Source organism: Myotis nattereri (assembly GCF_964212035.1).
Source record: "Myotis nattereri genome assembly, chromosome: 15".
NCBI lineage: Eukaryota > Metazoa > Chordata > Mammalia > Chiroptera > Vespertilionidae > Myotis > Myotis nattereri.
This window is the reverse complement of record NC_138090.1, coordinates 47,699,740-47,825,038: the sequence shown is the minus strand read 5'-3', so window position 1 is coordinate 47,825,038 and position 125,299 is coordinate 47,699,740. Positions and strand designations below refer to the sequence as shown.

General features: G+C 47.8%; 2 protein-coding genes and 2 pseudogenes across 8 annotated transcripts; 3 read left to right on the top strand and 1 right to left on the bottom strand.

The window, feature by feature from the left end:
• Positions 1–17,368: 17,368 nt before the first annotated feature.
• Positions 17,369–26,011, top strand: BBC3 (BCL2 binding component 3). 4 transcript variants are annotated; one of them, XM_081107833.1, is made up of 4 exons: positions 17,370–17,608; positions 20,311–20,599; positions 21,976–22,169; positions 24,920–26,011. In XM_081107833.1, exons 2-4 carry the CDS (start codon positions 20,326–20,328, stop codon positions 25,034–25,036), a joined length of 585 nt encoding a protein of 194 aa, XP_080963959.1. In that variant the 5' UTR covers positions 17,370–17,608; positions 20,311–20,325; the 3' UTR covers positions 25,037–26,011. The 4 variants fall into 4 exon arrangements, with proteins under 4 accessions (XP_080963961.1, XP_080963959.1, XP_080963962.1 ...); XM_081107834.1 differs by lacking the exon at positions 17,370–17,608 and adding an exon at positions 18,254–18,272; XM_081107835.1 differs by lacking the exon at positions 20,311–20,599 and having other exon boundaries at positions 17,369–17,608.
• A 6,280-nt stretch (positions 26,012–32,291) lies between these two features.
• On the bottom strand, positions 32,292–110,807 carry SAE1 (SUMO1 activating enzyme subunit 1). Of its 2 annotated transcripts, XM_081108193.1 has the most exons (10): positions 110,636–110,806; positions 93,572–93,683; positions 85,876–86,049; positions 83,646–83,788; positions 82,032–82,131; positions 69,414–69,519; positions 46,870–47,014; positions 37,182–37,251; positions 34,200–34,240; positions 32,292–33,328 (listed from the first exon to the last, which is right to left on the bottom strand). In XM_081108193.1, the coding sequence occupies exons 1-9, from the start codon at positions 110,731–110,733 to the stop codon at positions 34,211–34,213; spliced, it is 978 nt and encodes a 325-aa protein (XP_080964319.1). In that variant the 5' UTR covers positions 110,734–110,806; the 3' UTR covers positions 32,292–33,328; positions 34,200–34,210. The 2 variants fall into 2 exon arrangements, with proteins under 2 accessions (XP_080964319.1, XP_080964318.1); XM_081108192.1 differs by lacking the exon at positions 34,200–34,240 and having other exon boundaries at positions 110,636–110,807.
• On the top strand, positions 66,552–66,778 carry LOC308531259 (small ribosomal subunit protein eS27-like; annotated as a pseudogene). Its single transcript has one exon. The product of its transcript is annotated as a small ribosomal subunit protein eS27-like (transcript).
• Positions 66,994–67,666, top strand: LOC308531360 (large ribosomal subunit protein uL1-like; annotated as a pseudogene). Its single transcript has one exon. The product of its transcript is annotated as a large ribosomal subunit protein uL1-like (transcript).
• Positions 110,808–125,299: the final 14,492 nt, after the last annotated feature.

The window sequence follows — 125,299 nt, the reverse complement described above, 5'->3', positions numbered from 1 at the left end:
TGCTTACAGCCTTCCAACTCTTTCTTCAAATATCAGCTCTTCACAGGGGCGTTCCTTGAAACCACGCGTTTAGAACTTGCAATGCATCCAATCCCATATTTCTCTATTTACTGTTCATCTTCTAAACGACTGTACCTCTTTTTTTAAAATATATTTTATTGATTTTTTACAGAGAGTAAGGGAGAGGGAGAGAGAGAATTAGAAACATCGATGAGAGAGAAACATCGATCAGCTGCCTCCTGCACACTCCCCACTGGGGATGTGCCCGCAACCAAGGCACATGCCCTCGACCAGAATCGAACCTGGGACCCTTGAGTCCCCATGCCGACACTCTATCTACTGAGCCAAACCGGTCAGGGCTGTATCTCTCTCTTTTTTTTTTAATATATTTTTATTGATTTCAGAGAGGAAGGGAGAGGGAGAGAAAGATGGAAACATCAATGATGAGAGAGAATCATTGATTGGCTGCTTCATTCACGCCCCACACAGGGGATCGAGCCCACAACCCAGGCAGGTGCCCTTGCCCGGAATCGAACCTGGGACCCTTTAGTCTGCAGGCCGCTGCTCTATCCACGGAGCCAAACCGACCAGGGCGACTGTATCTCTTACTAGTCTTGTCCACAGTCTGTCTCTGTACATCACCTGTCCACCGTGCTCTGTCCCAGTGCCTCCGACAGTGCCTTGTGCATTGCAGGCTCTCGACAAACGTTGGTTGAATGAGTAAATCTTTATTACTACTATTTTCTTGCCTCCTTAATCAAACAAAAGGTAGATATACTGCACTGAAATTCTGTATCTTTAACTTAACAAGGGGTGGTTAACCTTTTAAACGGCTGGGTAAAATTCTATCCTGTCGATGGGCCATAATTTGCCCCACCTGGTTCCGTGGACGTTTGCAATAGTTCCCAGTTTGGGGAGGTTGCCCACAGTGCTGCATTGAACTAGAAGCACACGTCTCTGTTTGCACGCGGTCTGTAACTTTGCTCAAAAAGAGCTCATGCGGGGCCGGCGTGGCTCAGTGGCTGAGCATCGACCTATGAACCAGGAGGTCAGGGTTCGACTCCCGGTCAGGGCACATGCCTGGATTGTGGGCTGGGTCCCCAGTAGTGGGCCTGAAGGAGGCAACGTATCAATGATTCTCTCTCATCATTGATGTTTCTATCTCTCCCTCTTCCTTCCTCTCTGAAATCAATAAAAACATTTTTTTTAAAAAAAAAAAAAAGAACTCATAATTGTGTGGTAAGACTGGACTCTGAAGCCAGAAGGCATGGGTTTGAATCCTGGCTCTGTCATTTACTGCTGTGTGACCTTGGGGAATATAGGAAAATTCTCTGGACTTTGGCGTTTTCATCTGTAAAATAGAGATTGTGACACCTCCCTCCCAGGTTTGTTGTGCAGAATTCAGTGGATCAGTGAATTAATACATATAAAGTGTTTGGCACAAGGCCTGAAATAGTGTAAGTTCTCGATAAATGGAGACCATTTATGACTTCTGAAAAGACAAATTGCTGGATCAAAGATTAATTTACTACCAAGAATGGACAGAGGTGGACCCAGGTTGTGTAGGGCCTGAAGTTTACACAAGTAGGAAGCCCTCTTGAAAACGAATAAAAGAATGCAAGACAGCCCTAGCTGGTTCTGCTCAGTGGTTAGAGTGTTGCCCCAGGCAACAAAGGGTTGTGGGTTCAATTCCCAATCAGGAGCATGTACCTGGGTTGCAGATTCAATCCCAGCCCCTGCTAAAGGCAACCAATCCAATTGTCTCTTCTCTCTCTCTCTCCTCCTTCCTCTCCCCCTCCCTCCCACTCTAAAAATCAATGGATTCCGGCCGGCGTGGCTCAGTGTTTGAGCATCAGTCATGAACCAGAAGGGCACAGTTCGATGCCCCATCAGGGCACATGTCCGAGTTGGCAGGCTTGATCCCCAGTGGGGGATGTGCAGAAGGCAGCAGATGGAAGATTCCCTCTCATCATTGATGTTTCTATCTCTCTCCTCCCTTCCTCTCTGAAATCAATTTAAAAAATAAAAATCAATGGGGGAAAATATTCTCGGGTGATGATTAACAACAACACAAAGTAAGACTTCAAGGGCACCTCCAAGGGTGTTGGCAGAGCCATGGGAGTGAGGGGCCAGAAGCTTATACTTCGTCGGCCTCCCTGTACGGACGCCTCGGCAGACAGAAGAGGCTGCCCAGGCACAAGGAGCCGAGGTGAGAAACCCTCCTCGAGCTACATACCCAGCGTTTGGTTCCTTGAACACAACACATTTTCCCTCTTGTCTGGGCCTTGGCATAGGCTGTTCCTCCTGCTTGGAACACCCTTCCAAGCCTTTTCCTCTGGTTAAGTCCTCCTCATCCTCCAGGCTCAGCTCAGATACCACCTCTTCCAGGAAGCCCTCCCGGACCCCAGGCCGGGGCAGGTGGCCCTCTGGGCTGTCCTACTCCCCCCAGATTCCTTCAGCCCAGCCCAGCCCATTCAGGGGCCACACTATCCCGGAACAAGTCAGTATCTCCCCAGACTCTGAGCCCTGTAGGGGCAGGGCCGGGGTTGTCCCTGTCACCGCTGCGTCCCCAGCATTGTCCAGACAGGGCCGTGCACACAGAAGTTCTCAGTACGTACTGAACAAGTAAAGCAGCCGATTCTCACGGAGCCTTTACAATCCCCCCCCCCCAACCCATTAGACAGCAGGTCCCAACCCCACTCTATGAAATGAAATGCGTAGATAGTGTGTCCTACTGGCAGACATCACTTTAAAAAATCAATATAATAACCTAACATAAAATAGAAGTGAAGTAATTTATAATAAAGCAAAACATGTAACAATGCATTAGGACAACTACACTGGAAAACATAAATGATCAAGTGCTTTCACCTACTTATAATGCATATATTTAAGTATAAGAGAATTAGAAAAATCGCCAATGGAATAGTGTCCGTCCCTTTTGTTATACTTGAGGTGTTGAGAAAGGGCTGAGAGAGAGACAGAGAGAGAGAGAGAGAGAGAGAGAGAGAGAGAGAGAGAATGCAGCAGCTGGAAGAGCCGTCTGACACAGGTGCTGTGGTGAAACTCTTTGATGTGACTTGGATGCCGGAAGTGGGGTTGCAGTGGGGACGTGATTATCAAGAAGGGTGAATAACCCCTGGTTGATTTCTGAACAAAACATAGTACAATATTTCCTGGAAAGTAGTTGTGGCCCTGGCCGGGTGGCTCAGTTCGTTAGAGAGTCATCTCCATACGCCAAGGTTGTAGGTTCGAGCGCCCGTCAGGGCACATACAAGAATTAACCAATGAATGCATAAAGAAGTGGAACAACAAATCGATGTTTCTCCCTTCCTCTCTCTAAAAAAAAAAAAATTTTTAAAAAAGTGCCCAGCTGGCGTGGCTCAATAGTTGAGCGTCAAACTATGAACCAGGAGGTCAGGGTTCGATTCCCAGTCAGGGCACATGCCCGGGTTGCAGGCTGGATCCCCAGTGTGGGGCATGCAGGAGGCAGCCAATCCATGACTCTCTCTCTCCCTCTCCCTTCCTCCTTGAAATCAATAAAATTTTTTTTTTTTTTAAAAAGTGCCCTGACCGGTTTGGCTCAGTGGATAGAGCGTCAGCCTGCGGACTCAAGGGTCCCAGGTTCGATTCCGGTCAAGGGCATGTACCTGGGTTGCAGACACATCCCCAGTCGGGGGTGTGCAGGAGGCAGCTGATCGATGTTTCTCTCTCATCGATGTTTCTAACTCTCTATCCCTCTCCCTTCCTCTCTGTAAGAAAAATCAATAAAATATATATTTTTTTAAAAAAGTAATTGCATCCATGGGAAATTCAGGCTGTATGAAAACCAGGCAAATCGCTGAACTGGTTTGGCTCAGTGGATAGAGCGTCGGCCTGCGGACTGAAGGGTCCCAGGTTCGATTCCGGTCAAGGGCATGTACCTTGTTTGCAGGCACATCCCCACTGGGGGGCGTGCAGGAGGCAGCTGATCGATCTCTCTCATCGATGTTTCTAACTCTCTATCCCTCTCCCCTCTTCACTGTGGAAAATCAATAAAATATATTTAAAAAGAAAAAAAAAAAAACCAGGCAAATCATATTTTGTTTACCAACCACAGAATGTCTCAAATTCGAGAGACTGACACTGTCCAGAGCTGACGAGGATTTGGAGCAGCCGGAGCGCTCATCCATTTGGGGACGGGGCGTAAAATGCTCCAGCCACACTGAGGGCTGTTCGGCAAGTTCTACTCCAGTTCACACACACACACACACACACACACACACACACACACTCACACACACACACTCACACACACACACACACTCACACACACACACTCTCACACACACTCACACACACACTCACACACACTCTCACACACACTCACACACACTCTCACACACACACACACACACACTCTCTCACACACACACTCACACACACACACACACCACGTACTCTATGAGCCGGCCAGGCCCCTCTGAGAGATTGGCCAATGGAAATGCACGCACGTGTTCACCAAAAGGCATGTCGCGTGCCAGAATGTCTGCAGCTGCTTTAACATAACAGCCCCTCTTATGGGCTCATTTGTGTTCCCCTTCCCCCCCCCCAAAATCTATATGTTGAAGTCCTAACCCCCTGTGGGAACCAGGCCAGAGTCCCCAGATAGTCAAGGCTGATCAGAGTGTAGAGGCCGTGTGGACAGTATGCCGGACAGCCAAGGCCACTCTGAACACGGGGATCTTAATCAAACGTTCAGGACTGAGGAACCACAAGCAGGCGCAAGGACGACAAAGACAGCACACTGCGCAGGCGAGCCTTGCCGAGGCCTAATGATCGATGTCACGGCTGGCAACTGGCCTCCTTTGTCTAAGGAGCATGAAAAGTATGTGACTGAGGCCAGAGAGCTCAGACGGAGCAGCCCCGAGGTCGTTACTATGTGAGGCCAGAGAACGGCCAGCGTGCGGGGCGGGGGACAGGGGAAGCTGCTGAGCCGGAGCGGCTCGGAGAGGCCACTGAGGCTGCCGCTCGAAGGGAGAGCTCAGCTACAGTTGCTCTGCAAAGCTATAGGTCTAGAGCAGGGGTTCTCAACCTTCTGGCCCTTTAAATACAGGTCCTCATGTGGTGGCCCAACCATAAAATTATTTCCGTTGCTACTTCATCACTGTCATGTTGCTCCTGTGATGAATCGTCGTGTCAATATCTGATCTGCAGGATGGTCGTAGGCGACCCCTGTGAAAGGGTCGTTTGCCCGCCAAAGGGGTCGCGACCCACAGGTTGAGAACCGCTGATCCAGCGGCAGCGTGCGGCTGCTCAGACAACAGCTGTGGGTAAGAGATGAAGGCTACTGTGCAGGGAAGATGTGTATGTACCAGCTGATGTGCTGTTGCCTGAATGGGCTTTGCCGTGAAGAGCTGTTTTGTCTAATGGCTTATGGCCACTGGTTCCTACAATAAAGACTCCGTCTTTTTTACTTTTAATATATTTTTAATGATTTCAGAGAGGGAAAGACAGAAACATCAGTGATGACAGAGCCTCATTGACCGGCTGCCTCCTGTATGACCCTCACTGGAGATCGAGTCCGCAACCCAGGCATGTGCCCTTGACCGGAATCGAACCTGCGACCCTTCAGTCCACAGGCCAATGCTCTATCCACGGAGCCAAACCAGTTAGGGCACCCACAACTTCTCATGGCTTCTCCGTCTAAGACCCTGCATCCAAGAAGGTCCAGCCCTAGGCAGAGGGGCTCGGGCCCAACAGTTAGTGCAGTGGGCAGGGTTCGAGAAGGAATCTGCCCTGATACTTGGCATCGTCGAGGAGAATTCATAAGAATCTATGGACTCAGAGCAACTCAGAGCAGCAGTGCTGTGCAGTGCTCCAGCTACCTCTGACACCCCCCGTGCCTCAGAATGTGACCTCATTTGGACACAAGCCTTTTTACAGAAGGAATTAAGTGAAAATGAGGGTGGGCCCTCATCCACTATAAGAAGAGATTAGGCCCCGCCAGCGTGGCTTAGAGGTTGAGCATCGACCTAGGAACCAGGAGGTCACGGTTCAATTCCCAGTCAGGGCACATGCCTGGATTTCGGGCTCAATCCCCAGCAGAGGTGCAGGAGGCAGCCAATCGATGTTGATGTTTCTCTCTCATCAATGTTTCTATCTCTCCCTTCTTCTCTCTCTAAAATCAATAAAAACATATTTTTCTTTTCTTTTTTATTTGTTGTTAATCCTCACAGGAGGATATTTTTCCCATGCTTTTCAGAGAAAGTGAAAGGGAGAGAGGAAGGAGAGCGAGAGAAACATCCATGTGAGAGAGATGCATGACTCCCACACATGCCCTCCACCCTTTGGTGCATGGGCCCGGGGCTCTAACCCCTTGGAACACCAGCCAGGATCATATCTATATCTATATCTATATCTATATCTATATCTATATCTATATCTATATCTATCTATATAATCTATATCTATATCTATATCTAATCTATATCTATATCATCTATATCTATATCATCTATATCTATATCTATATCTATATCTATATCTATATCTATATCTATATCTATATTATCTATATCTATATCTAAACGTATTTTTTTCATCTAGAATTAGTCTATAATCATCAGGCTACCACATGAAGATCTGGTAGAAATTTGATAGCCAAGCAGGCTGATTTTGACGGTTCAAGTTTTCCATTCACCACCAGAGGGCGGCATGGCACACTCCCAGCCGCTTTAGCGGCGGGACAGGCATTCATTCAACAAATAGTTCTAGAAACATAAAAGCTACTTTGTTTTGTACCGGGCCTCGTTCTAGTTTTTAATGTGTGCAATGGGGCTTCGAATGTAGAGCTGTGCCGGAGGCACGTCCCTGCCGCCATGGAGCTACTTTCTCCAAGAGGAGGCAGACAGTAAACAGCTAAACAAATTCATATGTAATAGGAGTGACGTGGAGCAAAATAAGGAAGGGTGGGGGGACAGAGGTAATCCGGGAAGGCTTCTCCGAGGAGGTGACATTTTGAGCAAAGACCAGAATGAAACGCAGGGGCAAGCTAGGTGAATATGGGGGTGTCCCAGGGGGAGAAAGGGAATATGATGGCTCCATTCAACCGGCTGTAAGATGGAAAGGGAGACTGAGGCAGGCCCAGACAGGCCTAATAGGAGGCAAAGGGCAGCATATATTCTGAGGCCAGCTGCACAGTCCGAGGTAAGGACAAGATAACCTCTTATGCGGGAGGGGAGGGGTAGACAGGGAGGCAATCAGGGGGTGCTGCCTGGAGGAGGCAGCATAAACATCCAGTAAAGTGCTGAGTGATGGTAGGTAAAATGCTGAGAACAGTGCCAGACACACACTACATGTGTTTGCTATTATCGCTATTATCCATTGACTCCACAAATAGCTACTGAGCAAATTTAAAAAAAAACCTAAATAAGTAATAAATAAACCTAAATAAATCCAGAATCCTGCCCGACCGGTGTAGCTCAGTGGTTGAACGTTGACCTATGAACTAGGAGGTCACGGTTCGATTCCCGGTCAGGGCACATGCCTGGGTTTCAGGTTTAATCCCCAATGTGGGGCATGCAAGATTGATGTTTCTATCTCTCCCTCTCCCTTCCTCTCTGAAATAATAAAATAAAATAAAGTGTGTCTTTGAAAAAAAAATCCAGGATCCTACCACATCTCCCACCTCCACCTCCTGCTTCTCAGAATAGTCAAAAGGCTTTAACGCAGTCAGGCACACAGTAGGTGCACAGAATGTGAGAGCTGCCATTGTTATTATTATTACCTCGGCTGACTCATCCTTCCAGCTGCTTAGGTCAAAGGTCAAACTCAGGAACTCCCCAAACTCTTCTTGCCCCCGCCCACATCCACACCCAATGCCTCGACTAATCCCCATCTAATCCACCTTCAACCCCACTTCTCCTCCCTGATTCTGCTCCCTGCTCTCTACTCACAGTCTGTTTTCCACTTTGGCCGCCAGGGGGCGCGTTTTAGAACTAAATTTGCTCACGTCCTTTCTCTGCTCAGAACCTTCCTGTGGCTCCCACTTCACTCGGGGTAAAAGTTCAAGTCTTCCCCGTGATCCGACCCCCTCTCGGACCTCCTCCCGCACACCTTCTCCCTCCCCTTAATCCCAGCTCTTCCAGCGGCTCAACAGGTCCTCGCTGTCCTGGACGTGCCTGCTCTGGCCTCAGGACCTTTGCACCTGCCCTGACCTTTGTCTGGGACGCTCTTTGCTCCCTCACTTCCTTTGGACCTTTACTCAACCACCACTTTCTCAGGAAGACCTTCCTTGGACATCCTAGTGAATAAGACCACCCTTAACACTCTCCAGCCCCCTTCCCTGCTTCCTTTTTCTACTTCAAGACTCACTTTGGCCCTAGCTGGTTTGGCTCAGTGGATAGAGCATGGGCCTGAGGACTGAAGGGTCCCAGGTTCGAATCTGGTCAAGGGCACATGCCCAGGGTTGCGGGCTCAACCCCCGGTTGTGGGTGTGCAGGAGGCAGCTGATCAATGATTCTCTCATCATTGATGTTTCTATCTCTCCCTCTACCTTTCTCTCTGAAATCAATAAAAATTTAAAAAAAGACTCACTTTGTATTGTTGCTTGTGTCTTTCATTGTCTGTCTTCCCCAGACCAGAGTATTAGCGCCATGAGGACAGGGATTCCATCTGTTTTGTTCACTGCTGTATCCCCAGTACCCACAACAGTGCCTGCACAGAGGACGCCCTGGTAAGTCCTTGAATGAATGAATGAATGAATGACCACTGGCACCTTGTTGGTTACAAACATCCCCTTTTTTCCCCTTGGAAATCCAGAGGCTCCATTCCCCTGCTATCTGACCTTAGGAGGCAGACCTCAATTCTCTGACCTCAGTTTCCCCATTGTAAGCAGGATTTAAAATAGCCTCTATCGCCCTGGCTGGTTTGGCTCAGTGGATAGAGCGTCGGCCTGCGGACTGAAAGGTCCCAGGTTCGGTTCCGGTCAAGGGCATGTACCTTGGTTGCAGGCACATCCCCAGTAGGAGGTGTGCAGGAGGCAGCTGATCGATGTTTCTCTCTCATCCATGTTTCTGGCTCTCTATCCCTCTCCCTTCCTCTCTGTAAAAAAATCAATAAAATATATATATTTTAAAAATAGCCTCTATCTCATGGGATTAAGGTGAAGATTAAATGGGTCCAGATTTGCAGCCTTTCTGAGCGGGCCCTGAGGAGCAAAGGGGGGCTTTTTTCTTGGCGCCTGCGCTCCCGCCTTTTGCCACGAGGGGGCAGCAGGCGCCCGGCGGATTCGGCCTAGCGGTCCGGCGGGCTGAGTGAGGAGCCGGGGGTAACTCGGGCGGAGGAAGCTGATGAAATCCTAGCCAACTCGCAGTGAGCTCATCCCGCCCGGGCGCCTCCGGAAGCCACGGGGCCGCCCGGCCTCCGCCTGGCCCGAGTGATAAAGCCCGGGTGCCCAACCGAGGCGGGAAGTCCTTCCTGAAGTCTGCCCTGCGTGGGGCCTGCGGGAGGGGGCAAGGATGAAACAGAGGGGCCCGGGCAGTGGTTCTCCACCTTCTGGCCCTTTAAATACAGTTCCTCATGTGGTGACCTCCAACCATAACATTATTTCCGTGGCTACTTCATCGCTGTCATGTTGCTACCGTGATGAATCGTCATGTCCATACCTGATAGGCAGGATGGTCTGAGGCGACCCCTGTGAAAGGGTCGTTCGACCGCCAAAGGGGTCGCGACCCACAGGTTGAGAACCGCTGAGAGAGGGGGTGCCCTGGCTGTCTCCGCAGAGTGAAAAGTGAATTCTGAGCATGGCTGTGGGAGTGAGGGCGTAGGGGGAGGGAGGTGGGGAAACTGAGGCAGAAGAAGGGGTGACCGACACAGAGAGGAGAGGCAGCCTGGGCAAGGAGATGGAGGGACAGAGATGGAGAGAGGCAGAGACCGGAAGAGAGAGTCGGGGGAGACAAGGAGAGACAGCGATGGTGGAGACAGAGGCACGGAGAGGCAGCGATGGGAGGTGGCGGGCAGACACAAAGGTAGAGCGGGGGACCCGGACCCAGAGGCGGAGAGCCCCCCACGGAGAGGCGGGGGGACCTGGCCCGGGGCGGAGATGGGGCAGCAGGGCCGCGGTGACCGAGGTGGAGTCGAGGGGAAGCCAAGGAGGGGCGTCCGGGGTTGGGGGCGCCCCCAGGAGCGGGCCCTGCGGGAGTTGGGGGCCTCTCCCGCCCAGCCCCAGCCCCAGCCCCAGCCCCAGCCCGCGGCGCGGCCGAGCCCCGAGTTACCAAGTTACCGCAGGATTCGCCGGCTCCTCACTGGCGCGGCCGCAGCCAATCAGCGCGCAGCGCCGCTGTTCTCGGGCTGGAGGCCTGGAGACGCGCACCTTCCCCCGACACCGCGCGCACCGACACACACGCGCACACGCGCGCACACACACACGCACACACACACGCACTCACACGGTCCCAGACACGCGGCATCGCCCCCCCCCATGCAATCACAGTGACACACAGAGTGACATACACACGGTCCCAGGAACACACAGACACACAGACACCCCAAGTCTCAGGGACACAAATACAGTCCCGGGTCACACAGCACTGCCCAGACCCACAATCACAATACACAATGACACACACATGCAGTCTTGATGGTTTTAGTCCCTAGAAGACACAGTATCAGCTACAAACGTGATCACAGCGACACCCTCGTAAGCCACAGTTTGTCCCAACACACACTATCACAGTGACACACACAATCACAACAATGGCATGATCACGGTGACTCGCTACACTGCACAGACACACCATCTCATTAATATGTCCGTGTATATAGTCCCATGGACACACAACATCACTCTGACAAACACAACCACAGTGACACACATTTACAAGGACACGCAATCACAATGACACACAACACTGCAAGATGCACATACTGTATAACACAGTCCCACGGACACACAATATTTCTGATGACAGTTATGCACGCAGTCCCCGTATACACAACATTGTCCCGACACACACAATAGCAGTGGCACACATGCACATCCACCCCCTGACACACGGCAAAGCTCAGGAACACACACCCTCATAATGCACGCAACATAACACAATTCCACTGACACACACAGCGACCCATGCAATCCCATGGACATATCGTACACATACCACCACCACCATGGCATACACACACAACCCCACTGACACACAGCATGACACAGACACAACCATCGTGATACAAGCACATGGACACAGCAATACCCTGGTACATACAACCACACTAATACAATACAATGATACCCCATGTTCACAGACCTTCCTGCTAACACATTATTGCCACACTTATACAATCCCAGTGTCACACCAACACGCTCCATGGACACACACCGTCTCACCCATGCACACCAGCACACCGCACAAAACAGCATGCGGACACAAACAACCCACAGACAGACACACCATCGCACTCACACACAAGACACCAGCACGTCATCTGATAGCACACTGACACACAATCACAGTCACAACTGCCCATGACACATGGGACACACGTAACATGCTGACACACAACACCATCCCCCTGACACACCCAATCAACTGATGCACTGACATGATCACACACACAGCACCCTGACACAACCACCACCCTCCCTGGCATATGCCAACACCCTGACACCCAGCACACCCACTCCACAAACTTACAGAGGACTCTCCAACACCCAAACACAGTCACACAAACACCCCCCCGCCCCCCCCCCGCCCTTGTCCCAGTAAGATGTGTGTGATGGTGATGTGGGATCCTGGGGGAGGGGATGCTGAGTGGACGTGTGTGTGTGTGTGTGTGTGTGTGTGTGTGTGTGTGGTGTGCATGTGCTCATGCCTCCCCCTCTCGGCCCTTCTCGGGGGGCGGGGCTGAGCGGCAGCCGCTGTTACCGGGTAAACTTCCCCGCCCCCCCCCCAGCGCGGCCATTAGTCAAACCCCCTCTAAGATGATGTCATCGCCTCATTCTGGAGGCTGAGTAATCCTCGGCTCCGCCCCCCCAGGTACCGGGGAAGCGGCGGGCTGCACCTGGGCTCGCCGGGCCGGGCGCGGGGGGAGCTGGGCGGCTTTGGGTCTCCCTGGGATGGGGACCGAGGAAGCTGAGCCTCCCCGGAGTGGCCCGGGGGCTCACACCAGGGACCCTTGAAGCTGGGGTCCCTGTTGGCCAACTAAAGGTTCTGGGGGACCGGATCTTCCAGACCCAGGGTCCTGGGCACCCCTGGACACACGTTGGACTACTATGAGAGGCTGGGTCACCTGGCCAGGTGTCTGGAGGGGGTGAGGCGGGGTGGCTCTGAGAGACTCAGGGCTTCGACTCCAGGGTCCTTGGCACTATGAGGCCTGGCACCCTGGGGTGGGGTGGAGGTACGTGCCACGGAGTAAAGGGAGTGGCTGTGGTCAGGCGCCTGGGAGATCAACAAGCTGGACCTTGGGGGAGGGGAGCTGGTGGGTGGGCACCCTGGGCCGGGCAGGTGGTCATCTGAATGAAATGGACTCCTGGGGTCTGGCGATGGCTGGGAGGGGAGGCCGGCGGGGGCGAGGGTCTCCCAGTATAAACACAGCCAGGGCTGGGGTGCCGCTGGGACAGAGCCCGGAGACCCAAGAGCCTGAGTCCTGTTTCCGGTGGAGGCAGGGTGCTTAGTTCTAACTCTCACAGCATCAGCCAGCCCTGGGTCCCCTTTCTGGGGGCACCCTCAGCCCTTGTGTCCTGGGGCTGGCAAATGAGCACCCCCTCGGGGAGGGAACTCACATCGTCTGTCTCTGTCACAGGTCAGGGAGTGCCTGGGTTCTTTGGGGAGGGAGGGGGCGCCCCTACTTTTATGGGGTCAGGACGCCTGGGTCCTTTTCGGGGGGGATCCTCAGTTCCTGTTTTCAAGAGCCACGATGCCTGAATCCTGTTTGGGGGTTCAGCCAGCTCCTGTCTTCATGGGGGTCAGGAGGCCCAGGCTCCAGGGAGGGGAACGCTGGGTCCCCGTTTTCCCAAGGCCCACCCACCCCAGCGTACCTTCCCGGGGAGCGGGGCGGATATGGAGCCCCTGCTTCCCACCCATCCCCCGTGCCCATCCCCGTCCGACAGTGCGGGGCGGAGGCGGGAGCACCGCAGCCAGTCCGGACCTCACTCGGGCCGGCTGCAGGCTTGCAGGCCGTGCGCCCAGCAGCTCCCGGGGGCCCGGCTCCCCGCACCCCCCCCTCCCCGCGCCGAGGGCTCCCCCAGATCTGGGCATGCGGGCGGGCGCGGTAGCCACCAATGAGCGCGCTCGCCGTCTCCGGGAGCCGGGCCGGCTCTGCCCGCCTGGCATTGGGCACGCGGTGGGCAGCGGCGGGCGGGGCCTGGGGGGTCCTCGCGCCTGGTTGGGCCAGGCTTGTTGCTGGGTAACGGGGCGGCGAGTTTCCCCTGGCAACGGCGGCGGGTACCGCTCACTGGCTGGCCGGGAAGGAGGGGGGCTCGGCGCAGGCAGGCCCCGCAGACCCCAGCAACAGCGCGCTGCCCCCGCCCCGCCAGGGAGCGGTAACCTTCACTCGCGCCGGCCTCTCGGACCCCGCGGACGCCGGCGCCCCCCGCCCAGCCCCCCACCGGCTCCGGTCCAGCCTCCGGGCTTCACAGTAGGGGGGTGGGGGGGAGATGCAGGAGACCCCCCCCTCCTCTCCGCGGAAAGCCAGGACCCAGGCCCTGCAGTGAAAAGTTAAGTCGTCCCCAACTCCCTCTCGCCGTGCCGAGAAATCCACTTTTCCAGAACGGCCCGCAGGAGCCTGGGGAGGGGCGCGGGCCTGCAGGGAAGTAGCTGGGACACTTCTGTCTCTAACTAGCACTTGGCACGGAGGCTGCTCCCGCCGGGCACCGCGCCCCGTGCCTTACACAGGTGCACTCGTTTCACCTTCACATTTCAGGTTGGGTCCTGTGGTCGTCTCCTTTGCACAGATGAAGAAACTGAGGCACAGAGAGGGGAAGCGACTTGATCAAGACCAGCGTTTTGAAGCCCCCAGTGTGGGCGTTTCATCACTTCGCTGTGCTGTGCACCCCTTTGAGAGGCGCTGCTATTCAAAATGAGAAGCTGTGCACTTCCAGCGAAACCCCACCGGTGGCTGGCCCTCGGCCCACTGGTTTGAAACCCCCGCCCCAACCTAAGGGCCATAGTTTAAAGTCCTTGTTTAGATGCTCAGAGAGTCAGGAGCCCCCCCCCCCCCTCTGGTAATAGGAATGCTGGGTAACGTGTATGAAGCACCCACTAGGCCCTAGTGCTTTATTTTTATTGACCTCCTCACTGCAAAATCCCCTGAGATAGGGCCCTGTGTTGTCCCAATTCACAGATGTGGAAGTTGAGGCACGGAGACATGGCCACTTGCCCAAGGTCACACAGCCAGCAGATGGCAGAGCTGGGAATTCTAATTCTGGCCATCTAGACCCAGAAGCCTCCTTGGTGAGCTCAGCCTGTCGGCTGTGGGGGATGGGCCACAGCTGTGGGCCTGGTCCCGGAAGCTAGTGTATCATCATTTGGAACAGGATCTGGACTAAATAGTGGGAAGGATTTTGACTGGTGACACTGTTTATGGCCTGGTGACTCCTGGCCTTTTCCTGGTCCCCCCCCCCCCCCCCCCGCTCCTACCCACCCAGTCAGATTCCTCCAGTTCTTCACACTCATTTTCTGCTCAGAAAATCATTCCAGCACATCTAGTCTACTGGTATTTAGTCTTAGACTGGGCAGCTTGAGGGCAATGACCAGTGAGTGAGGGGTACTGGCCGGACCGTGAGCTAGCCCAAGGCTGAGGCCTGCCTCTCAACTTCATCACTGCCAGGCACAGAGCAAACACAATACCCAGTTGCACGAGTGATACATGCTAACATTTATTAGGCGCCTACTACATGTCAGGCACTGCATTCAGTGACTTCCATGCATGATCTCAGCGGTTGAGCATTGACCTATGAACCAGGAGGTCACAGTTTGGTTCCTGGTCAGGGCCCATGCCAAGGGTTTGCAGGCTCCATGCTGGAGGCAACCCATCAATGATTCTCTCTCATCGCTAATGTTTCTATCTCTCTCTCCCTCTCCCTTCCTCTCTGAGGTCAATAAAAATATATTTTAAATAAATACGTAAAGCCGCATTTCTCAAATGCCTTTAAACTCATTCTTTAAAGTAAAAAATACACTTTCTTTGTGTCCTCTTTCGCAAAACAATATTTTCCTTTGACTTCATGATTTTTTTTTTAAATGACACTCTATTTCGTATTGTTTTCAGTCTGGTCAAGAGCCATTCAAGTTGCAGGTAGAAGGAACTGACTATTAAAGAACACAGGGAAGTATTTGGGGGGATAGACATGTTCCGAATCTTGATTGAGGTGGTATACAAGAGTGTACATTTTTCACGCCTCACCAACTACCCTCTGAAAAAGTGAACTTTGTTGTGTGTACATATATCTCAATAAACTTGAATAAAAACAATAGGATCCACGAAAGTGATTTCACAACCCACGGTTTGCTCATGACCCACAGTTTGAAGGAAGGGGGGATGAATGCATGAATGAATGAATGGGGAAAGGGAAGGAAGGAGGGAGGTCGAACCAGTCCCCCCAAATCTAAAGTTGGGAGAGTTCAAGTGAGGTCTGCACGTCCTGCGTCCCTTGGGAATTTGTAGGATCTGGCCCTGGTGGAAGCGAGCTGGAGCACCTGGGCAAGCCCACGATTGCTCAGGACTGGCACCTCTTCTTGGCCCGCTCAGAGCTAGGCGCTCAGAGGCCACAGCCTGTGGTGACGTGGTTCGGGTAGGGGTGTGGCAGGGAGGGAATGGAGAGTTCCGGGGAGACAGAGCCCAGGGCCCTGGGGGAAGAAAGGATAGGGATGAGCCAGCCAGGCTGGGTGGGAGTGACCATGGGCAACTGAGAAGGAAAAGGGAATTGAAACCCACAAGACGGGGTGCGAGTCGGTGCAGGGGCTGCCCGGGCATGTTCGCGCCAGGTGCCTGGGGTTCCGTCTGGCCCTGGGTTCCCTGCCAGACCCGTGGCGAGTGTGGCCCCGTGCGCCTGCTCCAGCGTGTGAGCCAGTGAGCAGCCACTTGTCACAGGTTGTGATTGTGACTGTGTGTTGGAGACCAGTTCGTTTCTTTCCTTTTTAAATATATATTTTTTTATTGATTTCAGAGAGGAAGGGAGAGGGAGAGAGAGAGAGCTAGAAACATCAATGCTGAGAGAGAATCATTGGTGGGGGATGGAGCCTGCAACCCCGTCATGTGCCCTGACCAGAATCCAACCATGACCTCCTGGGTCATAGGTCATGCTCAATCACTGAGCCACACTGGCCGGGCATGGCCAGTTTCTTTCTGTCTGACTTGATCTATGTCTGTGAGGGTCAACCTTTTTTAAAAAATATATTTTTATTGATTTCAGAGAGGAAGGGAGAGGGAGAGAGAGAGTCACATCAATGATGAGAGAATCATTGATTGGCTGCCTCTTGCACGCCCCACAGTGGGGATCAGGCCACAACCCGGGCACGTGCCCTTGGCCGGAATGGAACCAGATCCCGTAGGCCGTCGCTCTATCCACTGAGCCACACCAGCCAGGGCTGTGGGGGTCAACTTTGGCCGGCGTTACTGTTTGTCAGCTGCGAGCTGGTGTGGCTGTGTCTGTGTGCGTCCCCGGGTGAGTGTCATCTAGGTCACGCTGTATGTCCAGGTATCCATGACAGCTGTGTGCGCGTGGGTGCGCGCGCACTCGCGGGCCCGCTCAGTGGGAATGTCACGAATGTGAACGCGCTCGGTCGGTGTGTGGTTCTGGATGCGCTCATCCGGGTGGGTGTCTGTGTGTACAGATATCCGTGTGTGTGGTTCCCACTGGGCCCGTCTGCCTGTCCCGCAGGCAACTGTGTCAGAGAGTCCTCCTGCGTCCCTGTGCCCGGGGTGTGTGCGGGCACCTGCCCCAGGTGAGTGTGACTGTGTCTCCGCGCCCCTGTCCAAGGTGCGCCCGTGGGAGTCCCGGCCGCGCGTCCGATCGGCTGCTTCCCGCGGCCCGGCCAGCACGTGACTCTGTGTACCCCGGAGCGCGGTTCCGGGGTGTGTGTGTGTGTGTGTGTCTGTCTGTGGGTCCCAGTCAGTGTGTCAGTGTGTCAGCGTCCCTGTCCGGCTGTCCCGCGGTCGCCCTGGGCCAGGCCCCGCCCCGCCCCCGCTGCAGGGAAACCCCCCGCGCCGAGTTCGGGGGCGCGGCCCGCGCCAGCAAGTCCCGACTTGTCCAGGGCGCGCGGGCGGGGCCGTGGCGTCACGCGGGGGCGGAGCGTGGGACCCGCCGGGCGGGGCGGGGCGGGGCGGGGCGGGGCGGGGCGGGGCGGGAGCAGCCGAGCGGCCCGGGACCCGCCGGGCGGCCTGAGACGCGGCGCGAGCCACATGCGAGCGGGCGCCTGGCGGCCGCAGCGACAGGATCGGCAGCGGCGGCCACGACGGGGACGCGCCTGCGGCTCGAGCAGCAGCGGCACAGCGACAGCAGCAGCCACTGCAGTCAGAGCAGCCGCCGCCGCCGCCGCCGCAGGGAGCGGCGCTTCGCGGGCGCGCCCTCCTGAAGGAAGCCGCCCGCCCCCATCACCGCCCCCTCTGGCGTGTTCATGCCCCCGGGGTGAGTGTGCTCACCTCGAGTCCCCGCGGGCCGCGATTGGCCAGGCCCGGTGGGCTCCCTGGAGGAGGTGGCGGGAGTGCACGCGGAGAGCACTGGGGGCGCACTGCAGCCCCACCGCCTGCCTCCCTCTCTCCCCACCCTCTACCCCCACCAGGGTCTCTGGGCTGGGGTCGCTGGGCTGGGCTGGGGTCGCTGGGCTGGGCTGGGATCGCCGGGCTGGAGGCACTAAGGTCCAGGAGCGCAGGTGCCTAAGCGGTCTGGCGGGTTTGTTTACAAACAATGGGGTGCGGGCTCGACAGCGCCCCCTGGCGGTCAGTGCGGCCCCGGGGAAGTGAGTCGACCCCGACTGCCCCGTCCCCCGCAGTCCGCAGTCCGGGAGGGGGTTGGGGGTGGGGGTACGGAATGGAGGGGCGGCCACACCCCGGGCGCGCACCCGCTGGGGGCGGCGACAGGGGGCGGCTTGCGGCCGCGGAGTCTGCGGCTCCTGCGGGCGGGGGCTGCGCCCCAGCAACAGCCGGTTATTGGCCCCGCGCTCGCCTGGCGGGCGGGGCGGGCGCACGTGGCGGCGGCGGGGTTGGGGGGCTGTGACAGCGCAGGGGGGCGTCTGGCCCCGCCGTGGGAGCGCGCGTGTGCGGGGCTGTGGATCTGCAGGTGTCTCGCCTGGGTGTGTGCGTGTGTCTGGCTCCGAGTTTGTTGCTGGGGTCCGCAGGGAGTGGTGGCGTCCGTCCGTCCGTCCGGGGGAATGTTGGGGCTGTGGCCGCTCCGGGTGTGTGTGCGCGTGAGTCCCCCGCATGTGTGTTTGTGTGGAGTGCTGTCTGTGTCTGCCCTGCCTGAGGGGTGGGCTCTGTTTATTGGGGTACCCGTGTGTGTGCCCTGTGAGTGAGAGTTGCCTGTGGATGGTGTTTTGGGGGGACCCTATGGGTCCGTGTGGTGGGGCGTGCTGGGCTGTTGTGTGTTGTGCTGAGTGAGCCGTGTCTGTGTGCTTCTCTGTGTGTCCTGCCCCGTGTGTTGTTTGTGTGTGCTCCTGCGTGGACTGCCTGTGACTGTGTATGTCTCCGGGGCATGTTTGTGATGAGTGCCTGCTGAATGTGGTGCCTGCTTTCCGTCCAGGTGTCTGTGAGTTCTGCATGGTGTGTGTGCGTGCGTGTGTGTGTGTGTGTGTGTGTGTGTGTGTGTGGTGGGGGGTTGTCTCCGCCTCTGTTTGGCTTGTATGTCTGGCATCGGTGTCTGGGAATTGAGGACCGCGTCTCTGTGGGGTCTGTGCAGTGCAGTCAGTGGGTGTTGCTGGCAGCCTCTTGCATGGGGCTTGTCTGAGCCCGTGTGTGTGTGTGTGTGTGTGTGTGTGTGTGTGTGTGTTGGGTCGGAGGGGTTTGTCTCCGCGATCGGCTGGCTCATGTGTGTCATGTGGGCTGCGTGTGTGTAGTGTTTATGTCGGTCACGTGAGACCACTGTTCTGTGGGAGCTTTAGGTGTGCGCGCTGCCAGGGCGGTGCGGGATTAGGGCTGGCTGGTGTGTGTGGTGTGTGTCCGGGACTGACAGTTGGTGATGGGGTTCTGAGGTGAGGGAAGGAGGGTGGGTGGATGTTCTCTTCTGCTGTCGTGTCTGTGTGTCGTTGCTGGGATGCGTGGGGATGCGTCTGGGTCTGCTGACATGTGTCTGTGTGTGCCTGATTTACGTGTGTCCTGGGGGTCTAAGAGTTGGTGGGCAGGTAGGCGTGTTTCCGTTGTGTTGGTCTGTGTGAGTCCGTGGGTGTCTGTTTTGTGTTGATATGTGTGTGCGTCCTGAGGTGGGCATGCCTTATCTCTTGGGTGTAGATGTGTTTGAGAAGTGTGTGTGTTTCTGTCTGTGCTTGTGTTGGCTGCATTGTGTGTGTCAGCGTGCGTGTGTGTCAGTGTGTGTGTGTGTGTGTGTCCGTGGGCATATCAACAGTGGGTCAGTGTGTGAGATTCCGACTACTTGTGCATGGGGGGGAGCGAGGGGATGGGTTGTGCCAGGCAGCATGCATTGTTTGTATAGCTCTTGTGATGGTCTGTGTGTTTACGTTTGGTCAGTGTTTCTCTGTGTGTGTGTGTGTGTGTGTGTGTGTGTCCTGTGTACTGAGTAGCAATGTCCGACACTGGGACCATCTCAATGTTTCTGTGCAAATGGGAGATGAGGTGGGAGGTCAGGCTGGCCAGTCCTGCCTGAGTCTGTGTGTGTGTGTGTGTGTGTGTGTGTGTGTGTGTGTGTGTTGGGGGAGCCATCCCAGTGCCTGGCTGCCCTCCATGTGTGCCCATCACTGTGTCCCAAAAGTGACCCCCCCCCAGCCCATGTCCTGTTGGGTGAGTTTGTGTTGGGGGGCCATCAACCCTCACACTCACACACCCGACAGCCCCCCGCATCTGGGTCCCGCATCTGGCTCTCGAACTTGCTGTGAGAGCCAGCCTGTGCCGCCCTGCCCCTCATGTGTGCCGTGCCCATCACCATGTGTTTGGGAGGCTGCGGAGCCCTGGGTCCCTCGGTGGGTGTGTATCTTGTGTGACCATCACACATGCCTCCCTCTGGGCCCAGTGTGCGTGGAGGGCGCCAGCCCTGCCCTGTGTGTGCCCATCGTGGTGTGCAGGAGTGGAGGTGCCTGTGGACCCTGTAGGGGGGTGTGTTGTGGGGCCCTGGTGACCCCGGCACTTGCCGGCTGACGGCACCCTTCTCTTCCTGTCCTGCAGGCCCCAGGGAGCACCATGGCCCGAGCACGTCAGGAGGGCAGCTCCCCGGAGCCCGTAGAGGGCCTGGCCCGCGACGGCCCTCGTCCCTTCCCACTGAGCCGCCTGGTGCCCTCAGCTGTGTCCTGCGGCCTCTGTGAGCCTGGCTTGCCGCCTGCCCCTGCCACCCCTGCCCTGCTGCCAGCTGCCTACCTCTGCGCCCCCACTGCCCTGCCCGCTGTCACTGCCGCCCTCGGGGCCCCCCGCTGGCCTGGGGGTCCCCGTAGCCGCCCCCGAGGCCCGCACCCCAATGGTGAGTGCCCACCCCACACCGGGATGTTGAGAGCCGGGAGAGAGACTCTGAGGAACTGGCCAAGTGGGAGCGGGTGGGGGGAGGTGGCGAGCTGGCCGGCCACAGGGAGGGTGTGGCCAGTGTGGTCTTTGTGTTGCAAGAAGCAGGAAGACGGAGTAGGAGGCTGGGGGCGGGGGAGGCCGGGTGGGAAGTCCCTCCTGGAATCTGACTGCAGTCCCTGAGTGGCAGCCCGTGGCCTTTTCCGGGCCTGGGGCGACAGCTGCTTCCCAGCCCCGCTCCCCTCCCCTCCTCTGGGTGCCCTCAGTCCCCTGGGGTTGCAGTGAGAGAGCGTGTGGGCAGAGAGGGAGGATGGGCACTCCAGGACTTTGGGGAGGGGTCGAGGGTGGCCTTTGGCCATTATCTGGGTCTTTGGGGCCAGGGCCCGCCCTCTATGCGGTCCAGGAGGAAGGAGGGGGGAGGGGCCATTGTGTTGGGAAAGTGGGCCTGTGTGTGGAGGGGTGAGCCTGGGGCGGGAAGGGTTAAAGGTCCCCTGCCTGATGGGCCTTTAACCCCGTGGTGCCCGGCAGCCCCATCCCACCGGCACTCAGTGGCGGGAGCAGGGGGGGTGGGGGGACTGTCCCGGTTTCCCTCCAGCCCCACCCTGTCCCTGGAGCCCGGGGAGGCTCGGAGAGAAACTTCTCCAAACTCAGTTCCCTGGCAGTGAGGCAAGATGGGACTCGATTCCAAGACCAGAGTCTCAGGTGTGGAAACTGAGGACCTGATGTTTGGCTGTAGGGATCCCCCCGGGCCAGGGCCTGGGGTGACAGGAGGAAGAGAGGTCAGAGGAGCGGGTGGGGCAGAAAGGCATCGCCCGCATCCCAGCGCCCCCACCCCCTCCCCGGCCGGGGCGCCGAGCAGCCCGCCTGGCCTCTGGTCAGGGCCCTGCCACTTCCGGGGGTGTGGCCTCCCTGCGGTTGGACACCAGAGGGCAGGAGACCTGAGGCTTGTGACTCTGGGTGTAGTCAGTGCCTGTATCCCCGTGTGACCTTGGGCCACTTCTCAGCATGGGCCTCAGTCAGTCCATCTGTGAAATGGAGCAGGCAGTGTCTGCAGTAGAGGTGCTTAGTGGGGATCAGAGGAAGGTCCTCCAGGCCAACCCGGGCGGGACTGGCGCCTCCAGAGAGGCCGCCCCGGGACCTCTTCTCGCCCTATGGTGCCTGGGGAGACACATGTGGCTCTAAGAGCGGGAAACGGAACCCCTAGAGACGAGCCGGGGGCAGAAGAGAAATCGGGCGCTGGGGAAAGGGAGACGCAGGCCCCGGCTAACCGGTCCCTCGGGTGCACTTCGGGGCCCGCTGAGGTCATGGGCGTTGACCGTACCCCTCGGCTTTTCCCAGGTCCTCAGCCCTCGCTCTCGCCCGCGGAGCAGCACCACCTGGAATCGCCGGTGCCCAGCGCCCCGGGGGCCCTGGCGGGCGGCCCCACCCAGGCGGCCCCGGGCATCCGGGGGGAGGAGGAGCAATGGGCCCGAGAGATCGGGGCCCAGCTGCGGCGAATGGCGGACGACCTCGACGCGCTGTACGCGCGGCGGGTGAGTGCTGGGGGAGGGGTAGACGGCAGGTGGGACTTCCCGCCGGGAGGGGCGGCGGGCGGCCCCGCCAGATGTGCGGCAGCTGTTGCCCTGCGCGGCGGGGTCGCGCCGGGGACAGGCCGGTGGGAGGGGCGGCGTGGCCGCGGGGCTGCCGAGCGCCCGCGCGGCGGCTGGCACAGCCCGGGCCGGGGCGGCGGAGCGCTGCGGCGCGCCCGGGCCGCGGCCGGGGGACTGAGGGCGGCGCTCGCCCGAGCGGCTCATATATCCCGGGCTATTTATAGCCGGTGAGTCAGCAGCGGCGGCGCGGCCGCGCCCGCCCCTCCCACCCGCCGCGCGGCAGGCGGCGCGCACACCGCTCCCCCGGCCGCTCGGGGGCGGGGCCTAGGGCTCCTCCCCGCCGGAGGCCCCGCCCCCAAGCCCGCGGCCCCGCCTCTGATGAAAACAAAATATTGGAAGCCTGAAGCCGAGAATAGAGAACACGAAACATCAGGGCGTCCCCACGGCTCTGTCCGGCCCGAACACGACACCCGCACTGCCTGCTTATTCAAAGGAAAACAAACACCGGATGTTGTGAAGCCCCTTGTTCCCTCCGTGACCCCGTCTCTTCCCCCGCTTCCCAAGGAAAAACTCTTACATTGGGGGTCCCATTCCTCTGCAGGTGTTGATTTTTTCTTTTTAAATATGTTTTATTGATTCTAGCGAGGAAGGGAAAGGGAAAGAGATATAGAAACATCAATGATGAGAGAGAATCATTGACTGGCTGCCTCCTGCACGCCCCCTACTGGGAATCGAGCCCGCAACCCAGGCATGTGCCCTTGGGTGGAATCGAACCTGGGACCCTTCAGTCCACAGGCCAATGCTCTCTCCACCGAGCCAAACCAGCTAGGGCCAGGTGTTGATTCTTTTTTTTTTTTTTTAAATATATTTTATTGATTTTTTACAGAGAGGAAGGGAGAGAGATAGTTAGAAACATCGATGAGAGAGAAACATCGATCAGCTGCCTCCTGCACATCTCCCACCGGGGATATGCCTGCAACCCAGGTACATGCCCTCAACCAGAATCGAACCTGGGACCCTTCAGTCCGCAGGCTAGTGCTCTATCCACCGAGCCAAACCAGCTAGGGCCAGGTGTTGATTCTTTTACTCCGTATTTACCCAGCCACAAACCATGCTTAGGACTGTGGGGCGTTTTTGGCATAATATACGGGGTGTCCCCCAAAAATGTATACACACTTTAACCGCTGATAGCTCCATTTTGAAAGTGAAATGTATTTTAATAAACACTTCCTTTATAATTATTCAAAGTGTGTGTATACATTTTGGGGGGGATGCCCTGTAGATATAGTGTGTGTTTCTCTCCAAACGTGGTCCCCTCTCCATTTATTTATTTATTTATTTATTTATTTATTTTTAAATATATTTTATTGAGTTTTTACAGAGAGGAAAGGAGAGAGATAGAGAGTTAGAAACATCGATGAGAGAGAAACATCGACCAGCTGCCTCCTGCACACTCCCCACTGGGGATGTGCCCGCAACCAAGGTACATGCCCTTGACCGGAATCAAACCTGGGACCTTTCAGTCCGCAGTCCGACACTCTATCCACAGAGCCAAACCGGTTTCGGCCCCCTCTCCATTTATACATGAGCTTCACCCATATGGGCAGGAGAGCTTTGAGTCCCTCATTTTCCCTGGATCAGCATCTAGTGTCCGTGGTCATTTACCCATTGTTGGGTCTTTAGGAATTTTTTAAAATGTTTCAAGTTTGATTTATTGGCTTTCTTTTTTGGCTGCCCTTCTTTGTCTCCACGGGACATCCCTGGGTGGTCTGCCCACCCTCAGCCTTAGTAAATTGGTGCTTGCTTGCTCACCCAGGTGGCTGTGGCGTGGAGCCCCCGGAAGCCGTGTGATGGTGGCAGGCCTTTTAACTGGTGCCAGTCTGAGGTGTTCCCTTTGCTACCTCCTGCCCACAGGAGTTGGTGGGAAGTGATAAGGAGGCAGGTCTGGTACCAGGCACCCTACCCCAGGCCCATTAGGACCATCATTAGGATGGCTTATCTGGCCTTGTTCTCATCTCTGAGATGGGCTTCTCTTCCCAGGTTGCGGGTGGGAGAGTGCTGTAACGTACCTTTCATTTTTACTGGTGGGAGTCTTGTGTCTAGCTTCCTTCTTCCCTAACACGAGCTGGGAGGGTCCTGAAGGCACCCCAAGTCCTCATGCTCTCCCTAGAGAGAGGGCAGGGGTCATGCTCTTCCTAGAGAGAGGTCAGGGGTCATGCTCTTCCTAGAGAGAGGGCAGGGGTCAGCTTTGCCTGGATGTACTTCTGTGCAACCTCAGCGCAGGTGGTGAGCTGTTCCCAGCTCTCCTCCGTCCACAGATTGTTCTAGAATCGCTGACTGTGGGCTCCCTGCTCCCTTCTCTCCATCTCGCCAGCCTCTGAGGGGCGGGCAGGATGGGCTGCAATCCAGCCCCGCCGCTCAGCCCCATGGGACGTTGGTTGGGTGACTGTCTCACCCGGCAGTCGGTGACACGATCACAGCTAATAAGCACCGGACACTTGCTGTCCTTCCTCGAGGTGACGGCATTGGCCCAGACGGGCGGAGGAGCTGGGATTGGGGCCCGACTGACAATAGCAGCAGCTGCTTCGCAGGGTTGTTTGAGGATGTAGCTCACTCGGAGACCCCCGTGCCGCCCTCCTCCCTGCCCTTGGACCTGACCACTTTCTACCTTCCTCTTCTCTCTCTTTCCCCAGAGGCAAGAGGAGCAGCAGCGACACGGCCCCTCGCCTTGGAGGGTCCTGTACAATCTCCTCCTGGGACTGCTGCCCTTGCCCAGGGGCCGCGGAGCCCCGGAGATGGAGCCCAATTAGGTGCCTGCACCTGCCTGGTGGACGTCGGGGACTTGGGGGGCAGGCCCCTCCCACAGCCTGACGCCCTGGCCAGCACAGGGGACATTTTCTGCACCATGTAGCATACTGGACTACGAGCCCTGCCTGTCCCAGGGGCGGGCCCGGGCAGCCACTCCAGACCCAGCCCCGGCCCAGCCTGGGGTGCACTGTCGGAGATGTGGACTCCTGGGTCCCTGGCCGAGAAGCCAGGGGAGAGAGGGCTGATGGACTCAGCGTCTGAAGGCGGCGGTGACCGAGGGGGTGGGGACTGAGCCGCCCGCCTCTGCCGCCCACCACCATCTCAGGAAAGGCTGCTGGTGCTGGCTGCCCGTTCCAGCTGCAGGGGGGACACTGGGGGGTCCCTCCCAGTGCTCCTTCACTTTGGGCCTGGCCTCAGGCCCCTGGTGCTTCCCCCCCTCCTCTTGGGGAGGGGGCCCGTGAAGAACAAATGAGCCAAACGTGACCACTAGCCTCCTGGAGCCAGAGAATGGGGTGCATCTGACGGCTGCCCCAGCCCGGCGCCCAGCCATCTTCCCTGAGCCAGCCGGCGGGTGGTGGGCATGCCTGCCTCACCTTCATCTGGGGGTGGCCAGGGGGGCCCAGACTGTGAATCCTGTGCTCTGCCCATGACCACCCCCGCCCCCCCATCAATCCATTGCATAGGTTTAGAGAGAGCACGTGTGACCACTGGCATTCATTTGGGGGGTGGGATATTTTGGCGGAAACCGCCCCAGCCTTAGTCCCCAGGGCGAAGCGCTGGGGGGAAGAGGGGAGTCAGGGAGGGGGAGTCTCGGAAGAGGGAGGAGTCTGGGAGTGGGGAGGGATGGCCCAGCCTGTAAATTACTGTACATGCGCTGCTGTAGATACCGGAATGGATTTTCTGTACATGTTTGGTTAATTTTTTTTGTACATGATTTTTGTATGTTTCCTTTTCAATAAAATCAGATTGGAACAGTGGATCCTCTCTCTGCTCTCCTTCCCCGCCCGTGACCTGGGCAGAGCTGCGGGGTCCGGCCGGGGCCCACGGGCACCCCTGTCCGCAGCTGCTCCTCAAGGAGCCGGCGCCCTGTGTGAGCCCAGCCTCCTGGGCGCCTGTTCCGCTCCCACTGGAAGCAAAGTCCCGTGAGGGTGGGGCTTGGGGCACTTTCCCAGCGATCTCCCCCAGATACAGTAGGTCGTGGGGGCTCCGTATTTATTGAGTGAATGAGTGACCTGCAGCTCATTCAGCAGCACCACCGGGAGGAGTCCTGGGGAACTCGTCAGTAATGAGACGCTGTCCCTGCTCTCATGAAGGCACTAGGTGACACGGGAAGCAGCGACATAGCGAGACAATAGCGCTTCCTAAGGCCCAGCACACGGCCTGGCACCAAGAGCTGGTGTGGACTTAATATAAGGCGGCGGCCTGGGTTACCTTCCTGACAGCGGCCCTGGCCCGTGCTCTTCTGTGTCCTCTCCATGCAGGGCTGGCCCACACGTCGATGAGAGAGAATCGTTGATGGGCTGCCTCCCGCAAGCTCCACACTGGGGATGGAGCCTGCAGCCTGGGCATGTGCCCTGACGTAGAATCAAACTGTGACCTCCTGGTTCATAGGTCAATGCTCAACCACTGGGCCATGTGGCCGGGCAACATTCGCATTTCTTATAATGAATTTCTGCTGGTGACGAATTCTCTTAGTTTTATCTGAAAATAGTACCTATTTTCACTGGTAATAGACTTCTACATTTGACTGTTTCCTTTCAGCATTTAAAAATTTTTTTTTATTGATTTCAGAGAGAAAGGGAGAGGGAGAGATAGAAACATCAATGATGAGAGAGAATCATTGATTGGCTGCCTCCTGCACGCCCCCTACTGGGGATCGAGCCCACAACCCCAGGCATGTGCCCTTGATTGGAATTGAACCCAGGACCCTTCAGTCCACAGGCCGATGCTCCATCCGCTGAGCCAAGCCAGCCAGGGCCTTTCAGCATTTTAAAAATGTTGTTTTGGTGCTCGCTCCGGCAACACATATACTAAAATTGGAACTATACAGAGAAGATTAGCATGGCCCCTGCGCAAGGATGATACGCAAATTCGTGAAGCGTTCCATATTTAAAAAAAAAAAAAAATGTTGTTTTGGGCCATGGCCGAGCAGCTCAGTTGGACAGAGCATCATCCTGCTATGCCAAGGTTGTGGGTTTGATCCCTGGTCAAAGCACAATCAAGAATCAACCAATGGCCCTAGTTGGTTTGGCTCAGTGGATAGAGCGTCGGCCTGGGGGCTGAAGGGTCCCAGGTTCGATTCCAGTCAAGGGCACATGCCTGGGTTTCAGGTTCGATCCCCATTAGGAGGCATGCAGGAGGCAGCCAATCAATGATTCTCTATCATCATTGATGTTTGTATCTCTCTCTCCCTTCCTCTCTGAAATCAATAAAAATACATTAAAAAAAAAGAATCAACCAATGAATGCATAAATAAATGGAATAACTAATCAATGTGTCTCTCTCCCCCTTGCCTCTCAAAATCAATAAATACAATAAATAGCACTGGCCAGTGTAGCTCAGTTGGTTGGAGCCTCATCCTGTGCACCAAAAGGTGGCGGGTTTGATTTCTGGTCAGGACACACACCCAGGTTTTGGGTTTTATCCCTGGTTGGGGCCTGTTCAGAAGGCAACTGATCAATGTTTCTTTCTCACATCGATGTTTCTTTCTCTTCCTCTCTCTAAAATCAATGAAAACCATATCGAGTGAGAATTAAAAGTGAAATAGATACATTTAAAAGATGCTGTTTCACTGTCTCCATTTCTGATGAGGAAGCCGGGACCATTTGAATCCTAGTTCCTGATCCCACGTATGTTGGGTCATTTCGGATTGCATCCTGGGAGGTGATGTTGTAGACATTCTGGATCTTGTTATCGCCTCCCAAGGATGTGGCTGTTTTAGTTTCAGGGGACATTTGTGTTTGCTAGTCTGAAACTGTGGCAGTGGCCACGGCTTACAGTTCACCTCAGCCCTCCTGTCTGCCCCACGCTTCACAGTCCAGGGGTCGGCAGGAGTCCTGGGCTGAGTTTACACACACAACTTGTGTTTCTCCTCCCTTGGCATTTTCCTCCCCAGTAGCTCTGGTGACTCTGACTCCCTCCTCTGGTTCTTCAGGTCAGTAAGACAGCTGGCTTCCTACCGCAGTCCTAGCTGCCTGGCGCAGAGCAGTGCCTCAGGTTAACGCGGTGGGACACACAAACACACACACACCCCAGAAGACTTACCTTGTGGCCAGCTCTTCCTGCAACTTTCAACTCCCCTCTCACATCCACCTGCCTTTGGTCACTCCCCAGAGCCATCTAATAGTTGTTCTTGGGTAGGGTTTCTGTTTTTTTGCTTTGCATTGTCTAGAATTTAGTTACTCACAAGTGGGGTTATCTGTTAGAAACTTACTCCACCGCACAAGAAACAGAACTTTGGTATCTTCTTTGGAATGAACCAAATCTGTCATATTTAGGAGGGAAAGCGGGGAGTCCTGCCCCACCACCCAGGTCAGACGGAAAGAGGCAGACACCCAGGGGCAGAGGCCACATTTTGTTAGCAAAGTCCAAAGGGGTGGGTTGCTCCGGTCTGGGCGGCTTTCTCCCTTGGAACTGAGGTGCAGACCAGTCCTGCAACTTGGCAGAGCTGAGGCTGCGGACCTTGGCAGTGAGGCCCTCAGCTAAGCCCCTGCCCCCTGCCAACTGCAACCTCTAGCAAGCTGACCCCGAACCACCTCCAAATGCTCTCTCCTGCAATGGCTGCTTCTAGAGATTTACTTTTCATTGTTCCTTTTTTTTCTTCCGTAAAAAAACAACATGACCGTGTGCCTTTGTCAAACTTTCAATCCTGTGCTACATGCATGTCCTGTCTATGCAAACAACAAGTGAGCGGTACAATGCTACCAGCCCGCAGCCTTTTGGAAAGAATCACCATCTCAAATGCATGTATGTACTCTGTAACCCGAGCGTCTGGCTTTGCGCAGTCTTTCCCAAGTGTGTACAGTGAAAACAGGCTCAATGTCACTCAACAGCAGCCTGATTAAATAGCTTATGGTTCATCTGTGGTTTTGGAATTTGATGCCTGATGCACTGACAAGGATCTCCAAGGCAATGAGAAAAAGCAAGTTGCAGAAAAACATTTATAAATATGCATAATAGCAGGTAACATGGAGCAATTTCTACTCAGAGAACATAGTTAATTCATTTAAGAGTTTAGCTGTGAAGTCAGCTGCTCTTGCCACATGGCCAACATTGAGCTGACAGGCTGTGACGCCGGGGGGGCGGAATCTTTTTTACTCATATGCTGGTATGTATATGTGTGTGTGTGTATAATTTTTATTGATTTCAAAGAGGAAAGGAGATAGAAACATCAACGATGAGAGAGAATCATCAATTGGGAGCCTCCTGCAGGCCCCCCACTAGGGATTGAGCCCAAAACCCAGGCATGTGTCCTGATGGGGAATCGAACCGTGACCTCCTGGTTCATAGACCGATGCTCAACCATGGAGCCGGACGGGCTTATGCTGGTATATTGCTTGACAGTTTTTTTTTTTGTTTGTTTGTTTTTTAATATATTTTATTGATTTTTTACAGAGAGGAAGGAAGAGAGATAGAGAGTTAGAAACATCGATGAGAGAGAAACATCGATCAGCCGCCTCCCGCACATCTCCTACTGGGGATGTGCCCGCAACCCAGGTACATGCCCTTGACCGGAATCGAACCCGGGACCTTTCAGTCTGCAGGCCGACGCTCTATCCACTGAGCCAAACCGGTTTCGGCTTGCTTGACAGTTTTAGTACAAACTTAAAAACAAAATCCACCTGCCCCTCTGGACCCAGCTGAAGGTCCTCCCCTCGCACCGGGGCTGCCCAGTGGTCCTCATGGTGACTGCTAGGCCTCCGGAGCTGTGAAGGCAAAGCCCGTCTCCTCGTCCTCACCGAGGTCTTAAGCCAGCCGTGGGCAAACTACGGCCGGCGGGCCGGATCCACCCGTTTGAAATGAATAAAACAAAACAAAACAAAAAGACCGTACCCTTTTATGTAATGATGTTTACTTTGAATTTATATTAGTTCACACAAACACTCCATCCATGCTTTTGTTCCGGTCCTCCGGTCCAGTTTAAGAACCCATTGTGGCCCTCGAGTCAAAAAGTTTGCCCACCCCTGTCTTAAGCGGTGCCACGACGTGAGTGTTTCCTGCATGTCCCGCATGAAGGCCTTCCCTGCCAGCTGTTTGGGTGAAGCGGGTTCCTCATCTGCAATCTTGTCACAACAGTAACAACCCTCACGGGGCTGCTATGAGGGTTCAATTTAGCTAAAGCACAAGCATTTTGGAAAGCAGCAGGCAGGGCCCTAACCGGTTTGGCTCAGTGGATAGAGCGTCGGCCTGCGGACTGAAGGTTCCCAGGTTTGATTCCGGTCAAGGGCACGTACCTTGGTTGCGAGCACATCCCCAGTCAGGGGTGTGCAGGAGGCAGCTGGTCGACGTTTCTCTCTCATCGATGTTTGTAATTCTCTATTCCTCTCCCTTCCTCTCTGTAAAAAATCAATAAAATATATTTAAAAAAAAATGCACCAGGCAGGTAGTGTGACATGCTAGCATTATCATTAAACTCTTTGACCTGAAAACCACCACCTAAGCTTCCATTTCGCCACCTGTAAAAGGGCGAGCAGGACACAGCTCAATAAATAAACACATATTTACAAAAGAAACTGACCATGGCCCTGCACTGCAAGAACGTGGGGCTGTGACGGAACCCAGAGCTTCCTGCTCTAATCTTTCGCCTGGTCCGCTGCCATGTTCCGCCTGAGCCCTCAGCACAGTAAGCACTGCCCAGAATCTGGCAACTGCGCAGACAGAGCGGGGTGTGCAGTGGAGAAACCTGGCTGCCCCGAAACCAGCCCATTTCCCTTCACCCGGTAGCTCCGGCACCCCAACATGTGGCACTTTCAGGAGCAGAGCCTCCTTTCCACGTGGCTACATAGCTCCTGGAGGTACTAGAAACCATGGATAACCACTGTGCACCTCCTGGAGACTCAGGGAAACCCACTTTATGATAATACTGATGTGTACTATGGGCGAATATGCAATTTGAAGAAACGAGAATAAAGATATTTCTTGCCCGGGGCTGGCAGCTGCCAGCACCACCTCCCTGATTCCTGAGGGCTCCCCTCTGGATGACTCAATCTCCGCCACGAGAGGTACCCGGCAGAAAAGTTTGAAAGCCTCAAAGATTCTACAATGACAATTTTGTTTTTATCCATCCGGACCCGCCTGCTCCCCCTTGTGACCAAGGCCCCACATTGCAAAGTAAAGGAAATAATTAGCTCAACGTTCCTAACACGGAGTGAAATTCACGCATCAATAACACCACTGACCTCAGTGCCTGACAGGCATGGGGCCCACAACCGGCCCCCCCAGAAACGCAGCCCTCGCCTCACCCAGGGCAGGAGCAAAGGGGCAGGACTGAGTTCTACCTCCCAGAGACCAGCTCTCGTTCACCAGTGCAACAGGATTAAAGTAGAAAGGAGCCCTAGCCAGTTTGGCTCAGTGGACAGAGCGTCGGCCCATGGACTGAAGGGTCCCGGGTTCGACACTGGACAAGGGCAAGTACCCCAGTTGCAGGCTCGATCCCCGGCCCTGGTCAGGTAACGCGTGGGTGGCAACCAATTGGTGTTTCTGTCTCTCCCCTTCCCTTCACTCTCTCTAAATATTAATGGAAAAATATCCTTGGGGGAGGATTAACAACAACAACAAAGGAGCCAATTTATTCATTCTAACTGGCCGGGCCCAAACCTCACTCATGTTTACATCGAGGAGGAACCCACTCAGACGTGGTGTTCCGCGGACAGCTGACTGGTACCGGCCGTGGGAGTGGGGCATATTACTTAAGGTCAATTTCAAAAGGAGGCCATCGCCACGTTCACTCCGTGCAAGGCCTGGCACAGAGGCGCTCCACTAAAGGTGGCATCGGTGTCACACTTTACTCCTTTCCTGCTGCAGTTCCTGTCCCTGCGCCCAGCCACTAGCTCGCTGAATGCTCAGCACACAGCTGGAACAGAGGCTTCCGTGCACCTCTGTGCTGTGTTACCCAGAAAAAAGGTGGCAGGAACCATGTCGGAGGGGAGAAATCCTAGTCCTGTTAGAGTCCAGTGGAATTTCTTCAGGTTTCAAAAGGCAATTGCGGGGATCACTCCCTGTCAGAGGAGTTTCAAATGTGGAAGAAAAACAAACAGATCCTAAAGCAAATAACTTTATTTCTACCATTCCTTCTTAAAGGACCATGGGAATCTAGAAAATATAAAAAAAAACCAAAACACAAGCAGCTGCCACTCAGGGGTAAGAAGGACGACACAGCCCTTAAATGCAACAGGCTCCGCGCCACAGCAGCGCCGGCTGTGAACAGCCAGGCTCCTCCCTCCCAGCGGGGCCCACAGATCAGAATCCCCGGGGCGGGGCCTTCAGAACAGTTTTCCTAATATTCAGCCCTAATATTCAACTGGCAAGGCCTCGCCCGAATGCCCTAGAGGACCCGGTGCCGGTTCCTCTGTCCCGCAGCCCCGGCTGGACTCACTAATCCTCAACTAACACTCGGACCCGCGCACCAGAGGCCACCTGTTGTTTTTCAGGATTTCCAACTGCGGAGGAAACACACCCACCTGCCATGTTTTTCCTCCCGGGCACCTGTCTGCATTTGGAACTGCGGTTCCCCTCGTGTTTCATGGGGCCTGGGCCTCACTCCCCCGAGGCCGCGCTCCCCGCAGTGTGACAGCAGGCGGAGGAGAAGTCCAGGAAGGTGGCGAGAGGCTCCCACGCAACCAGGTGTGCCGGTCCCTGGCGGGCAACCCTGGCGGTACCCAGGGGTGTGGCGATGCCGTGACGGCACCGGGACAGAGAGGCGCTGGAGGGCGCCTGCAGGTGCTGCCCGCTCAGCGGAGCTGGCAAACAGTCCTGCGCGGTGCGGGAGGGAGCCCGCCGGGCCCTCCGCCCCCTCATGTGCAGCAGCTGTTGGTGCTCGCGAGGAGCACATCTGCACGATCTCACTGTTCACAGGAAAGGGTTTGCGTTGGTCCAATGGCTTCACTCTTCTCTCGCCGGGAGGTGCCTTGGTGGGAGGAAGGGCAGGGAACGCAGGCGGGCACGCTGGGGGTCGGCATCTTCAGGGCTGCCGTGTGGTGGGTTCACTTGGGGCCGAGGCACTCCACAATCCCGTTTCCCTTCATGCCGTCAAAAAAGAAGAAGTTGTTGTGAGGTGGGTCCCTTTGAGACAGGGCCTGGGGAGAAAAACAAGAGGGTTCAGCTCACGTGCTTTAAAAGGGACAAGATGGAGGGAAAACACCCAGACCAGACCTTCCACCAGCGGTGTGGGCAGCGGTTTCTCAATAGAGGTCGATTTTGCTCCCCAGGGGCCATTTGGCCATGTCTGGAAACTTTTTTTTTTTTTTAAATACAAGCGAAAGTTTATTTAGAGAGTCACAGAGGTAGAAAAAGTGAGCCAGCTGGGCTGCACAGGCTCAGGAAACAAGTTTCAGAGGCCAAAGAAGGGCCCCTGGAGTTTAGGAGAGAGAAGAGAAGGCAGAGGCAAGACGCCCAGGGGAAGGAGCAGGGAAAGGCTCCCGTGAGCTCGAGCATGGAGGCCTTCTGGATGGTCACGTTTCTGCGCTGGCCTTTGCCAGCTGTGTGCCCTTGGAGAGGTGACTTAGCTTCTCTGAGCCTTACTTCCGCATGTAAAGCCCACATAACAGATGCACTATCCTAGGCACTGAGAGGTGAGCCCTGCTAGTGTGGCTGAGCGTCAACTCAGGCACCAGGAGGGCCCAGTTTGATTCTTGGTCAGGGCACATGCCCGGGTTGCAGGCTTGATCCCCAGTAGGAGACAATTGATCAATGATTCTCCCCTCTTCCTTCCCCTCTCTCTAAAAAAAACCCACACAACAATAAAAACGTATTTTTTTTTAAAGAAAAAGAGATGAGATCAATCAAAAAAACTTGTATGCATATATGCATAACCCATGGACACGGGCAATAAATAGTGTGGTGAAGGCCTGGGTCGGGGGTGGGCTAGATGGTCAATGGGGGAAAAAAGGAGACATCTGTAATACTTTCAACAACAAAGATTAAAAAAAGAAAAGCGAGATGATGTACCTCAAATCCCTTCACCAGTGCCTGGCACGAAGGAGCAGCACCTGGCGAAGAGCAGGGGTAATTGTCATGGCTGTGACAGAAGGGCAGCGATTCCCTCCAACACACCTCGCTGTGGCTTCCGGAGCCCTCGCCTCCCGGCCGCAGGACAGGCCTGGGAGCAGCTCTTCAGCCAGACACGATGACTGTCTCGTGGGGTTAACAGAAGGACACGGCACTTTTTTAAATCCTCCCTTGAGGATATTTTTCCCACCAATTTTTAGAGCGAGTGGAAGGGAGGGACCCAGCACTTTTAAGGATAGGGTCAGACAACCTGAATTCACAAGCTGAGTCATGTGCGCACAGCTCTGGGCCCATACGTGCCGGTGACCTAAGAGGTTCTGAACCCAAACAGGGCTACCATCACCTTGGCCAGCTTCTAGCAGTGGGTCCCAGGGAGCTCCATGTTGTCACTCATAAGGTATGATCTCACTTACAAGGTTAGAAATTGCTCTAAACATCCTGAACTTCTCCTTGAACTGAGCGCCAATCCCAATCCATTTCCTCATCTGTCAGTGGGGACAACTGTACCTACTTTAAGGGGCTATTCAGCCACCTGTCCAAGGAGATGTGTTAGCGTCTAACCTGCGTCAGGTGCAGTGCTAGATCCTGAGGAGGGGGCTCGGATCTGACAGGCTCGCTCCTGCCTGCTAGGGTTTCTGGGAGAATGAAATGCGACCAGTCTTGTAATGTACCTGGCACAGAGCAGATGCTCAGTAAGTGGGAGCTGCTACGACTAATGGGGCCCAGCACCCCCTGCCAATGGCTGAGGATCCCAAGCCCTCAGCCGGGTGGAAGGCCCAGGAGCCCACAGCCAGAACTCCTAGAGCCTGGAAGGAACCCAACTTACGGGTTGCAATGCGGCCTACCCTGGAGCCCGAGATGGCCACTGCTGTCACGGTCACCTGTGCACTGAGTGCAGGGCCTACTGTGGACGGGGAAGGAAGGACGACTTCCACCTAAGGGAGCATGACACCGTGAGGACGCGGGCAGAACACATGGTGTCTGATATGCAGAAGGAAGGAAACAGATGATTCCAAGGGGACAGAGTTTACATTTGTCCCCCACCTCCTAGTGTTCACTTTCTGACGGTCAGATGGCCTCTCAGGAGAGCCTACCGCCAGCTGACTGAAGGCTGACCTGTGTTAAGCAGGGGGAGTGGAGTGAGCGGTGGGGACCAGACAGCAGGGCACGGGGTGAACATGGGGCAAAAGGTAAAGTGCTTCCCAAGCCAGATGGGGGCAGGAGGAGATTCCAGACACGCCCAGCAACCGAGAATGCAGAGCGCTCTGGCTCGCTGGGATAAACAGAAACAAGATGCTGGCAACAGCTGTCCCCAGCAGGCGGCGAGGAGGGGGCTGCATTAGAGGTTAGGACTGGGATGCAGAGAAGCCGCTGCAAGCAATCGGGTCAAGGCCACCTGCCTTGACCCCAAATCTCCATCCCATACGAAAAATCCAGGGAGCGGCTTCTCATGGGATGTGCAGAGCGAGCCTGGGGGTGCAAGGACAGCAGCTCTGGGTCCACACAGACGCAGAGCCGCTGGACTGGGTGTCAGTTTGGGACAGTGCCTGAGGCATGATGACCAAGTGGGGAAGAACACAGGCCCAGAAACCAGACTGCCTAGGCTCGAATCCTGGCTCCCCACTTCCCTGTACCTCCACCCCACTTTATACATCAGGGATCACCACACTTCTACCTCTGCGGCTGCTGGGAGGATAAATTAGCTCATCCATGTAAGGAACAGTCTCTGTACGGCACTGGTTATCTATTACTAGAGGCCCAGTGCACGAAATTTCATGCACTGGGGGGTGGGGGTGGAGGGTGGAGTCCCTCAGCCTGGCATGTGCCCTCTTGCAGCCTGGGACCCCTGGCTCCTTACCACCCACTGCCGCTGCACTGGCCAACCGTGAGCCCGGCTTCTGGCTGAGTGGTGCTTCCCCTGTGGGAGTTCACTGACCACCAGGAGTCAGTTCCTGCATTGAGTGTCTGCCCCCTGGTGGTCAGTGCACATTATAGCGACTGGTCGTTCTGCTGTTTGGTCGATTTGCACATTAGGGTTTGATTATATAGGATTATATAGGATAGGATTATCACTACAGGCCACAAGAATACCTACATTCCCATTCCCACCTTCTGATTCTCCGTCACTGCACTTTGTCATGGACCAGCACAACGCTGCCCACGGAGAGGACAAAACACTGCAAGTCCATGAGCACCTAGACCCTGACAAAGGCCACTCTAATGTCTTTGGGCAAATAGCAAAGTTCCCAGAGGAAGTAAAATTTTTTTGAGGGTATGCTATAGCTTTAGCAGCCCAAATGTTCTTCCAGAAGAAATGAAAAATGCTGCCCTAGCTATGGCCCCAGGTAAGACACTTCCCCTCGGAGAGTGCCAATGACAGCTACACAACATGTCACAGGCCCCCCTTGCAGAGCCTGTGGGCTCCTGCACAGGCACAGGCACTGGTCCTGGCTGTCCGCCTCCTCTGTAAATACTACGGGTCTACGGGTGGGATTAACAAGAAGCAACTCTGGGGCCATGGTGATGGACAGAGAAACCCTGTCGAGGAGAAGAGCACGGACTGGAGTCCCTCTCAGGGCCTCAGCAGTGTCCTTCCTTAAGAGGGCATCACGACAGCACCCACTTCCTAGAGCCAGGAGAAGAGAATAGTTGGCCAACAGCATCAGCACCAGCCCCCTGGGCAGGTCAGCTGGGGTGGGGGGCAGTACTATGTCCAGCTCTGGGCTCAGCACAGAGCAGCACTCAGAGGTCACTTGCTGAATGCCCACCTGGGCTGGAAAAGGGAAGGAAGGGGAAGGGCGGGGCATGAAACAAGGACGAGCGGGGTCAGAGAAACCAGGGAGCCCAGAGAGCCCAGCGCCCTCTCGGCACATCTACAAGGTGTGCGGGGGATGAACTGTCGTCTCCACAGCGACTGCTTACCTTCACGATTTCCTGGGCCAAGACCCCTCCAACCACTGCACACACAGGAGCCATCTCGGAGAAGCAGAACCTAGAAGGGAAGACAAGTGAAATGAACACGGAGGAACAGAAAGGGGGTAGGACATGTAGAAGGGCCGGCAAAGGGCTGCCTGAATGAAACATCTGCCAGGGAGTCAATTCCGACAGCAGTGCTAATGCTGGCATCTAGGCGTGAAGGTTAAATCCAGTCCAGGGGTCAGATGGTGGCTGGGAGACCTTTGAACCTTGGCAGGCAGGAGCTGTTTCACAACACTTTTTTTTTTTTTTTTTAGGTTAAAGGAAAGACTATATCTGTGCATCCTAAAAATAAGGTCCTTCAAATATCAGATGTGTCAGTGCCCCGGTCACATTCTAGCAATTCTATCCTTACCCACAATGGGCGGTGGGTTCCATATGCTATTCCCAGACACAGGTCAGGGAGAAGGCCTGTGTTAACATGCAGGAGGCATGGGAAATTTGGGATCTGATATGAAAGTATGGGGATAGAAAACAGTCTTCACTACCCACATAGATGCCAGCCCTTCTTGGGCCAGAGGACAAATGTTAGCTGATACTGTCACCAACCCTTCAAATCACCCATCCTGGGTAGCTAAACCCTATCTTCCACTACTTCCCCGGTTCCTAGCCCTAAACTCAAAGATATTTCTTAAATGAACAAACTGGGACATAGACAAGTTGCAGCTTCCCAAAGGAACCCTATGATCAAGAGACCACCTCCAGCCCTGGCTAGTTTGGTTCAGTGGCTAGAGCTCCAGCCTGTGGACTGAAGGGTTCCGGGTTCGATTCCAGTCAAGGGCACATGCCCAGGTTGCAGGCTCCATCCCCAGTGTGGGGCATGCAGGAGGCAGCTGATCGATGATTCTCCTTTTAACATATATACATATTTTTATTTCAGAAATGAAGGGAGAGGAAAAAAGAGATAGAAACATCAATGATGGGAGAGAATCATTGATTGGCTGCGTCCTGCACGCCCCCCACTGGGGACTGAGCCCACAATGCAACCCGGGCAAGTGCCTTGACTAGGAATCAAACCATGACCTCCTGGTGCATAAGTCGACACTCGACCACTGAACCATGCTGGCAGGGCTAAACATATACTATTTTAAACCCAAATAATATCAACTATTATTCATTCCACACTATAATCTGATGGATATTTAGACTGTTCAACATTGCAATCATACATCTGGGTTCTGATACATTTTGCCCCTTTAAAAAAAAGCCCTTTAGAAAGGCTATTATCACAACTTCCACCTTCCACCAACTTCTACCTTCTACCTCCCCACCCCAACCCCAGCCAGGATCAGTACTCCCTCTGTTCAGCCAGAGGTAACTTTTCCTACTGTTTATCAAGGTCTATTATAGAACTATAAAACATAGAGAACTATCACAAAGAAACACTATCACTCAGAATTCTACTACTCAAAGATAATCAAATGCCAGAATTTCCCCTTTTATTAAAAAACAAAACAAAACAAAACAAAAAACACGTATTCTCTTGCCAAAACTGGTTTGGCTCGGTGGATAGAACGTCAGCCTATGGACTGAAGGGTCCCAGGTTTGATTCCGGTCAAGGGCATGTACCTGGGTTGCGGGCACATCCCCAGTGGGGGATGTGCAGGAGGCAGCTGATCGATGTTTCTCTCTCATCGACGTTTCTAACTCTCTATCCCTCTCCCTTCCTCTCTGTAAAAAATCAAAACAAAAAATATATATATAAAATAAACAAAAACAAAAAAAACAATCTCTTGTGATCATGCCACACAATGTGACATTCTGCCTTTTCTCTCTTAAAGTATATGATCGTGTCCTGGCCAGGTAGCTCAGATAGTTAAAATGTCTTCTCGATACGCCTAGGTTGCAGTTCAATCCCTGGTCAGAGTACATGCAGGAATCAACCAAAGTGCATAAACGAGTGAAACAACAAATCAATGTTTTTCTCTCTCAAACCGATAAATTTAAAAAAAAAAAATCAAATTGAAAAAATTTAAAGTATATTATTATTCTTATTTTTGTTTGTTAATCCTCATCAGAGGCTATTTTTTCCATTTATTTTCAGAGAGTGAATGGAAGGAAGGAAGGGGGGGGGGGGGAGAGAGAAAGAGAAACATAGATGTGATAGATGCTTCAACTGGTAGTCTCCCCACATGCGCTCCAACCAGGGTCAGGGAGCAAACCTGCAACCCAGGTATGGGCCTTCACTGGGAATCAAACATGAGACCTTTCGGTGGGCGGGCCAATGCTCTAACCACCGAGAATACTGGCCACAGCTAAGTATATTCTCTTAACTAAATGCTAGCAAACCAAACCAGAAACATAGAGGAAAACTTCTGCAACTCGATACAGGGCATCTATGAAAAATTCATAGCTGTCACCCACTCAATGGTGAAAGACTGAAAGCTGCTTTCCCAAGGTCAGGAACAAGATACCGATGTCGGCTCTCACCACTTCTACTGGACATTGTACTGAAGTTCTAGCCAGGGCAGTTTAGGAAGGAGAAGAGAAATAAGAGACCTCAGATTGGAAAGGAAGAAGCAATACATATTCACAGATAACATGATCTGGCATATAGAAAATACTAAGGAATTCACAGAAAAATTACTTGGACGATTAAATTAATTAGCAAGGCTTACAGGATATAGAATAAACATAGAAAAATCAATTGTATTTTTATTCATTAGTACTGAACATTGTAAAAATGAAGTTAAGAATTCCACTCATAGTAGCATCCAAAATAAAATATTTAGAAATAAATTTAACAACAGAGGTGTAAAACAAATTTTGAAGACTACAATATATACCTGGAGAGTATTATGCTAAGCGAAATAAGCCAGTCAGAGAAAGACAAGTATCACCTGATATCACTCCTATGTGGAATCTAATGTACAAAATAAGTTGATGAACAAAATAGATCCAGAGACACAGAAGCACAGAACAGACTGTGGAATCTCAGAGGGAAGGTGGGGGCGGGTGGGTGGTAAGTGATCAACCAAAGAACTTCTATGCATATATGCATACCACATGGACACAGACAGTAGGGTGGTGAAGGCCTGGGCAGGGGCGAGCTAGAAGGGGTCCATGGAGTAAAAAAGGAACATACGTAATACTTTCAACAATAAAGATTTAATTAAAAAAACAACAACTACAATGTATTGTTGAAAGAAATAAATGACCTAAATAAATGAAAATATATCTCATGTACATGGATCAGAAGACTTAATAATGTTAAGAGAGCAATACTCCCAAAATTATATATCTGACAGAAATAACTATATCAAAATTCCAGGTGCCTGTTTTGTATTAATGGCAAAATCCATCCTAATATTCCTATGGGAATACAAGAGATCCAGAATAGCCAAAATAATCTTGCAAAAAGAAGAACAAAGTTGGTCCTGGTCAGATGGCTCAGTTGGTTGGAGTGTAGTCCCATATACCAAAAGGTTGCAGGTTCGATTCCCAGTCAGGAAACATATTTAGGTTGCGGGTTTGATGCCCAAAGTGTGTACAGAAGACAACCAAACGATATTTCTCTTTCACATTGATGTTTCCCTTCCTCTATCTCTAAAATCAGTAAACATGTCCTCAGATAAAGATTAAAAAATAAAATAAAATAGAAAGTTGAGGAATTCATGTGTCCCAATTTAAAAACTTACTACTAACAAAGCTATAGTAATCAACATCACATTATATTGGCATAAAAACAGATACACAGCCCTGACCAGTGTGTTCAATGGTTAGAACGCCAGCTTGCTCTCACATCGATGTTTCCTTCCCCCTCTCTCTTCCCCTCAACCTCCTCCCATCCACTCTCTCTAAAAAGCAATGGAAAAATATCCTTGGGTGAAGATTAACAAAAATCAAAAAAAGTAACAAAACAAATCAAACAACAGACATACAGATAAATGAAATAGAACTGAGAGTCCAGAAATAAATACATACATATATGGTCAATTAATTTTTGACCAGCATGCCTAGACCACTCAAGGGGAATGAAAAAGTCTTTATAACAAATGGTACTGGGACTTTTGGGTCTCCACATACAGAAGAATGAAAGGGAGCCCCTACCTCACAGCTTGTACAAAAGTTAACTTGAATATGGATCACAGACCTAAATGTGAAAGTTAAAACTAGAAAACTCTTAGAAGAAAACATACAGGAATAAATCTTTATGACCTTAGATTAGGTGGTGTGATACCAGAAGGATGTGTGAAAAAAGAAAATAGATAAACTGTATTTCATTAAAATTAAACTTCAAAGGATACCATTAAAGCCCCAGCCAGTTTGGCTAAGTGGATAGAGCATCGGCCCATGGACTGAAGGGTCCCGGGTTCAAATCCGATCAAGGGCACGTGTGGGAGGCAACCAATTGATGTGTCTCCCTCACATTGATGTTTCTCTCTGTGTCTCTCCCCCTCACTTCCACACACACACTCGCTCTTAAAAAAATAAAATAATAATAATAATAATAATAAAAATTAATGGGAAAATATCCTCGGGTGAGGATTAACAACACACACACACACACACACACACACACACACAAATACCAACTAAAAAAACCCCACACAGGATACCATTAAGAAAGTAAGAAGACAATCCACAAAATGGGAGGAAATCTTGTTAGTTATATATGAAAAGAGGACTTGTATCTAGAATATATAAAGAACTCTTGTAAGACCCTCCACCAGCAAAAGATTACAACTCACTTACTGTGATACTCGAGTTATTACGGTGGTCTGGAACCTTGAGCCCCCTATCTCTGAGGTATGCCTGTATATTATATTACTGGGAAAGGCAGAAGTACAGGAATAGAGAATGGATCAGCTATTAGTGGTGGGGAAGGTGCTGACTACAAGGCACCACAAGGGAACTTTTTGAGGTGATGAAACTTTCCTGTATCTTGATTGTGGTGATGGTTACCTAACTCTATGTCTTTGTAAAAATTCATGGAACTGTAAAAATAAAAACAACACACACACACAGCTCTGGCCAGCATGCTCAGCGGTTAGAGCGCCGGCCCATGCACCAAAGGGTCTCGGGTTTGATTTCCGGTTAAGGGCACATACTTGGGTTGCAGGTTTGATCCCCGGCCCTGGTTGGGGTGAGTGTGGGAGCCAACCAATCAATGTGTCTCACACTGATGTTTCTCTCTCTCTCTCCACTCCCCCCTCAACTTCACACCCTTCATTCTCTCTAAAAATCAATGGGGAAAAATATCCTCAAATGAGGATTAACAATAACAACAAAATACACATGGTTCATAGAACTGTGTAACAAAAATAAATAAATTTTGCTGTATATAAGCTTTAAAAAACATATGAGGAAACAAACATGAATTTTAGCCCTAGCCAGTTTGGCTCAGTGGATAGAGCATAGGTCTTCGGACTTAAGGGTCCCGGGTTCAGTTCCCGTCAAGGGCACATGCCCAGGTTGCAGGCTCGGTCCCCAGTGGGGGGTGTGCAGGAGGCAGCCAATTAATGATCTTCTCTCATCATTGATGTTTCTATCTCTCTCTCCCTCTCCCTTCCTCTCTGAAATGAATAAAAAAAAGAAAAATGAATTTTACTGTATGGGAGTCTAAATAATGGAAATTAAATAAGACAAAACAAACATCTCAAGAAGCAACCAGACAAATCCATAATATGAGATACTCTACAATATAACTGGACCGGACTAATAATAATAATAATAATAATACCAAAAAGTGGTAAACTGTTCTAGATCAAGAGTTGGAAAACTGTGTGTGAAAAATCAGACAGTAAATTTTTTGAATTTATAGGACATATGGTCTGTTTAAACTCTTTAAGTCTGCTGTTGTAAAGTTGTAAAAACTCTATAAAAGCTGTCACAGATAATACACGAGTAGGTATGAAATGAAACATTGTTTACAAAAACAGGTGGCAAGCTATAGTTTGCCAGCCCCTTGATTAAGAGACACAGAACCAAATGCAAGAGATGAATTTGGATGCAGTATATTAAAGCCTCGTGTCTGTATCATGCTCCTCTCCCCCAAAATAAAAGCAAAATATTAGCAACTGAATCTAGCTGAGCGGTATATAGGTATTCACTACTATACTAGTCTTTCATTTTTCTGTATGCTTGACATTTTCCATGGTAAATACCATTTTAAAAATTGATTTTAGAGAGAGGAAGGGAGAGGGAGAGACAGAAACAGAGAGAGAGACAGAAACATCAATCGGTTGCCTCTGCATCACAACCAGAGATTGAACCCACAACCTTTGGATGTACGGTACGACACTGCAAGCAACTGAACCACACTGGCCAGGACAAAAAGCATCATTTTAAATCCATGCATAATATTGCATTGTCCTGCATTTCTTTTTTAAAAAAATTATTGACTGGTTTTTAGGGAGAGGGGGAGGGGGAGAGGGAGAGGGAGAGAGAGAGAGAGAGAAAGAGAGAGAGATTTCTTCTTCCACTTATTTATGCATTCATTGGTTGATTCTTGTATGTGCCCTGACTGGGGATTGGACCCGCAAACTTGGTGTATCAGGACGATGCTCTAACCAACTGAGCTACTTGGCCAGAGCTATCAATAACTCTTTAATTGCTTCTCCAATTTCTCTTTTTTAAAATATAATAAGTATGTTTTGTACATAAAAGTTTGCTCAAATTATTTCTTTATGGTATAATCTTATTAGTAAGGGGAAGAATTACTGTGTCAAACAGGGAACATTTTAATGATTCTTGATACATATTTCCAAAGTGTTCACTAAAAAGGTTGCAACTTTTCCCACCACCCTTGCTAACAATAAATGAGTCTTAAAAAAAAATCTACAAAGGATTTTATTGATTTTACTTATGCTCTGATAGAAAATGTAGAAGACACAGTACCAGTCATCAGTAATTTTCCCTGGGTAATGGAATTACAAGTGGTTTTCACGTTCACCTTAGAATTTATTCTGTACTGATTTTTCCATAACATGTATATTATTCTGTATTTTAAAAAAACAGTTAAGTTCACAAAAGGACAAATTCATAAATGTATGAATCCATTTATATGAGATACCTAGAATAGCCAAGTTTATAGAGGTAGAAGACAGAAGTTGCCATGGGCTTGGAGAAGACAGAAAGGGAAGTTAGTGGAAGGTGGTGGTGGTTGTACAGCAATGTGAATGTACTCAATGGTTAAGATGTTATATTTTATGTTGTGTATACTTAACCACAATAAAAATTTTAAACAGTAAAAGTTATATTTACATATATAATTTATGAATGTTCGTCATAAACATATATAATAGTGAAAAGCTACAAACAACTTAAATACCCACTGATAAGGTGATGGATGAATAAATAACCATGTGTCAGACAAGGACATGGATCTGTATTTTGACATAAATAGGCATGACATGCTGAAAAAAGAGGGTGATTGCATGGAAAATCTGATCTCATTTTGACTTTAGAAAGGAGAACACGTATGGGTAAATATACTCAGAAATCTGTGAGTCTAAACCCCGAAATGTTAGCTGTGGCTACTTCTCAATGGTGGGACCGTGGGTGATCCTTTTCTTCCCTTCTACATTTTCTGGCAACAGGCATCTGTGACTTTCCTAATCAGAAAAGCAATAAAGCTCTCTAAAAAGAGAATAACTAAGGTCACATAAAGCACAGCGCAAGCACACCAGGACAGATGAGGGAAACGGAGACTTGTGCACAGCCTTCCCTACTCAAGTGCGCAGCCCTGCTCCGAGCTGGCAGTGGGCAATCTGTGAGGGTGCCTGAGCAGCCAGACACCCCATCCCATGTCAGGCCTCGAAGAGCCACCAAACCCCTCTTACTTAAAGAGCAATAGCGCGGGAACACCTGAGCACATGAGGACCCGGACATGGGAAAGTGGTTTCCGCAGAGCAGGTGGGAGGGGAAGGAAGCACTTTGGAGAGAAAACCAGCCAGCAGCTAGTTAGGCCGTTAGCAGTTAGGTGGTGGCTTTCTCTTCTGCGGAGCAGGGCCGCGGCCACTTTCGCGACAGAGCCATGCCACTCACTCTAAATGCCCAAATTAGTCAGCTGGCTGCATACGCACGGCCAGGCGCGGGTCTGCTCGGCGGCCTGGTCCCCCTGGCAGCGTCTCCTGCAAACGGAGCCCTGCATGAGCCAGAGCAGGTAACACTTGCTTTCCACGTACTGTCCTCTCTTTACCAAGACATGCGTGCACGGCTGGGAGCCCAGCCTGCAGTGTCATTAGCCCTGAACTCCCCGTACAACTGACCAAAGCACCCCAAAGGCTACTGCTGGCCCTAAACCCGGTGGGGTCTGCTACTGCCTAAACACGGTGCCCAGACACGAGAAAGAAACGACTGGAGAAGGGACTCTGACTCACTTTATTGCTAGAAGAAAACCAAAGAAGCATGCTACGACCAGATTACATGGTGAGACTTGGGTGAGGTCTTGGTTGGCTACTTACTAAAACCTTGAGCAAGTGATAGAAAAGTCTTTCTGAGCCTCAGTTTCTTCATTTAAATAATGGGAAAATAATCATACCTCAAGGGGATATTGTGGCAATTAAATGTGGTAAAGCATAGAACATCTTCAATACGTGGTACTGTTGCCATTAGCTATACATATAAACCTTGGATTAGGCACTTAACTTTCCTGAACTTTAACTTTTTCTCACCTATAAAAAGAATTGTTGTGAAGAGAGAACATGTACATAATACATGCTCAATAAATTGCAGCCATTATTATTACTGCTACAGGCTAGGCACAGCAAAGCAATTTAGGAGCTTTTCCCTAAGACAATGAAAGAAAACAAGAGTGCACTGATGATCTCAGAACTGCCTGGAAGGGGCTCCTGGCCTAGTCACTGTTTGGACTTCTCCAATCAGACTGGTCACCAAGGTGAAAACCTCCAAGTGCCCAAGAGAGAGGATGCTGGGAACACAACTGTCCTTGCTGCTGAGAGTAGACACTGGTGAGCCATCAGTGGAGGGCACTGGGGTAATATCTACCAAGTAATAAATCACTCTTCTGACTCAGCTACTATCTATCAATTTACCCTGCAGGTGCGCCTGCACACACAAGGCCATATACTGCAGCATACATGGTAACAAAAGCCTGGCCACAACTCGAGGCTGCAGGGGACTGGTTCAGTGACCGCTACTGCTCCTGTGCTGGAATACTATACAGAGCTGGGGAAACGAGAGAGGAATCTATGTACTGATCGGGAAACACCCCAGAAGACACTGAAGTGAAAAAGGTACACAATAGTGCAGTGGTTCTCAACCTTCTGGCCCTTTAAATACAGTTCCTCATGTTGTGACCCAACCATACAATTATTTTTGTTGCTACTTCATCACTGTCATGTTGCTACTGTTATGAATCGTCATGTCAATATCTGATATGCAGGATGGTCTTAGGCGACCCACAGGTTGAGAACCGCTGCACTAGTGCATACAGATTTTACACTACCTTGAATTCTGAACCATTTAACTACTGAACAAACAATCTGCACATCTCTTTCTCACACGCTGTGGCTACACCAACGGAGAGGCAGAGGCCTGCGAAGTTGGCAGAACGTGGCCCAGGGGGCTCCCCTCAGGGCTTTTGGTCTCAGTAAAGCACCTCCCCAACTTAAGGCAAATACGCAGATGTTTATCAATCCAGGCCAAACTAATAAATGCCGAGACCAACCTGACAAAGTCTTCAGGAAGCAGGTCAGGATTAACACCCAGGGAGTCAAGCACATCGTTTCGAATCTGGAGCAACAGCTCAGAATCTTCCCCAAAGGTATCACAACTAGGGTCTCTTCCCTTATCCGTGCGGAACTTCAGGAGCACTGGGGAAGGAAAAAGAAGGAGGTTAAAAAGCAAGTCTTTTCATAATAAATGCTTGTCGACGTGGAGAATTAAGTGGGGTTTTTTTTCATTCTCTAGGAATTATACATTAATTAAAATGTGGGCCAAGTGAAAGGGAATACACTTTTCATTTATTCAACAAATACAGTCAGAAAGGCAATCAAATAATTACAAAGATAACTACCATGACTGCGATGAGTGCCAGGACGGTATAGCAGAGGGTCTGCACTACCCACACGGTGGTGCCGGGTAAGGCTTCCCCGAGGAAGCACGACTGAGTGAATGTGTTTGGGGAGAAGCGGGGAACTTCCAGCAGAGGGAAAAGGCCCGACTCTGGCCCAGAAGAGAGGTCAGGGGCGGGAGGCATGCATTCTAGGCATCAGTTCAAAGGGCTGCTTCAGCCAGAAAGGCCAGCCAAACGCTCAGACTCATCAGACAGGCAAGTCATTGCAAACAAAACCTCCCTTAGTACAACAATTCATCAACCTCCAGAAACGAGTGTTTAATTTTGCTTTTGAACCAGAGAGAGGTTGAGAGGATGGTGGCAAATCAGAGCTACTGTGAAACAAGACTCTAACAAGCCTTGAACTTTTAGCCCAACCAAAAACACACAGGCAGGAGCACGATAAGGTCCATCAAATGCCAACCCCTTCTCCTCCACTGCACCGTCCACAATGTTCACCGCGAGCTGGGCAGGCGGTGTTCTTGTTCCCCACGTGCTCCCCAAGGCAGGCGCACAGCGGTCTCTGGGGCACTCCTCCTCCTCCTTGTCACACAGACTGTGTATCAGCGGAGACGGAGACAAGTGGATCCCTGGCTGCTATGAGATAGCACCTTGTATCTGGAGAGGACTTTACAGTTTACAAAGTGCTTCCATTTAAGTTTCATCATTATTTGCGAACTGAAAAAGTCAACTGATTCGGCAAATTATACTCTCCATCGGTACAACGGGCGCCTCCCTAAAAATAAAGGTGGACTGAAAACTCAGGCAATTGCTGTGAGGCTCTTTAAAAATGCATTTGGAACTCACCCCAGAGTAAGAAATGAGTCCTTCTTTCTACTTGTTTTCTTAAGACTCACAGAGTTCTGGTGATGAGCAGCCTGGGTTGAGAACCCGCTCCAAGAAAGAGTACACATTCACTCACTCAGCCAGCAAGGCCAAGCACTCACCGTGTGCCCGGCAGACCCAGGCATCGCAGGTGCAAGGGAAGGCGAGTGAGTCTTGGTGTCTGCACATGTGAAGGCGATGGGCAGAGAACAGAGAATTCAGGAGTCACAACAGATGGTCCAAGTCTGAGACGTTCATAAAGGGATTGATTACAAAGTATTCCAAGAAGATCCGAAACCACAGAGGCCCAGGTAGAAGACAAGGCCTGCTCCTGTGCTATGCCATTCTCGGTGCTACAGCCAGAGAAAGGCCCGGGTCTGCTTCTCTGGCAACTTCCTAATGCCCAGGTCGGGCTCTGCACATCGCAGGTTTAAAAACAGGGGCGTGTGTATGTGTGCTTAGGACACCTGTTTTGGACATGGTTTGCCATCTGGAAACATGACTCTCCTCTTTGTAAGAACACAGCTCCTAGAACCCTCGATTGTACCGAATCACTTGGCAGTCAACTCAAGGCCAATGACCATTTGGATGCTACTAAACTGATCTGCCTTCACCTGAGCTTAGCTTCTACCTCTGCAGATGTGTTGCTGGAATTCCATTTGGAGTAAATAAATGCAATCACAGAAGCTTTTGGGGGAGGGTGGAGGAGACAGCAGAAGAGGCAGTTAATCCCCGTTTAGACCCAACCTCCTGTCCAACAGTGTCCTGTGAAGACAAAGGAATCTGGAAACCTGCTAGTCTAGTCCAGCCAAAGCAGAGGATACTCCGAGCAAACTGCCCTGAACGTCAGCGCTGCTCCATCTATCGCTTCTGAGAGGACAGAACCACAAACCCAGAATGAGTGTCAGCGCTGCCTGAGCAGATGACGGACGCAATGCCAAGTACAGCCGCTCATACTGCACAATTCAAGGCTCAGTGGCAACCACGTGGACAGGGAGGCTGCTTAATTTCAGGCCGTCAGGGTGGTGGACAGCAGTGGGGGCCCCACATGGTGCCGCCCATGTGATGCTCTCATTTCTTTGTCACTGGGACAGAAGCATCAACTGTCATACGGAAGGAAGAAGAGAGGGTCATTTTTTCAGCTCTCACCACAAAGCTTTTCATCTTTTGGCTAAATATAAGCCCTTGGAGAAAGCTCAAACCATCCTAATAGTAAAACCAACAGTGCCTAGTATGTGCCAAGCATTTTACATAATTAACACTCAGCCACAATAACCTGGTGAGGTAGGAAGGTCCTGTTACTCTCCTTACTTTATAGATGGGCAAACTGAAGTTCAGAGAGGTTAAGTGGCTTGTTCAGTGTAACTGTCAATAAGTATTAGTGCAGAAATGCCAACTCTGGCATTTAGACTCTGTGCTTCTTAACCCTAATCGAATCCAGGAGAAATGGCAGGACCATCAGGAATGCAGCCCCAAGGATTCCAAGCGGTCTGGCTCTTTGCCCCTCACCTCAGAGGACTCCCATTCAACCACATTTTTATGCATTTTCCAGATAGGCCCTGCCCTCTCTCAACTGGCCCATTAATTTTAAGTTACTAATTCAGTGGGTGAGAAGCGAAGGCGGACGCCATACGAAACCTTGCCCATCCATCTTCAGAGAGTAAGACCAGTTTCATCTCAGAAAGAAGTAAGATGGCACTAACAGGAGGAGTGAAGGCAGCCAGCAGTTGGCCCCGCTGTTTCTCTGGTGCAGGCCGCCTGGATGAGGGCCGGCAGGCTGGCACCAGCCAGATACCTCGCTGACCACATCTGAAGTCCTCTCAGGGCCTCTGGGAAGGAGGCCAGTCAGAAGGCCACTTATTTGTAGCAAAGCAAACAGAAGCTGTATTTTTCACTCTTTTTCGAATGTCAGCACTCCAGTTAACGGGGGTGGGAAGAAGCCCATGTTCTGGGCTCAGAACTGACCCTAGCCCCTGACGAGTTCTTGCTTATTAAATTCTCCTCTTTGTTCTGCTCTCCACCCTCCCAAATAGCCAGACACACACACATCAGTGTTGACTCTGCATTTCTGAAGAGCACCTCCCCACCAGCTTCCAGATTATAAAACTGTCCCCATTAAGATCAAACTCAGGAATGGAGAGCTGCTCTGCCAAAAGATGACTCATTGAATCGCATCAAAACAGTGCACAAAATGAGAGTCCCAAACCTGATTAACTTCATCTGAACCTTTTAATTAACTCAGGTTGCTGAAGTCCAGGAAAATGACATTTATTGCTACAGATGACAGGCTGGTGTCTCTGCTGAAGTTCAGGTCTTGCCCATGTAACAAAAAAGACAAGCACCTTTTCATGTACTAAAAGGAAAACTGTGTACATGTGATTAACTACTAATTCTGCAAAAAGAAATGAACTCAAATTCATATTTATTCTGAACCAGAATACCAGATTGCTATGACTACAGGAATTTGGAAAGGAGTATTATTAATCACTGTATTTCTTTAGACAAATATCTTATTGCATTTAAACAGTGTGATTATATTTAGCATAATCACTAAGGTCATCGGAAAAAATAGTATTTTTATAGGAAATAAAGTCAATGTTGCAAATAAGCCCCAACTCTATTTCTGTCCCCCAAAACAGCTCAATTAAAGGGGAAAGCTACATCTATATAAAAACCTCATTTGCCTGACTGACAGCTAAGGCTTTGTGTGTCAGGTACCCCTGCCTCAGTCTCTGGCGCGCTCCAACCTATCGATAACCCTTCTCCCGTGCACTCTGGAAACGTCCTGGAAACCAGCTCTATTTCTGTGTGACATAAACTTCCAAGAAGATAGTTATCCTCTTAGACAACTGCCTATCTTCTAAGGCAAAACACTAGGTCTGACATGTAGTTAACTGTTCATTCAATAAGTACGTACTAAGCATGGCTTTGTGCCAGGCCCTGAGCTGGGCAGGTGAGAGCACAATACACACTCTGCCCCCACAGAGCATTTGGTGAGGGTGGCAAATCCAAACTACTTATCCTATCTAATAAAAGAGAAACATGGTAATTGGCGTACGACCGCTACCCTTCCCATTGGCTAATCAGGGCGATATGCAAATTAAGTGCCAGCCAAGATGGCGGCCGGCAGCCAGGCAGCTTGAAACTAACATGAGGCTTGCTTGCTTCAGTGACGGAGGACTCCAACGTTCTCCGCCTGCTGCTGCAGGCCTCTGAGCTGCAACTCTAAGCAACTATGTAACAAATATAGAAGCTAAACAAAACCTACCTGGCTTCAGCCAGCAGGATCTCAACATTGTAAGCAAAGGCCAGAAACCTACTTTAAGCAACGGAGGCCGAAGAGCTGGAGCCAAGCCTCAAAGCTAAAGCTGGCCCAGAATAAAAAAGAAAAAAAGGAGTGGTTGGGAGCTTCAGTCACCCCCAGCATGAAAACAGCCCTCAGCCCCTCACCCAGACTGGCCAGGCACTGCAGTGGGGACCCCCACCCTGAAGGGTGTGTGACCAGCTGCAAACTGCCATCATCCCCTCACCCAGGCTGGCCAGGCACCCCAGTGGGGACCCCCACCCTGATCTAGGACACCCTTCAGGGCAAACCAGCCGGCACCCACCCGTGCACCAGGCCTCTACCCTATATAGTAAAAGGGTAATATGGCTCCCGGCACCGGGATCAGCCTGACAGGGGGCAGCGCCCAAACCCCCTGATCGCCCTGCGGCTCTGTGTGTGACAGGGTGCAGCGCCCCAACCCCCTGCTCGGCCCTGCTCTGTGTGTGACAGGGTGCGGCGCCCCAACCACCCCACCCCCCCCACGGGCCCTGCTCTGTGTGTGATGGGGTAGAGCCATAACCTCCCCATTGGCCCTGCCCTGAGTGTGAGAGTGGCGGCGCTCCAACCCCCGATCGGCCCTGCTCTGTGGGTGATAGAGGGCAGCGCCCCAACCCCCTGATGGGCCCTGCTCTGTGCGTGACAGGGTACAGAGCCCCAACCCCCCTGATGCGCCCTGCTCTGTGAGTGACAGGGGGTGGCGCCGCAACCTCCCCATCGACCCTGCCTTGAGTGTGACAGGGGATGGTGCCCCAACCCCCCAATCGGCCCTACCCTGAGCGTGACTGAGGTGGCATCACAACCTCCCGATTGCCCTGCTCTGTGCATGACAGGGGGTGGCGCCCCAACTCCCCAATCAGCCCTGCTCTGAGCCCAACCAGGGGCTGCACCTAGGGATTGGGCCTGCCCTCTGCCACCCGGGAGCAGGCCTAAGCCAGCAGGTCGTTATCTCCCGAGGGGTCCCAGACTGCGAGAGGGCACAGGCCAGGCTGAGGGACCCCCCACCCCCCGAGTGCAAATTTTTGTGCACCGGGCCTCTAGTAAGTTTATAAAAGGCGGGAACCTGAAAAGGAGCTCTGAGTTATGAGGGTAGAATGGGCAGTGTATGTAGCAGCCAGGCTCCCGGCCACAGGGCAGGACCACCTGCTTTTCTCACGTGCCCCCTGGCCCCCGCCCCAACCAGCCCAAACACCGCTGCCTTCTCTCTGCGAGGTCCTTCCTAGGAATGGGCAGGCAGCAGAGTACAGTAGTGAGGAGCTCGGCTCTGGAGCCAGACTGACTGCCTTGGCTGGATCCCCTACTTTTCCACTTACTGTCACCTTGGGCAAGTGACAATGTCCCTGGACTTCTTCTATAAAATAAGAATCATAAGAGCACTTATCTTGCAGGGTTTAAGGATTTCGTGAACTAATCCACGTAGAGCACCTAGGACAGCGCCACGCACAGTGTAAGAATTTAGTAAGTGCCAACACTCCAGGATTGTGGCTACTCTTCCCCAGTCGCCATCAACCCAGCTTGCCTGCCCCTTGGAGCTGACATGCTTGTTTATGCGCAACTTCCTCGGTTAACTGAGTTCCCACCACTAATGCAGCTGTGAGCTCTGGAGACTACAGGTACTCTTAATCTCCGTTTATCTTACAATCATCTGTGTAAATTCACTTGTACAAGGACTGGCCTGCTTCTCCCCCCTAGATGTTTGCTCTGTGGGGCAGAGACCGTTTCTATTTTGTTCACTACTATTTAATTAATGCCTAACATGAGCGTGCCTCCTGGTAGGCACCAAGAAAGTAGGCTTCATGGGAAGCCTAAATGTTTGGGGAAGGGAGACAGTCACACGTAAGGGGCGAGGGCTCTCAACCAGGCCTGCTCTTTTATTAATCGAATTGAATAGTTTCAGGATACCCAAGATGGATTTCTTTTTTTTTTTTTTTTTTTTTTTTTAAATATATTTTATTGATTTTTTACAGAGAGGAAGGGAGAGAGATAGAGAGTTAGAAACATCGCTGAGAGAGAAACATCGATCAGCTGCCTCCTGCACACCTCCCACTGGGGATGTGCCCGCAACCAAGGTACATGCCCTTGACCGGAATCGAACCTGGGACCCTTCAGTCCGCAGGCCGACGCTCTATCCACTGAGCCAAACCGGTTTCGGCCCAAGATGGATTTCTTATCAAGTATTTACAAACATGCTAGACATGGAATACCCACCGAGAAACAAAAAAGATACACAGCACACCACATCTGCCCTCAGGAGGGAAACAAGACGGGAGTCCAGCTTTCAAGGCCATGCCTTTGGTCTAAAGGTGCAGAATAGCCAGCCCCCGGGCATGAGCTCAGGGAGGGACAGGGCTGAACTGGGAAGGCGGGAGCACCTCAGGAAGCCGCTTTTCCAGCATCCGGTCATCTGTTCACCCCGGCGCCACAAACTCCCCCCTTCATGTACCTCACCCTTAGTTTTTCTCTTTAAGCCAGAAACTTAAAAGTATGTGTGTGGCCCTGGCCAGGTGGCTCAGTTGGTTGGAGCATTATCCCTTACACTGAAAGGTTGCAGATTCGATCCCCAAGAGGGGCTCGTATGGGAAGGCAACGGATCTGTTTCTCCCCCCACGCCCCTTCGCTTCCACTCTCTCCAAATTCAATGAGCATGTCCATGGGCAAGGATTTTTTTTAAAAAATGCCAGTGTATTCATTCATTCATTCATCTTTTTCATCCACAAACATGTCTTGAGCACCTGCTCTCCACCCCCACATTCAGCACAGAGCTGTGCTGGGGACCCAGAAGTGACCCAGGTGGCACCAGGCCCTGCCCTTGAATGCAGAGCTCAGAATCCACGGAGAGCACACTCTTAGCCCCTGCATCATGGCTCACAGCACTGGGGTCTCTCGCTCCAGAGCATCACTTCCAGAGTGGCTCCCCCGAAGACTTACTCTGAAATGCCCCCTGGGGCTCCAAGTCCTGGCCACCCTTCAATGCAACCCAACCTATGACCTCATCATATATCAGCTCAAAACAGAGAGCGAAAGCTGTCGCTTGTTATTTACATTTCAATCTCTTCTGAAAAGAATTTGAGGCAGCCAGACGAAGTTGTTGATGGAGGAAAGGAGAGTACTTTTTCTCAGAAATGACCTGAGAACAGATGCCATTTTTTGCCTACCAAATTAAAGACCAAGATTACTCAACCTAATCAAGAAGGCCGGGGTTCGGCTCTGTCACCCAGAGCTGGTGGAAGTGTGAGTGCTCTGCATATATGTCTTGAGAATGACATGAGAATGTGGTATTGAGGATCTTTATAAAGGTCATTGCGGCTCTGGCTGATCTAGCTCATTGGATAGAATGTTGGCCTGTGGACTCAAGGGTCAGGGGTTCGATTCCAGTCAAGGGCATATTGCCTGGGTTTCGGGATCGATCCCTAGTGGGAGACATGCAAGAGGCAGCCGATCAATGATTCTCTTTCATCACTGATGTTTCTATCCCTCTCTCCCTCTCCCTTCTGCTCTGAAATTAATAAATACTTTTTTAAAAAGGTCCCAGGTTCGATTCCGGTCAAAGGCATGTACCTGGGTTGCGGGCATATCCCCAGTAGGAGATGTGCAAGAGGCAGCTGATCGATGTTTCTCTCTCATCGATGTTTCTAACTCTCTATCTCTCTCCCTTCCTCTCTGTAAAAAATCAATAAAATATATTTAAAAAAAAAAAAAAAAAAAAAAAAGGTCATTGCCGCCCTAACTGGTTTGGCTCAGTGGATAGAGCATCGGCCTGCGGACTGAAAGGTCCCAGGTTCGATTCCAGTCAAGGGCATGTACCTTGGTTGCAGGCACATCCCCAGTAGGAGGTGTGCAGGAGGCAGCTGATCGATGTTTCTCTCATCGATGTTTCTAACCCTCTATCCCTCTCCCTTCCTCTCTGTAAAAAATCAATAAAATATACATATATTTTTAAAAAAGGTCATTGCCATGTTATTTATACTACAGAAAATATGGAAATAATCTCACATCCAATAATAGGGTGGCTTCATATGATACACTGACAGAATGAATATTATTCAGCTACTAAGATTATGTCTAAGCAGTTTTTAGTCAAGATTTTTGCAACATTTAGTTTCTTAAAAAGGCATTTGATATCCTACATTCAGAATACTCCTCTATGTATAACTGTTACCATCCCTATTTTAAAGGTGGGAAACTGAGGCTTTGGAGAGGCTCAGGATCACAATGGACTCAAAAGTCATTGCACTGCCAACCTCTATGTTATACTGTCTCCCTAGGAACAGAGACAAGACAGAAAACATGCTTATTGTTAAAAATCACTTCAAATAGGTTTGGCTCTCCACCCTACAGCCCACAAGTTTGGAATAACACAAACTACCCATTAAGACTCTGCAGCCAAATGTTCTATTTCTCCTCTAAAAAGTGTCAAGTGGTTCCTGAGCTTAACTCTCACCTTTCAAGTAGAACATTCTGCCTAGTAAGAAAATATTGCAATTTACAAAAGAAGGGGACAAAAAATTCTAAATCGCAGAGGTGAATTATGTAGAGAAGGACAGTGCTCCATGCCCAGTGCAGGGCCCCTCACGGATCAGCTTGGCCAACTGCACCCCCTACTCAATAACGAGTCTGACAGAGCCCTCTCCATTCAGACCCACCCTGCCCAGTCACAAGCAGCAGGGAGAGAGGGTCTTTTCTCCAGCCCAGCACTTGAGTGGCACATGACCTTGACTCTGGGCATCTGCTGCTCTCTGCCAACCACTCTCACCGAGGGAAGATGGCACAGGACATTCCCGTGACTGTTGTCTGACACTCAGAGAAAAGATGTGAGGCTTTAAACAAGAATCGCAGCTGGGCTTGGGGCCCGAGAGCTGCTCAAACAGGCTAAAGCCGGGGGTGGGGGAGATGTGGGCCTGCAAAGAAAAACAAGGCAGGTTGCTGACAATGTTGCCCATTATTGCAATCTGGTCTCCTTGGGCCTTAGTTTCCCATCTGCAAAAGGGGATTAAGAAAATGTCACAAGGTTCTTGTGAAGTTCAGATTTGAAAAAACGGACATACTGCTATTATTAGTGATGCTAATAATTAAAAGCTGACTGAGCGCTCTGAAATATGCAGTGTTCGGTGATGCTTCAACACTTTCTGGGTGTAGAGAACTTGGATAAATGACTTAACCTCTCCAAGACTCAATTTCTTCCTGTGAAAATGGGATGATCACAATAAGATCTGCTCTCGCGAGGGCGCTGTGAAGATTTAATGTGATCATGATGCACAGAGTGCTAATCAACAATTATCAATACACAATGTGGCAGATCTTCATTCAGTCCCTGTGCCCTATGAGTCGGTGCTCTCACCACTCTACCTGCTGATGGCCGAACAGCACTGTGGGTCACCTCTGCCCTCCCCTCTCTGCATGACAGTGCCTCCTTCCTTTCTGAATGACTGTGGTCTGCCTTCTCTCTACCACTGATAGATAAAGCAGTGGCACCAAACAAAAAAAACCCAAAACCACTGTTTTTTCTTTCTCCCTCCCTACAAATTATTTTTAAACTCTGTGGTCATGACAGCAGCAAATCAACAAGTGCTCAGCTGCTGCCCCATTATCGGAACCCATTTCCCTGTGGCTGTCTCCTCCTCAGCAGCTCTTGTCATTGCTGGGGCCAAACACCCCCTGGGGAACACTAGGTCCAAACGGGGATGGCTGCCTTCGGGCTGGTTTACAAAGGTGACAAGTTCTAAAATAAGAAGCTCCTTCTGAAGAGAACTGATCATCAAATCAAGCTGAGGCCTGGAGACAAAGTCAATTAAAAAAAAAAATCATAGCTGAAACTGGTTTGGCTCAGTGGATAGAGCGTCGGCCTGCGGACTGAAAGGTCCCAGGTTCGATTCCGGTCAAGGGCATGTACCTGGGTTGCGGGCACATCCCCAATAGGAGATGTGCAGGAGGCAGCTGATCGATGTTTCTCTCTCATCGATGTTTCTAACTCTCCATCCCTCTCCCTTCCTCTCTGTAAAAAATCAATAAAATATATTTTTTAAAAAAATCATAAAAACAGAGAAGTTGGGAGTGTACTGGGGGCAGGCAGAATTGAGGAAGGAGGAATTAAAGAAGTTCCCTAAAGTCTACCTACAACAATTAAAAAATTATAAAGTGTCCGCCGACAGGAAATCTTGCAAAAGAATCTATGCAGTGGTGAGGTATAAAATGCTAGAAAGTTCTGGAAGAATATGCAAGAAATGGCAGTTTCCTCTGAGGTATCTGAATATTTTACTAAGTTGCCTTACCTTTACTTACAACTTAGAAAAGGAAAAAATAGAACTATTTCTAAGGCTCTCCTGTACATGACCATTGGGAAGAGAGGACTGTCAAAAATCTCCGTTTCGCCAAAACCGGTTTGGCTCAGTGGATAGAGCATCGGCCTGCGGACTGAAGGGTCCCAGGTTCGATTCCGGTCAGGGGCGTGTGCCTGGGTTGCGGGCATATCCCCAGTGGGAGATGTGCAGGAGGCAGCTGATCGATGTTTCTCTCTCATCGATGTTTCTAGCTCTCTATCCCTCTCCCTTCCTCTCTGTGAAAAAATCATTAAAATATATTAAAAAAAAAATCTCCGTTTCTATGAGAAAACAGAAGCCATGAAGTGGGGGGAACTTGCTCAAGGCCAGGAAGTATATGGCAGAGGTGGGACCTAAACTTCTTTCTTCCAAATCCAAATCTGGAGACCTCAAGGCTTTGGTGACTGAGAAGGTTCTACTGGCAGGACAAAGCAGACGTGAACTCCAAACTCATTTGGCTAGATTTATGAACCAAGAACAACCGGTCATCTTAGAAAAGATACAAATTCCCCCCAAGGAGAGCCCCTAGGCTGACCTCGCGAACTCTAGCAGAGACAGGAGCTACTGGAGAGTGACGGGCCCTTGCTGCCGGGAGACAAGGAGCTAAAGGAGAGTGGAAGTGTTCCCCAGCCCTGTGGAGGTTTAGGCAAAGTCCTGCAGCCAAACCCTGGGGTTTAGAGACACTTCCTGTCTTTCACGTGTGGCACAGTGGGAAAAGGTCATGGTCAACTATGCAAATGAGCACCACCTAGATGGCTTTACACAGGCCTCAAATCCTATCCTATACAATAAAAGCCTAGTATGCTAAGTGTCCAACCGTTCATTTGACCAGTCGCTATGAAGCGCACTGACCACCAGGGGTCAGACGCTCTGACTGGTAGTTAGCTTGCTGCTGGGGTCGGGCAGATTGGGACTGGGCGAGACAGGCTGGACACACCCTGGAGCCCTCCCATGGTCCCTTCCCGGCCCCAGTTGTGCACTGGGCCTCCAGTCCTATATAATAAAGAGGTAATTAATAAAGAGGTAATATGCAAATTAACCCTCATGCCCTTACAAGATGGCTGCCTACGACCAGGCTGGCAGAAGGGGGGGGAGACGGATGGGCAGTAAGGGGTGACCAGGCTTGGGGGGTGGGGGGAGCAGTTAGAAGTGAACAGGCCGGCAGGGAGGGGGCAGTTGGGGGTGACCTGGCCAGCAGTGGGGGTCACTTAGGGGCGATCAGGCTGGCACACAGAGGCAGTGAGGGGCGATCAGGCAGGCACACAGAGGCAGTGAGGGGCGATCAGGCAGGCAGGCAGCTGAGCGATTAGGAGCCAGCGGTCCAGGATTTTGAGAGAGCAGTCGGACATCCCCCAAGGGGTCCCGGATTGAAGAGGGTGCAGGCTGGGCTGAGGGGACCTTCCTCCCCAGCCTCCCCTCATGCATAAATTTCATGCACCGGGCCTCTAGTAAATTAATAAAGCCTTAAGTTAAGAATTGGCAAGATTCATCCTGGCCAGAGCTGCTTCATGGTTAGTGTCTGCCCAGGCACCAAACATGTACCTGGGTCATGGGTTCACTCCCCTTCCCCAGTTGGGGCATGTGCAGAAGACAACCAGTCAATGTGTCTCTCTCACCCACTCCTTCTCTCCCTCCCACTCTCTCTGAAAAGCCATGGAAAAAATTGATTAAAAAAAAAATTTGGCAAGATTCTCCAAACAGGACAGGTGATCACAGCAATCAATCAATGTACATCTACCAAGCCCTGTTCTGGACAGTCAAGAGATAAGGAGCTATGGTCCCTGCCCTCAAGTCAGTCCTGTTGTCCAGAGGGTGGGATGGGATTTCAGAGGAAGAAAACCCAACTCAAACAAGTGAGTCAGGTTTTGGAGGTAACACCAGAGCTGAGCAGTAAAGATAAGAGGGAAGGACCAAAGCAGTATTCCCGGGGGAAGGAATATGAACATGTATAGAAATGAGATTGACAGCATGAGGTGACAGATGTTTGGGGGATAACAAATAGTCTGACATGAGTGTAGGGTTCAAGGAGGGCAGAAGGGATGGAATGAGAAAGAAAAGTCAGCTGGCCCTAAGTCTGGGATGTTAATCCAGGAAGTCTAAATTGTATTCTGAAGGCAAAATAAAATCATGGAAGGGTTTTAGTTTTTCAGTAGACTAGTTTGGTAACTGAAAATGGAAAATGGGAGGCAGAGGGCAGCTGGGAGGCAATCAGTCCTCTGGAAGAACTCCGGGCACATGAAGAGGAAGGACAGAGGGGTCTAGGTTGAACTTCATAGAGTGCTACAGATGGTGCTTGCCTAGGACTCTAAATGAACTTGATTAATGGTCTGCAGAAGAGAAGATGGGCAATGGTTGGAAGAAAACTCAGTAACAGCTCAATTTGGAGCATTGGTCCAACAGACTCATCCCAGCTCCAGATGCACATAGGCGGCCCATTAGAACATTTCCTGGTTTATCCTTAATCCTTATCCTTAATCCAATCCACAACCAACCTCAGGGTCAGCAGGAGAAAGTGCCTCACCAAAGGCCACCACGGGAGGTCCTCTGCCCCTCTAGGACCTGCCTCCAAGCCACTGCTTGTATTCCTAGTAAGGTCTTACCCAGCTCTAGACAAAAATTGAAGGCCTGTTTGCAGCTGGAAACTTGTTTATATGCAAATATACCCCCTACAGTGGGCCTAACACTACTGTATGCCAGAGGAAATACTTTTTGCAGAGCAAGGGCCCAAGGTGGAGGCCATCCCACCTTGCTTAGCAGTGGGGTTGTACTCACTACACCTCTTGCCTGGTTCATCAAAGCTTTGTATTTCCACTCGTGGGGTGTGGGATTTCTCCCACGGCAGAGCTCTCTCGGCACCCTGGCGAATCTGGGGAAACCTATATGGCTCCTTTCCAGAAGAACTGTACACAAAGAACACCAGGTTAAGACCCCCCACCCTCTGTAGAGATGATGAGGATACACTGCTAAATGGGTCCCCTTCCCATGGACCCGGTCCAGATCGGAAAGCCCTTTGCAGGCATTATTCAACCGGTCATCAAATATCAAGGTTGTCCCAGGTGCTAAGAACCGGCTTTATTTGGTTATTTTAAATTTTATGTTGAATAATTGTAGAATCATAGAAAAATTATACAGAATCCCCAAATAACTGCATTTAGATTTCCCAAATGTAAATATGCTACCACATTTGTCATTATTTCTTTCTTTTTTTTTTTTAATTTTTTTATTGCTTAAAGTATTACAAAGGGTATTACATATGTGTCCATTTTATCCCCCCGCCCTAGACAGTCCCCCAGCCTCCCCTATCCCCCAGTGTCTTATGTCCATTGGTTATGCTTATACGCATGCATACAAGTCCTTTAGTTGATCTCTTACCCCCCTACCTCCTGCCCCCCAACCCTCCCCGGCCTTCCCACTGCAGTTTGACAATCTGTTTGAGGCAGCTCTGCCTCTGAATCTATTATTGTTCAAAAGTTTATAATGGTCTCTATTATCCATGAATGAGTGAGATCATGTGGTATTTTTCCTTCATTGACTGGCTTATTTCACTTAGCATAATGCTCTCCAGTTCCATCCATGACGTTGCAAATGGTAAGAGTTCCTTCCTTTTTAGAGCAGCATAGTATTCCATCGTGTAGATGTACCACAGTTTTCTAATCCATTCATCTACTGATGGGCACTTAGGCTGTTTCCAAATCTTAGCTATGGTGAATTGTGCTGCTATGAACATAGGGGTGCATATATCTTTTCTGATTGGTGTTTCTGGTTTCTTGGGATATATTCCTAGAAGTGGGATCACAGGGTCAAATGGGAGTTCCATTTTCAGTTTTTTAAGGAAACTCCATACTGTCTTCCATAGTGGCTGCACTCATTATTTCTTTATATTTTTATCTATACATACACATTTTTCCTGAATAATTTGAAATTCACCCCTACATACAAGAACATTCTCTTACATAACCATTATCAAAATTACAAAATCAACACTGATATGAGTATTCTCATCTAATCTACGGACCTTTATCAAATTTGACCAATTGTCCCATTAACGCCCTTGAGAACATAAAGAAAAATCTTCCCAGCTCTCAGATCCACTCCAGGATTCTACATGCCATTTCATTATCATGTCTCTTCATTGGCCTTTTACCTGAAATTGGGTTCCTCAGTCCTTTAGGATACTTTGAAGAGTACAGGCCATATTTTTGTTTACAGAATATTCTTCAATTCGAGTTTGTCTGATGTCTCTTCATAATAAATTCCGACTACCAGCCCTGGACAAGAATTCCTGCGTGGTGCTGTGTCCTTACACACTTGGACAGGAAACCCTGTGTGTGTCTTTCTCAGTGCATACTATCAGCAGGCATGAGATCCATTTGTCCTATTCTTGGAACGCTAACTTTGATCTCTTGGTTGAGGAACAATCTGCCAGTGTTCTCTAAAGCAGCAGTCGCCAACCTTTTGGACCTCATGGACCACCGGTTGGCGACCGCTGCTCCAAAGGTTTCCTTAAACCAGTGGTCGCCAACCTTTCAGACCTCACGGACCACCAGTTGGTGACCACTGCTCTAAAGTGTCTCTCAGTATTAAAAAGCATCTTGGGCCTGGCCGGTGTAGCTCAGTGGTTGAGCATCAACCTATGAACCAAGAGGTCACAGTTCGATTCCCTGTCAGGGCACATGCCCAGGTTGAGAGTTTGATCCCTAGTAGTGGGTGTGCAGGAGGCAGTTATCGATGATTCTCTCATTGATGTTTTTCTCTCTCCCTCCCTCTTACTCTCTGAAATCAATAAAAAAAATATATGCCCTAGCTGGTTTGGCTCAGTGGATAGAGTGTCGGCCTGCAGACTGAAAGATCCCAGGTTTGATTCCAGTCAAGGGCACATGCCTGGGTTGTGGGCTCGATCCCCAGTGTGGGGCATGCAGGACGCAGCCGATCAATGACTCGCTCTCATCATTGATGTTTCTTATCTCTCCCTCTCGCTTCCTCTCTGAAATCAATAAAAAGTATATTTAAAAAAGAAATATAAAAATAAATTTAAAAATATGTATTTTTAGCCTTAGCTGGTTTGACTCAGTGGATAGAGCATCTGCCTGTGGACCAAAGTGTCCTGGGTTTGATTCCGGTCAAGGGCATGTAGATTGGTTGCAGGCTCCTCCTCGGCCCAGGCCCTGGTCAGGGCTCATGCAGGAGGCAACCAATCGATGTCTCTCTCTCACGCCGATGTTTCTCTTTTCCATCCACCTCCCTCCCTTCCACTATGTCTGAAAATCAATGGAAACAATATCCTTGGTGAGGATTAAAAATAATAAATAAACAAAGCATCGTGGGAGGAGACAACTGTCCTGTTTACAGCACACTTTCCCATTAGTTTTAGCATCCATCAATGACTCTTGACAAATAATTTTTAGCACTATGGTGAAAATACAGATATTTTATCTGTACCATTCCTGCTTCATTTACTATTCTACTGTAAAACAAAAGAACTTTCTCCTTTCCCCCATTTATTTACTTGTCAGTGTAGACTCATGGGTTCTTATTTTATTCTATGGGTTATAATCTATTACTACCATTATTTATTTGATCCTTTAATTGGCCCAAAAAGCTGGCTCCTGGGTCCTGTTGACATGACCCACCATTCTTTGAGCACTTCCCTATTTTCTGGCATAGCAGATATTCCAAGCTCACCTATAATTTTCTTACCCCAGCCCCAGAATCAACCATTTCTCCAAGGATCCCTGTTTTCTTGGATACTAACAATTATAATCTGGGTATGAAGTGGGTTCATTGCTATTGGAGTGTCTTTGCTTCTAAGCCCTCTCAACAAGTGCTAGAAAATATATATGTATAAATGTGAAAACATACACACACACAACTATTTCTATAGCTACAAATAAAAAACCATGGCTTCACCTGATGACTCTAATTCCAATCCAATCCCACAGGGTTCCTTCTAGCCTTTCCCACTTTCCGTATTTAGAGAAACTCCTTTTTCTGGCAATAAACAAACAAACATTATCCACAATACACAGGGTGGGGCAAAGTAGGTTTACAGTTGCTCGTATGGAAAATAATAATTAATCACTAAAACAAGAATAAACTGCATTTCGCATACTCACAACTGTAAACCTACTTTTGCCCCCACCCTGTACTTACCTATTTATTTGCTCAATTCTAGAATACATAGTTTCAGAATTACTAACCCATATCACTGTGAAAAACAAACCTACTAACCAGAATTCAATATTTGTTTATAGTTTTTTTCTCTTTAGTACATGGGTTAGTTCCTTTTTTTCCTGTAGTAATGCCGCCATTTGACACACAGGACTTAATCAGCCCTGGCCGGGAAGCTCAGTTAGAGCATCGTCCCAATACACCAATGTTGTGGATTTGATCCCCAGTCAGGGCATATAGAAGAATTAACCAATAAATGCATACGTAAGTAGAACAACAAATCGATATTTCTATCAAATTAATTAAAACCCTTTTTTAAAAATTGTTTAAGGTATTACATATGTCTCCGTTTTCCCCCAAGTGAACACCCCCCCGGCCACTCCCACCCCCGAGGGCAAGCCCCCACCACCCTAGTGTCTGAGTCCACAAAAATTTTTAAAATAGTACATCAAGGCTTTGACACCAGACGTGAGTTCCGTTCTCCTGTGGCAATGGTCTCCCGCTAACTGGCTGACCCTTCAGAAACCTGGGGCTTTACAGAAATGAGGCAATGCCAGCCACGCCTAGTTATTCTGATTCAGTCAATCTGAGCGAGAACCAGGGAATCTGTATTTTACAAATGTTCCCAGAGAAGCACTGGCTGTAATATAAAAGGCCTAAAAGCAGGGCCTGATGATCTCTGGCCAGTTCCCACCCAGTCCAGTCTCACGGGGACACGGTGCTTGCAGTGCTGCCTGCCTTGCCTACACGTCGGCTCCTCTGCCGGCAACGGTCTCGCCTCTTCACCGCCTCGCTTAACACCCAGCTCAGAAGTCTCCTCCTCTATGAAGACTTTCCAACTTCCCCAACATGGCCACACCCTCCGTTCCCTGAGCTCCCAGAGTTTGCTTTTGATTATGAAATAATCCGCACACTGAAAAACAGACCAGCACAACACGACAGCTTTTTCCACTGCCCTGTTACAGCGCTCCTTGAGAGAAGCAGAATGATCTGTGTTTGTCTTTTCCACTGGCAACAAGAATTCCTCTCCCTCCTCTGATGATTCCCAGGCACGGGATCTGGCACACAACACAAGGTGCTCAAAAATGTTTGGTCTAAGATTGTTTGCAGCTTTAACCCTGTGGCTCAAAGATGGCCTAGGTTCTTTTCCATGAGTCTTCAGAACAGAGACGAAGAAGGACTCTGTGCTAAGTAATTCTCATTTTGAGATGAAGTCCATTTCTTCCTGCTCTGGACTAAACCTGCCTGTTATTGTTCATGCTGGTAACTGAATGCTGTTTCCATACCAGACCTGATATTTTTAGCACTCCTGTTATGATAAACTCACACTAACCTCAAAAAGAACAAATCAAAGTCAACTTTTTGCCACAGGAAACCAGCTCATGCTTAATGTTTTGCAACATGCCATGGGAGAATAATAAAAAGATGAGACCTTTTGCTCACAGATGGCGAGGCCAACGCTCAAGATAGTGGAAAAATGCAGCAGGAAGCGCTCAGTCTGGCCACTATCTTAGTAAGTAAACTGGAAAAACACTCAGCACCCAAACAAGGCACACACACACCCATGGACGCAGGGCAGCTGCTTCCCCAGACACTGAATCGTGGACGGGGCAGTAAGAGCCGTCCACATGTGAGGCGGGCTGGGGCCAGGACGGCACTGGAATCCAAAGCCTGCTGGGTGCCCGGGGCAGCAGACAGGTGAGAGGATCCTGCGGGGTCACCAGTGGGCCGGCTGCTCTCCCTCCAGAGTGGAGTAAATGACCAGATAAGCAATACCAGCCACTCATGCCAAAAACCCTTACCAAGCACCTATGTCCGCCAATGGTGAAACCAAGTCAGGTTCCCTGTATGGTATTCTCAGGTGCGCATCACAGCCAAACACCTGTCCTCACTGGGAATTCCTGAGGCAGGTGGGCCAGTCACATTCCTAGAAAGGTCTGGGGAACAAATTCCCAGGACTGGGAAAAACTAAAAACGATTTATGTGACTTTCAGGATGAGACTGGTCACAAAACCTGTCTGTACACTTAAAATGGGTAAACTTTCTGTTTATTTATCATACCTCAATAAAGTTGTTAAAAGCATAAAAATAAAAAATACAGAAAAACAAGACACACTTTCACTGACTATTTAGAATGAGAAGAGATTTCAGAGAGAGGCTGGCTAACATAGTCCTCCCATGTCTATAGGCGAGGAAATAAAATCCTAAAGAGGCAAACTGACTTATCTATGCCCAAGGTCACAAAGACAGATGATGGCAAGTGTATTTGGCAGAAGGCAAGTTCACCTGTGGAAGCTGCTATGTCCTGCATAAGTCCAACAAGGTCAAATTACAGGAGAATCTTAGTTCTATGAATGGCTGAGTAGAAAACTGAAATAAGTATTTCTCTGAACATGAGAATAAGGTGCCCGACCAGCGTGGCTCAGTGTTTGAGTGTAAACCTATGAATCAGAAGGTCATGGTTCGATTCCTGGTCAGGACACATGCCTGGGTTGCAGGGTTGATCCCCAGTGTGGGATGTGCAGGAGGCAGCCGATCAATGATTCTCTCATCATTAATGTTTTTATCTCTCTCCCTCTCCTTCCTGCTCTGAAATCAGTAAAAATTAAAAAATTAAAAAGAGAGGACGGGAAGGGACGGGCTGTGCCTGCGAGAGGATCAACATGCCTTTGGCGAGATTTACTACACCCATCCTTGGAAGAGGGAAAGAAAAAACATAAAAAGAAACGGCTAGTTCAAAGTCCAAATTCTTCTTTTATGGATGTAAAATGTGCAGGTTGCTACAAGATCACCACGGTGTTCAGCCACGCTCAGACGGTGGTTGTGCCCGCCGACAGGAGGAAAGGCTAGGCTCACGGAAGGATGTTCATTTAGAAGAAAGCAACACTGATGACCCACACAGCTTCCTGAATTTGGGTTGTATCACAAAAAGCCTTATCAGGTTAGTAATTCTAGTTAATCTACCAGGATAATGCGATTACATTTAATTTTGTAAGTATACAACAGTGATCTCCTATTTTGGTATCAATTTTTCAATAAAGTTTTGATTATGGAAAAAAAAATCTTTTAAAGAGCTCTTTTCCGGTTTTTGCAGCGCGAGGAACCATGAGCAGCAAAGTCTCCCGTGACACCCTTTACGAGACAGTGCGGGAGGTCCTGCACGGGAACCAGCACAAGCGCCGGAAGTTTCTGGAGCCAGTGGAGCTGCAGATCAGCCTGAAGAACTATGACCCTCAGAAGGACAAACGCTTCTCGGGCACCGTCAGGCTTAAGTCCCCGCCCTGCCCCAACTTCTCCGTGTGTGCGCTGGGGGACCAGCAGCACTGTGATGAGGCCAAGGCCGTGGACATCCCGCACATGGACATCGAGGAAACTCTTGTTGAAGAAACTCAACAAGAATAAGAAACTGGTCAAGAAGCTGGCCAAGAAGTACAATGCCTTTTTGGCTTCAGAGTCTCTGATCAAGCAGATCTCACAAATCCTGGGCCCAGGCCTGAATAAGGCTGGCAAGTTCCCTTCCTTGTTGACCCACAATGAGAACATGGTGGCCAAAGTCGATGAAGTGAAAACCACAATCAAGTTCCAGATGAAGAAGGTGCTGTGTCTGGCAGGGGCTGCTGGCCATGTGAAGATGACAGATGATGAGCTTGTGTACAACATCCACTTAGCTGTCAATTTCCTGGTGTCATTGCTCAAAAAGAACTGGCAGAACGTTCAGGCTTTGTACATGAAGAGCACCAGGGGCAAGCCCCAGCGCCTGCACTCAGGCCCAGCTTAATAAACCATACTGCCACCGTTAAACAAGAATGAGTTGATGTGCTCACAGAGTCACCTTAATGCTTACAAGCTGAGGGCTCTAAGCTGCTGGCAGGAACCAGGGGATGAGAACATAAGAGCATGTCGCTTTACTTCCGGAACCTTACTTAGTCCACACCAAGCAGTCTGGCAGGCAAAACTGCCCCTGGTTGGGAATCACCACATCATGGTAAACTCAAATACCAGTTGACCAGCATGACTAATTTATAAGAAGCAGCTATACCCAAAACCTTTGCAAAAGGACAACTACTATTTACTGAGGCTTTCTATGCGCCTGGCACTGAGCAATTAGCTTCTCCCAAAGGGCTGGCCCGCTGCTCTCTCTGAACTCCAGGCAGGAGGGTGCTGCTGTGACTCCAGTTAGCACTTCCTTGCTGAACTGCCCCAGTCCTTAAAGGGGCTATTTTCTGAGTCCTACACTCACATGCAAAGACTCATTCCTACTTAACCCATTTCATTATTTCTATACAAATGGATATTAAGTGCTTCAAAATAGTTCATCCCCCAACTTTCCTTGTCCCCAATTGGGTCAACACCATTAATTACTATGGGAAGAGCTTTACTCATAAATAATGTAAAGATAAACTTCAGCCCTGTCTGATCTCCTTACTAGTTTATTAAGGAGGCTTTATACAGCTTTATGTATTTCCCTTTGGAGAGCTAGCACGCACTTCGTCTGTGCTGACTTGGAGGGGGAGTTCCTGGAGTCTGCACAGACCAAGGGAAGGAAGGAGGAGGGATGCAGCTCCACTCTCTTCCCTGGGGAAAGAAGACCAAATACTGTCTAAATGCAACCAAAAATGCTTGGTAGATTTTACAAAGAAAAGCTACATCTCCACCTCAGAGTCTCCCTGCAAAAGGGTGATGGTTCTGCAGAGATACTGACTCTTGCAGGCCTGAATGAACACATGGCGCCTGGGACAGGTGACTGAGGGCCTCCAATACCGTAGCTGTGCTACATGAACTGGGGCGTGGAAAAGGAAGGAAGTTGGGAAGCACATCCCCAGAAGGTCAAGGTGATTTTTTCTCTCTCTACTTTTCTGGCCTTTTCTGCAGTAAATGAGTTATTTTTACACTAATTAACAAACTGGTATTTTTACATGTGCTTGCAGTGTAACGGAGAATGAGTCACCTTTCTCTCTCTGTGCCTCAGTTTCCTTGTCTGTAAAAAAGGGTTAGTAATAGTATCTAGCCCCACAGCTTGTGCTAAGCACTCAATGTTAGTGATTATTTTTAAAACAACACTAAAAAAATTACTTAAAAGTGCCAAGCAGAAGGAGCCAAACAATACTTAGCTAACAGCCCCTGCCGCCCCCCTACCCTCCGCCCCAGTAAGGAGGGAGGGAGGGAGAGAGGGAGACCTTTCAGGAGAGGAAAACTGGTTTGGGGGCCAAGGAAGTGCTCTGTAGAGGGAAAAGTGGTGCTGAGAAAAGGTTTGATTTATGACACTGTTATCTCAGGATCAACTTTAGAGGGTAGGTCACTTCAACAAATAAAAAAAGAGATTTGAAAAAAGCAAAAATGATTAAGAAACCAGAGCTCCATGATGGTCCTCGTCTTCATTCACTCAGATGTGTGGCCCCTGAGAATCAACTAAAGAGGAACCTAACTCAGGGAGAACATCAAGAAACCATCTGGACTCTGCAGCCACATATGCAGAAATCAAAGCCCAAGGCGCTCCCGGCTCACCGGAAGCCTCGAGCCCTCACCTTGAAGGAGAAAGTAATCCGAAGTTGTGCGCTTCAGAGCGGCCTTTGCTTTGTCGCTGCTCCAGTCCACTTCCAGGGCTTCTTTAATGGAGCAGAAGACCACTTTCTGTTGAAAAAAAGGCAAAACAGCTCAGGGATAAACTATGCTCGGCTTTAACTCACAAGGCAGTACAGCTCTTCACCATTGAGAGAAATGACATTATCTAAGGTTTACTGTTCATTAAAGGAAGCTGAGGCCACTCAAATCCAATAAACGTTTATTAAGCACTTACTGAGTGCTCCTCTGGGCACTGGGACACAGAAATGAATAACATACTCCCTGCCTTGAAGAAAGACAGAGCAAAGCGAAAGCCCTAATACCATTCTGGTTCTTTCTTTTACTGGTTGTATTTACACTACAGAAATAAAAGCGAAGAAAAATATGTGTCTAGAGATATTCAATAAAAGTTTTTTTTAATAGTAAATAAAAACGAACAAAAATTAATAAATGTTTCTCAGTAGAGGAATGTTTGCTGCTGCTGATGGATGACAACACTAATAAGTAACAGCAAGAAAAAGAATAACGGGCCCTGGCTGGTTTTGCTCAATGGATAGAGCGTTGGCCTGGGGAAAGAAGGGTCCCAGGTTCGATTCTGGCCAATGGCATATGCCTAGGTTGCGATCCCCAGTGGGGGGCATGCAGGAGGCAGCCAATCAATGATTCTCTATCATCACTGATGTTTCTATCTCTCTCTTCCTCTCCCTTCCTCTCTAAAATCAATAAAATATATTTTGAAAGAAAGCTATAAAAAGAAAAAAGAACAACAGGGATGAAACAAAAGCTGCAGGCTATGGAAATGGAAATGGCATTGGCAAAAGCCCTGTGGTAGGAGAAGTATGGCTAAAACCTATTAAACTAAACCAAATAATCTTGGAAAATGCCATAATATATACTTTAAAATGTAAACAATTAAATATGAATGAGAAAATGGTTTCCCTTTCCTGAACAATTCCATCCAAAGTCATGTACTGGGACTGAGGAAGGGCAGGAAAGAGAGTGTGTGTGTGTAGAGGAGCTGGGGGCCTGGCTGGAGGAGACAGAGCATGATAAAAAGGGCTTCCCCAGGGACAGCAGAGAGAGTGACTATATCCACAGACTGGCTGCAACTAGTAAATATACTGAGATTCTGGGAAGCCAGGCTTCTCAATGTCAGAGAAGAGAATTGGAAATATGGGGAGAAAACTAGAACGAAGTCTGTGGTTTTGGGGATAAACTCATTTTCAATGTATGGACAGATAAAGAAATAAATGTAGATGCAATTCCCTGAAACAAGGAAGTGCTCAAAGAATGATGGGGACATGAAACAGAAAACAGGACACAGCTTAAGGAAGTACCCACTGGTCAAATCTGGAACAATTTGAGGGTAAAAAGAAATAATAATAGATTGCAACACTTAAAATAAACTAGAATCCATTAGTCCACAGACCTAAAATTAATCAAGTTTAATGAGGAATGGAATATTTACATATTTTCAAAATACCTCTCTATAAAATACATATTAGTCACACAGGGAAAGAGGAATTGTACTCAAAGAAGTCTGGCAGACATAATCTCACTCAAATGATGAAAGTGAACATTAGCAGTAAAGGGCATATGGAAATCATGCGCCAGACCACAGAACGTGATGAGAAGCATCCGTACCATGATATTTTTGCCAAAATGTGTAGCTGGAATCTAATCATAAGGGAACATCAGATGAACCCAAACTAAGGGACATTTTACAGACTAACTGGCTCGTAATCTTTAAAAGTGCCATGAAAATCTAGATGCACGCATGATCCTGAACTGGACCCTTTGCCAAAGGGACATGACTGGGGCAACTGGCAACACTTGAATGGGGTCTGAGGATTAGACAGTAATGATGTAACTGGATGAGTTTCCTAATTTTGATGTTGTGGTTGTGGTTATGAAGGATGACTTATTTGAGAAAATACAAACTGAAATATCTGGGAATGATGGTTGGGGCATTATGTTGGCATCTTACTCTCTGACAATTCAGGAAAAAATGCTTCTCAGTACTGGTTACTTTTACTGGGTTTAAGATGGATGTGTATAAATAATTTCAAACTTACAGAGGTATGGGTCCTCTCTTCTCTTTCTCTACACACACACACACACACACACACACACACACACACACCGGCATCGTACAAATCCCCTCCCCCCTCGATATTTAAAACAGACGGGGGGGGGGGGGTGGAGAGGGAGAGAGAGAGACTGACTCAAAACAACAAGAGTATAATTTAGGAGGCTTACTGAACCAAGATCTATCAGCTACCAGGCAATTTACATAGCTTACTAAGGACCAAAATGGATATTATAAATGAAATTCCAAATTGTTAATGAAGATTAAACACACTTGAAGTTTACTTTTTCTTTTAATCCTCACCTGAGGACACGCTTAGAGAGGAAGAGGGGAGGGGGGCGGGGGGGAGAGACATCGATGGGCTGCCTTCCATATATGCCCCGACCTGGGATGGAACCCACAATCCAGGTATGTGCCCCAACCGGGAATCTAACCAACAACTTTTCGGTGCAAAGGATGACCAACTGACCCACATCAGTCAGGGCAAAACAGTCAAGGTTTTTTTAAAAAAGTATTTTTATTGATTTCAGAGACAAGAAGGGAGAGAGTGAGAGAGAATCACCGATTGGCTGCCTCCTGCATGCCCCCTACTAGGGATCAAGCCCGAAACCTGGGCAGGTGCCCTGACCGGGAATTGAATCATGACCTCCTAGTTCAGTGATGGCAAACCTATGACACGTGTCAGAGGTGACATGTGAACTCATTTTTTGGTTGATTTTTCTTTGTTAAATGGCATTTAAATATATAAAATAAATATCAAAAATATAACTCTTTTACTATGGTTGCAAATATCAAAAAATTTCTATATGTGACACGGCACCAGAGTTAAGTTAGGGTTTTTCAAAATGCTGACATGCTGAGCTCAAAAGGTTCACCGTCACTGTCCTAGTTCATGGGTCCATGCTCAACCACTGAGCCACACTGGCCAGGCAATAGTCAAGGTTTTAAGATGGCTTTCTGCCTCTGAGTTGGTAAACAAGATGTCTACGGTGCCCTCAAACCTTTGGGTCAATGGGTCTGTTTGACCTCAAAAGATAAGTCATGTAGTCAGCCTACTGACCTTTAGTGCCTTATACAGGCTGCCAGACCCTTCTTAATGAGCTTTAAACAGAGATCAAGCCATCAGCAGTATGCTGGGAATGCTATCATAATGAGGAAACAAAGTTTTATCAGATTTGAAAAACTACCAAGACCTTAATTCAGAGGTTCTGTAGTTTGCCTCCCCAGGAACAATGCTAACAATCCACTGGTCCGTTAAGCCACTCTTGGATAATGAATGAGAAAAAGAAGTTGTGTTTTAGTCTCAGCCCCACCTCTAACACTGGGACAAGAGTACAAATGAAAACCCATATATCACGTCTACATGTTTAGTTATAAATCAAACTAGCAAGCTACTAAGTCAAAGATATTGTATTCTCCTGCCTTAATAAATATACCTTCTCCACAGCCATCTTGGAAGGTCAGTTTCAAATTTGGGATTCTCACACTCCTTGGGGTTCTCTGCCAGGACGAGGTGCACCGGGAAAGCTGTCCCCCAGTTTTCCCTTCTCTTTTAGCTTTGTCCTCTAAGCTCGTCCTTTCCCACCAAATCCCCTCCCGGGGCGTAGGCATGTAGACACTGTGGTAAAGTCAGCACTCCAGAGGCAGATCAGGGAGGAAGCCCAAAAACACCTGGGAAGCAAGCCTGGGTTGTCTGGGTAGAAAATTCCAGGGTCCCAGGTGTCCAGAATGTGGTCTAGAACTGAAGGCAAAAGCTATGGGCTCCAGTGGACACATCTCCTTGATGCCATGGAATCCTCACGCTATGAGAGGAAGGGCTGGAAGGAGGACAAACTGGGACCTTCTAGAGCACTAGGGCCAAGGACAGAGGCCCTTTTGCCTCCCAAAGTCTAAGGACAGAACCATCCCAGTTTTGACACTAAGTTGTGACCCCAGGCGAATGAATTTACGTCTCAGGCCTGACTGTGGCAGACAACTTTTAGGAAGTTCCCTGGTATCTGGGGAGGAGGCCCACAGTGGCCCTATCTGTAATATGTACTAGCCCTCCAGCCACAGGTGACAGAGGCAGTGGAGGGCCCATGGCCCAAGACTGACCAATCGGAGTCTTTATCCGGGGAAGTGAGAATTTGAAAGTTGGAAGCGGAGCCATATTAATGGCAGGGCTCTTAAGAGACGGGCCAAATTCCTACCACCAGCTGCCTGGTTTTTTACCCTTCTCAGATCACAACAGTTATTCAATGCTTCTTGTGTTACTCCAGCCTGCCTCCAAGTAATGCCCCCCCCCCCTTTGTTGTTGTTAATCCTCACCTGAGAATATTTTTTCCACTGCTTTTCAGACAGAGTGGAAAGGAAAGAAGGAGGGAAGGGGGGAGAAAGAGAAGGAGAGAGAGAGATAAACATCGACACAGAGATGTGAGAGACACATTGACTGGCTGCCTCCTGCAGGCACTCTTACTGGGGGTGGGAAGGGAAAGGCTCCTGCAACCCAGGTACGTGCCCTTGACCGGGAATCAAACCTGCAACCCTTCGGTGCATAGGCTAACACTCTAACTAACCATTAGCCCTGGCCAGGGCTAATGTCCTTTTTTGTTTTCCAAATTACCAAAAGTCTACTATCGACTTTCACAACAATTAAAAATAAAACAAGCCGAAGCCCGTTTGGCTCAGTGGATAGAGCGTTGACCTGCGGACTGAAGGGTCCCAGGTTCGATTCTGGTCAAGGGCATGTGCCTGGGTTGCGGGCATATCCCCAGTGGGAGATGTGCAGGAGGCAGCTGATCGATGTTTCTCTCTCATCGATGTTTCTAGCTCTCTATCTCTCTCCCTTCCTCTCTGTAAAAAAATCAATAAAATATATTAAAAAAATAAATAAAACAAAACTTAACCAAGTCACCTAATTTGTAGTAGGACAGGTGCAAGAAGCGATGTCTGTGTCACTCAGCTCGCCGGCACTGGATTTACAGAGAAAACACTCGACTGTGCTCTCAGGGAATGAAGGTTCTTTCAGGTGAAGCGCCCAGGACAGTGTCTGCTGAGCAGTAGCATCCACCATCTCCCTGAATGAACACACTAAGACGGTAACTTCCACATCTCACGTGGCCCTTCCACTTCTCTTCCCTTGGCTCCTGGACCGCTCTGACTAGAATGCTTAACGCTTCCCCTCTGCTAGCCATTCCTTCATGGGAAATCCTGAGCCTTAAGGATTTCAATCTCATAGTTCAGTTAAGACAGTGACGAGCCCTCTTACACTCACTCTTATAGCTTCTGGAGGTAGGGACCACAGTGAAAGACACAGCACCGAATAGATTAGAATTTCAATAAATACTTGTGAGCTGCTTCTCATTTGCCAAAAATCCCAACAGTAAATATAAAAGGTGAATTCTCCACATGGCCTATCAGCCCTCAAGTTATGGGGTTGTGCGAGGCCATTTAGAAGTGTGGGAAACTGCAGTGACCTTGCCCATGTAAGGAGACTGGTTCAACAGATCACAGCAAGGCAATGTACACCTGCTCTCCAAAGTAGATGTAAGTCGGGAGTGCTCCCAAAAACACATTGAATAAAAAAAGCAAAACACAATACATGTCATACATATTATGTCATTATATGCCTTATAAGTATTCATATATATTAATTAGTACTCCAGCTTTATTAAGTACACATGCACAGAAAGTGTTCTGAGAAGAATGTTATAGTCCTTACAGGGGAACAGGGTTCACATTCTCTCAACTTGTTCTGTGTTTTCCCCACCTGGGATTGTGAATAAATTTTACTTTTTAAATCAGGCTGAACATCTGTAACATGATATAGTTCTGGATATAAAATAAAGTTGAGCCCTGACCGGTTTGGCTCAGTGCATAGAGCATCAGCCTGCAGACTGAAAGGTCCCAGGTTTGATTCCAGTCAAGGGCATGTACCTTGGTTGCAAGCACATCCCCAGTGGGGATGTCTACGGTGCACATCCCCAGTGGGTCAATGGGTCTGTTTGACCTCAAAAGATAAGTCATGTAGTCAGCCTAGTGACCTTTAGTGCCTTATACAGACTGCCAGACCCTTCTTAATGAGCTTTAAACACAGATCAAGCCATCAGCAGTATGCTGGGAATGCTATCATAATGAGGAAACAAAGTTTTATCAGATTTTAAAAACTACCAAAACTGCAGGAAGCAGCTAATCGATGTTTCTCTCTCATCGATGTTTCTAACTCTCTATCCCTCTCTCTTTCTCTCTGTAAAAAATCAATAAAATATATTTTAAAATAAATAAATAAGTAAATAAATAAATAAAGTTGAATATAAATCAGCACCAAAACAACTTTTAAAACTACAAACTTCACCTGGCCAGTTTGGCTCAACTATGAACCAGGAGGTCACAGTTTGCTTCCTGGTCAGGGCACATGCCCGGGTTGCAGGCTCAGTCCCCAGTGTAGGAGGCAGCCAATCAATGGTTCTCACTCATCATTGATGTTTCTATCTCTCTCTCCCTCTCCCTTCCTCTCTGAAACCAATAAAAATATCTTTAAAAAAAGAAACATATGCATACCTTATTTAAAAAACAATACACTACAGGTTTCTAGGTCTAATTTCCATACCTATTCATGGGAGACTGTAGTTTTTAAAAAGCACTCTAACAGCAGGTTTTTGTGGATGACCTGCTGCTCTCCCATGCTGCCAGCAGTATTGGAATAAACGGCTCATATGATTCAAAACAAACAAACAAACAAAGCACTCTAATAAATGACAACCACAACCGGAGACAGTTTTCACACTTCACAGAGTGGCAAAAGGGCCTGAAGCTAGCACACGTTACTGTTGTACATTGCTGGCTTTGAAAGGTAAACGGATAAAACTACTCGGGAGTAATTTAGCAGGCAGGGTCTGGTGAAGGTGGAGATGCACACATCCCAATTTTCACCCTAAGTATCTGCCCTGGAGAAAGCACACAGGCGCCCAAGGAGGTTAGCTACGCCCACGAAACACTGACTGTGGCCACCCAATTTGTAACAGCAAAACTTACAGACTGAATGCCCCTCAAACGGCAGAATAAATAGTGATCTATTCATACAACAAATACCCTACAGCCGAGAGAGAGAGAGAGAGAGAGAGAGAGAGAGAGAGAGAGAGAGAGAGAGAGAGAGAGAGACCTGCAGTGCTGTCCAAGAGAACTTGCTGTGAGGATGAAACATCTGTCTTTGCAATACGGATGCCAATAGCCACGTGTAGTTACCAAGCATGTGAAATATAGTTGGAGAGGCTAAAGAAGCAAATTTTTCATTTCATTTAATTTTAACTAATTTCAATAGCCACATGTAGCCAGTGGCTACCAACATGGACGGGGAAGCCCGGGAACTACAGAGATATAACACTGCTCTTAAAAGGCAGGTGGCGGCATTCACAGAATATGAATCAATCCTTAAAAAGTTAAAAAGCACACCAAACAATTCTATATTGCTGGGAAATACATACTTAGGAGAAGAAATGCATGGGAGGGAGAACCACGATGGAGGACAGTGGTTAATTACATTGGGAGAGACCGTCAGGGGTGAGCCCTCACCACAGTGGTAATGCTTTATGCTCTAAGTTGGGTGATGGGCACATGGTTAGCTATATCTTTCTTGATTTATACCTACAACATCACACAATAAGTTCTATTCCACTAGTTAGACTTACAAACACGTGATAAAACACCATGCCAAGCAGGGCTATATCAGGTACATTAAGTCTACACAAATGCCTGCAAGCCAGGTGAGGAGAGAGAAGCACACAGATTAGTACAATAGTACTGGAAATGTTTTTGTTTTTAAATTGAATAGTGTTTTATTGTTATGTCCCAAAACTTGCATTGATGTGGCATGATTTTTATGCATATCTCCCCCCCCTTCTCACACACACACACACACACACACACACACACACAGGATTGTGCTGGATTCTAGGAAGAACCCTCTTTTCTCACTCCTAGAGCCCAGAAACTTTCCCCTTGTGAGACAGGGCACCACCAGCACCCACCCCACACTTTACAACCATCAGACTTAAAAAAAACCTGCTATCTGAATGCCACCAACCTTTCTGCAGTTTGCACCTGCCTCTCCCTGCCACCCCTCCCCCAGACCAAGTGATTCTGACAATTACCAGCATTTGGGCCTGAAGGCTCTGGTCTAGGCAACTCAATGACTTCTACGGATTTCTAGCCCAGCCCCTTGTCCTGTTTGGAATTCTGTTCTTGGCTGAGCTCAGAAACCTAAACTGCCCTGACTATGGCTTACTCAGGCTTACGAACTGAAGGGCCCCAGGTTCGATTCCGGTCAAGGGCATGTGCCTTGGTTTCGGGCACATCCCCAGTAGGAAATGTGCAGGAGGCAGCTGATCAATGTTTCTCTCTCATCAATGTTTCTAACTCTCTATCCCTCTCCGTTCCTCTCTGTAAAAAATCAATATTATGAAACCTCATGTACTACAAAGTTAATCCATTTAGTTGATCACAGAGAAAGTTAATTCAACAATTCTTTTTTAAATGACAATAATCTGCTCTAAAGCTACCGTATTGTACTGCAGGAAGCACAGACATTTCCTGGATATGACCGTACCAGGCACTGTCTCGGAGTACAGCAGTGGACAAAACTGCCCCTATGGAGGTTAAACTCTAATGGGAGAGACACTGACAAGTGATTTGAAGAGTAATCATGGTTACAAATCAAGATGCCACATAAAGAGGAGGAATGAAGCTAGTCAGTCATGAGGAATGTTTCTTTAAGGATGGCAGTGAGAGGAGGATGACTGAGCTGTCAACAAACTGCTCAGGAAGGGGGAATCAAAATAATGAATCACTTCTCCACCGTGGAATTTCACAACTAATTCATGAGAGGAGTATTAACAGTGCCCAAATTAGTCACCCTCTATTTTCAGAAGCAGAGGTAAAACTAAATCTGCATTTCTTAGCATGTCATGAACAAATCCTACTTTATGATTAGTTTTTAAAGTGCGACTAGGGCAAATAACCACCATCGGGCATCTACTCCTGTCTGGCAGCCCCTAACAATAAAGAAACATGAGCAGCAAATGGGAATGTGGCAATGGCTTCTCCCAAAGGTTTTTCTGGAATGATCCCCATGGTAACAATACTGTATCCCACCACCCTCATAACAGTTCCCATTATCCTAGACACTCCCAGGGGAATCACCTTGTAAGTCCTATGTTGAGCCAGTGCCCTTAGCCTCTGTCTGCGCTCTCCCACCTGCTGCTCTCACAGAGCTGTGTGACCTTGGCAGGTCATTTAACTTTTCTTAGCTTCAGCATCTTCTGTGAATGGTGACAACAGGACTGTGATTCCCTGCACCCAAAACACTGCCTTGCACACAGTAGGCATTTTGCAACTCAAAGATACAGAAAGAGCTGGCTGTTCTGGAGTGAGGAAAGCCCGAGTCGCTCTGTCTCACATCTGTGCTTTTGGTTGATGCTGCTTCCTAGGACTGGTCCTGGCTTCAGCGCCTGGCAAACCGGCCTTCACATGCCAATTCTAACAACTCTTTCTCTGGGAAACTTTCTTAACACTTCCTCACCACAAAACCATTACTGTACTCTCTCCTTCGTCCACTGTGCATCAGGTTTGTGCCCAAGACCCAATTCTGATTAAATCTGTTGCACGACTTCTCCTGGGCAGCAAAGGAAGCAAACAAACTACTGAGCACCCGTCTCCGGGCCACGGACTGCCCTGCTGCTGTATTTATCGTGATGGCACATGTGCTAGGAAGGCCCGTGTCTTCCTAGACGGTGTGAAAACCACAACCTCTGTTTTCCCTCTTTGTTTTTTAACTGTTTCTAATTTAGGAGCACAATGCGTACCTTGAAGCAAAAGTGGCTTTACAACATTTGGACCCTAACCAGAAACCTTTCACAGGAAACAGGAAGTGGCTGCTTCCCCACCCCCATCCTGCACTCTGAGCATAACCCAACTAGTGATTCCATACAATTTAGGCAAAAGGACAGAATCTGAATCAAAGGATTTCTGAGTTGGAGGAAAACTTCCACACCTCAGAGCGGTCTCTGCCAAAACGGAGGACACTTGTCGGTACAGGGTGGCGAAGTCCTGGCCCAGACCGTGCGGCCCAGTCCTTCCACCGCGCTCGTGGGGAGGCCGCACAAAGGCAAGGTCTGGAATCCCGGGGATTGTCATGAGGAATGCACTGAATGCCTCGCAACCTCAAGGGCTCGAGGTTGGAATCCCGGCCTGAATTGTCCAAGGGAAACAGCTGACTAACAATGTCAGCTGGGCATATTTTGATACCTTCAACTTCGGCCCCATGTAGGAAGGGGCTGCACAAAGAGCTCTGTGACTGAAGAGCCCTAGGAATGGTACGCGAAGGCCTCCCAGCGCCTGCCAGGGCTGCCGCATTCTCCTCATAGCTAGATAAAGTGGCTCCCAAAAGAGGTTTCCAGATCAGCCCCAGTGGGCACCATCAGAAGTGACTCCCGGGAAACTTCCAGCTGTGAAGGGCTAACAAAGCCAGGCACTCTCTATTTGAATGTGAAAGACCCGCCTCAATCAAAGAAGCCCTTAAGCCATAAAACCCTTCACACCAAGGCCAAGTGTCACACTTGTAAGAGGGTGTGATTTATAAATTGACAGCACCCACAAAGCTGCTTTTGTACTCCTCCCTTAGTTAACAATTTATCTCCCCCCACCAAACTCACGGCGCTATTCAGATAAGGCTTGACTGGGCCTCAAGAAGAAAGAAAGGAAGAAAGAAAAGGACCCAAGTTTTGGCCCAAACACCAATGTTCACTCAGGATAATTATGGTCCTGTGAATAGACACTAAAATTAGGGCTTAATAATTCCTCTGTATCACACTCACAGCATCAAACTATTCCAGTACAAACATAAAGAGCAAGAAAGAGAAAATCTCCAGCGAAGCCTTGCTGGAAACTTGAAGAGTTCCACTTCTGTGGTTTCTGCAGTCTCTTTTGTGGTTTCTGTGCTCTTAGAATCCCCCCTTTAGAGCAATTTTAACTCAATGCTCTGACCAGCTGTTTTTCTTTCTCAACATTTAAATCTACAAAGCAAAGAGTAAATATGGGCTTGGTCGTATCTTTCCTCTCAGTTCGACAAAACCAATTCTGACCACTTCACCTGGTTTTCCCCACCACAAGATTCCTTCTCAGATTCCACCACCAACTAGAAACCAGTGTCTCTGATTCCCTTTCCACTCCTCTTCTTAGAAAATGTATTTAAATTACCGCACCAATTCCAAGTAGAATCTAAGTAGAAATTTAAAAGTATACACCTGATAACATTGGCCAACCTTGAGGCCTTTGTTCTTGAAAGATTTGGTGAAACCAAAACAAAGCTTTAAAGAAACAAAACAATTCAAGTTTAAACTGTCTTCTGCCCACTTAGGACCTTACTAAATTGTCTATCAATCTCACCTTTCTTTAAAATAAAAAAAAACACAGACAAAACAAAAGTAATGCTCTTTGGCTCTGGCTGGGTAGCTCAGTTGGTTGGAGGGTTGTCCAGATACACCAAGGTTGCGGCTCCATCCCCAGTAAGGACACATATAAGAACCAACCAATGAATGCATAAATAAGTGGAACAACAAACTGATGTTTCTCTTTCTAAAATCAATTAAAAAAAATTCATGGCCTTTGCTCAAAAACAGTCTTTCTGATATTACTACACACACCAGGAGTCATATTGGTGGCCCACAGACCATTTAAGTCCTGCAAACATGTTCTCTTTAGCCCCTGCTGTTGACAAGATCAGCACTTGTGACTAGGTTGCCAGTATTAAAAAGTTTGAGACAGAGCATTAAAAAAAAAAATCTACATTTTTTTAAAGTATATTTTTATTGATTTCAGAGAGGAAGGGAAAAGGAGAGAGATATAGAAACATCAATGATGAAAGAGAATCACTGATTGGCTGCCTCCTGCACGCCCCACACTAGGGATTGAGCCCGCAACCTGGGCATGTGCCCCTAACCGGGAATGGAACTGTGATCTTATGGTTCATAGGTCAATGCTCAACTACTGAGCCACATTTCTGATTGTCTTAAAAATCACGCCCTACGCCGAAACCGGTTTGGCTCAGTGGATAGAGCATCGGCCTGCGGACTGAAGGGTCCCAGGTTCGATTCCGGTCAAGGGCATGTACCTTGGTTCTGGGCACATCCCCAGTGGGGGGTGTGCAGGAGGCAGCTGATTGATGTTTCTCTCTCATCGATGTTTCTAACTCTCTATCCCTCTCCCTTCCTCTCTGTAAAAATCAGTAAAATATATATTTTTTTAAAAACCACATCTGGCATCCTGGATCCACACATCCCCTCATAGCTCAGCTGGCTGGCACTAAGCAGCAGCTATCCCCCTTTAAATGGGACAAGCACTGGCCCAGTCTCCCCAGACCCTCCCTCCAAGCCCCCCATGCTGGCTTCCCTCCTATGCCACTGTAACTGCCTGTTCCCATGAGGCTGTGTTCATGACCCTCCCCCCACAGTACACATACCTTTTTGACCATAGTTGTCTCAGATGAATCCAGTTTTGCTCTCTTGGTATCAGGGCCATCTTCTACTCCTTGGCTAACCTTGGCAACTTTGGTCTTCTCCCTAGAGGATGACAAGGGAGAGAATCCAGTTCTACTCTATGAATCATGCCGTTAGAACAAATAGAGCATTACCAACTCACAGAATGGGATGTTGGTTAAGAGCCAAAGTTTTGGAGTCAAACAGATCTGGGTTCAAATCACAGGTTGGCCACCGAATACCTGACGAGCCAGTCACCCACTATGTGGGAGTAACAACTGCTAACAAAAGATTCTTGTAAGAAGAGAAATAGCCGAAACCGGTTTGGCTCAGTGGATAGAGCGTCGGCCTGCGGACTGAAGGGTCCCGGGTTCGATTCCGGTCAGGGGCATGTACCTGGTTGCGGGCATATCCCCAGTGGGAGATGTGCAGGAGGCAGCTGATTGATGTTTCTCTCTCATCGATGTTTCTAACTCTCTATCTCACTCCCTTCCTCTCTGTAAAAAATTAATAAAAAATATTTAAAAAAAAAAAAAAAAAAAGAAGAGAAATAACATACATTTCTTAGCATACTGCCTAGTAAGCTCTCAATAAACTTTGTGAACGTACCACTTGAATCATGAATTACTCTAACTGAATCCCTCCCCTCTGCCATGGGGAACTCACATTAAAATAATCTGGACTGCTTTCCTCTATGACTTCGTTAGCCATTTATAATGTGCCCAAAGAACTAGATTTTCTAGAGCCATAAAACGTTGCAGTTATGGGAGATCCTGAACATGTTTGTCCTTCCCCCATGTCAATTTTACAGGCAAGAAACCTGCAGACCAGAGAAATTTCAGTGACTTGCCTGAGAAGCTGAACTAAAGAAAGTTCTTGACTTGATAGGAAGCTCACCTGCACACAGCAGGGACTCTCTTTACCTCTCAATCTTTACATCTCATGGCGGAGAGGGGATGTCAGTGGTCAGAAAATTAAAACCAAAAAAACCCCAACTCATGTAGTTTTACAACACTGGTACCATCTTTCATCTAGAAGCTACAAGTTCAAAACACGGCAGGTCCCATCATGTGAGAATCACCACGGTCTGCAGCCGCAGTGTTCAAAATGAGAGGACAGGGCTGCTGGCTGCACAGAGCAGTCTTTGGACCATGGGGCCTTTTATTTCCAAGGCAGGTTTTGGCTGAGTGTGCCTCCAGAGTTGCCCATCTAACATATTTTGTACTAATTTTACTATCTCTCAACCTGAAAAGTTTGACCTGCTAAGCTGGACAAAAATGTTTACAATCCAAAGAAGCCTTCCCTAAAAGCGTGCTTCACCCCCTGAAATCCAGAGTGATCAAATCCCCAGGTGATGTACTTCAATTGCCTCGAACACTGCTTTCTTTATGCTTTAAATTAGACCATCATTGTGGAAGGCAAGGTCCCCATCTCCCACAATGCTGAACACACAATCTATGTATCAGAAGCTGTTAATGAATTGGCTTCCCAATGCTCTAAGTGTTATAGTTAAAGACTTTCCTTAATGGTTCATTTTCTAGCAGTGAGTAAAATGACACTGAAAATGTTACATTCTCTCCTCCTCTCTCAACACTTACTCTACAAATTCATGCTCTCCAAGATTGGCAAATGTGTATCCGTGGTAGCCAAAAACATCTCCTGTAAAGAACTTGATGCTATTTTTGTGGCAGATCTGGTCAACTTTAATTATGACATCCCTGGAGCAGCAAGTCAGACATACCTGCAGAAAGAAAGAAATTGGCTGGGTGTGAGTTCTGCAAACCGTGAATCATTGTCCTGATGTCTAAATAAATCTTAATGAACAGTCTCACTAGGCATGTCTAAAGCCAGTTGCAAACTGGTACAACAGGTTCCTTGGATCCTATGGCTAGAAGACAAAAGAAAAGTTGCAGGTTTCAGTGCGTAGAAAATGTAAATTATGAGACGGTTACTTTCTGCAACCAAAATGAAATGTGTTTAACTAGAAAGTAAAAGCGTTTTAATGAATTTGTTTCCCCTGATCCATGAACACATATAAACCACATTTCATGGTTTTCATGAAAAGAAAAAGACACTAATAACCCAAGTGTAAGTTATTTCTAAGTGATTAAATATATTAAAATCTGAATAAGCTACAACAAGGAGCAAAACCAGTTTTTAAAATTGACCCCTAGTCACGTTTAAATACAAGGGCACTTTTCCCCCTTCTTTTGATTAATGTGTTAAGATAAAAAAAGATAACCAAGTCCTGTTGAGATTATTTTTCCATGTGAAAACTTTATCTGAATTTAAGGACAAAAAAAAAAAAAAAGGGTTATAGACCAAGTGACCTTCCATTCAGACTTAGACAATGAACTGGTGATTCACTCAGTGGAATTATCAATGCTGCTCTGAGGCCTGTAGGTTCTATTCCAATAAGTTAAGGGATTGGAAATGGCTAAATTTCATGGCATAAAACACCATCATTTCTGGAGAAGCTTTGTGATCACGGCCAAGAAGATAACTTCTAATGTAGACCTTTTTCATCTGAACATAGAAAGTTGGAGAATAAATTACAAAAGGATATTTTCATTTGATAGAACCTCTCTGCTGTTGTCTGGCAGGCAGACTACTGAAATAACACTCATGGAGAAATACGTGCGTCTAGTGTCATTCAGAGGACACAGCCTCCCAAGGAAAAATCAAATCTAAAAAGGTGAGACGACCACGACTGAACATGCAATCAACTGACCAAATTGAAACATACAGAGTCACAAGTGGCTAAACCCAATTCCAGCCCAGTCAAACATGGCCCGTGAGGCAGTCTCGCCTGCCCCGTGCACATGCGTTATACAAGCAACTGGCCCCACACTTCAGTTCTAACAAAGCTTCTAGTTGCTAGAAGGCTGAGGGACACCTAGAATAAATCAAATGTGGTTGCTATGAATAAAGGAATGAAGAGAAGACCTTCATCCACATGGAAAATGTTCCAATATCTGGAGTTATAAAACAGAATGAATTAAAAAGAAAAAAAGGACAAAATGCACAGATGATCCATCATTTCAAGCCCATATTTGAACAGATGCGCATATGAAATATAACAGCGTGAAAAACAAACTACTCAACCCGAATTCTAACCTCTCGTATAATGGGCCTTTCATTTAAAAAACAAGTAGATCATCTGTGACTATTTCACAATTTTTCAAGCTTCTTGCAGGGTACAAGGAACCATGTCTGAAAGGTCACAGGCACTGAAACAGAATTTAACTTATCCTTTCACCTCTGCAGAGATTTGGCAGAGAAACCAAGTGAGGTTGGATATGCCTCATTTGGCTTATGACTATAGTGATTTTGTCTAGATATCCATGGCAACATGGTCAAAGTGGCTGTGTGAGAGAGACAGACCAAGATCAGGTGTGCTCTTTTTAAAGACAAAACACAAGCTGTAGTTTGGTATTTCTAACCAAAAAAATGACTCTGCTACAGAAATTAATCACCAACTTGTTAAGTTTTCAGGAGAAAACATTTGCAATAATATGTATCAAAGCCATGTGCAAAGATTCTGGAAGGAAGACAAACACCAAGGATGAAACCTGGTCTAGGGGGACAGATGCCCAAAGAAGAAACCAAAAGACAGCAACTCACAGCTATAGCAGACCCAACACACTGGATCCGCCTGGCAACACAGTCAATCTACTGAGGCAGTACAGTAAACCTACAGAACAGGACAGCTTATAAACTTACTTGGGAAAAAGCTCAGAATTCGAGATTCTAATGCTTTAGTGTACCTACAACACACACCATTAGTGCTTTAATTTCCCCAGATCAGACACTCTCTATGAAACTTACGGCATCAAACTGAGTGAAAAATGACTCGGGCTTCTTTTCTATATTCTCAGTGTCCACCTTCACTTCCACCATGGGGTTGAGATTCTGAGCTCGCTCCAAACAGGCTTCGGCCCTGTTTCGGCCAAGAGACCCAGTACGGATCAAGAACTGAGCTCCAAGGTCTTCTGGCGATACCTAGGAAGAAATTTTTCTTAAATACTTAAATTTGGAGAAAATCGTATCTCAAAGACAATGAACCTTTCCCTTTTAAAGGATAACTAAAATACCTACCATTTGACTGCATTACTGTTCCTACAGGACTCTGCCTAATGCAGACGCCCTATACTCTTTGCTTCTGAGGCTTTGAAACAGACATTTAACTTTTACTGGGCATTGATGGTTAAAGAGCACCCCCTTGTGTTTATAAAGAAAATTCACACTAAACAGAAAAGTCCATGCTTTCTTTTTTTTTTTTTTTTTTAATTTTATTGATTTTTTACAGAGAGGAAGGGAGAGAGATAGAGAGTTAGAAACATCGATGAGAGAGGAACATCGATCAGCTGCCTCCTACACATCTCCTACTGGGGATGTGCCCGCAACCCAGGTACATGCCCTTGACCGGAATCGAACCCGGGACCCTTCAGTCCGCAAGCCGACGCTCTATCCACCGAGCCAAACCGGTTTCGGCAAGTCCATGCTTTCTTCTTCAACTTAGGTTTGTAACTGCTATCAAAATGATGTAATTATTAGTGGTAAGCATTTACCAGATACCTACCATGTGCCCCACTCTAAGCATTCAGAAAGAAACACAAGTAGTATAAAGGATGAAGTCCCTTTCTACAGTGGTTTAAAATTAGACCAGTGCAAATTTCAGACACAATTAAGAATGCTTGAGCCCTAACCGGTTTAGCTCAGTGGATAGAGCGTCGGCCTGCGGACTGAAGGGTCCCAGGTTCGATTCCGGTCAAGGGCATGTACCTTGGTTGCGGGCACATCCCCAGTGGGAGGCGTGTAGGAGGCAGCTGATCAATGTTTCTCTCTCATCGATGTTTCTAACTTTCTATCCCTCTCCCTTCCTCTCTGTAAAAAATCAATAAAATATTTTTTTTTTTAAAAAAAGAATGCTTGAAATAAACTCTTAAATTCAATGAAAACTCAGAGGAGGAAAGATGAGTGGGGACTGGAGCAGAGAGATGATTTCACCCATAAGGCTGGATGTACCACAGAGAGCCTCAAAGCCAGGTAACATAATCACATGACAGTTCCCACTGGGATTACAAACTCCATGTTGTTCACAAAGCATCTCTCCCCAAATCAAACATCTAATTTAATCATTAATCTCTAGATGTGACTTTGTCACCTACACCAAGACTGGGTTCCCTCCTCCCCTCCTGCCAGGTTCTCACAGCACTGCCTCACTACCTTTCCTTCAAGAAAATGAGCTGGTCCTTCTCCCATTCCAGGCCAGCCCTCTAACAGGATCCTTGACCCACTCCATCCCACTTATTCAGAGATCTCATTATATTATGAGAAGCCACCCACCAGAGGTGGGAAACCTTTTTTTCTGCCAAGGGCCATTTGGATATTTATAACATCATTCATAGGCCACACAAAATTTTCAACTTAAACATTAGCCGGCTGTATTTGGTCAAACATTTAATTAATTCACCCCCCAATGCTTGGCAGAGCCAGACCAAATGATTTTGAGAGTTTTACACGACCCACAGGCCAGAAACCTGCTATACACCATAGTGGCTAAGGGCAAGGCTCTGAAATAATTCAGGCAGGAATCAAATCTTTTGTTCAAATGTGACTCTACCACTTACTGTGAGGGAATCACAGGTCAAATGCAGATGTTAATAAAAACAATGCACTTACTAATTACTCCAATACTAATTATAACTACCCATGCTCTGCTCCCTTGGCCTCTCAGACCCTGGCTCTCCTCCTCCCTCCACAGACAGTCCAGCCTCTACATGGGTCCCAAGATTCCATCTCAGAATCACTCATCTTTTCACTCTGTATAACACCATAAACCAACTCAATGCTTCTTTTAATTCCTACCAGAATTTCCTGGTATTTCTTAAATCACTCTTACCCGTACAGATTTCTTCCTGATCTGAGCCTTGTATTGAACTAACTGCCCACCAGATACTTCCTCCTGGATATCCCACAGGCCCTTCATATTTGACTTTTGTATTTGTCTCTGTTGATAAGCCCATCAGACTGCCCATCCAGTCATCCGAACCAGAAACCTGGTGTTCAAATCCTTGCTATTTCCTCGGTAGCCGTCATCTGCTCAGGTGGCTAAGAGCATGGGCTCTGCCAGGAGTCAGACTGACTGAGTCACTGTCTCCCACCAACTAGTGTGACCTTGAGTGGGCCAGTCCTTCACTTCCTTTTCTCAGTTTTCTTACAGGTAAAATAGGGATGATAAACTCTACAAGTCAGAGTTTTGCGGACTAAATGACACTATAGCCACAGCTCTTAGAACAGTGTCCAGCACCTTCAATAAGCGTCCACTGTTGCAAGATATTCTTTGTTTTTCCTTACGAGCTCATATACAATCCTATCAATTCTACTAAGTTTTTCTCACCTCTGTGTGCTTCCTGCCCTATCACCAATACCGTCACTCATATCCTTTCCATCTCACCAAAACGACTAAAGCAAGCTTCTAAGTGGTCTTTTACTCTTTATCTTGTGCCAACCATAGTAGATACAGAAATTAGTCATCTACCCAAAGTCCAAAGCTGACCAGGTCACTCCTCCCCACATTGGAAACTCCTCAATGAATCCTTATCACCCAGGGGTGTAAGTAAAAGCTCACAGCGGGGCTTGCCAGCAGGCTCTTCAGGACTTGGACCTTACCTGCAACCTGGTCCCACCTCCCACCATTTTGAGCTTCACACTCTATACATTCCACACTGCTTTCTATAGTCTGTTTCTCCCCTGCTGTTTTGTGCCACTGCTAATGGCCCCTGCCTGAAATACAGCCCCTCGACTTGATCAATCTCTACTGTTCTTTAATACTCAGCTCAGATTAGAACTTCAGGAAGACTTTTATGTCCCCCTATCACAACCTGAGTCAGGGAGCCCACTCTGGTTTCTGGGGAAAAATTGAGAATGGGAAGCAAATACCTATAATACTTCAGGGTAGCAGAAGGGGATCTTGGATGCTTACTGATGTAAACAAAATGAAAACCTCTAGTCCTTCGCTCACCTTGAGGAGGGAGGATCTGAACTCAAGTCTACATGATTCCAAAGCTTTTGCTGTATGTAGCACTGTCTGCCTGGGATTTTTCTCATCGTGGGGAGGGGGGAAGAAACGGGGGGCATAAGCAAACTGCAAGAGGGCAGAGGAACCACAGTGTTTGTGAGCTATTAGATTTATGAGATGGGGGTTAGGGAGGGTAACTTGACTGGAACCAGGTTACATGAAGCCAGAGGTTCTCTACCCTCCCTGACTGTCAGGCTCACCTGGAGACCTTTTATTTTAAAACTAGAGGCCCGTTGCACGAAGAGATTCGTGCAATAGGCCTTCCCTTTCCCTGGCTGCCGGCACTGGTTTTCCTCTGGCACCTGGGACCCAGGCCTTCGCTCCGGCCCGGAGTCTTCAGTCTTCACTCCGCCACTTTGTCCCTATGTATGCAAATTAACCGCCATCTTTTTGGGTTAACTTGCATACTCTCCTGATCGGCTGGTGAGTGTAGCGGAGGGACGGTTACTTTACATGTTTGTCTATTATTAGTAAGATAACCCCCCAAAGATTCTAAAGCACAGATGGGACTGAGAACCTCTGTGTGAAGCCTTAAAACCAGTCAGAGGAGTCAGGCCCTGCATTGGAAGGCAGTAGAAGGCACTCTAAGTCCTCAAAGTGAAGAGGTAGGGATGACAATCAGCCTGTTCACGTCAACACTGGGTGGCCTCCATCACTGGACTGAGGCAGTGACAGGACCATAGCACACACCCCTCGCTGTTAGATTATCGTTCCCCATTCTTGGATTTCTCCAACCAGATGAGGAAGTCAGCATCCCCATGTGGTTTCATTTATTCCACACCAAGGCCTCCAAGTTTAGGAACTATCCTTCCTTGAGTCTCTAACTCTTAACTTCTCTTGACATTACACATTAGTCTAGATGAGGTGTTCCTGCCTCTAGGGGGCACTGTGGTTGGGGAGATGTCAAAGCAGCAGGTCCTCAGACTGTTAAATAACCTGAAAGTTTGCTTGCTGGAATTTTCCTTCCTTAGGTTTTATTTTTATTTATTTTTTTAACCTTCATCTGAGGATATTTTTCCATTGATTTTTAGAGAGTAGAAGAGAGAGGGAAAGACAGAGAGAAATATCGATGTGAGAGAAACACATCAATTGATTATCACCCCGACCAGGGCCCAGGCTGGGGAGGAGCCTGCAATGAAGGTATGTGTCCTTGACCAGTATCGAACCCAGGACCCTTTGGTCTGCAGGCCAACGCTCTATCCACTGAGCAAAACCGGCTAGGGCTTAAAAGGTTTTAAATTCAAGTCAAAAATCAATATATGACTGATATTAAGAAAGCCAAAACACGCCCTAGCTGGTTTGGCTCAGTGGATAGAGTGTCAGCCTGTGGACTGAAGGGTCCCAGGTTCTACTTCAGTCAAGGGCACTGTGCCTGGGTTGTGGGCTCGATCCCCAGTAGGGGACGTGCAGGAGGCAGCCGATCAATGATTCTCTCTCATCACTGATGCTTCTCTGTCTCCCTCTCCCTTCCTCTCTGAAATCAATAAAAATATATTATTAATTAAAAAAAAAGAGCCAGAACCGGTTTGGCTCAGTGGATAGAGCGTCGGCTTGCGGACTGAAAGGTCCCAGGTTCGATTCCGGTCAAGGGCATGTACCTCGGTTGCGGGCACATCCCCAGTAGAAGATGTGCAGGAGGCAGCTGATCGATGTTTCTCTCCCATCGATGTTTCTAACTCTCTATCTCTCTCCCTTCCTCTCTGTAAAAAATCAGTAAAATATATTTTAAAAAAAAGAAAAAAAAAAAAAGAAAGCCAACTCATGTTTCTTTTCATATTGCAGTAAAATTTTTAAAAATTAATGATTGCAGCCCTGGCCAGGTGGCTCAATTGATTGAAGCGTCATCCAGTGCACAAAAAGGTTGCAGATTCCATTCCCAGCCAGGGCACATACCCAGGTTTTGGGTCAATCCCCTGTCAGGGAGTGTACAGGGGGCAAACAATCAGTGTTTCTCTCTCACATCATGTTTCTCTCTCTTTCCCTTCCTCTCTTGCTAAAATAAATAAAAACAGTGCTAGCTGGTTTGGCTCAGTGAAAAGAGCATTGGCCTGTGTACTAAAGAGTCCCAGATTCGATTCCAGTCAAGGGTACATGCTCAGGTTGCAGACTTGATCCCCAGTAGGGGGCATACAGGAGGCAGCCAATAATTCTCATCATTGATGTTTCACCTCTCTTTCCCTCTCCCTTCCTCTCTAAAGTCAAAAAAATATATATTTTTTTTTAAAATAAAAATATATCATTTGGGTGAGGATTACAAAAAAAGGTATTTGAAAAAAGTTAAAAAATAAAAAATTCATTAACATTTATTTTTGTCCATAGAGGCTATACCTCATACTGTGTACTATTATATAATGTGAGACAGGACCCCTCTTCATTGCCCACAAATTATAGGATGGGACAACACAACCTTTAAAGTATTTTACCTAAAAAGACATGATTCCTGGAATTTGCTTTAAAATACTGTCAAGCCCTGACTGGTTTGGCTCAGTGGATAGAGCATTAGCCTGCGGACTGAAAGGTCCCAGGTTCGATTCCAGTCAAGGGCATGTACCTTGGTTGCGGGTATATCCCCAGTAGGGGGTGTGCAGGAGGCAGCTGATTGATGTTTCTCTCTCATCGATGTTTCTATCTCTCTAGCCCTCTCCCTTCCTCTCTGTAAAAAAACAATAAAATCAATAAAATATATATATATAAAATAAAATACTGTTGAGTGTTGACCTATGAATCAGGAGGCATAGGTTTGATTCCCAGTGAGACACATGCCCGGATTACTGGTTCAATCTCCAGTATGAGGCGTGCAGGAGGTGATCAATGATTCTCTCATCGTTGATTGTTTCTGTCTGTCTCTCCCTCTCCCTTCCTCTCTGAAAGCAGTAAAAATATTTTTAAAAAATATATATGTGTAATAAAATAACATACTGTCAAAAAATAGACAGGGTGAAAGATACTAGTAAATTTCTTTAAAAATCAACAAAATATTGTTATCTGGAGAAGCCAAGTAGATGGGATGTCAAATATTATTCTCCTTTTATATATATTTGAAAATTTCTATTTTAAAAAATTAAAATGCCACTGAGGCATGAGAATGTAGAGTAAGAAGCAGTTATTTTCACTGTAGATAAAAGACAAATCAGAGGAAAGCTACACTGGAGCTGGGCACTACTATTATATCATCAATTAAATCATATCATTCTAGAGGCCAGTGCACAATCAGGACCAGCGGGCCGGGGGAAGGGACCATGGGAGGTTGGCTGTGGGAGTGCACTGACCACCAGGGGGCAGCTCCTGCGTTAAGCATCTGCCCCCTGGTGGTCAGTACGCATCATAGCTACCAGCCGGTTGTCTAGTCATTAATGGTCGCTTAGGCTTTTATATATATAATTACTAATTATTGGATGCTTTGCTTGTTATGTGCAGGCACTATGCTAAGCAGTCCAAATACATCCTCTCTGATCCAATGTTTCCCAAAGTAATGTCTGCAAACCATCTACAACAAGATCTCCTAGGATAACTTTATTTTTTTGAATTTTTTTTAAAAAAGTACTTTCATAGATTTCAGAGAGGAGGGGAGAGGGAGATAAAAACATCAGTGATGAACCCCTAGCTGGTTTCGCGCAGTGGAGAGAGCATCAGCCTGCGCACTGATGGGTCCTGGGTTTGATTCTGGTCAGAAATACATGCCTGGGTTGTGGGCTCGATCCCCAGTGGAGGGTGTCCTGGAGGCAGCCGATCAATGATTCTCTTTCATCATTAATGTTTCTCTCTCTCCCTCTCCCTTCCTTTCTGAAATCAATAAAAATATATTAATACTTGCCTGTCAAAAAAAAAAGAAGAAACCATCACTAATGAGAGAGAATCATCTATTGGCTACCTCTTACACAACCCCTACTGGGGATCAAGCCCACAACCGGGGCATGTGCCCTGACTGGGAATCGAATCTTGACCTCCTGGTTCATAGGTTGACGCTCAACCACTAAGCCATACTGGCCGGCTATTTTTTTAATTTTTAAAAATTGAGTTGAGATACCTTTTAAATGTATTTATTCCTGAGCCTGGTCTCAGACTTTTTTTCTAAAGTAGAATCAGTGGAGGGTGAAGGACTATCCCATGACAAAGTCCCCGGGCAATTGTATATTTTTAATTATTCAGTTGATTTATAAGCACAAATTGGAAAGCTACTCCTCTACCCCTCAGGATCACTCTCCAAGAGAGAACTTAACTCCACGTGCAGATAAACAAGCTCAACAAGGAGACAGGAGTGGTGGTGCTGAAATAAAACGCAGTGCTAGCACCATCAGTCTCCAAAGGCTACAGTTCCATTCATGCCAGCCCTCCTTTCACAGCCCTGAAGGGGCAAGTAGGAGCTCCCCAAATCCCCAAGTGTTTATAGCTAAGAGGGGAGACTGCTTTGGAGAGTGATGCGGTGGCTGCACATCTCACCTGTTCGTGATCCAGCATGGTCAGTCCTTTCACTCCTGCCAGGATGAGATTCTTGGCAATTTCAGCCCCGAGCCCTTTCATGCCGACAAGAAGCACCCGGGAGGCCCGCAGCCTGTAACACAAACATTGTTAACTGGATTACAGAACAGCAGAAACTCGCCAAATCATTGAAGAACAAAACAGGGCAATAATTTTAGTTTTCATTCACTGCACTGAAGCAGCACAGCCTCAAAACTAGAAAAGAGATGCTCCAATCCATCCTGCAGAGCACATTCATTCAACAAATATTTGTTGAGCACCTATGCCAGGCTCCTCTCTAAGGTGTGGAAATAAATCAAACATAATCCTTGCCCTTCTGTAACTTATACTTTGTGAAGAAAGCAGATAAATAAGAGAGTATATAGGGTGGGACAAAAGTAGGTTTTACAGTTGTTCATAGGGAAAATAATACAAAATTAACAAGTAATAATACAAGAATAAACTGTTTCAGGTACTCACACTGTAAATTTACTTCTGCCTCACCCTGTATATTATGCCAAAAAGTGATGAAAATCAAGCATGATGTGATCAAGACTGATGGAGGATGTTATTTTAGTCAAACTCATTGAAAAGGCCTTTCTGAGGAGGTGCTGAGCACAAATGAAAATGATATAAAGGATGAATATATAGATATTTGGGAGAAGAGCATTCCAGGCAGAGAAAACAGCAAGAGCAAAAACCCTGAGGCAGGAGTTCGTGGCATGTTTGAGGGAGAGGAAGAGCAGTGAGCAATGGGGAAACTGGTAGGAAATTAGGTTGTAGACAGAATCAGGGGCTACATCATGAAGGCTCTCACAGGCATTGTAAGGTTTCTGGATTTTATTCTAAGCCTGATGAAAAGGCATGGGGTAGTGGGGTCTGGAGGGGAAGGGTATCACAGTTAAGGTGAGAGGATGAGGGCTTAGACTAGTATGATAGCAGAAGAAGAGGTGGGAAGGGGTACTATTTAAGCCATAACAAGCAAAAACGTGGCAGCATGAAAGAGGGTGTACCAAGGAAATGTTTGGATCATTCTACATATAAAGTGACAGAAGACACGGCTAACAGAAGGTAGTCAAGAGGTTGGGCTATCCCAAGAAGTCTGGACTTAACTCTGAAGTCAGTGGAGACAGTATATAGGTCTACAATATCTTATTTGAATTCCCTTGGAGGGGAGGAAAACATACAAAATTCCCATATATAGTGGCAAAATAAAGGCACAAGCTCTTTTCAATGAGGGAAAAAAGAAAAAATCCCTTGAAGCACAAGTGTTTCAGAATCACAATTTTTGATTTGAAACAGGAATAAAGAATATGATGTCATATAGGTTCCTAAACTAATGGAGTCATCACTTTGTAAGGTATATAAATGTCTAGTACTGTTATACACCTTAGACTAACATAAACTTTTATGTCAACTGTAATTGAACACTAAATTTTAAAAAAATACAATAAAAAAAGTGCTCATTCATTGACATTATAAAAAGGAAATAAAAGAGTTTACAATGTAAACCCTGCTCTCTTTACATCATATATTATGAAACAACCCCATCAGGATCTTAGACAGCACTCTGTAATTAAATGCCTTAATATTTCTGCAGCAAATATATGATTATTCACACTGAAAAGGATAAGTAAGAACTAAGAACAGCCTCACATAAATTCAAGTTCTTTCTCCTGGACAATGAGTTTGCTCTTAATTTATGAAATGAGTCCATTCTCAACAAGTATTGGGAAGAACATGCAGAAGCTATGTTCCAATGGTTCTAATAATTATGGATGCTGCATGTAGACTAGAAGTCTTTAATGAGAATGGTGGCTGAGTCCTGTGCTGGTTCTTGGTGCTAGCAGATTTTGGATTTTCTTCGCTGATACAGTCAAAAGGATAAGATGGGGAAAGAGGGAGAATATTGACAATATTTCCCTCAAAGGGATATGTCTGGGTCTCAGTTTCTCCATTATTGCTTTCAATCTATGGGCCCTTTCACTGCCAATCACAGGAGAGCAGACAGGACTTTCAAGTGACAACTCCACTTCACCAGAACAGGAGACAGCTGAGAAGAGGGCTTACAGGAGACAATGAGCAGGTCCTTTATCAGAGATGTAGAGCATCATACCACCGGATGGGAGGAGGGAGGAAAACTATTTGGCTTTCCAGAGGAGCCCTAATCCCTCAAGAATCAGCAAATGTAATAGGCAATGTTTCCTAAAAGAATATAGTACATGTCAAACCAGGCATCTACCTGGCCTCCTTGCGCAGAAAGGTTGAGCACCCTTGCATTTAGCTGTACTTTCCAAGTCTCTGCTATCACTGAGTCTACGAGCCCTCCCAGCACCTGGCCCTGACTCTGCTGCACCTGGAACTCCAGACTCTAAGTTCCCTTCCAGTCGGAGTGAGTGGGCTTTCTGCTGTCTGGCTGCTCCAGTACCGCAAAGATACAGCCCTGCTCTCGTCTAGGAATCCGTATCTTCAAATATTACCAATGGCCTCCTAATCTCCACACCTACTAACTTCTCAGGCTCTGTTCTCCTTGATATTCCTTCAGCAACAGGCATTACCGATCACTCATGCCTCTATGTGTGAAGACTTGGGTTTAAATTCTGGCTCTGTTGAGTTCCTACCTGGCTGACCTAGACAATCTCTCTAAACTTCAGTTTATCCACCTGTAAAATGGGGATACTAATTCTGACTTAATGGTTTTTAATCTCAACAACCTGGTAAAATGTGTATACAAAGCCATCTAGCATAATCCTTGGCATGTAACAGATGCTCAGTTTATGTTACTTGAATTTATTAAACTTCTCCCCAATCCCATTGCCTTAATTACAAATGGCTCAGTAGAGGATTCATTCTGATTAAAACAAAAAACAAACAAACAAAACACACACACACACACACACAATAAAAAATAAAACTCACAAAGAAATCTGAAGCTGGCATCTAAAGCCATTCAGGTATCGGCTAGCTCTGACTTCTCCAGCCTTACCTCCTGCTGCCACCAAATCACTTTGCTCAAGCCCAGACATGCCCTCAGTTTCCACCTGCAAACTTTATTTTTTATACGCCTATATTTTTATTGATTTCTGAAAGGGAGAGGAGAGATAGAAACATCAATAATGAGAGGGAATCGCTGATCGGCTGCCTCCTGCATGCCGCTCCACTGGGGATCTAGCCCCCAACCTGGGCCTGTGCCCTGACCGGGAATTGAACCGTGACCTCCTGGTTCATAGGTCGATGCTCAACCACTGAGCCACACCAGTCGGGCCACCACCTGCAAACTTTAAATCACCATATTCCACACACCTGAAATGCACCTGTTCTTCCTCTCTACGCCCAGTCAAGCCTTTCCCCAGACTTCAAACCCCAACTTGAGTGCCATTTCCTCAGCAAGTCTTTTCTTATGACAGGCTCGAATACTCTCTCCTCTGAATTCAGAGCAAATGCCACATATAAATGCCTCTGATAAGTCACATTATAGCCACGTGTCCTCTCCATGATCCCTACATCCTGTGGAGCTCTTCAAACTCTGCGAGTTTTTTTTTTTATTCAAGTGGCATCACCCCTGACCTTCATGCTTATGTTGTTAATCCTTAACCATGCCAGGGGCCCCAAGATTACAGCTTACTTATGGCTCAATTACATGAAAAGCACCTAAAATAGTACCTGGCATAGAGTCAGCATTTAATGAATGTCAGCTATTACTATTCATACTCTGACACAGCAATTCCCCTTCTAGGAATCAACCCTACAGAAATATTCAAGTGGTCACAAAAGTCATGTACAAATATATTCACAGCAACACCATCCACTTGCCTCCCCCTACCACCACAGTGTCTGGTCTGAGCCACCATCATTTCTCACCTACAGAACTCAACAGTCTCCTACCCGGCCTCCCTGTTTGCACTGTCCCCATCTCAGGCAGAGATAGGGCTCTGGCATTAGTTGTTCTCTCCAAACTTTTCACATGACCCATCCTTTAGGTTTCAGCTCAACTGTCACTGGTCACCTAATCCAAAATATGTCCACTCCCTCTTCAATCTGGAATTATGCTAATTGCTTATGTTCATTGCCTGTTCTTCCATTAAAATGTTAACTCCAGCCTAGATCATAGTGACGATTATAAAATGTAAACTCCAGAAACCACTACATTCCTAGCAGTTATGACTATGCTTGGCACTTATACTGTTACTCAAATAGCTGTTGAATTAATAGATATACCAAAACAAGTCCAAGTGTCCATCAGCAGAAATACATGTCTGGCATGTAAATGAACACTCACTATGGCCAAGCACTGTTCCAAACTCTTTGTTGTTTAATCCTCATGACAATCTTATCAGCTGGTACCTTGTTATCACTATTTTACAGCCGAAAAAACAGACATAAAGTCAACTAGCTTAACCAAGGTTACACAACTAGAAGTGGCTAATATGAGCTAGCAGGTAAGGGCAACAATAAGGTAGAGCTATTAAGATGGTAGCTCTGGATAGATTAAGAAGATGGTGGCATAGGTAAACACCTACACTTGTTGCCTCTCACAACACATCAAAATTACAAAAGGCAGAACAACTATCATCCAGAACCGTGGGAAAGCTGGCTGAGTGGAAGTTCCACAACTAGAGGTGAAGAAAGCGTATTGAAACTCGTAGGGGGTGCGGAGGTGCAGAAAGGGCTGGCTATGCGGCTTTTTTAATCGGGAGGAAGATACAAGCTCCCCGCTTGTTCTGAACTCCAGTTCCAGGCGAGACTCTGGGGGACCCAGACACATACGGGGAGCAACTGGACTGTCTGGCATCAGGACAGGAACGCGAGGGTGGCTTTCTTTCAGAGGTGCTCTCAGCGATCATTGTTCCTGCGCAGGGACGCAAGGATGCAGGGACCTCTTCAGTGCAGGGTTGACTGGCAGCCATAGCTGTATGCTCCGCCCTGGTGATTCCCTGAGAACCTGCCCCACCCAATTTACAACCCCAACCAAGCTGTGCGAAGCAGCTTTTGCATATTAATAGCCTGTCCTTTCTCAGCCTAAAACCTGTCAAACAGGCAGCAGCTGGGTCAGAGAGCCCCACAGCAATCAATCCAGCAGAAGCAGCCTGCCTTGCTACACAGCTAAGCCTCATCTGGCCACTTGCAAACCCTTGCAAACCCGATACAAAGAGGAGGAATCTGTAGATCTCTCTGTAGCTCTTGCTGGGTGGCCCCAGGCAGTGGCTGACTTTGCACCTCCTTGGAGATCCAAGAGCCATTGTACCCAGTGGTCAGTGTGAGACCATACCTGATTACAACTCTTCACATCCATGAGACACTCTAAAGGGGCAGACTCAGTGAGCACCAAAGCCCCACTGAAGCAAGTCCTGCCCCATAAGGGTGTCTCCTACACAGCAGCTCTTCCTTTGTAGATAGAGCTGGTCCTCACAGCCAATTGGCCTGGAGGTCAATTCCTCCCAGTGATACCAACAGCAATCAAGGCTTAACTACAACAAGACTGTGCACACAGCCCACAAAGGGGTGCACCAAGAGTGTCCACCTCAGGTGACTGGGAAGGCTGAGCCACTGGGCCCTACAGGACACCTACCACACAAGGCCACTCTATCAACTCAAGGAGACTTAGCAGCTACCCAATATACAGAAACAAACACAGGGAAGCAGCTAAAATGCGGAGACAAAGAAACATGTCACAAATGAAAGAAATGGATGAAAGCAAACTATTGGATATAGAGTTCAAAACCACAGTTATAAGGTTACTCAAGAATCTTCTAGAAACCTCTGAGGAACTTAGTGAGACCTTTAAGGATCTTAGTGAGAATGCCAAAAAAATGGAAAAGGACCAGTCAGAAATTAAGCATACACTGACTGAAATAAAGAATAATATACAGAGATTCAACAGTAGATTAGAGGATCACAAGAATCAAGTCAACGATTTGAAATACAAGGAAGCAAAAAAACACCCAACCAAAAAAGAAAAAAGAATCCAAAAATATGAAGATAGTGTAAGGAGCCTCTGGGACAACTTCAAACGTACCAACATCCAAATTATGGGTGTGCCAGAAGAGAGAGAACAAGATATTGAAACCCTATTTGAATAAATAATGACAGAAAACTTCCCCTACCTGGTGAAAGAAATAGACTTACAACTCCAGTATGCGCAGAGAACCCCAAACAAGAGGAATCCAAAGAGGACCACACCAAAACACATCATAATTAAATGCCAAGGGCAAAAGACAGAGGGAAAATCTTAAAAGTAGCAAGAGAAAAACAGTTAGTTACCTACAAAAGAGAACCCATACGAGTGTCAGTTGATTTCTCAATGGAAACTATGCAGGACAGAAGGGAGTGGCAAGAAATATTCAAAGTGATGAATAGCAAGGACCTACAACCAAGAATACTCTACCCAGCAAAGCTATCATTTAGAATTGAAGATCAGATAAAGAGCTTCAAAGACAAGAAAAAGCTAAAGGAGTTCATCACCACCAAACCAGTATTATATGAAATGCTGAAGGGTATTCTCTAAGAAGAGGAAGAAGAAAAAGGAAAAGATAAAAAATTATGAACAATAAAGTGACAACAAATACATATCTATCAACAAGTGAATCTCAAAATCAAATGAATAAAAAATCTGATGAACAGAACTGGTGAATGTAATATAATCAGGGGCATGGAAAGGGAGCGGACTGACAATTCTCACAGGGGAGGGAGTGTGGGGGGTGTGGGAAGAGATTGGACAAAGAGCTTACACCTATGGACAAGGACACACGTACACGCACACACACAAAATGGAAAACTAGGCAGTCAAACTAGGCAGCCATTATAAATAAGAGAGACCTGGCTGGTGTTACTCAGTGGTTAGAGGATCATCACATGCACCTAATGGTCTTGGGTTCCATCTCCATTGGGGGTATGTATGGGAGGCAGTCAATTGAGGTTTCTCTCACATCAATGTTTCTCCCTTCCTCTCTCTCTAGAATCAATGAAAAAAACAAACGTATCCTCAGGTGAGGATTTAAAAAAGAATAAGATAGCCCTAACCGGTTTGACTCAGTGGATAGAGTGTTGGCCTGCGGACTGAAGGTTCCCAGGTTCGATTCCGGTCAAGGGCATGTACCTTGGCTGTGGGCACATCCACAGTGCGGGGTGTGCAGGAGGCAGCTGATCGATGTTTCTCTCTCTTCAATGTAACTCTCTATCCCTCTCCCTTCCGCTCTGTAAAATATCAATAAAAAAATTTTTTTTTAAAGAATAAGATAATGATGGCAGCCTGACTGGTGTGGCTCAATGGTTGAGCATTAACCCAGGAACCAAGAGGTCATGGTTTGATTCTCAGTAAGGGAACTGAGTTATGGACCCAATCCCCAGTAGAGGGCATGCAGGAGGCAGCCAATTGATGTTTCTTTCTCGTCGATGTTTCTATCCTTCTCCCTTTCTCTCTCTATAAAAAAAGAGAGAGAATGATGGCAATTAACACTTATTAAACAGTGACTGTATGCCAGGTACTATTCAAAGCAACTTATATGTGTTAACTCTGAACATAGGTGCTATTGTTATTCTCATTTTACAGATAAGAAAGCCAAAGTGTGATAGACAAAATAGTGCCCCAATCCCTGGGACCTGTGGCTAAGTTACTGTACATGACAAAAAGAACTGAACTGATATTGTGATTAAATGAAGGGTTTTGAGATGGAAGATGATCCCGGATTATTGGAGTGGGTCTAAGTAATCATAAGAGTCCTTATAAGAGAGAGGCAGAAGTCAGGCAGAGGAGATGTGGTGACAAAAGCAGGGGCCATAGTCAGAGAAGAGAGATTTGAAGATGCTACACTGCTAGCTTTGAAGATGAAGGAAGGGGCCACGAGACAAGGAAAGCAGTGACTTCTAGACACTAGAAAAGTCAAGCGCACAGACTCTTCCCTAAAGCCTCCACAGGGAGCAGAACCCTGCACACGCCTTGATTTTAAGCCCACCACTGAAAATGTTTCAGACTCTGACTGCCAGAACTGTAAGATAATTTGTGTGAAGCCACCAAATTTGTGGCAATTGCTACAGCAGCAACAGAAAATACATGGAGCCCTGGCCGGTTTGGCTCAGTGGATAGAGCATCAGCCTGCGAACTGAAGAGTCCCAGGTTTGATTCTGGTCAAGGGCATGTGCCTGGGTTGCGGGCACATCCCCAGTGGGAGGTGTGCAGGAGGCAGCTGATCGATGTTTCTCTCTCATCGATGTTTCTAGCTCTCTATCTCTCTCCCTTCCTCTCTGTAAAAAATCAATAAAAATATTTAAAAAAACACATTCTTTGTAATATTTAAAAAAAAAAAAGAAAAGAAAATACATGGAGGCACAGTTGAGGAACTTGCTGAAGATCACACAGCTACTAAAAGACAAAGTAATCTGGCCGGTGTTGCTCTGTTGGTTGAGTATCACCCCATGCCCCAGGAGACTGCTCATTCCATTCCCAGTCAGGGCACATGACCCGGGTTGTGGGCCTGATCCCCAGTAGGGGGTGTGCAGGAAGCAGCCAATCGATGTTTCTCTCTCATTGATGTTTCTATCTCTTTCTCCCTCTCCCTTTCTCTGATATCAATAAAAACATATATTTTTTAAAAAGGCAAAGTAGATGTCAACTCAGGCAACATGTGCTCTTAAAGGTATATTGCCTCTCAATATCACAAATAAATGTAAAATTACATTGTGACATATTGTATATATACGTAGTCCACTGGTAACACAGTGGCAGTAATTACCATCCACAGAGGACTCATTAAGTACCAGGCACTGAGCTAGGTCCATTACATGTAGAACCTGAAACCTTGACTAGTTCTTCAGCATTTTTCTCTCTCCAATAAAAGCATACATGCTCTAATCCAGGGGCCTTCAAACTTTTTAAACAGGGGGCCAGTTCACTGTCCCTCAGACTGTTGGAGGGCCTGACTATAGTTTAAAAAAAAAACTATGAACAAATTCCTGTGCACACTGCACATATCTTATTTTGAAGTAAAAAAACAAAACGGGAACAAATACAGTATTTGTATTTGCATGTGGCCCGCGGGCCGTAGTTTGAGGACCCCTGCTCTAAACATTGCACAACATTTCTCTTCCTAAGAGTCCAAGGGGGCTCCACAGACCTCGTGGGGTAGGCCATCACATTTCCATAGAAAGGATCCATGTCTGCCTTGAGAAAGGAAAAAACTAAGGCTCAGAAAGGTGTCCAAGCTCTCACAGCTAATGGGTGGTCTGAGTTAGGATCAGAATTCAGCTCTGACCATGATCTATGACTTTTTTCTCTCAATGTCTCTCCCATGCTCCCTGTATACAGTTGGTTCTAAATAAATATATGACTTACTCTCCTTTCTTTGACTTCTGCTCCCATATGAATATCTTTTAAATTTCTGGGAAGGCAGGAACCAGAGCCTTTATATATAATCTTTGAATTCACACACTTCAAGTTAAGTCAAGTAAATGAATTCCATTCACGATTAAAAACTCTTAAGCCCACCAAATTCACATTCAAACCACCCTTATTGAGAGTCTAATACAGTGGGGCCTTGACTTACGAGTTTAATTCGTTCCGTGACCGAGCTCGTAACTCAAATTACTCGTATGTCAAATCAAAAAGTGAACGAGTGAGACAGGTGATGCTGGGCTGATGTGGTGTTCACTGTGGCGTTCGCTGCGCCAACTAGCGGTGGGGTACCTGAAGCTGGCTCGTAACCCGAATTTTAGCTCACAACTCAAAGCAAAAAATCGGCCGAGAGACGGCTCGTATCCGGAAAAACCCGTTAGTTGGGACACTCGTAAGTCAAGGCCCCCCTGCATGCGAGCGAGTCACGCGAAGACCTGGCGGCAGGAGGCTGTTTCAAACAGGGTAAGCACATAGCCCCTGAGGACACACAGCTCTAGCATATTTGCGGAACGGAAAGACTCAGGTAGCGCATGGAACGTAGGCGGTCTGACAAGCCAGAGCATGAAAGGCAAGGATTTTTAAAGCTGTGGATTTTACTCTGCGTGAACCAGAAATGGTCACTGGAAGGCTTTAAGCAGGACCCCTAATTTAAATTCACTTGGCAGCTGCGTGAAGAGTACATTATAGCCCTAGTCCAGCGGTCGGCAAACTGCGGCCCCTGAGTGTGGCTCTTCCACAAAGTACCACGCGCCGGTGTGCACGTACAGTGCGACTGAAACTTCGTGGCCACACTCAAGGGGCCAAAGAGCCACATGTGGCTCGCGAGCCGCAGCTTGCCGACCACTGCCCTAGTCGGTGTGGCTCAGTGGATAGAGAACCAGCCTGCGGACCAAAGGGTCCCAGGTTTGATTCCAAGCAATGGCACATACCCAAGTTGCGTGCAGGAGGCAGCCAATCAATGATGCTCTCTGACCATTGATGTTTCTATCTCTCTTTCCCTCTCCCTTCCGCTCTGAAATCAATAAAAATTAAAATAAAATAGAAAGAGAGAGAACAGGGGAGACCAGTGAAGAGAATGCTGAGGTGATCTGAGATGATGGGTGTGGCTTAGACTAAAAAATGAAGGGCCCTGGCTGGTGTTACTCAGTGGTTAGAGTGTCGGCCACGCAACAAAGGGTCTCACGTTCAATTCCCCATCGAGGGCACATACCTGGGTAGCAGGTTCAATCCTGTATGTGGGAGGCAACCAACTGCTGTGTCTCTCTCCCATTGATGTCTCTTGCTCTCTCTCAAACCCCCCTTTGTCCCTCCCTTTCACTCTCTCTAAAAATCAATGGAAAAATATCCTCAGGTGAGGATTAAGCAAAAAATAAAAGGAGAAAAAGTTAAGAAAGGTAGATGAGATAAAGTTTGAAGCAGAGCCAGCAGGACTTCCCAATACATTGGATGTGAGAATAAGGGACAACGAGAAACCAAGAAGTAGGTTTCTGGTCTGTGCTACAGGAAATGGTAAAGCCATTGGCATTTGGCAAATTTGACCACTTTCTCTTTCTAAAAATAGCCCCTTCTTCATTTAACAGTATGGTACTTTTCATTTAAATCTACAATCCTGCTCCATCCAACTGCCCACTCATCATATGTACTTATATGTCTTGTCATAATCCATAACCTAACACTGCTCCCCACTGTGATCTGCTTCAGCAAATCTGTTCCTCCTAGTCTTCCTCATCCTTCTGAAGTCCCCACACAATCCACTGACTCATGCTTTACACTTGCCTTATTTATCTCAAGCTATTTCCTATGTAGTTTCCCTTCTTTTGTTGCTGGTAATTTATACTTGTCAAATAACTGTAACTATAATTTTCTAACTCCTTTCTGTGCTTAGGCACTACTCATGCATTATCTCATTAGTTCTCCATAACCTTATAAAGTAGATTATATTATCTCTACTTGATAAATGAAAAAACTGAAGCATAGAGAAGTTAAGAGATGTATCTATCCAAGGTTACCTAGGGGGAAGGGGGGGTGCTGAGAGGAGGAGGTAAAGGGGGATAAAATGGGAGATATCTGTAATATTATCCTATGTAATAAAAGCCTAACATGCAAATTGTCCCCTCGACCTGGAGTTCAACCAGGAATTCGACCGCTTCCTATGACGTGCGCTGACCACCAGGTGGTCACTGACATGGCGGGCATGACTGACGTGGCTGCCGGCCTAATGGGCACCGAGGAGATCAGGGCCGTGGAGGGATGGTGGAGCAGGTGAGTGGGCGGTGCCATGCCAAGGCGGGTGTGAGCAGGGCAAGATCGCCCGCCAATATGCCCTGCAGATGGTTCCCAGCAGTGCTAGCGGGGAGGGGGAGAGGGGGCAAGGGGAAGGGGGGTGCCTCCTCCTAGCTCCCAGGCACTGAGTGAGCCGGGCAGGGAGGCCTGGCCCCAACTGATCACCCAGCAGACAGTGACCACCCATGAGGATCCCGTCCCACACCCGTGCGGCCTCTGGGTGAGCCGGGCCACAGCCACTGAGACCACAGGGGCCAGTCGGCTCCCCTTGGGTTCACACAGGAGCTGGTCTGTGAGGCCGGCCGGAAAAGAGCGCACTGCCCGCCCGGCTTCTGTGTCGCGCCCCTGGGCAGCCTAGAGGCCCAAGCTGCACCCCGGTCCGCAGCGTCCTGCACGCTCACTGCATCTCCGTGTGGGGACTCGGGTGCCGTGACTCAGGTGGAGGGGGGCACACAGGGGCCCAGGTGCTGCTCAGGGCCCAGAGGTCAGCTGGGACCCTGTGGAGGTCAGCTGACCTTCCACACCAGATGCACGCTGGCCAGGCCTAGGGACCGCACCATGTTTGAATTTCATGTGCCGGGCCTCTCGTCCACAGTAAAAAATATATTGCCCTAACTGGTTTGGCTCAGAATACAGAACGTTGGACTGCGGACTGGAAGGTCCCGGGTTCAATTCCGGTCAAGGGCACATGCTCAGGCTGCGAACTTGATACCCAGTGGGGGGCATGCAAGAGGCAGCCAATCAGTGATGCTCTCTGATCATTGATGTTTCTATCTCTCTCTCTCCCTCTCCCCCTCCCCCTTCCTCTCTGTAATCAATAAAAATATATTAATATATATATATATATATATATATATTTTAAAAATAAAGAAAGGTATTCAAGGTTAAATAACTAAGATGTTCTTGAGCTGAGATTCAAACTCACCACTATCAACCACTAGAATAAATTAGTCCTTATATGAAACAACCAGGGGGGTAGGGGAGGCCAGGGGATTGTCAAGGGGGGGGGGGGGGGGGGCCCATATGTAATACCCTTTGTAATACTTTAATAAAAAAAATAAAAAAAAAGAAAGAAACAACCAGTACCCAGTACATGTCCAGTCGCTTTAATGGCAAATATGTGCCTATGGAACCAAATGAAGTTCCTCTGAACAGCCAGCAGCGTAGGGTAATTAGTGATTGAAAATAGGGAAGTTTTCCTAGTCCCTTTCTCGTAAAATCAAAATTTCACAGTTAAAAAAGCCTTAAAGATGTCACACTCACCCCTCCTTTTGCAGATGTGGAGCCAAGAAATTGTGTGACTCACCCAAGGGCAAAGAGCTGTTTAGCAGAGATGAGGATTGAACGCAGGTCTTTTGACTTCTTGGTCAGTGATGGCGAACCCATGACACGCGTGTCAGAGGTGACACGCGAACTCATTTTTTTGGTTGATTTTTCTTTGTTAAATGGCATTTAAATATATAAAATAAATATCAAAAATGTAAGTCTTTGTTTTACTGTGGTTGCAAATATCAAAAAATTTCTATATGTGACACGGCACCAGAGTTAAGTTAGGTTTTTCAAAATGCTGACACGCCGAGCTCAAAAGGTTCGCCATCACTGTCCTAGGTCTTTGCAATGTATAGTCATTTCATTCACTCGACAAGTATCTAAATATCTACACACTTGTAAGCACTGGAAATTTAAGAGACCTGTACAAACCCACATTCTAATTATTGGACATTTATAAACTGCTTGCCCTAATGGAGTTTATAATCTACTTCCCTCTTTCCACTCACCCTCCCTTCCTGTCTTAGATATGGGGATAAATCACTGTTGAGTGGGAGAATCAGACACGCCTTTGCTGTGAAAGGCAGTGCCAAAACTGTGGAAGCACACACTCTGAGAGCATACACAGCTGCCAGCTTTAGCATCCCCTGTATGTTCATTTGACTGAAAGAATGAGCCCCTATGGTGGAAAAGGAGCTGCCATGGGAATAGCAGCGAGTCTGAAGTTAGAGGCTACGAATCCAGTCCTCCGCCTGTGTACTTGAGTGTGACACTGGAAGAGCTGGCTCCCTTCTCTGAACCTCATTCAGAAGATGGGCTGTGCGCCACAGCAAGACGCAAACTCACGTGCAAACTGCCAGGCAATGGTGGAGGACAGCAAAGTAGAGAACCCATGCTGTGTAAAAGAGGCGGCCTCAGCCCTAGCCGGTTTGGCTCAATGGATAGAGCATTAGCCTGTGCACTGAAGGGTCCCGGGTTCGATTCTGGTCAAAGGCATGTACCTCGGTTGCAGGATCAATCCCCAGCCCTGGTCAGGAGCCATGCAGGAGCAACCAATCGGTGTTTCTCTCTCTTTGTCTCTTCCCCTCCCTTTCACTCTTTCTAAAAATCAATAGAAAAATATCCTTGGGTGAGCATTAACAAAAAAAAAGAGATTTTCCTATTTTTCAAAAGAAAGAAATCTGCCCAGCCAGTGTGGCTCAGTGGTTGCACATTAACCTATGAACCAGAATGTCACGGTTCAATTCCCAGTCAAGGTACATGCCTGGATTGCAGGCTCAATCCTCAGTAGGGGGCTTTCGGGAGATAGCTAATTGATGATTCTCTCTCATCATTGATGTTTCTATCTTTTTCCCTCTCCTTTTCTCTCTGAAATCAACAAAAATGTATTTTTTAAAATAAAGCAATAAAAGTTCATCACTCTAAAAAAAAGCTGTTAAGGTCAGAAGTAGGACCTAACTAGAAAACCTTATTTAAAAAAATAAAAATTTTAAAATGACAGAAATCAGAAACTCTATATGAAATCTCCAGATGGGAGGGGGGAGGGTCACATTTCCCCCCAACTTTCATTATTAAAAATTTCAAACATAAAAAAGTAGAAAATAGTAACATTTTGCTCTATAGCAGTGGTTCTCAATCTTCCTAATGCCGCAACCCTTTAATACAGTTCCCCAGCCATAAAATTATTTTCGTTGCTACTTCATAATTGTAATTTTGCTACTGTTATGAATCGTCATGTAAATATCTGATATGCAGGATGTATTTCCATTGTTACAAATTGAACATAATTAAAGCATAGTGATTAATCACAAAAACAGTATGTAATTATATATGTGTTTTCCGATGGTCTTAGGCGACCCCTGTGAAAGGGTCGTTCGACCCCCAAAGGGATCGCGACCCACAGGTTGAGAACCGCTGCCTTAGAGGCAAGTCAATCTGCTTTGTGGAGCATCCTCCCTTTCTATACAAGGGCCCTTTCCACTCCAGAGCCCTGCTAAGAGTCTCAGTTGAAAAATGGCCATGAGAGCACTTTAATAAGTCTGTAAGGTTGTCTCCAAATAGCTTCCTAATTACAGATAACCCCCTTCCTTCCCAGGATCCTCAGCCAACCCTTTTCAGATTCTTCACAGGCTTCCGCACATCTCCACTCCTTCAGAATAACTCCCACCTCCCAAGAATTCCATATCCTTCAAAGAGCAGTCCCTAAAACCAATCAACCCACCTGTCTTCAGGCCAGTCTCAGTCATCCCGGAGTTCTGCCTCTCACAACCCACACTGACTCCTTCAGCAAGTCCTGTCCCCTCTGTCCTCAAAGATGTCCAGAATATGTATCTGACCCTTCTCTAAAGTTCCAAGCCCCATTACTTATGTCTCCAGCGGGTTACTGTAGTAAATATTGCAGTAGTCTCCCAACTGGAACCCCTATTTCCACGTCTGCCCACTTCAACCTATTCCCCACACAGCCAGAATGGTCCTTTTAAAATGGTCCTTTTAAAAAATCAGATCATGCCACACCTATTCAACACAGAATAAAAAATACAAAAGCCAGTCACTCATTTGGTTCCAGCCGTCCTGTGTGACCTGCCAAGCGTGCGCTGGCCCCGGGATGTCACACTTGCCGTTCGTCCTGTGGCAGGAAGGTCCTTCCAGGTGGCTCTTCCCTTTCATACCTGTCAGAGGACCTCCCTGGCCACCCTATCCAAACAGCTCTCCGCCTCACCATCCTTTATTGAGCCTCTTATCCTGCTTTATTCTTCTCCCTTGCTCTTGCATTACCTAACAGTAGATTTTTTAAAAAATATTTTTATTTGGGAAAAAAAAAACAAAAAAAAAACAAAATATATATATATATATATATTTTTATTTGGAGAGGAAGGGAGAGGGAGAATCACTGATGGGCTGCCTCCAGCACACCTCCACTGGGGGCAGAGCCTGCAACCCGGGCATGTGCCCTTGACCGGAACCGAACCCGGGACCCTTCAGTCTGCAGGCTGACGCTCTACCCACTGAGCCTAACCAGCTAGGACCTAACATTATTTATGTTTGTTGCCAACACTAGAGTGTAAGTTTCATGTGAGCAAGGAGTTTGTTGTTCAGGGATATATGCTCTATGCCTAAAACGGTGATTGCGGAAGGTGCTCGATAATTATTTGATCAAATCAATCACCTCTTCCAAAGACCTCATCTCTGGTAACTATTCCTCAGCACCCCAGGGATGTATGCCCAACCTTCGCATCCTGTCCTCTCGGGACACATCCCCATACCTCGACACGAGCCACCTCTGCAGGTGCCTCCAGCCCCCCTGGACTCCTAGAGTCTCTCACGACTCCCACTAAAAGCCCTGGCCGTTTGGCTCAGTGGGTAGAGCGTGGACCTGCGGACTGCAAGGTCCGGGTTCGATTCCCATAAAGGGCACGTGCCCGGGTTGCAGGCTCCATCCCCAGTAGGGGGCGTGCAGGAGGCACCCCATCAATGAGTGTCTCTCCTCACTGATGTTTCTCTCTCTCTCCTCCCTTCCGCTCTCTGAAATCAATAAAAATAAATAAAAGACTCCCACTAAAAATAACTTAACCCCAAACGCTCAAAAACCCTCATTCTCCCAGATGGGCCCACCCACCCCTTAGAGGCCACAAGCATGTAGGGTGCACGTTAGGTTCGCCTGTCTCCGCAGCGTCCAGGTCCCCACGATCTAGGAATGAATGAACACGCCGCTCCTTTCACCCTTTCCAGCCATTCCCGGCCCCTCCTAGTTCCCAGCCCCCACCCCCGACCTAAACTCCAGCATCACCCCCTTTCGGGCTGCGGAGTCCCTAAGTTCGAATCCTCCTGTTCCCTTAGGACTCCCCCATCACCCCCTCCCCGCCCCCCAAAGGCCTCCAAACCCTCAGAACCGCCCTCTCACCCCCTGGGAAGTCCTGGCTTCCCATTCCTTCCAGAAATATCCCCAAACCAACCCTCCCAGCCCTCTCAGGCCGGCTACCCTCCCCGGGAACAGAATTCCCGCCTCCCCTCTTCAAATTAGACCCTCCCTCTCCCTGAGGGCCGCGAACGCCTCAGGCCAGACGCGCCCTCCAGACCCTCAGCCGCACAGGCTGCACTAGTCTGACCGTTTCTGGGCCTCCAATCCCCAGAGACGGATCTGCCGGTCATACTGCGCCGCTTCCTCCTCGCTGATGCCGCCGCCGGCCTCCTCCTTCTCCACCATGGCGCCGGCTCTCGCTGCCCGAGCGCAGGTTCTGCTCTCGCCAACCGCCAACCGCCGCGCGCCGGGACGCGTCTGCGCCTGCGCTGGAGACCGCGCCTGCGCAGTAGCTCCTCTCCCCCGCCGGTCCCTGCAGCCGGCGACCACGTGGACCGCCCCAGCTTCAAAGGCAGGCCGGCCACGGGTGGTCACGTGACAGAGTCTCCGGCCCAGCGGTTCTCAACCTGGGGGTCGCGACTCCTTTGGGGGTCCGACGACCCTTTCACAGGGGTCGCCTAAGACCATGGGAAAACACATATATAATTACATATTGTTTTTGTGATTAATCACTATGCTTTATGTTCCATTTGTAGCAATGAAAATAATACATCCTGCATATCAGATATTTACATGACGATTCATGACAGTAGCAAAATTACAGTTATGAAGTAGCAACGAAAATAATTTTATGGTTGGAGGTCACCACAACATGAGGAACTGTATTAAAGGGTCGCAGCATTAGGAAGGTTGAGAACCACTGCTCCAGCCCCTCCAGACCAAAAGATAGCCGGGTCTATGACCCCCACGAGGGAAGGAGACTGCTATGAGATTATTCATTCAGCAAATATTTATGGAGAGCCTGCTGCAAACCCGGCATTGGGTTTGTGAAATAGAATGGCGAATAAAATAGACAAATCCTGCCCTCATGGAGCTTATCTGATGTTGAGGAGGGCCCAAGATAAAATCAATGTAAATCAGGCCATGCTTAAATGCTTTGGGGAAAAATAAAGCAGGGTATGGAACTACAGGATGGCAGGAATGGACAGGGAAGGCCTCGCAGGGAAGGAGACATTAAGCGGAGATCCGAAGAAACAAGCTGTACACATAACTGGGAGAAGGCACATTTCCTGGCAGAGAAAACAGCAAGTGCAAAGGTCCTGAAGATGAAGTGTGCTTGCATGGTTTAACTGTGGCTGGAGCAAAGAGAGAGGGTGGTAAATGATAAAAAGGTTAAAACATAAATGAAGCAGGTAGGGGATCATGTAGGGCCTTGCAGGCTGGTAATAGCTAATACGTATTTTCCGTAGGCAAGATGCCTTTTTATTATTAATTCAATAAGTACTTACTAAACACTTGTTCTGTGCTAGGGATAAAGCAGTGAAAAAGAAAATAACTGCCCTCTTATGCAATTTAAATAAGTATTTTTTTAAATGTTTTGATTGACCAGCCAGTGTGGCTTAGTGGTTAAGCATCAACCTATGAACCAGGAGGTCACGGTTCAATTTCCAGTCAAGGCATGTGCCCAGGTTGTGGGCTCAATCCCTAATGGCAGGCATGCAGGAGGCAGCCAATCAATAATTCTCTCTCACCATTGATGTTTCTCTCTCTCCCTCTCCCTTCCTCTCTGAAATCAATAAAAATGTATTTTTTAGCCGAAACCGGTTTGGCTCAGTGGATAGAGCGTCGGCCTGCGGACTGAAAGGTCCCAGGTTCGATTCCGGTCAAGGGCATGTACCTGGGTTGCAGGCACATCCCCAGTGGGAGATGTGCAGGAGGCAGCTGATCGATGTTTCTCTCTCATCGATGTTTCTAACTTTCTATCTCTCTCCCTTCCTCTCTGTGAAAAATCAATAAAATATATTTAAAAAAAAAAAAATGTATTTTTTAAAAAAAACACAAATATTTAGCCGAAACTGGTTTGGCTCAGTGGATAGAGCATCGGCCTGCGGACTGAAAGGTCCCGAGTTCGATTCCGGTCAGGGGCGTGTGCCTGGGTTGCGGGCACATCCTCAGTGGGAGATGTGCAGGAGGCAGCTGATCGATGTTTCTCTCTCATCGATGTTTCTAACTCTCTATTTCTCTCCCTTCCTCTCTGTAAAAAATCAATAAAATATATTTTTTAAAAAAAACCAAAACACAAATATTTATTATCTCATAGTTTCTGTGGGTTGGGAACTCAGGAGAAGTTTGGCTGGGAGGTTCTAATTCAAGGCCTCTCATGAGGGTGCGGTCAGATGCACACTTTGCCTGCAGTTATCTGATGGCTTGGGGTGGAAGAGCACCTTCCAAGGTGACTCACTCACATGGCTGGCAAGTTGATGTTGGCTGATGGCTGGGGACCTCCACTCCCCTGGCCAATTTCTGGGTCCAGGCCTTTAGAAATAGGCAGGCTCCCCTTAAAAAAGCTATGTGAGCCCTAACCGGTTTGGCTCAGTGGATAGAGCGTCGGCCTGCAAACTGAAGGGTCCCAGATTCGACTCCAGTCAAGGGCATGTACCTGGGTTGCAGGCACATCCCCAGTTGGGGGTGTGCAGGAGGCAGCTGATCAATGTTTCTCTCTCATCGGTGGTTTCTAACTCTCTATCCCTCTCCCTTCCTCTCTGTGAAAAATCAATGAAATATATTAAAAAAAAAAAAAGCTATGTGAACCAGCAATTCCACTCTTAGATATATACCCAGAGAAATTGAAACAGGGCCCTAAACAGATACTGGTATGCCAATCTTCATGGCAGCATTATTCACAATCCAAAGGTGGAATAACCCAATCCTTTCATCAACTGATGAATGAATAAACAAAATGTGATCTATCCAGACAATGGGCTATGAGTCAGCCATAAGAAGGCATGAAGCACGGACACATGCTGCAGCATGGATGACCCTTCAAAACATACGGTAAGTGAAAAGCCCTGACACAGTAGGTGACAAGAAAAGAAATAGGTAGTGATGATGGTTGCATAATATTGTGAATGTACTTAATGTTAATGAATTGTGCACTTGAAAGTGGTTAAAATAGTGGGTTTTATGTTATATATATATTTAATTTTTTATTTTTCATAAATCTTTATTGTTGAAAGTATTACATATGTCCCCATTTATGTTATATATTTCTTACTACATTTTTTTTTTAGTTTTAAAGGTTTTAACATTGATTTTGAGAGAGAGAGAAAGAGAGAGGGAGAGAAAGAAACATCAATGTGAGAGGGAAACGTGGATTAGCTACCTCCTGCACGCCCCCTACTGGGGATCAAGCCCACAACAGGGAATCAACCAGCAACCTCTCCAGTGCTTGGGACAACCAACCAACTGAGCCACACCCGCCAGGGCTCACTAAGTTCTCTTGATCATCGTTGTGGCCCATTGCATTTTGCAAAAATGGCTATGACAGCCCTAGCTGGTTTGACTCAGTGGGTGGAGTATTGGCCTTCAGACTGAAGGGTCCTACGTTCGATTCCAGTTAAGGGCACGCACCTAGGTTGCAGGCTCCATCCCCAGCCCTGGTCAGAGCACGTGCAGGAAGCAACCACATGAATGTGTCTCTCTCACATCACATCGATGTTTCTCTCTCTCTCTGCCTCTCTCCCTCCCTTCCACTCTCTCTAAAAATCAATGGGAAAATAGCTTCAGGTGAGGATTAACAACAACAACAACAAAAAATGGCTAAGACAATATCTCCCATCCTACATACTCTTATAACATTCTTTTGAAACTTCTCCCATTGAGGGGATAGGTGGTCTATGTTCATTGCCTTTCCTTGAAATTGGGCTGGCTTTGGTGACTGACCACAAGAGTGTGGCAATGGCTTCTCGGCCTCATGCGCAGTACCTGTTCTTATCAGTTTAATATCTGATACGTCCTCTATCCCAGGACATTATATTAAGACATAATCTTAAAGGCACAGATATTCTTTTAGAAAATGAATGCAAACCTTACCCATTTAAAAGTTTCAGGCTCACTGAAAGTGAATATTTTTTAAAATATTTTTATTTATTTCAGAGAGGAAGGAAGAGGGGGAGAGAGATAGAAACATCAATGATGAGAGGGAATCATTGATGGCTGCCTCCTGCATGCCCCCTACTGAGGATCGAGCCTACAACCCGGGCATGTGCCCTTGACCAGAATTGAACTCCGGGACCCTTCAGACCCCAGGCCTATGCTCTATCCACTAAGCCAAACCAGCTAGGGAAGTGTTAAGTATACTTATTTAGATGGTTGTGAAACCAATCTCTAGGACATTTTCATCTTGCAAAACTGAAACTCATTGCCCACTAAACAACTCCCCATTTCGCCCTTCACCCAGCCCTGGAAACCACCATTCTACTTCTGCTTCCATGAGTTTCACTATTCTAGATACTTCATATTAGTGAAATCATACAATATTTGTCTTTTTGTGACTGTCTTATTTCACTTAACATCATGTCCTCAAGGTTCATTCATGTGTAACATGTATAAGATACTTCCTTCCTTTTTTAAGGCTGAATATATTCCATTATAAGTATAGACCATATTTTGTTTCTGTTCATCCATCGGTAGGCATTTGGGTTGTTTCCACCTTTGACCATCATCAATAATGCTATGAACATGAGTGTACCAATATCTCGTTGAGATCCTGTATCAATTCTCTTGGGTTTGTAGCCATGGGGCAGTTCATTTTTCAGCAACAGCTGATCAGAACAGCTGCCGAAAGTGAGACCTTGGAACTCAAAAGGGGTGGAAAGCAGTTGTTTCCTAGATGAGGCTCCTGGGTTTAAGGATTACATAATTACCTCCGCCCAGGTGCCTGCTCGCCATTAGCCAAGGCAGCGGCTCTCCATCCCACCTGCACATTAGAATTATCTGGGGAGCTATTCAGTAAATATGGTGCCCAGGCCCCACCTTCAGAGACTCTGATTAATTGGTCTGGGGTGGAGCTGAGACATTGGGATTTTTGTAAAATGCTCCCCAGGTGATTCTAAAATGCAGACGGGGGGAGAACCATGGAACAAAGATCTGTGTGCTGCTTCATTCTAGTCTCAAGTCTTTTCCTGTTCTTCCTGTTCGGACCGCAGAATTCTTAAGGCTGCTTAGAAGACATCAGATTGAGCTCTGGATGTCTCTCATGGCTCTGTACCACTTTTAGTCACACTTTCTTTTTTTTATTGACTTTGAGAGAGAGAGAGAGACACACACACACACACACACACACGGCGGTTTGTTGTTCCACTTCGTTATGCACTCATTGGTTGATTCTTGTATGTGCCCTGACCATGGATTGAACCTGTAACCTTGGGGTATCAGGACGATGTTCTAACCTACTGAGCTAGGGCCTAATCACACTTTCTGAGTCATTCTGTAGACATGGGCTGCCAGTTAGAGTAGGGGCTTATGGGAAGTATATTTATTTAGATGGTTGTAAGACCAATCTCTAGAACATTTTCATCTTGCAAAACTGAAACTCTATACCAGTGATGGCGAACCCATGACACGCGTGTCAGAGGTGACACGCGAACTCATTTTTTTGGTTGATTTTTCTTTGTTAAATGGTATTTAAATATATAAAATAAATATCAAAATGTAAGTCTTTGTTTTACTGTGGTTGCAAAGATCAAAAAATTTCTATATGTGACACGGCACCAGAGTTAAGTTAGGGTTTTTCAAAATGCTGACACGCCGAGCTCAAAAGGTTCGCCATCACTGCTCTATACCCACTAAACAACTCCCCATTTCACCCTTCACCCAGCCCTGGAAACCACCATTCTACTTCTGCTTCCATGAGTTTCACTATTCTAGATACCTCATATTAATGAAATCATACAATTGACAAATGGAGATTTAAAAACTAATCCTTTTTAATAAAAATGCAATACCTATAGTAAAATATATTTCATTACACAGATAGATGGGTTTTCACCCATACAAGGTGTTAAGGGTAGAACTGTCCGTCCCCCCCCCAACACCAAAAAAATATGTTCAAGTTCTAATCTCTGCTGCCTATGAATGTGACCTTATTCAGAAATAAAGTCTTTGCCAATGTAATCAAGTTAAGATGAAATCATTAGGGTGGGCCTTAATCCAATATGACTGGTATCTTTTTTAAAATTTATTGATGCCAAAACCGGTTTGGCTCAGTGGATAGAGCATTGGCCTGCGGACTGAAAGGTCCTAGGTTCGGTTCCGGTCAAGGGCATGTACCTGGGTTGCGGGCACATCCCCGGTAGGAGATGTGCAGGAGGCGGCTGATCGATGGTTCTCTCTCATCGATGTTTCTAACTCTCTATCTCTCTCCCTTCCTCTCTGCAAAAAATCAATAAAATATATTTAAAAAAAAATTTATTGATTGATTTTATTGTTTATTATTATTTTTTTAAAATATATTTTATTGATTCTTCACAGAGAGAAAGGGAGAGGGATAGAGCGTTAGAAACATCAATGAGAGAGAAACATCAATCAGCTGCCTCCTGCACATCTCCCACTGGGGATGTGCCCGCAACCCAGGCACATGCCCTTGACCGGAATCGAACCTGGGACCTTCCAGTCCGCAGGCCGACACTCTATCCACTGAGCCAAACCGGTTAGGGCTATTGATTGATTTTAGAGGGAGAGGAAGAGAGAGAGAGAAACATTGATTTCTTGTTCCGCTTATTTATGCATTAATTAATATGTTCTTGTATGTGCCCTGAAAGGGGATCAAACCTGCAACCTTGAGGTATGAGGATGACACTCTAATCAACTGAGCTCCCCATCCAGGGCATGACTGGTGTTTGTTTTTGTTTTTTTTATAGCAAAGGTGGAAATTTATTGAAGAATAAGTACAGATTCCCACGTGGGGAGAGGGAAAGAGTCCCACTGACTTCCTGTTTCCATGGTTTATAAAGGCTGCAGTTCCTGTGTCCTGACATCCCCTCTGATTGGTCAATATTCCCTTTCGAATTGGTTACTATAGTGACTCCTGAGGCCCTCCTCCCTCATTGTCCTCCTATTCCTTCTGCGCTTTCTTCCTTCTTCTTTATTTTGTAAATATAGACCTTTTTTGGCTACTTCCAGTTCCCTTGTCTTGTGGAAATATAACTTCACCAGGCTTCCTTGTGTTATGGAAACGTACCTTCTCCCAGTCTGTAGCCCTGTGGTTTTTTTTCCCTGGACCGCAATTATAAAAATTCCCTAAACCTGCCTATATTCCCCTAAAATTCCTGTTTCAGTCCCCCCCTCCAATTAGGAAACCCCAACTGCCTTTGGGGACAATGGACACTGATCTATCTGGCTGCTTCCTGCTGGCAAAGGGGTTGTAGTTTGGGGGGCAGGCGGCAGTCAGGGTCCCATCGGAAGTGGGCTAACTAAGGGCCCACAGACGATGGATGCAGCAGCCTTCGTCTGCGGTTCTATGTGAAGGACCATTTGTAGCTTTAGGGCTTCGAAATGGGAGGATATGAAACAATAAGAAATGGTTAAAGATGAGTTAAAACAATATAAACCAAGGGCTGAGAAGGGGAGCTAGGTAATAGGGGTGGCATTATATCTTTAATTGGTGCCCAGGGGTGTCTTTTTTTTTTTTTTAATTGATTTCAGAGAGTAGGGATGAAGTATGGTAGCAATCATCTCAGGTAGAAACTATAGTTTAACTTTAACCCTGCTGTTTGGCTTCTGTACTTATTTGCTTTGTTTAACAATAGAAAAGCTACTTTGATTTTCTGAATTGTATAAATCATCCCATTTGATTGAATGCCTTATTGATTGTAACGTGACTATCCCATTGATTGTGATATTACTGGTGTTAGAAAGCACATTCCTCTATACCTGGGAACCAGGACAGCACAATTATCCCAAGACCTGAGGGTTCCAGATAATGTTTCCCTGTCAACTCAATGGTCCAAGACCGGGACAGCACAATTACTCTAAATTGCCTCGATGGTTCTAGATAATGTGTTCCTGGCAACTCAGTGGTCTCAAGACCCGAGGGCTCTAGATAATGTGTTTCTATCAACTCAGTGATCCGGAGACTCAAAACTGTAATTAACATGCTTAATTCTGCTTCTGTAAACTGCTTTTTGAGAACCAGGTTCCTCATTCCAAACCCTGGGATGTAATCAATACCTTTGTGATTTTTGCCTATATAAACCTGGAGTTGCGACCATCTTATTACTATGAGATTTGGGAAAGCAAAATGGCCCCTCATAGTCCTGGATTGCAACAAATGTGACTCTTTAATTCGACTTCTTGAGGCGTCCTTCTGTGATTCGCAGGGTACATTACAACAGGGAGAGGGAGAGAGAGATAGAAACATCAATGAGGAGAGAGAATCATTGATCGACTGCCTCCTTCACACCCCCTATTGGGGATTGAGCCCACAACTCAGGCATGTGCCCCCACCAGGAATGGAATTGTGACCTCCTGGTTCATGGGTCAATGCTCAACTATTGAGCAACATTGGCTGGCGATGACTGGTGTGTTTATAAGAAAAGGGAAATTGGGATGCAGACACACAGGGAGAAGGCCATGTGAAAGTGAAGGTACAGACTGGAATGGAAGATCTACAAGGTAGAGAATGCCAAGGCTTTCCAGAAGCTAGGGCAGAGGGGCATGGAATAGATTTTCCCTTCCAGCCCTCAGAAGGAACCAACCTTGCCCACACCTCCATCTTGGACTTCTAGTCTCCAAAACGGTGAGACAACACGGAACTTGTTTTAAGCCACCCTGTTTGTAGTACGTTCAGGATGTCGTTGGAATAGATTAATTCATGGATGAAGAATAATGGACATCAGGTTGTCCTAGCGTTGGAAAAGGGACAAATACAGAAAACGTGGCGGCTGGAATGAATCCTGTGCTATTCTGTTGGAATTAGTTACGAGTATGTCTTAGTTTCCTAGCGCTGAAATAACAAAGTACCAGAAGCAATGGGGGTTTAAAACAACATAAGTTTATTGTCTGAGGTCTGGGGGCTTAGAGATGAAGGTCTGAGCTCTCCGAAGGCCCTGGGGAAGGAATCACGCCCTGCCTCTTCTAGCTTCTGGTGGCTGCCAACAATCTTGGCATTCCTTGGCTCGTCCATGCATCACTCCAAACTCAGCCTCCGTTGTCACACCGTGTTCTCCCCATGTGTGCACCTCCTTGTCTTATGACACTAGTCATATTGGATTACGGGCCGGGCCCAGCCTGCTTCACTGTGACCTCATCTTAATCTGATTAGTGATCTCTTCAATGCTTCTATTTCCAAGTAAGGTCACATTCTGAGGTTCCAGGAAGGCCATGAATTTGTGGGAAGGAGACACTATTCAACCCAGTACAGGTGCAAGGGTATATTTTAAATATATAATGAGCCCGGCCAGTGTGGCTTAGTGGTTGAGCGTCGACCTATTGAACCAGGAGGTTGGTGGGTGGCAGTGAGGAACTGAGTCTGGCTGTGGGTTTATAATTGCTGAAGTTGGGCGATGGGTATATGCAGGTTCACTTTATTAAATTCTCAGTTTAAAGTTCTGAATCCAGAGCTGTTGCCCTACGCTGTGATACTTCCTGATCTCAGGGGAAAAGGCCAATGACAAGACCAGATAACCTCTCTGGGCAGGAAAGATGTTTAGAAGTCATGAAATGACCGGGCAGCAGAGGGTTATAGTGAATATCTTTTGCATAAGCCTTTGGAAATAAACACTTATGCTGAGTTATTTCAGTGAAGTGTACATGGAACATAGAAAAAAAATAATAAAGGAGGTCTAACTATTTTGAAGAGCTAAAAATAGACCTGAAGCATTAAATGATTAATTAATAGCTTGACCTTGAAAGTGACCCTGAAGATCCAGGGCAGGTAGTCACCTGTAATTGGTTAGGGAGTGACCTGAGCCACTTCCCGTCAGTATGCAGTAGTTCATGTGAAATGATCACTCTGGGAAAGATTCCTGAAAATACAGCTCCCTGCTCTCGAAAGTATTTTCTCCTGCACGTCTAGCTCATTAAACATCTAAAAGAGTCCTTTCTTCCTCCCAGGCGCATTCTCCCACCTTTTCCCCTCCCCCTTCCTCCCCCTTCCCTCCAGGCACCTCACCATTACCCTCCTCACTCCCTAGCTCCAAGGGTCCTTCCTTTTTGCCTGTATAACTTGTTTCCTCAGCCCATTTCATCTATGAGTTACTTCTTCCACCTCTGTAATTTTGTAAGTAAATGTGCTCTAAAATAAGTAAGTAAAAATAAACCAATAAAAGTGTCCTTTCTCTCTTCCCCCTTATGCTTTTCTAAAGCTTATAAGGAAAAATGTAATGTAATGGTATAATGCAGTGGTCGGCAAACCGCGGCTCGCGAGCCACATGCAGCTCTTTGGCCCCTTGAATGTGGCTCTTCCACAAAATACCACGTGCAGGCGCGCAGGTACAGTGCGATTGAGACTTCACGGCCCATGCGCAGAAGTCGGTTTTTGGCCTGGGCGAGTCTATTTTGAAGAAGTGGCGTTAGAAGAAGTTGGGGGTGTTGGTTGGGCAGCGCGGGGGAGGTACATTGTTTTGAGGTACGTTCGCTGAGGTCGACCCCTTCCAACTCTCCCATCCACACTCGTCTATCTGAAGCAAGTATACAAGACGAGTGTGGATGGGAGAGTTGGAAGGGGTAGACCTCAGCCAACGTACCTCAATCAGATTGAGGATGTTTTTAGCAAAGGCCAGCTTAGGAGCACCCTAATTAAGTTAATAACAATGGACCTACCTATATAGTTTAAGTTTAAAAAATTTGTCTCTCAAAAGAAATTTCAATGGTTGTACTGTTGATATTTGGCTCTGTTGACGAATGAGTTTGCCAACCACTGGTATAATGTAAAGTTTGGGAGTAGATATGTTTTTAAACTTCTTTATTGGGTTGAAAGTCATGTGGCGTAAAATTAACCACTTTAAAATGAACAATTCAGCCCCAGCGGGTTTGGCTCAATGGAAAGAGCGTCAGCCTGCGGACTGAAGGGTCCCAGGTTCGATTCCAGCAAAGGGCACATGCCTGGTTTATGGGCTCCGTCCCCAGTAGGGGGCATGCAGGAGGCAGCCAGTCAGTGATTCTCTCTCATCATTGATGTTTCTCTGTCTCCCTCTCCCTTCCTCTCTGAAACCAATAAAAATATATTTAAAAATAAATAAAATAAATAAAATAAAATGAACAATTCAGTGGCAGTTAGTACACTCACCATGGGCAACCACCACCTCTATCTAGTTCCAGATCATTCCACCCCCAAAGGTGATGATATACATTTGTAGATTCCCAAGAATCTGACCATGACTTTACTATGCACCCAATTCCAAAAGAACTGAAAAAGTTGAGCATTACAGATTAATCTAACTTCGTAGAAACTGTTATTTCCATTATTTAAGAACTACCATTAACTTCGGTCATTAGGTGATCATTAAATACCATCGTCATGTTGCAGGGCACTCTATTATTCCAGGTACCTGTTCTCTAGTGCCAATGACAACCCACTAATTACTGTGATGCCCAGAAAACTCCCCTGAAATTTCCTAAACACCCCCGAGGAAGCAGTACTGTCCCCCTTGAGAACCAGTTGATAACCAAAACTCATTTCCCTCAATAATTTCCAGAATGGACTCTAGGGGGCAACATCATCTCCTTAAGAATCAGGTAGAAGGATCATCTAGCTTCTAGCGCTGAACTTCATCACTCCCTAACTCCCCAGTACATTGGATCAGCAAGGAGGAAAGGGAAGAGAGTTAATGGGTTGGCAGTCAGCAGGATGCAACACGTCATAATGCTTCTCTTTGGCCAAGGGTCTCCTTTCCATGGGCCGACGCTCTATCCACTGAGACAAGCTGCCTAGGGCAGCATTTTGACTTTTCTAACAAGGCTCCATGGAGCAGATAAATAGATTGGCAAGCTTTTCCCATGTCTTTTGCAATGCTATCTGGAATCAATTTATTGACCACTTCTACACTTAGCTTAGCCTAAAGGCCGAGAGGTGATATCAACCCTTTCTTCCCAATCATTTGTCTGCATCTCTTGGGTCATGATCTATATCTTTTCTTCAGGATTTGGGAACTGTTGGTGCTGAGCAAAAGAGGTCCTCCAAATCCGATTGTTGCATTTTTCAGCCAAACCTACACAGAATAGACAGCAAATAACCATCAGTAGTCTCGACCTCAACATGAGCTTAACGATAGTCTAGTGGGAAAAAGATACAGCCATTTTTTAACTCTGGGGTATATTTCGTCAAGGGTAAGACCCATGCCATGGAAATTAGACAGTTTTTGCACTGAACATCTTTAGTTATGAGCTTGACTTTCCTAAATGCAGTTCCATCATTCTGCAGGTCAGCCAGGCTCACCTCAAAAACACAGCCCTTGATGCAATTTTGGTTCCTTGAATTCTCATGGCTAGTGTTTTTCCAACATTTCTCACATTGAACATAGCTGGTGTGTTCACATCATACCACTCTTTCTCAGAAAATGGATCAACCACTTTCTTCCTGGCCCCCTTTTTTCCCCATCTTTTGTAAGATGCTTGTTCTTCTTCTTCTTTTTTAAATATACGTATTTTTATTGATTTCAGAGAGGAAGGGAAAGGGAGAGATAGAAACATCACGATGAGAGAGAATCATTGATTGGCTGCTTCCGGCACACCCCGTCCTGGGGATCAAGCCCGCAACCCAGACATGTGCCCTGACCAGGAAGTGAACTGTGAGTGACCTCCTTGTTCATAGGTTGATGCTCAACCACTGAGCCACACCGGCGGGCAAGGTGCTTGCTTGTTCTTGCCAATTGCCATAGTGCTGCTCAGAGAGCCAAAAGGCCTCAAGGTCTATTTTAAGTAGTGTTGCTAAGAGCATCATTGTCGCCCTAGCCAGTGGTCGGCAAACTGCGGCTCGGCAAACCGTGGCTCGCGAGCCACATGCGGCTCTTTGGCCCCTTGAGTGTGGCTCTTCCACAAAATACCACGTGCGGGTGTGCACATACAGTGCAATTGAAACTTTGTGGCCCATGCTCAGAAGCTGGTATTTTGTGGAAGAGCCAGTATTTTGTGGAAGAGCCACACTCAAGGGGCCAAAGAGCTGCATGTGGCTTGCAAGCCACGGTTTGCCGACCAAGGTCCTAGCCGGTTTGGCTCAGTGAATAGAGCATCGACCTGCAGACTGAAGGGCCCCAGGTTCGAATTCCAGCCAAGGGCACATGCCCAGGATGTGGGCTTGATCCCTAGTAGGGGGCATGCAGGAGGCAGCCGATCAATGATTCTCATCATTGATGTTTCTCTCTCTCTCCTCTCTAAAATCAATAAAAATATATATATATTTTAAAAAGAACATTCTTGCCCTAACTGGTAGGGCTCAGTGAATAGAGCATCGGCCTACAGACTCGAGGGTCCCAGGTTCGATTCCGGTCAAGGGCACATGCCTGGGTTGCAGGCTTGATCCCCAGTAGGGGGCGTTAAGGAGGTAGCTGATCAATGATTCTCATCATTGATGTTTCTCTTTCTCCCTCTCCCTTCCTTTCTGAAATCAGTTATATATATATATATATATATATATATATATATATATATATATATATATATTTTAATATATACATATTATATAATATTCTTGTCATGTCTTTTCGTATGCATTTCTGTTAGGTATGCATTTGGGGTGGCATTGTTGAATCAGTGTAGATCAGCGGTTCTCAACCTGTGGGTCGTGACCCCTTTGGCGGTCAAACGACCCTTTCACAGGGGTCGCCTAAGACCATCCTGCATATCAGATATTTACATGACAATTCATAACAGTAGCAGCATTACAGCTATGAAGTAGCAACGAAAATAATTTTACAGTTGAGTCACAACATGAGGAACTGTATTGAAAGGGCCAGAAGGTTGAGAACCACTGGTGTAGATATATGTTCAGCTGTAGTTTATGTGGCTAGGCTATTTTCCAATGTGGTTCTAAGGGAATTTCCGTGTTTCATCTCTACTCTGGTCACTTTCCTCCCACACCAGGCAATTCTCCAAATGGCAGATACCAGCCTTGGCTATTCTAAATAAACTTGGAAATAGCCCCCTGGAAGTTAATTCAAAATTTCACCATACATTTGGGAATAGAAGCAGTCTTGTGTTGGTTTTGCCCTGTAGTTGTTAACTGATCAACCCTCTTATCTCTTCCTTCTACCCTCTGGCCTGCTTATTTTAATACTAGAGGCCTGGTGCAGGACACTCATGCACTGGGGGGGGGGGGGGGTGTCCCTCAGCCTGGTCTGTGCCCTCTTGCAGTCTGGGACCCCTTGGGGGGATGTCCAGCTTGTTTTGCTCCTGCCTCCGCCGCCCGGCTTGTTTTCAGCCGCCTATTGGTGGTTAATTTGCATATTGCCCTGATTAGCCAATGGGAGGCGGAGCAAAGGTACAGTTAATTACCATTTTTGGCTATTATTAGATAGGATAAGACATCTTGGAAATTTTTTCTTGAGATAGACACATTGATTGGTTTCCTCCTGCTGGTGCCCCCACTGGGGCTGGGAATTGAACCTTGACTGGGAATCAAACCCTTGACCCTTTGTTCCATGGGCCAAAGCTCTAACCACTGAGCAACTGGCCAAGACCCCCCCCCCCCTTTTTTTTTTTAAACTGTGAATTGAATCTGCAAACTTTTGGTATGTAGGATGCTGCTCCAAACAACTGAGCTACCTAGCCAGAGCAAGAGTAAATCTTTTTCTTTTTTAATGTTTTTATTTATTTTTAGAGAGAGAAGAAGGGAGAGAGAGATAGAAACATGGATGCGAGGAAAACATCGATTTGGCTGCTTTCTACACACCCCCTACTGGGGATTGAGCCTGAGACCCAAGCATGTGCCCTGACAGGGAATTAAACCATTGACTTTTTGGTGCATAGGCCAACG

What these genes read in the sequence shown, in the direction of transcription:
- SAE1 (XM_081108192.1), bottom strand. Translation starts at nt 110,733, where the DNA reads ATGGTGGAGAAGGAGGAGGCCGGCGGCGGCATCAGCGAGGAGGAAGCG. An exon ending in CTTCCTGAAGACTTTGTCAG is followed by an intron (nt 37,252 to 46,869) that starts GTTGGTCTCGGC and finishes CTTCCCTTCTAG; the next exon opens with GTTCTGCTTCTCCGAGATGG. An exon ending in TGGCCCAGGAAATCGTGAAG is followed by an intron (nt 33,329 to 37,181) that starts GTAAGCAGTCGC and finishes TTTTCTCCCCAG; the next exon opens with GCCCTGTCTCAAAGGGACCC.
- BBC3 (XM_081107833.1), top strand. Translation starts at nt 20,326, where the DNA reads ATGGCCCGAGCACGTCAGGAGGGCAGCTCCCCGGAGCCCGTAGAGGGC. An exon ending in CCGAGGCCCGCACCCCAATG is followed by an intron (nt 20,600 to 21,975) that starts GTGAGTGCCCAC and finishes GGCTTTTCCCAG; the next exon opens with GTCCTCAGCCCTCGCTCTCG. An exon ending in ACGCGCTGTACGCGCGGCGG is followed by an intron (nt 22,170 to 24,919) that starts GTGAGTGCTGGG and finishes CTCTTTCCCCAG; the next exon opens with AGGCAAGAGGAGCAGCAGCG.